We start from the raw sequence: 119,406 nt of genomic DNA, 5'->3' as shown, positions 1-119,406 counted from the left end.
CAGGCCAGGCCTCTCTAACAGATACCCACACAAAGGGACTCCTTCCTGCTTTCCAAACATGAATAAATATATCTAAATATATCTACAGTCCTGTATGTCTCTTCCACAAGCTGCCAGTCAGACAGTAAGATGTCACTGAATAACCCTCAAGCCAATCTTGGAGTTCAGAGTATCACACAATTATCACTATTCACCCTCATTTATGGATCCACTTGGTTCAACACATTTTATTGACTTTTTTATGTCCACAGTTAAAGAAAGAACCACTAAACATTGGCTATTATTTATGCTTTAGCTAGAATGTGTGAGTTTGTGTGTGTGTGTATCTGTGTGTGTGTGATTGTGTGTATGTGTACAATGCGTAGTGGTTTGTGTTTATTATCTAAACCAGGTTATCATCCTGACTCCACAACAACAGACTATTGTTCATCTCTCCTTGTTTGTTTACTAGCGTGTGTGGAGGACAAAGAGGGGAACACAGCTGGGTTCCCATTGGATGACACAGCATTCATCAACCACGATTTGAACCTGAGATACTTGAGCTAAACATACCAGGAGACTGTCGTTCGCCTGCTCATGTTGCTACACTCTGATGTTGGATTTAAGACTCCTGTGGTATTCACATTTACATTTAGTCATTTAGCAGACGCTCTTATCCAGAGCGACTTACAGGAAGTACAGGGACATTCCCCCTGAGCCAAGTAGGGTGAAGTGCTTTGCCCAATGACACAACGTCATTTGGCACGGCTGGGAATAGAACGGTATCGGTCTCTGTTGTTAGTTCTCACATAGAGGAACTAATATCTGAAAGTTAGGACTGAGAAAAGAGCAAAAGAGCGGACAGGGGAATTAGGAAACTCGGGGGGGACAGGAATAAAAAGGGTAACAAGGGAGTGCGAGAGGGAAGGAGGGTGGTAGCTGTAATCACAGTTGGGACTGTGAATTTTCCTTCATGTGCCAGAATTTCTAAAGAGCACGCTCCCCAGTAATGAGCGATAATGAGAGGCGGTGATAATCACTGTGATAGGTGGCCTCAGTGGACACACTGGTACTCCATTGGCTGGGTGGGGGCAGGGACCAGCCTGCCATTGAGAGGCTATCAGTGTGGAGGTGCTGGAAGCCCACGCCCTGGCTGTTGTGGACTGGTCCTGAGGGTCTTTGGGCCAAAAAGTGTGACACACTGGTCAGTAACTTTGGCTGGCACAATCCTTGGTTTGGGCAGATTAAGATTTACATTACAATTACATTTAGCAGACGCTCTTATCCAGAGCGACTTACAGTAAGTACAGGGACATTCCCCTGAGGCAAGTAGGGTGAAGTGCCTTGCCCAAGGACACAACGTCATTTGACACGGCAGAGAAATGAACTGGCAACCTTCTGATTACTAGCCCGATTCCCTAACCGCTCAGCCACCTGACTCCCTTTACAGATGTGTGCGGTTGTGTGTGTGTGTATTAACAGTTCAGTTTTCTGTTCCGTTCCTGTTAAGGCAGAACTGCTTAGAAAACGTCCCACAAAAAAGAAAAAGGCCCTCTGTCGAGGATGGGAAGTTTTCTTTTTGGCAAGAAACTGAACTGTAAACTGTCTCTTCATGAGGATCACTGGTCAAATACTTAATTTGCCTCAGAGATTACCTTGATACTGTCCAAGGATAAACATGAAGCCATGCCTTTTTCAGGATGTGCTCTATCAAAGAAGATGAATCAAAACCTTAGTTGCCAGATTGCTGGTGGATTGCATGGTTTACAGTGGGAATGTGTGTACAAATGTTCCTCTACCTCTCGTCATTTAATCTATGAGTTGCTCAACATCACAACATCACTGTGGAGTACAGTCAATCTCCACTTTAATCTGCAGAGAGTGTTTTATAATGTGTTAGATTTCACCTTTCATTCCCCAACAGTGGAATTAAGCAATTATGTGGTGTGGTGAAGGAAAAGGATGGCAACTGAGGTCAGCATACAGCCATACTCTTGAATGTTTTGTTTTGTATAATTATACTTAGGACTTCCGCAGTTCATGTTGAAATTGTACCCAGACAACGGCATTAAGAAACGTGCCCTCCCTTGACAGTCTGGTCATCCCCCAGCATGTCACGTCAGTCTTGGTCTCAATGGGCAGTCAGCTACAGAGGCCAGGCTGTTTCCTATAGGATGTCTTTATGGTCTGTGGAAGCCTGTATGGGATGGGGTGGCAACCCTCACATCATGGGAAAACAAACATCCGGAATTTATCATGATCAAATCTGGACGGACATTAAACTGAGAAGCATTTCAGAAGAGATGCAATCCCCTTGTAAGAGCCCATGCAAAATCTTTCAGAAATCAAGACAAGCAGACTCCTGTTGTGTCACCTTGCGTGTGTGGCTTTCATTTTGGATGGGTCTACATGAAAAAGACGATATCAATTAGCTAAAACTAATTCATAAACCACTCCAACAAATAAACAACTATAAATCTACAGAATCTGTTCTAGCATGACTTATGTTGTGCAAAGCACAATGATCATTGTCCTGAGGATGTCCCAGGGGATTGTAACAGAGCAAGCAATCTATCTCAGAAGACAGTGTTTGATTAATTACATTTTTAACTATTAGAAATGTGTCCTCATATTCTATGACAATGAACAACTGGCACTATTAATCATATTCATCTATTAATATAAACATGAATGCCAATTTTTATATTCATTATTATTATTATCAATCTCTCAATGTACCTACTGACAAAACACTTAATGTACCTTGACAATGCCAACAGTATTTTATATACCATAATAAGAAAAAGAAAAAGTCCAAATCATCATCATATTCACGGAATAAAATATCATCCTTCCATCCCTCAAATGTAAACTCGAAAAAACGGTTATAACACAATATATTGTGTAGCCTTTTATAATACAAATCAAATTTAGGCTACAATAGAACGCAATCCTTAACAGTTCTTAGTTCTTAGATTAATTACGTTATTCGGTGGGCAGCAGAAACTTTGTCAAATATTTTTTTTACCACAATGTATTTAATAAGCTCTTTAAACTAAAGTGGGGGAAAATTGCATTGTTCATCTGGGCTCAGGAGGTTCGCGGAGCTCTTCTCATCCGGTAATTGACTAACGAAGTCGGGGCTGCGGTGGCGCCTAAGAGGGAAGGATACTTTCGAGTAGCCTATTCATCCTTCAACGTCATACCCGGAAATTTTTTAAAGAGTGTTGGACGAAGGGGAGGGGGGAGGATGCAAGCGATGATGAAGATTATGGGGTTCCTGTCTGTCTCATTCCTTCACATCTCTTGCCCTATAAAACCACAGAGAACATGTCCCTGACATTGTTGAACTACATGCGCACAGCAGGTGCCCGTTTGTTCAACTCGGATAAGTGATAGTAGAGATGGCTCAAAGCGTTCTCCTTTTGAGATTAGGGATGCTGATTCTCGCTTTGGGATTAACAGGTAAGGATTATATTAATTTAACATTTTTACTAGGCTACCATGGCAGGTTGAGTTATAATTGCTAATATTGTGTTAATTAATTTGTTACGTAATTTTGGTTTACGGGCCAGCTTTTATTATTGGATAGGCAATTCATTTCAACCAGTAATCTCTGCCATAACAATGGCAATGCATTCTCAATGAAATGTAAAATAGACTATCGTTACAAATCAGAGCAGATAGTAGAAAACGGTATGTTTTTCTCTATATCTTAAAGTATAATGTAATCTACAGCATCTTTTAAAATTCCGTGATTTACATCAGAATAATAAATTGTGATTAATGAATTTATTAATAATTTTCGATAAGTAATAATCCCCCCCTTCTACAGTTGTTTCACTGAATGTCACAAATCATCTGTAAATGTGTTTAGCCGAACCAGAATCCTCAACTCAGCATAGGCCTATAATGAGCAGTTTATGGTGAAAAAAGTCTTGATACATGGGGAAGTTTGCTTTTCTTAATAAAAACAATGAGTTCAAAGAAAGGACTATTATTTTTCTAAACCCCAAAGGAATTTGAGATAATAGTAAAAATAGATTTAAATGATAGCATAAAAGTCACAATAATGCGAATAATAACTCATACTCCCACCTGGACTTGTGTTAGTCCAACAATAACATGAACTGATGCTTAGAGAATTCTTCAACATCTGGTCATGCACTTTTGTAGCACTAATGAGAAGGATAAGGAGGTGGAGATGGAACGAGCATGAGCAGTAAGCTGCTTCTATTTTCCTCGACTTTCTTCTGACCAAGACGGTGAGGAAACAGGGGTATTACTGGAGGAAAGGAAAGGAGAGGAAGAGGCAGATGAAGATTATTGGAACAAAGCCGTACAGCAATAGTGACGAGGAGTAGTATTGTATGCTGCTCAGGAAGGTCAAGGTCCCAACACAGCCAAGGTCTTCCTGGATGCCTGGCAGCATACTGTACTTTAAACTACAAGGCTATTTATGAAGACAAACAATAGAAAATCAACACCAACATACGCACACATGCATCTGTCTTGTTGGCTCTTCCAAGTTTGTTCTCGTTGTCCTAAAGACTTAAGTCTAAATGCCAATATTATTTCCATAGTGTCTCGTTAATGTGTATGAAGTTATGTTTTTCATTGCTCCTCATTATCCTACCCTCTCCTCCTTCTCCTTCTTCTCCCCCCCCCCTCCTTTCTTCCATTTCCTTCTCCTGCTTTCCCTCTCTCTCCTTCTCAGAGGCTAAGGTAGAGATCATCACGAGTACAGCTGATGTGAAGTTGGGAGAAGACCACATGTTTCTCTGTAAAAGTTGGTACACTATTCTATCATCTACAGATTAAATGAATCAGTTTAATCAAAGCAAATAGAGCAGTTTGACACAAGTATAATGTTCCATTCCGATGACTGTCTAACTGAAAGAATTCTGTATTCTCTAATTTCTCTGTCCATGACCCCTTCACACATGCACAAACACACACCTCTCCCCCACACACCTTATGTGGGTTAGCAAACGTGGAGGGGGAAATCACCTGGTATAAAGATGGCATGGATGTGGATGAGGAGGTGGAAAAGGTGGATGAGACCAGCAGCAAGTTTTTCATCAGAAAGGCAAAGATGGGTGATTCTGGACTTTACACGTGTGAGTGTACACCTGACAGCGGACCTAAAAGCAGCACTTCTCTCACAGTCTTTGTCTATGGTAAGTCAGGGCACAGACAAACATTCATGTACAGTATGTACTGAACATACACACACCCATACACAAACTAACTACTGTATATAATCCCTAAAGAGCGCCCATCGTTTGGGACCACCCCACTCTTCCATGAGTTCCTGGAGGGCCAGGATGCAGTGGTTCCATGCATAGTGACTGGCCAGCCTAAAGTTGAAGTCCGCTGGATCAGGGATGATGAGGTTGTGGGGCGAGATGGTAAGTGGGGATCCCTCACGGCGAAGGTTTCTGATTGTATTGGGGTGTTCTGGTTGTATTAGCTCAGCATGTTGCCTGCCTTGGGATTGGTGGAAAGGTGACAATGAGTCCAGTGTAAACCTCTTTTCCAGCTTTCTGTGATCTATTTCCTTCCACAGCAACATCAACATCTGCCCAATCTCAAACCCACCCCAACCCTGACTTAGAACGCCACCATTGTCATCCTAACAGAGAAAATGTGTCTGGGTGTGCATTGGAGTGTGCTTGTGCATGCCTGTGTCTATGTATGTGTCTACCTGCACCCATGTGTGTTAGCTTTCCACAGCTTATGCCTTTTATGCTGTTCAGTAAAAGACAGAATGGCCCTGATGGTGGCATGCCGAACACTTGTTCGTCTTTTCATTTCTTCCCTCCCAGGTATGCGTGTCAGCGTTATGAGTGACAACTCGCTCCAAATAAAAAGCATAAAGAGGACAGATGGTGGCTCCTACACGTGTGAGGGCAGCTTCAGGGGACGGCAAAGCATATCCGAAAAACGTGTCATCTCTATCACTATCAATGGTGAGGCCTGGGGATGACATGGGGGAGGCTGGAGGGGGCAGTGGTGTCCATGGTGTGAGGTGGGGTAGGACCCAAGTGCAGGAGAGTCGGCAGGCATTGTCGAACAAAAGGGGTTTATTACTCAAAACCAGGAAACAGATAGGGTACTCACAGGGACATGGGTAGTAAGGACAAGACAAAGACTGGACACAAAACAGGAACCTAAATACAGAACCAAACGACACACAGGTGGACACAATGATGCGCGCGTGTGTGTGTGAGGAGAGGGGGACAAGGGAGGGATGGAAACCATGTGGTGATCTCACTTAACTGACTCCACAGGAACCAAATCCCACATGTTCTTCTTACCTCAAATTTTGAATTGCAACATTCAAGCACATACACACAAAAGTAACCCCTGCTTTGGCTCTTCCACAGCCCCCCCTACAGTGAGGATCCACGAGGAGGTGAAGAGAGTAGTGGCAGGACCAGAGACCAACGTTTCCCTTATCTGTTTGGTAGAAGGGCTCCCAAAACCTAACATTTCCTGGACTTTGTAAGTCTGTTTGTGCGTATGTTTGTGTGTGTTTGTATGTATATGTGCACACATGAGTATGTGATTGCTATGGAGAGATAATTTTCCACCCACGGAGATGGAGTTGAAGAGAAAAGAAGATAGCGATAGTGGTCATTTTCTTTCCACACACTTTCTACTGTGTGTCTGTTTATGTGGACCACGACGTTGCAGTCAACTAATGTGGCGTACCATTCTAAGAATGAGCGTGTGTATTTGTGTAGAGAGACTGTGTTTGTGTTTTGTGGTGTTGTATGTGTCTGACTTCCTTCTAGTCTTATCAGCAGAGTAATGTTGCAACATACAGTACTTATGCCCATTCTTTCCTTCCTCTCAGGCCTGATACTTTCGACACCACTCGGCACCAATTCAACTCGGACCGTAGCGAGCTGACCCTATACTCAGTTGTGAGGAAGGATTATGGAGAGTACGTTTGCACGGCCAAGAACAAGATATCAGAGAACAGTGCCATGATAATGCTGGATGTTTCAGGTCAGGACTAAAATACAACTCACTACGTTTGCCTTTGTTTTATGTCACTTTGGGGGGAAAAAACAATATAAAAAAGCTACATTAACTAAATGTAACTGTAAAACAGATCTTATGGTTACTAAAGAGAGCATGCGTGAAATAGTGCATATACAAAGTAGGCTACATCCGAAAATTAAGGATCCAAAACGTGTAGTTGTAACAGTATTTGGTTGAAGTAACGGTCTCAACTACAATATGACATTGTACAACGCAGCGAAACAACATAATATCTTAAAATTATTTTTTTCAGAGCACCCGGTGGTAGTCTTGAGCCAAGAGGAGGTGGAGGTGAATCCAGGAGAGGATGTGTTTGTCTCATGTAACGTGTCAGGCCACCCCACACCCTCACTGCTGTGGATCAGTAACACAGGACACCCTCTAGTAAGACACACACACACACATACAAAAACACACTCACACATACAAAAAACAAAACACATGACCACACACACAACCTTTATTGACCAGTTCTGTGTGACTCTGTGCCCAGAACTCCAGTGAGGGTAGGGTGAGGGTGGAGAATGGCTCACAACTGGTGGTGGAGAAGGTGGTGCCCTCCAATGGTGGTGTGTACAACTGCATGGCCATCAGCCCATCTGGCAACATCTCCAAAGAATTCAGCCTTCGGAGTAAGACTGGAGTATGCCTCCTCTATAGACTTTACCGATATATTTCACCAATATCATTCCTCCTCACCCTCAATCTGTCTCACCCACAGCCCCATTTCAACCCAATCCACTTTTCTTTCAAACCCTCCAGCCCCTCCTTACTTTCTCATCCACCAGAAACTACAGACTGTAGGACTGAACAACATCACCAGAGCCAATTTTATCACTATTCAAAATAAACTTTTAGATTTTTGATGTTGGTTCCAACTAACTGTCCCTGTACTTACTGTAAGTCGCTCTGGATAAGAGCATCTGCTAAATGACTAAATGTAAATGCAACAATTTTCTTCCTATATCCCCTTCCCAGCCCATCCCGGCCCTCCAAGCCAGGTGAGTGCCTACCCAGGCCCCACTTCGGTCATCTTTTCTCTTGGGAGGACACAGGTAGATGGGGGCTCTCCAATTACTCACTACACCATACAGTGGAGGAAAAGCGCTCAGGACACCTGGAGTGAGACAACTGTCCCAGCCATAGGTAGAACACATCTAACAACATTCCATACTAATAAATACCGCCGCAGTTTCTGCACTTGTGTGTACTATGGGGATATTTGGTTTGTAGCAGAACCATGCAAAAACAACCTACATCAAATGGATGAATTAGGAAGTAGGAGACAGAACAAGATGAAGATAAATACTATATATTTCACGTAGAATTGTATGGGATTGCAAGGAACAAGTGCAAAGTGCGAAAGTCTTTGTGTGTGTGTGTGTTTGTGCAGACCCTGTGGCAATCACATCCCTGAAACCATACACCTCCTACTCTGTACGCCTTTCCCCCAGTAACCACCTGGGTGAGGGGGACTTTTCAACTCAACAGACTGTTCGAACGCAAGGCATTCGTGAGTTTCACGCACACGCACATGCACACACACACACACACATTACGCATATCATTAGTATTCACAAACACACATTTCTCTACATTTCTCTCTGTCTCTCTCTCTCTCTCTACCCATCTATCTTTCACACACACACACACACACACACACACACACACAATGTAATTTATCAACTTCCCTTACAGAAGAATTTGTTTTATCATGTTCCCATGTAAATGTTTACAATATTGTAATATTGTATCACCTGTATTTCACTTGCTGCACATGCTCATCTGCCTCATTCACTCGTTGCAATCTTGACATCATCATCTGCTCGCCGATGCCCATTCACAATCCTTTTCCACCCCCAACCATGATGACATCATCACATTCCATTGGCATCCACCAAACCAGGAGGTAAAGATTAAACCTTGTCTGTTTGCCTGTCTGTGTTTGGGGTTCTGCTTGAGTGTGTGTCTGTCTGTCTGTCCTTTTCTCTAATATTTACATTTAGTAATTTAGCAGACGCTCTTATCCAGAGCGACTTACAGTAAGTACAGGGAAATTCTCCCCGAGGCAAGTAGGGTGAAATGCCTTGCCCAAGAACACAACATCTGGGAATCGAACTGGCAACCTTCTGATTCATATCCTGACTCCCTAACCGCTCAGCCATCTGCCCCTAATATGTACTGCCTCATGTTGTTCTGTGTCTCCCCAGGTGAGCCTGATAGCCCAGTGCTATTGGCACATGAGGGTAAAGGGGAGGGAAACTCCTTCTCTGTTCCTCTCAGACAGTTGGATGATGGAGGCTCCCCCATCACACAGTACATTCTCCGCTACCGAATGGTCAGTCTGCACGTGTGTGCGCATGTGGGGCCGAGATTATTGAACAGCTAGTTAGTCGGTTAGAAAATGTGTTAGTTGATCTACTGTATATACTTAATTACACGCACTTGACATTGGTCTGTGCTGTCATGTGCAGGTGAAGGAAGGTGAGGAGTGGACAGAGAGGAAGTTACCTTCCAACTCCACAGCACTGCACCTGCAGGACCTGCAGTACAACTCAGACTTTCACCTGGAGCTCCAGGCTGCCAACCTGAATGGCTACTCCAGCCCAGCCAAGCTAGACTTTAGCACCCCCAAGGCTGGTAAGTATCGTCCACACCCAACCTTTACCTTCTCCTACCAACTGAAATGTATTGCTCTCTTGAGAAAAATATTCTCTGTGTCTGTCTCTTTCTTTTTTGCTTCCCAGTTTCCAAGGCCAGAAATGGCGTGGGCAAAGCAGGCATTGTTGGCATCGTCCTGTTTATATTCCTGGTGCTGTTGCTAGCGGTGGATGCCACCTGTTGCTATACCAACCGCTGCGGCCTGCTCATGTTCCTGGCAGTCCGTCTGTTTGGTCAGAAGGTTTCAGGTCTGAAGACCCTGGAGGAGGGAGATGGCACAAATAATGGGTATGTGTGTACGAAAAGCCGGAAATGATTCGTTATGGCAATGAATGAAAACAGACATTTGACACATCTTATTGAGATTAGTGCCATATGATTTTTGACCAGAAGGAGTCAAAACATGGGTATAAGTCTCCTCTGGTATATGTGTGTGTGTTCCCACTGCAGAGACTTGAAGTTGAATGGGTTAGAAACCCCCAGAGGGAGTGTATCTAAGCAACAGACTGTTAACGGCAACCAGGTCAGGGCTGAGGTCACCTGCGACAAAGCTCCTCTCACGAAATTCGAGTAGGTCACCCCAGGTGGACACAGACAACTCCTCTTTTCCATGAGGGCTGTGATCCATAAAAATGGCTGTCAGAACCCCTCCATACAATGATGGTGTAACTCTGTCTTGCTTGCTCTTGAAGCTCTCCACGGTGGTCAGACATGACAGTCGCTGCTTTAGAACGTGTTCATCATGTGGAGGGGGGGTGGCCATTTTTAACACCCTTTTGATAGCTAGCATGTATTCACATCACTTAAGTCTTGTGCTGCCTTCGGGTCACATGACCCAAAGGTTCACAACGAAACATCATTGTGTTTACCCAATTTTACCCAATACAAAAACAAATAAATAGCATTTTCTTTTAACGTTCGCAATGTGGGGGGTCTGAGACAGCCAGACAGTTAAAAGAAAATTCCTCACTTTGTTTTTGTATGCGGTAAAGTTGTCGCAATACGACGGTGGGTCACAATGACTGATGGGTCAGAATGACCGAAGATAACACAAGGGTTAAGTCTTGACGGGTCTAGGTGAGTGAGAGAGAAAGCATGGGTTTCAAGAGACATTCGGCTCGTGGCTCCATCTCACATCTGTCACTCCTGCGTCTATTTGCATGTTCACAGACTGTATTAATTAACGTGTTGAACCATACAAATGACTACCCAGCCAAATAACTCTGACTAAAGGCAGTGCAAGACTTCTGTTCCAACTGATAAAGACCCTGTAACTTCTAACTTAAACCCCTTTCCAACATAATTTTCCTCTGGCCTACAGGAAAACGCCCTCCAGTGGAGACCCTGTCATTGATACCTGAGACAACGGTAACAAAATAAAACCAAGGACATACACAGTATTTCATGGCATGGATCCAACAGCAGACTTCCACAGAGTACTGAGGAATGGGGACAGTTGCAGAATTATATTTATCTGTAAAATGGAATATCTTATCAGACGATTATTATTCAAACCCAGTTCAGTAATTATTGTGTTTTTCAAGTATTACTTCAAGGCTGTTTCATTGCCATTGTTGCAGTGTGTGACCAAAGTAATCTATTTATTTATATATCATGACATATACGAGAGAATCTGCTCACACAACTACCAGCAAAATAAATGAACACGATTTAAAGAACAGTATCAGTCTTATACTGTATTCAACTTTTCATTTTATATTGTACGTTATCTTGTGGACACACCCTCGGTCTCCAATATATGTTGATTGTGTAATGATTCTGAAATATATAACACACTGTATATTGTATATACACATTACAGTTATGTATTTTAATATTTGAACATGACATTTGAAACCCTTCATGGTGTTATTTATTGTAAATGCACCACCATGTATTTTAACATACACCGTGTTCTATATAAAATGAAAATGTATTATGTTAACAGTTAGATTTGTAGGAACTAAATGTTCTTGACTCACCTCTTACAAATAGTTACAATTACAATACAAAATAGCTAATCCCAGACTACATGATGCTATTTATGATGAACAGGATGACAGGACACCATGGCACTGTTATAATGTTTGACAAGCACTGTTGGCATGAATTAATTTCTTGATAATTGTGATGATAGGCAGTTTTATGGACTGTTTCGGGTAAATATTGGTATCGCAAATGTAGAATGAAAGCAAACAATGCTAAAACATTAGGGCTGGGAATCGTGGGAAAAAATCACTCGCACAATAATCGCACAATATGCTGTGATTAATTGCAATTAATCTAGTTTTTCCCAGACTCGTTATCGTCATGTAAAACATTAAATTCAATCAATTAACACATATATATTTTAAATAGAACATTTTATGACATCTCGTAAACTGTAAACAGTCTCTCCTGGGAACTACAGAATAGTCAATCCCATTAAATATATGCAGCAACTTTATAAACAACAAAGTGTTTAAGTGCACGTTGAATATTTAAAGTTTAAACCCTGAAGGTTATCAAAAATACTGGACAGGGCCCTACCAAACCTTTTTTCTGCTGGAGCACTTGTGCTCCCAAGTGTAAAACTTTAAGGGCACAGACAAAAATGTAGGGGCACAGTCAGTTTCAGTTTTTAAACATTGCATCATTATTAGACTATTGAATTAATTACACAGAATTGACCGGAAACAGGATTGGTTATTTATTTATTCATTACATTCATTTATTACTTTTTGTATTCGTAGTAACATTGTTTCAAACTGACTGGCTTGGCCAAGCTTTGTAGCATGGGAGACTTGATCGTTTTTCCAACTGACAGACAGTTTTCAGCACATTTAGAGGCATCAAACATTTCCAGGGAGGGCGCCTTTGTAATGATAAGATTATCTCTTATCTGTGGTGGATGGGTTCAAACTACTCATTAATGGGAAATGTAGTTTTTATGCTGTATTCGCACCGGTATTCATGTAGGGTTGCAAATGCGCTCTTGGTTTTCAGCATGGCTTGCTGTAGGACAGAAGGGGACTCAGTTGGGGGGTTAATTTTGTTGACGGAAGCATTGTTTAAGTTTCTATTGTTAAACTCGTGTTTATTTTGGTATGTGCCGTGTTGGAAGTTAGTTTGCTTAGTTCTATTGTTCACACTGAGTGTGAAGGTTTGCAAGCTAGATCGCTAGCCAGACTGTTGCAGCGCAGGACAGATGCAGTAGGCTATCGCAGGACGCAGCAGCCTATGAGGTTTATCCGAGTCACGATTATTAGGCTAGAAGTTTAAATCTCTCTTTAAAAAAGAGGAATAAACGTTTCCTGTTGCAGATAACGGTTTGAGCAGTTTCAGGTTCCATAGACGCAAACATCGTCTTGCGTTAATACAGCTAAATTATTTTTAAAGCGTTAAACATTTCAAATTAATTGCTAAGATTAACGCGTTAACTTTCCCAGCCCTATAAAACAACATCAACCTTCAGACAACCAATGGATGGAAGTTCCGATACAGACAGGTAGGCTGGTGCACAAAAAGGAGACACATCACCAAGTGCTGAAATATATTTATTGTTGATTATATGTATTATCTTGGCAGATAATCAAAAGATAAGGCTACATAAATGTTTGAGTTACATGTTAGATCATGTAGACTAATCATCAAAGGCAAATTAACGCATATATTTATCATCAATGCTCCAAGACCCCGCCCACTCCTTGACGTTGGTTGTCAAGACCCCTGATGGCATGGTGAAGTCGTCTTTGGGGTCACCGTTATAGTTGCCGCAGACACCTTGGAGGTTGCCATAGTAACTGCTCGATATCGTGACCATAAAAAGTGTGCTCCAGTCAAAGCTGACCTCTAACCCCACAGATGATTGAATGGTTCCTCTAATGCCAGACACTGTGATCTCGATGTTGCCAGACTCGAGAATGACTGGGAGGGACTTGCGGACACCATCCACCTGGGAAATGTTGAGAAACAAAATATTTTAAAAGAAACCAAGATGGACATTTTTACAATCATCAGGGATCTATCGATTAGTTAACAAAGCCCACCTCCACACTTCCCCTCTGGTCAGACAGGATTGAGATACGGTGGCCTAAGAGGTACACAGTTGCGGAGCGGATGTAGGAACCTCTAGAGTTTCCCCGCAGCTCGTTCTTAGTCAGGATGGTGAAGTCGGTCAGGGTGGGGTCTTGTTTTGTGGTGTTGACCAGGGTGTAGGAGCGGGTGCCCTGGAAGGAGAAGAGGGTCCCGTCGAAGGTGGAGAAGTGGGGGTCTCCCATAACCCAGCATACAGCCTTAGACAGAGCCTCACACACCGCCTGGTCCTTCTCCACCACACAGCGCTCCTTTTCCCTGCACTGCATGTCCACACATGGATCTGGCCACACAAAATCACAAATGTGGGTAAGATACTGCTTGTTGAAAATAATTCATGATATACTATGGACATTATATGCTGATTAGGAGGTTCTACTTAGTATGTGTGTGTTTCTGTACTGTTTGCAGCATTACTACTTTACACAGTTAGAATCACAAAACAAATCTCTTCACGCATACCTCTGAGGTAAAAGATAGATTTACTTTGTAAGTTATTACCTTTCAAGTAGCAGCCCAAGACTCCGCCCTTCACCCTACACTCATCCCCCTTGTCACACTGGTTGTTCTGACAGGTGAACTGCCCTGCTTTGCAGCTGCACACCTCTTGACACTCCTCCATCATCACCGACTGGCCGGACTGACAACGACAATCAACATCATTAACAACAATACTAGCTGACAGTAGGTTATTTTGTTTCGTGGCATTACGAGTGTCAAGTCACCTTGTAGTACTTCCCCTTCACCACACAACCACAAGTGTCCATAGCAACACACACTCCCCCGTCAAACACCAGTCCTTCATCACACTGACAGCCCTCCTGGCAGGGGGGGCAGCGGGCAGGGGCACTTAAGGAGGCACAGGTGGAGGAGCAGGTGTCAGAACACAGCTCATAGTGTGTTCTTGCCGGACACTGTAGGGCTGGAGAGGGGAGGGAAAGAGGGATATCAGTGACACAAAGGAGTAAAAGTAGGTCCGATCATTTCTGTTGTCAATATCAAATGTGACTCACGACAGAAGGAGTTGTTTCTCCAGCTGATTACTGTGGCACCAGCCCCCTGACAGAGAGATGCATAAATCTGGATGTGTCGACACAGTACTTCCTGTCCCCCTCCTGGGAGTGTCAATTCTTTCACACACGCCTCATAGTAGCCAGATGGGGGTACTACTGCATGGCAGGAAGCAAAAGGGCCCTGGCGTGCCCTGATGATGTCACAAGCCTTCTCAGACTCTGGCTTTTTCTGCGGCTCAGGTTCTGGACAGACAGACCCTTTACATCCTGTCTGACATGTGACCCCTTTCTCTGATATCACCCACCCAGCGGTGAACGCCCCCTCTGAGAGTGCCTGAGTGTTGTCGGGCAGCCAGAAGTCGTCATTAAGTTCGTTGTTATAGTTACCACAGAGACCAAGAGTAATGCCATTGTAGGTGGAGGGGAGATGCACTATAACCCCGCCCACGGTGTCATAGGTCACCTTTAGGCCAAAGTCTGTTACAACAACAATGTTTACTCCATTCTGATTGACCAATACTTTTCCTTCACCTATGGACAGAGGAAGATGGGCCCTGATTTCATTCACCTGTCAGAGGAGAAAGATAACTTTAGCTGGTGTCAAGTGTATTATGTAATATGAAAGGAAAGATATAAAGAGATAGAGAGAGAGTCGGATGAATGGATGGAATCAAAGGGATACCTACCTCTACTTCCCAGACGAGTCCAGGAATCATGGTGATCTTGTAGATGGATGTCTGTATTTCAACCCTCCTGGTCACTCCCCCCTCGGCGGTCTGCTGCTGTACTATCACAGTGAAGGGTGTCATCCCTCCATCCTGCTCCACCTCCACTAACTTATACACACAGTCCCCGTACACACTGAATGCACGCCCATCAAACGACTTGTACTCCCTGACCCCGCCCACATGGCAGGTGCTAATCTTTTTTGGGACGCAGGCCAGCAGGCCATCCCTTAACGCACACTCTTCATTGGCTCCACAGGTGAAGGTAGTGTCACATACAACTTCACCATCGTCAGAACACACACAGCGAGGGCTGCAGTGCCCCCCAGTGCCTGGGATGAACACCTGGCCGCTGGTATAATATTGGCCCTGGTACACACAGCCACACTCTGCCACAGGAACACACATGTTGTCGCTAAGCAGGAAGCCATCATCACATATACATCCCTCTCTACAGGGGGCGTTGTTGCAGCTGTCATCCTCTTTTAGTTGGCTGCAAGTCTCAGGACAGCCTGGGGCACACACCTCGTACTGGCTGTTGGCTGGGCATGAAGATGCTAAAACACAGTAATACACACAGAGATCACATACACGGTAAATAAGCTGAGGGTTTCAAGAAAGGAGTCCTTCATTCACGATGCATACAGTAACTGCATGATATGAGTGTTTGCTTGCACGCAAGCACTTGTATGTGTGTTTAACTCACGACAGAGACTGTCTGATCTCCAGGTCTCCACTGTGGCTTGTGCGTCCTGGCAGGCAGTGGTGTAGGTTGTGAGGGCGCTACACAGGACAGATGCATGGCCTCCATACACACATAGGTCAAACACACAGTCCTCCAGGTAGTCCTGGGGGTCTACCTTGGCGTGACACTGTCTAAACGGGCCAGACTTGTCAGTTATCCGGCCACAGTACACCCCCGACTGGTATTTCTGCCTCTGGGTTGGGTGACATTTTGGACACTGGCCCCCTGGGCAATCATTGGAGCATCCCACAGCTCCACCCACCTGCCAGCTCGACCCGAAGGCAGTGGGATTGGGTGCTGGGCTTCGGTCCGGTTTGAGGAAGTCATCACCCGGTTGGCCATTCCAATTCCCACAAAGGCCGGCGGTGAGGGCCGAGTATGAGCTGGGCAGTGTAAGAGCGACGTGGCTCCTCCAGTCAAACTTTAAAGTGAGGCCAAAATTTGTCCTTACCACGCAAAAGTAGCCAATACGAAGCACTGACAACTGGCCAGACTCTGCCTCAAACGGAAGGTTTACATACTGGCCGAGTATCTGTAGACAGACAGAAAACAAAAGGAAAATAATACTAATATAGAAGAGCATTCAGTCCTGTCAGCATTTCACTGTCTGAATGTGTCTGTCTGTCTGTCTGTCTGCAAAAATTACAATGGCAGCTACTGTCAATTTAAGCTTTTGTAATAAAGAGAGTGGTTTCACTGGGTAACGCTGGTTTTGCTGAGGTGGAGCTAGCGGCGTGGCTGCAGGTGGACTGTTGCTAACTTCCCGCTGGACAGAGGGTTGAAGAGACTGCTAGCTAATGGCTTTCTGGGTTGCCGAGGAACAGTGAGTAACGACATTCTCTCTACAGAGCTCCAACAAGCGTGCCAACGTTGTGATACCACACAGAGTAACAATAGAAAACCCCGGGTATACTTTTGTTTATTTCTTTGGGTTATAAAGACCATTTGAAAGGTTTAAGTTGCCTGTCTCTGTAATAAAGCTGTTATAATGTGTTACATTTACATTTAGCAGACGCTCTTATCCAGAGCGACTTACAGTAAGTACAGGGACATTCTCCCCGAGGCAAGTAGGGTGAAGTGCCTTGCCCAAGGACACAACTTACTTTGGCACGGCCAGGAATCGAACTGGCAACCTTCTGATTACTAGCCCGCTTCCCTAACCGCTCAGGCACCTGACTCCCTGTGTTCAGTGGTGATGTTGATGTATCAAATGTATCAAATAACCGTATAGCTATATCATAAGCTAACCAGGCCTCTCTGCACCCTAGGCAGTCATATGCCCGAATTGTGGCTACTGTAAATAACTATTAATTGTACATCTTAGTAACCTCACCAATTCCTCTCCCATGCTGCGGTTCTATTAGGGTGATTAGAATTGAGTGATAGGGCTACATCTATAATCTTTATATCTTATATATGTTATATTTCTATAATTGCTTCCATCAAGATTCAGTACAACTGTAGAAATGTGTCCACAGCTTACCACTACTTTTCCAGGATTGTCGCTGCTCAAGGTCAGGGTATGGTTGAGGACGGTGATGGACACTGTCTTGGTGTAGGCCACTGCCTTGTTCCTCCCCCGGTTCTCGTTCTGAACCTGAACCTCAAATGGCGTCAGCAGGGAGCCTGTACCCACCAGACGGGACAGGACGTAATTGCAGGTTCCCTGGAAGTCAAACCTCCGGCCATCAAAGGTGCGGTAGTGGGGGTCACCAGAAGCTTGACACGTAGCAAAGGATGTTGGATAGCAGTCTCTTATGCCGTTGCGTAGCTCGCACACTTCTGACTTCTTACATGTGGTGGATTCACACTGAGCCTCTGCCTTTCCAGGGACACACCTGCACCTCGTATTACATTGGCTGTCAACCCAGAATGTGGTACCTGTAGGGTAGTGGCGGCCCTGGTACTGGCAGCCACAGCTTGTGCTGCGCACACAGCTTTCCCCACTGAGGACAAAGCCACTGTTGCATTGGCAGCCCTCCACACAGGGTTCCTTACACTGGGCTGTGGCATCTAGATCAATGCAAGAAGCAGGGCAGGCCGAACCACAGGCATCATAATGGCTGTTGGCTGGACACTGCAGAGCTGGGGAGAGGAGACATAAAGTTTATAGCTGAGATTAGGAGCATATGCGGCAAATGACACCATCCAACAAGAGGACACATAGAACCGGAGGGAAGAAATAAAGAGAAAAAACTTACGGCATTTAGTGTCCATCCTCCACTGTGGACTGATCTTTACACCCTTGGCCAGACAGGCGTCATCATAGAGTTTCAGGTTGTCACAGAAGAACATTTTGGCGCCTTTGTTGATACACACGTCAAAGATACAGTTGTCAAAGAAAATGCTAGGGTCCAGGGCCTTGTGGCAACTGGCAAACAGCCCGTCCGTCTTGGTCAGGATTCCACAGAACTCGTTTTCCCCATACCTTTTCTGGAGCTGGGGGCTGCATTCCGGACAGCTCCCTTTACAGTCGTCATTGCAAAATCTATCTTTATCGTCACCTTTCCAACTCTTGGCAAACTCAAGCACCGTGGGGAGGCTGGTATTTAAGGGGCTAGTCCGATCATCTCCACGATTACCGTTGTAGTTTCCACACAGACCCCCAAGCAATCGGAAGTAGCTGCTGGGAACAGTAATGTAGAGATGCATGTTCCAGTTGTACTTGACCTTCAGACCAAAGTCAGTGGTCAGGACAGCATAGCCCCCTCTCTGTACTATGTCCAGCTTCCCCCCAGCCAGGCTGATTGGAAGGTAGACAAGCTCTCCGTTTACCTGGGAAAGAAGGAGGGGGATCAAGGGGCATGATACCACACATTAGTCCTCATATTTATTTACCACAGACCTACCTACAGCATATGTTTATGCCATACTGTATGTCTGAACTCATACTTTTGAACATTTGATCTCTCACCTGCACCATAGATCTCTGACTGCTGACGACCACAGTCTGATTGTAGACAGTTATGGTCACTGTCCTGACATAAGACACTGTCCGCTTTCCTCTGTGGTTGTTCTTGGTCAGTACTGTAAATGCGGCCAGGCCCTGTGTCAGATCAGTAACTGTTGCCATGGTGTAGGTGCAGGTGCCCTGGAAGTTAAACCGATACCCATCGAAGGTCCGGTAGTGGGGGTCTCCTACCGCGTGGCAAGTTGCCTTGGAAATGTGAACACATACACCTTTCTGGCACTCTTCCTTCTCCCTGCATTTGATCTTGTCACAGGGATCCGGAGGAGGAGTAGGAGGCACTGCAGCTAAAGGTGGGCAGGGAGGGGTGACACAATGTTCACTTTACACGTCTCAGCTCGAGAGTTTTAGCAGAATAGATCTGTTTACAGATATATATAAGGATTAAACAGTAATATTGCTGGAAATGTGTTGCCTGTTTCTAAAAGAATACCTCTGTGTAAGCATTGTAAAGGTGTAGTATCAAAGAACTGAGTATGGCGTAGCGAAAAGTAACATCAAAGGATTTACCTGAGGAGCATACACCTGAGGTACCATAGCCATCTCTCGCTTTGCCTCCATAGACGTATACAGACAAAATTGAGTCTCCCTTGATGATGAAATTATCTTGTTTCTTACCCAGACTGACAATGCTCCACACATACTTGTCATCTGGTAGGAAAGTATTCCACTGAATCTGGACATTTTTTATGGTCTTTTTGCCATAGATATTCACACTGTGAACCCCCTCCCGCAGTGATAGAACTACTGCAGTACTTTTGAAACCATCCAGGGTGTCCACAGACCAATCGCTGGCCGACTGGGAGGAGGGTAAGATGGAGGTCAGGAAGGGGTCGAATGGTTTGTTGTTGCTGTAATACATCACCATCACCTTCTTGTTACTTTGGATCAACAGAGGATAGCCAAATGTGACACGCTCAAAGAAAGTCTTGCCAGCCTGGAGTTTCTGACTGGTTGTGGACTTCCCCCGAATAACTGTCACCACTGTGCCATCCTCAGTGGCTATGATGTGGGCCTGGTCCAGAGAAGGTCCAGCTGGGTGCATAGCAGGGACAAGGTAGGAGGTGGACAGGAGGCGAAGTGGAAGGAGCTGCTCATATACATGGTTGCAAGGGCCCTTGAACCAAGAGCACTGGTGCCCTGCCAAAACTGCCAAGGGGTGTTGTGACTTCACCTGCATCCCTGTCAAACTGGATTTACTCTGCAGCAGGTAGCTCTGATACGGCTTCAGGTTTACATTAATGTTCTTGCCAGCCTTCCAAGTTCCAATGCCATTGATTTTGACACTGGTAGGTGACTGAAAAGTGACTGTGTTGAGCTGGGGTCCGTTCACTACAGCCAGCAGCTTCATTAAGCTGGCCCCATGAGCAGGGGTGTAAGCCCAGTATTCTACCCCCAACTGGTGGGACGGTAGTACTTTGGAGCTGTCACCCGTATGATCGCGGGTGTTAAAGGCAACCAATGAAACATCGGCGCTTGAGGACACCTGGACAACGCTGAACGAAAGGCCAGATTTTTGGAGCTCTGCTTTTCCAGGCAGCTTCACCCATTTGGTTTCCTTCCCACCTAGCCTTACTGTGGTGGTGAAGGGGGGGGAAATTAGACGGATCTGCACTGTAGCTGGGATCCCTTGGGAGGTGATGGCCAGTTGCAACTTCTGACCTCTGTGATTCTTCTGGTAGTTGGTCAAGAATGCTGTGACAAACTCTTTTCCCACAGAACAGCCTTGTGTCACTGCAGACAGAAGTAGGAGGACGGGGAGGGAAGAGAAGGAGAAAGGAAAGTGGAAGGGTAGAAAGACATTTTGGAGATCAAGATTTTTTAGAAATTTAGACTTTTTTTATTGCAGTTCCCACAGGTTTTGAAAGTCCTTAAAGGTTTTTGAAAAAAGGACAGGAACCTTGAAAGTGCTTGAATCCATGTTGATATATACTGTATACGTGTTTATATATACACTGAAAAACAAACCATGAAACTATGCACCAAACGTAGGATATGAATAGAAATGCTTGTCACTCACTGTTCTATTCAATACAAAACTAATGAATTTGTTCTTTCAAATGGAGATAATACTCTTGGGATTTCAGTGAAATCCTGTGGGAGTTCAGTGAAATGTGGAATTATAATACTGATCCTCCCTGACAAAATCTGGGCAAATAAATGTATGCAGTGTATACTATTATTATTCATCATTCAAGTACAATATTTAGGTTGCTTCTTCAATTATCACACCCCTGTAGCTCCATCTGAGCCATTTCAAAATTACATTTGTAGTTCTTCCATGTTTGGTTTGTTAGCATTGCATTATTATTATTATTAAGACAAAAGCATCTTTGCTTAAATATTTTGATCAAATCAAAATGAATGTGTGCTGTTGAAAAGCTGCAAGGAAATTCACCCATGCAATCTAGCTTTCCTCCTGTCAAGTTCAAATACTTTTTTTGTCAAACAATATAACTAAATAAGTTAATTGTTCTGACATGCAAAATCATCATCATCAAGTTTGAAATTGGTAAAGCTTTGTAATTACAGTAAATCTACATAATAAAAATGGAATACCAGTTGCTATCATATCCATAATGCTGAATATTGTTTTTGAATTAATCACTTTATTAAATGTTTTCCCATTGCGACAATGCTAACACATTTTTACTTGATCCTAACACAATGTTTATATAATCTTTTTGAAGATGTTGCTGCCTTCAGTAATAACATTAGAGAAGTGAAAACTGGTTCTTACCTGAGAACAGTGCCACGGCAACACACAACAGCACAGGCTTAGTCTTCATGTCTGATTTATTGTGAGATAAAGGTCTCTTTTTGAAGCTGAGCCCTGTAATATATAATGTGTAAAATAAACATCAATACAATTTAAATTGTATCCAATGCAAACATGGCTAAACGTGTGCATACTTTACCTGTTAAGGCTCTTTGCAGAAAAGGTGAGATGTACAAAGAGGAGAAGACTCTTATATGGAGATGACAACCCATCCTTCAAAATCCTATTAATTCAACAAGATGACTGCATGTAAGCATAACGTCTGTGCATATTGATTTAAGTGCTATTAACAACCACAAACAATGAAACATGTCACTCCTACTGAAGTTTCAGGAAGAAATTCCAGTTATTATAGACAGACCATGCTGTACAGACGTACATTTGCCCTGATACAGGATATTATTTAACCACATCCTAGATAACAAACTAAACAGCTCATTCCAACCTTTTTTACCAGAGAAGACATTGTAATAATACCATTTACACATATTCTTCATTTAACTGGCTATAATAAGGTTAAAGCAGGCTGGCACCAACATATGTTGACATTCCTGGATGACAGTGCTGACTGAACAAGACAGTAGATCAAACACTTCACTTTCATATCCAAATGGGAAGGTTCTTAAATGCATGAGGTGAATAATTTGCAATATAATCCAACATTTAACTAGTAGTACCTTAACCTCATATTGACAGTGGTGGGTGGGATCCTTATTGAAGTCATGCAACTAAATATTGTTAAATAAATGTTTAGTTTAGCTTTTACAAACATTAAATCAAAAGTAAATTAACCACCTGATGTTTTACTACAGCATTGTTCAGTGACAAACTAGGATTAGTCAAGAAACATACAGAGAAGAACTGTAAATATGCTCACAGTAGTCTGTTTACACAGTATAATAAAGCTTGGTTGGTTGCACACATGGTTGCACATAACTTTAAACTAAAATAAGTACATTACATTTTTAGCTGCGACCAGCAGGTCTTTAGTTTGTTCGCTATGTCAGTTGGTCGGTCAGTTGGTCCACAAACATCCCCCGGTCACAGTTTTCACCCTTGGAAGCTGAAATTTGACATGGAGATCCGGTGTTTGTGTGTTTGTATGTATTATTATTTTTTTTAGGGGGTATGGAAGTGGGAGAAGCCTGTCACAAAAAGGCGCACAACTTCTACTTTGATATGTAGCCTACCAAGGGCGAAATAGTCAATCACACATTGGGTGGGACAGCTGTGGGACTTTCGGTGTTGGTGCATACACACATTTTTTTAATCAAAATAAAATAAAAGTCAAGTCTGAATGTTTGTAATTGAATAACACAACAAGGCATTTTATTCTATCTGATTGTCTATCCTGTAATAGGTAGCTGTCGGCTAGCTTGTCTAAAGTCCCATTCATACAAGCTGTAGGCCTATAGTATTGCAATCGAAATTCGCACTAATTCTACAATTCAAAATTCTAGTGGAATTCATCTAGTCGTTATCTAAGGGATTATGTTAGCCAAATTCTGGATATTTACCATCCATAAATATGTGCCAAATGTCTGTGTGATTTCGCGCTCCTAACACTCATTAACGGTGCACAAGAGTACAAAGGTACTCTGGGGGGGGGGGGGGGGGGGGGGGGGGGCATAATCATACAGTATGATCCCCCCCCATAGAATTACGCCAATGATATGTACCATGGCCAAACTTTGTAGAAAGACACACCCAGAGAAACAGACATACTGTACACACTCAGTAATACAATACACACACACACCATTTTGCCACGTCCTTTTTCATAAGTTATGACCGTTTGTCATAGAGCTTTACAGGAATTGTCATTAGATGCTGTTGTTTTACATTCTGGTAGTTCTTCATTGGTGTAGGCTAGCTCCACTCCCTACACTTTAGCTACACATTGTGGGAAATATAATTTACTTATAATATACTAGTGCCCAGCATGCCTGTACCCGTGATGGAGTGATCATCTGTCAGCAGGGACATCATGCCAGTAAAACTAAATCAACATCATTATCCAAATAGTACAGTCCTGAAACATTGGATATGCATCTGAACCAAAATAATTGTAGCTCAAGGTGCTTTACATAAAATCAATAAAAACAATAATACAAGTGATAAAAGTAATAATTAAAATAGCAAATCTATAAAAACAATAATATAACTAATAAAAGAAGTAAAACCCTTCTGAGATAAAATTACTTAAATGCTTTGGTAAAAGACATACTTAATTTGTTTAACTCACCAGATATCTAACCCTGGTCTCCCTGACCAACTCTAATGCCTACTGACAGATCGGTATGACTTAACTAATGCCATTAAGTTACAGAATATTACAGTTCATAAGCATTTGGACAGTGATGTTTAGGCAGTTTAACATAATTATCAATAAAGTTAAATTGAATACTCATTCTCATTATATTCAAAGCATTTAATGACTGTCTGGAGTCCTTGACCCTCAAACATAACATTTTAAAATCATTTAGCAGATGCTTTCATCCAAAATAACGTTTCAAAGCAACACATCATGTCAAATAAATATGAGATACATTTTAAGTACATTTATAGTGATATGTCATATATAATGCCGACTGTGGCTGGATAACGCGAGCCCCAGTATGCGTAAAATAAAACGAGGGCCCCTCCTTAGTGCGTGCCAACACAATTGAAGCTCAGCTACTGAAGTAATTGTTCAGTTAAACTCCTTACATAAACTTTTAATCAAAAGTACATAAGCCACCTGATATTTTGTAATGATAACATTTTCAGTATACTCAGGGTGTGTATTCTGTACACTTGTTCTACACAGAATGTACTTTTGATGGATTAGGCTTGGTTGAGCATGACTAGTTCACAGGTTTAACAATGAAATTATGTCATAATAAGTCAACAACAAATTCAGAATTGTTCCTCAATCATTTGTCTAAAAAATATTTTTATAATCTTTAGTTGGCTACAATATTCAGCCTTGTCAAGCTGGGAATTAACACCAAAAACCTAATTAAACATTATTTGCATTCAGTTTACATTCAGAGAGAATGTTAACTTTATCCACACGCACACATCTGTTGACATAAGTTTCAAAAAATACAATACAGCACCAAAAGACGAAGATAGCTATACTCTACAAATACAATTAACTGGAAATCCCTGTTCTTATTTGAAAACAGAATTCCGTCTTAGTTTAACTGTATAGTGAACATTAGAAACTGCATCAGGAAAAAGTTTTATTCTTTAGATGGCTGCCATTTTTATTAGATTAGCTAAATAAGTATTATCAAGTATTTAGGTTATAATAAAGAGTTTTAAGAGGGTATCTTGTCACATAAATGAATGAATGAATACGCCATTCTTGCCAGGATGTGCTATTCAGTAGTCAAATATCCTTTGTACTTGTTACCGCTCTCACTGGTTATACTCAATGTAGCATTGACTTTTTAAAATACAATTTACAATGACCAATTACAGTAAATTGATTTCCAATAGTGTAGGCCAACTCTAATATAACCAAAAACTCGCTTTAAAAATTCTAGAAGTTGGGGTCACATGATCATGACTTGCTTTTCATAATTAATTATTGTCATAACTCAAAGTTAATTTATTTTGTAGCAGAATCCTGATATTCTCAGGACAAAATTATTTCAGAGTGGTATATAAGCCAAACCTTGCTCTTTACCAGATACTTGTGACTATATGTATAGTATGCATACTTGCATGCATTAGCAACAAATCATTTTAATTATTCAATTTGCTGCCTTTCTGCAAGACACCAAATGCATATCCATTTCTCATCAATTAACTTTTTGGGTTATAGTTATTTCACACAGGCATTCAAATCACCTGCTTCCATCATATACAAACAGTACATAGAAAAATATAAAATACAATACTATAACAACATTTATTTAGCGTAAAGGCATATTTACGTGTGCTGTGTTTCTTGAATAAATAGTCAAGACACATATAGATTTCACCATTTATTGTAATGTAAACATTTTGAACTGAAGTTCACACAGACTGAGCCTGAATACCATACCTTTAGGTACCTCTGTTACCTAAAGATTAAGGTTTTCAACTTTCAGTGTTGAGCTCATAAGCACCAGTACCACCATTACTCCAAGCACTACTCCCAGGGGGAAACACAGCACCATCCTGTCCCTCTCTGCTACCCTACAGCAGTCTGCAAGAAAGAGAAGGAGAGGGAGTAAAGAGGGTGAGTGTGAGTACATGAAACCCTCCCTTTTTTTAAACTGGTTAAGTGCGTGTACCACAGCAGCACCATGGGTTTGATTCAGGCTCAGGGCCATTCTCTGCATGTCTTCTTTTTGGATCAGGTCCTTATTAGATGAAAACAGACAAGACATGATAATGTCACTCCCTGGCGCTGCTACCACAGATATTGACGTGCTGACTGGCACCAACATACAAATAACTTGGAGAGAGGAGAGAAAAGAGGGGAGAAAGAAGATTGGGGTAGTGGAATGTAAGAATTAAAATGTATTAACTTTATGTTCAAAATAAAAAGCCAGGTTGAGCTACTTACTAAGGAATAGTAAGCAGCTGCACTATCTTTGTGGGCATTACTTTTCTCATGTTCCTCAATCTTCTGATGAACATGTTTCCATGCACTCATACGTTCCTTTATGAAAGGACTATCACCTGCAACAGGTATGCCAAACACACAGAAAAGTAGCCTACATTTTTTTTTTTATCATTGTATGTCAACCACTTTTGGTTGGTTCCATCCTTTCTGTGATAAACCTTTGCTAATTGTTGCTGGCTGTTGAGGATGATAACTAAAAAATATTTCAAAGTAATTTGACTGAGTATGAGCAAAATAATTTAATTTATCAGTTTCCTCATCTACAATACTTGCTTGTGGCCCAGGGACTATCTGGCTGGCTGCTGTTGTCAGTGCGTGTCCACTACAGTGGAGCGGGAGGCGCGGAGCGAGATGAAATATTCTCAATTCTATGTAAATGAGGAGCGTTAAACGCTTGCGTTGGCCAATCGGATTGTTTTCTTGTTTCTTGTAACGAAGCAACTGTTCGTCATCGTAAACATTTCTCGGTTTCACAGTTTCAAGATGGAGAAACTAATCGTGTGTGGCTGCACACCCAGTTCTTTTCAGAACTAATTTACGGAATGTTACAAGACTGAATTTAAAGATGAAATGCAAGCGATGAGGAAGAGTATGGGGTTCCTGTCTGTGTCATTCGTTCACATCTCTTGGCCTATAAAACCATCGAGAACGTGTCCCTGACATTGTTTATCTAAATGCGCACAGCAGGTTCCCGTTTGTTCAACGTGATAGTAAAGATGGCTCAAAGCGTTCTCATTTTGAGATTAGGGATGGTGATTCTCGCTTTTGGATGAACAGGTAAGGATTATATTAAATTTTAATTTTACTAGGCTACCATGGCAGGTTGAGTTATCATTGCTAATATTGTGTTAATTAATTGTTACGTAATTTTGGTTTACGGGCCAGCGTTTATTATTTACATTTAGTCATTTTTAGCAGACGCTCTTATCCAGAGCAGCGTATATTATTGGATAGGCAATTCATTTCAACCAGTAATCTCTGCCATAACAATGGCAATGCGTTCTCAATGAAATGTAAAATAGATTATAGTTACAAATCAGAGCAGATAGTAGAAAACTGAAAATGTTTGTGACCACGTGTAGGATGGCCAACTTTGCAGCGGTGACCAAAAACTTGGAGGCAGTGATTCAAGGATTTAGAGTCATTCCCCTCAGGTTTTATTAATAAAACAAAATAAAAAAATAAAAAACTCTGGAACCCTAATTTCCTCTACCTACACAACTTCTCAAATAACCAGACACTTTCAAAACATTTCCGCTAACTCAGGTCATTTCGGCATTTTACATACTTGTTCGCCAGAGCTGTGGTCGGCTGTTCCCCTTAGTCCCCACTCCCTCCACTAGTGATGGGTCGTTCGCGAACGATCCGGCTCTAAGAGCCGGCTCTTGAAGGTGAACGTCGGGAGCTGGCTCGCATATCTGAAGAGCCGACTCTATTTTTAATAGATTAATACAGCCTATAAAAACTAAATGGTTATGAAATAATGAATTTTAATTGTATTTAAAATAATTTACTAATTCAAAGAACAACAACAAAATACTTGTAGGCTTAAAGGCGCACACGATCATCCTCACATTCTGTTCTTGTCAATCCTGCATGAGGGAGGGCCGAGCCAACTCACACACAGTCAGAGAGTAGTCAAAACTCGGAGGAGAGCCATGACAAATCAATGCATTTTTAAAGATATGTGGTGACGGTTGAGTATGATTTCATTTCATAATTTAATTCAAATTGTTTTCACACCCATCATAGTCAAATTCATAGTTAAAACATGTATTTTTTAAAGAGCCGTTCGGGAGCCAAAAGAGCCGGCTCTTTTTGGTGAGCTGAGCCATACGAGCCGGCTCACGAAAAAGAGCCGGAATGCCCATCACTACCCTCCACCTGCTCTGCTCTGCACTTTTATCCGCGCAGCCTCAACCATTCTGACCATTATCCCCCTCCTAAATCAATTAATCTTAATATACTACCTACTCCACCTAACAAAAAATAAATACATTCCCTAAAATACTACCGACAGGTAAATACACATACCATCCTGCTACACAATGTCTAGCCCGCTAAATAGCTCCCCAGCGCTCACATTATACAAACACCCCTGTCCTTCCACCAACAAAGTCTTACGTTCCGTACGCTCACGTCTTAAAAAGACCCTTCCGACTTTCCGACGGGTCTTTCCTCTGTCCGTACACAGGATATCCCCGTGCCACTGCCCAGCCCCGCACAACGTTCGCCATGCGGTGCATGAACGGCTTCCCCGTGACGGTACGTTTCTTGCTAGCGGTAACGGGCAGCCGCACCGTTACACCACGTTTGTGTATGTTTTTCTCTATATCTTAAAGTAAAATGTAATCTACAGAATATTCTCAAATTCTGTGATTTACATCAGAATAATGAATTGTGATTGATAAATAATAATCACCCCCCCTTTTCATGTTGAGCCAAAGCAGAATCCTCAACTCAGCATAGGCCTTTAATGAAATTATTTAAGATTTTTAATACCGTTTGAAATAGGTCTTGCTACATGGGGAAGTTTTGCTTTTCTTTTAAATAAACGAAGTTCTTCTAAACCCCAAAGGAATTTGAGATAATAGTAAAAAAATAAAATAAAATGATAGCATAAAAGTCACAATAATGCGAATAACTCATACTCCCACCTGGACTTGTGTTAGTCCAACAATAAGATGAACTGATGCTTAGAGAAGACTTCAACATCTGGAAAGGAAAGGAGAGGAAGAGGCAGATAAAGATTATTGGAACAAAGCCGTACAGCAATAGTGACGAGGAGTAGTATTGTATGCTGCTCAGGCAGGTGAAGGTCCCAACACAGCCAAGGTCTTCCTGGATGCCTGGCAGCATACTGTACTTAATATTACAAGGCTATTTATGCAACAAAAAACATTTAGACAAACAATAGAAAATCAACACCAACATACACACACATACATCTGGCTCTTCCAAGTTTGTTCTCGTTGTCCTAAGGACTTAAGTTTAAATGCCAAAATTATTTCCATATTGTCTCGTTAATGTGTATGAAGTTATGTTTTTCATTGCTCCTCATTATCCTACCCTCTCCTCCTTCTCCTTGTTCTCCCCCTCATTTCTTCCATTTCCTTCTCCTGCTTTCCCCCTCTCTCCTTTTCAGAGGCTAAGGTAGAGATCATCACTTCCACAGCTGATGTGAAGTTGGGAGAAGATCACATGTTGCTCTGTAAAAGTTGGTACACTATTCTATCCTCTGCAGATTAAATGAATCAGTTTAATCAAAGCAAATAGCAGTTTGACACAAGTATAATGTTCCATTCCGATAACTGTCTAACTGAAATAATTCTGTATTCTCGAATTTCACACCCATATGCACACACCCATACACACTCTCAGTACTGTATATAATCCCTATAGAGCGCCCATCGTTTGGGGCCACCCCATTCTTCCATGAGTTCCTGGTGGGCCAGGATGCAGTGGTTCCATGCATAGTGACTGGCCAGCCTAAAGTTTGCTGGATCAGGGATGATCTGCTCCTTCAGAGGTTTCTGATTGTATTGGGGTGTGCTAGTTGCAATAGCTCAGCATGATAAACATGACAGGACACCCTGGCACACCCTCCACTGTAATAGTGTTTGACAAGCACTGTTGGCATGAATTCATTTCTTGATCATTGTGATGATAGGCAGTTTCATGGACTGTTTCGGGTTAATATTGGTCTATTGCAAATGTAGGATGAAAGCAAATAATACTAAAACATACATCAACCTTCAGACAACAAATGCATTGAAGTTCCGATAGACAGGTAGGCTGGTGCACAAAAAGGAGACACATCACCAAGTGCTGAAATATATTTATTGTTGATTATATGTATTATCTTGGCAGATAATCAAAAGATAAGGCTACATAAATGTTTGAGTTACATGTTAGATCATGTAGACTAATCATCATAGGCAAATTAACGCATATATTTATCATCAATGCTCCAAGACCCCGCCCACTCCTTGACGTTGGTTGTCAAGACCCCTGATGGCATGGTGAAGTCGTCTTTGGGGTCACCGTTATAGTTGCCGCAGATACCTTGGAGGTTGCCATAGTAACTGCTCGATATCGTGACCATAAAAAGTGTGCTCCAGTCAAAGCTGACCTCTAACCCCACAGATGATTGGATGGTTCCTCTAATGCCAGACACTGTGATCTCGATGTTGCCGGACTCGAGAATGACTGGGAGGGACTTGCGGACACCATCCACCTGGGAAATGTTGAGAAACAAAATATTTTAAAAGAAACCAAGATGGACATTTTTACAATCATCAGGGATCTAGTGATTAGTTAACAAAGCCCACCTCCACACTTCCCCTCTGGCCAGACAGGATTGAGATACGGTGGCCTAAGAGGTACACAGTTGCGGAGCGGATGTAGGAACCTCTAGAGTTTCCCCGCAGCTCGTTCTTAGTCAGGATGGTGAAGTCGGTCAGGGTGGGGTCTTGTTTTGTGGTGTTGACCAGGGTGTAGGAGCGGGTGCCCTGGAAGGAGAAGAGGGTCCCGTCGAAGGTGGAGAAGTGGGGGTCTCCCTTAACCCAGCATACAGCCTTAGACAGAGCCTCACACACCGCCTGGTCCTTCTCCACCACACAGCGCTCCTTTTCCCTGCACTGCATGTCCACACATGGATCTGGCCACACAAAATCACAAATGTGGGTAAGATACTGCTTTTTGAAAATAATTCATGATATACTATGGACATTATATGCTGATTAGGAGGTCCTATTTAGTATGTGTGTGTTTCTGTACTGTTTGCAGCATTACTACTTTATACAGTCTGAATCACAAAACAAATATCTTCATGCATACCTCTGAGGTAAAGGATAGGTTTACTTTGTCGGTTATTACCTTTCAAGTAGCAGCCCAAGACTCCGCCCTTCACCCTACACTCATCCCCCTTGTCACACTGGTTGTTCTGACAGGTGAACTGCCCTGCTTTGCAACTGCACACCTCTTGACACTCCTCCATCATCACCGACTGGCCGGACTGACAAGGACAATCAACATCATTAACAACAATACTATCTGACAGTAGGTTATTTTGTTTTGTGGCATTACGAGTGTCAAGTCACCTTGTAGTACATCCCCTTCACCACACAACCACAAGTGTCCATAGCAACACACACTCCCCCGTCAAACACTAATCCTTCATCACACTGACAGCCCTCCTGGCAGGGGGGGCAGCGGGCAGGGGCACTTAAGGAGGCACAGGTGGAGGAGCAGGTGTCAGAACACAGCTCATAGTGTGTTCTTGCCGGACACTGTAGGGCTGGATTGGGGAGGGAAAGAGGGATATCAGTGACACAAAGGAGTAAAAGTAGGTCCGATCATTTCTGTTGTCAATATCAAATGTGACTCACGACAGAAGGAGTTGTTTCTCCAGCTGATTACTGTGGCACCAGCCCCCTGACAGAGAGATGCATAAATCTGGATGTGTCGACACAGTACTTCCTGTCCCCCTCCTGGGAGTGTCAATTCTTTCACACACGCCTCATAGTAGCCAGATGGGGGTACTACTGCATGGCAGGAAGCAAAAGGGCCCTGGCGTGCCCTGATGATGTCACAAGCCTTCTCAGACTCTGGCTTTTTCTGCGGCTCAGGTTCTGGACAGACAGACCCTTTACATCCTGTCTGACATGTGACCCCTTTATCTGATATCACCCACCCAGCGGTGAACGCCCCCTCTGAGAGTGCCTGAGTGTTGTCGGGCAGCTGGAAGTCGTCATTAAGTTGGTTGTTATAGTTACCACAGAGACCAAGAGTAATGCCATTGTAGGTGGAGGGGAGATGCACTACAACCCCGCCCACGGTGTCATAGGTCACCTTTAGGCCAAAGTCTGTTACAACAACAATGTTTACTCCATTCTGATTGACCAATACTTTTCCTTCACCTATGGACAGAGGAAGATGGGCCCTGATTTCATTCACCTGTCAGAGGAGAAAGATAACTTTAGCTGGTGTCAAGTGTATTATGTAATATGAAAGGAAAGATATAAAGAGATAGAGAGAGAGTCGGATGAATGGATGGAATCAAAGGGATACCTACCTCTACTTCCCAGACGAGTCCAGGAATCATGGTGATCTTGTAGATGGATGTCTGTATTTCAACCCTCCTGGTCACTCCCCCCTCGGCGGTCTGCTGCTGTACTATCACAGTGAAGGGTGTCATCCCTCCATCCTGCTCCACCTCCACTAACTTATACACACAGTCCCCGTACACACTGAATGCACGCCCATCAAACGACTTGTACTCCCTGACCCCGCCCACATGGCAGGTGCTAATCTTTTTTGGGACGCAGGCCAGCAGGCCATCCCTTAACGCACACTCTTCATTGGCTCCACAGGTGAAGGTAGTGTCACATTCAACTTCACCATTGTCAGCACATACACAGCGAGGGCTACAGTGCCCCCCAGTGCCTGGGATGAACACCTGGCCGCTGGTATAATATTGGCCCTGGTACACACAGCCACACTCTGCCACAGGAACACACATGTTGTCGCTAAGCAGGAAGCCGTCATCACATATACATCCCTCTCTACATGGTGCCCTAAAGCAGCTGTCATCCTCCTTTAGTTGGCTGCAAGTCTCAGGACAGCCTGGGGCACACACCTCGTACTGGCTGTTGGCTGGGCATGAAGATGCTAAAACACAGTAATACACACAGAGATCACATACACGGTAAATAAGCTGAGGGTTTCAAGAAAGGAGTCCTTCATTCACGATGCATACAGTAACTGCATGATATGAGTGTTTGCTTGCACGCAAGCACTTATATGTGTGTTTAACTCACGGCAGAGACTGTCTGATCTCCAGGTCTCCACTGTGGCTTGTGCATCCTGGCAGGCAGTGGTGTAGGTTGTGAGGGCGCTACACAGGACAGATGCATGGCCTCCATACACACATAGGTCAAACACACAGTCCTCCAGGTAGTCCTGGGGGTCTACCTTGGCGTGACACTGTCTAAACGGGCCAGACTTGTCAGTTATCCGGCCACAGTACACCCCCGACTGATATTTCTGCCTCTGGGTTGGGTCACATTTTGGACACTGGCCCCCTGGGCAATCATTGGAGCATCCCACAGCTCCACCCACCTGCCAGCTCGACCCGAAGGCAGTGGGATTGGGAGCTGAGCTTCGGTTCGGTTTGAGGAAGTCATCACCCGGTTGGCCATTCCAATTCCCACAAAGGCCGGCGGTGAGGGCCGAGTATGAGCTGGGCAGTGTAAGAGCGACGTGGCTCCTCCAGTCAAACTTTAAAGTGAGGCCAAAATTTGTCCTTACCACGCCATAGTAGCCAATACGAAGCACTGACAACTGGCCAGACTCTGCCTCAAACGGAAGGTTTACATACTGGCCGAGTATCTGTAGACAGAAAACATAAGGAAAATAATATGAATATAAAAGAGCATTCAGTCCTGTCAGCATTTCACTGTCTGAATGTGTCAGTCTGTCTGCAGCAACGTTACAAGTTAAAGTATTTCAGAATGTTTATGAAATCACAATGGCAGCTACTGTCAATTTAAGCTTTTGTAATAAATAAGTCCTCAGGATTGGTTGACAGCAGTTAAAGCACAAAACTCTATAATCTTTATATCGTATAAATCTTATATTTCTATAATTGCTTCCAGCAAGATGCAGTAGAACTGTAGAAATGTGTCCACAGCTTACCACAACTTTTCCAGGATTGTCGCTGCTCAAGGTCAGGGTATGGTTGAGGATGGTGATGGACACTGTCTTGGTGTAGGCCACTGCCTTGTTCCTCCCCCGGTTCTCGTTCTGAACCTGAACCTCAAATGGCGTCAGCAGGGAGCCTGTACCCACCAGACGGGACAGGACGTAATTGCAGGTTCCCTGGAAGTCAAACCTCCGGCCATCAAAGGTGCGGTAGTGGGGGTCACCAGAAGCTTGACACGTAGCAAAGGATGTTGGATAGCAGTCTCTTATGCCGTTGCGTAGCTCGCACACTTCTGACTTCTTACATGTGGTGGATTCACACTGAGCCTCTGCCTTTCCAGAGACACACCTGCACCTCGTATTACATTGGCTGTCGACCCAGAATGTGGTACCTGCAGGGTAGTAGCGGCCCTGGTACTGGCAGCCACAGCTTGTGCTGCGCACACAGCTTTCCCCACTGAGGACAAAGCCACTGTTGCATTGGCAGCCTTCCACACAGGGTTCCTTACACTGGGCTGGGGCGTCTAGATCAATGCAAGAAGCAGGGCAGGCTGAACCACAGGCATCATAATGGCTGTTGGCTGGACACTGCAGAGCTGGGGAGAGGAGACATAAAGTTAATAGCTGAAATTAGGAGCGTATGCGGCGAATGACACCATCCAACAAGAGGACACAGAACCAGAGGGAAGGAATAAAGACAAAAAACTTACGGCATGTAGCATTCGTCCTCCACTGTGGACTGATCTTTACACCCTTGGCCAGACAGGCGTCATCATAGAGTTTCAGGTTGTCACAGAAGAACATTCTGGCGCCTTTGTTGATACACACGTCAAAGATACAGTTGTCAAAGAAAATGCTAGGGTCCAGGGCCTTGTGGCAGCTGGCAAACAGCCCGTCCGTCTTGGTCAGGATTCCACAGAACTCATTTTCCCCGTACCTTTTCTGGAGCTGGGGGCTGCATTCCGGACAGCTCCCTTTACAGTCGTCATTGCAAAAGCTGTCTTTATCGTCACCTTTCCAACTCTTGGCAAACTCAAGCACCGTGGGGAGGCTGGTATTTAAGGGGCTAGTCCGATCATCTCCACGATTACCGTTGTAGTTTCCACACAGACCCCCAAGCAATCGGAAGTAGCTGCTGGGAACAGTAATGTAGAGATGCATGTTCCAGTTGTACTTGACCTCCAGACCAAAATCAGTGGTCAGGACAGCATAGCCCCTTCTCTGTACTATTTTCAGCTTCCCCCCAGCCAGGCTGATTGGTAGGTAGATCAGCTCTCCATTTACCTGGGAAAGAAGGAGGGGGATCAAGTGGCATGATATCACACATTAGTCCTCATCTTTATTTACCACAGACCTACCTACAGCATATGTTTATGCCATATTGTATGTCTGAACTCATATTTCTGAACATTTGATCTCTCACCTGCACCATAGATCTCTGACTGCTGATGACCACAATCTGATTGTAGACAGTTATGGTCACTGTCCTGACATAGGACACTGTCCGCTTTCCTCTGTGGTTGTTCTTGGTCAGTACTGTAAATGCGGCCAGGCCCTGTGTCAGATCAGTAACTGTTGCCATGGCGTAGGTGCAGGTGCCCTGGAAGTCGAACCGATACCCATCGAAGGTCTGGTAGTGGGGGTCTCCTACCGCATGGCAAGTTGCCTTGGAAATGTGAACACATTCACCTTTCTGGCACTCTTCCTTCTCCCTGCATTTGATCTTGTCACAGGGATCCGGAGGAGGAGTAGGAGGCACTGCAGCTAGGTGGGCAGGGAGGGGTGACACAATGTTCACTTTACACTTCTCAGCTCGAGAACACTAATATTGCTGGAAATGTGTTTCCTGTCTCTAAAAGAATACCTCTGTGTAAGCATTGTAAAGGTATAGTGTCAAAGAACTGAGTATGGCATAGCGAAAAGTAACAGCAAAGAATTTACCTGAGGAGCATACACCTGAGGTACCATAGCCATCAGAATGTCTTCCTCCATAGACGTATACAGACAGAATTGAGTCTCCCTTGATGATGAAATGATCCTGTTTCTTACCCAGACAGACAATGCTCCACACATACTTGTCATCTGGCAGGAAAGTGTTCCACTGAATCTTGTTTATGGTCTTTTTGCCATAGATCTTCACACTGTGAACCCCCTCCCGCAGTGATAGAACTACAGCAGTATTTTTGAAACCATCCAGGGTTTCCACAGACCAATCGCTGGCCGACTGGGAGGAGGGTAGGATGGAGGTCAGGAAGGGGTCGAATGGTTTGTTGTTGCTGTAATACATCACCATCACCTTCTTGTTACTTAGGATCAACAGAGGAGAGTCAAATGTGACACGCTCAAAGAAAGCCTGGCCAGCCTGGAGTTTCTGACTAGTTGCGGACTTCCCCCGAATAACTGTCACCACTGTGCCATCCTCAGTGGCTATGATGTGGGCCTGGTCCTTGGAGTGTCCAGCTGGGTGCATAGCAGGGACAAGGTAGGAGGTGGACAGGAGGTGAAGTGGAAGGAGCTGCTCAGATACATGGTTGCAATGGCCCGAGAACCCAGAGCACTGGTTCCCTGCCGAAACAGCCACGGGTTGTTGTGACTTCACCTGCATCCCTGTCAAATTGGAACTACTCTGCAGCAGGTAGCTCTGATACGGCTTCAGGATCACATTCACGTTCTGGCCAGCCTTCCAAGTTCCAATGCCATCGATTTGGACCCTTGTAGGTGACTGAAAAGTGACCTTGTTTGGCAGGGGTCCGTTCACTACAGCCAACAGCTTCATCATGTTGCCAGGCCCAGAGGCAGGGGTGTAAGCCCAGTATTCTACCCCCAACTGGTGGTATGGCAGCACTCTGGAGCTGTCACTTGTATGTTCGCGGGTGTTAAAGGAAACCAGTGAGACATCGGCGCTTGAGGACACCTGGACAACGCTGGAAGAAAGGACTGTTTTTTTTATGAACCTAATTGGCGGACTTCGGCGTTTAAATCGCAGTGGAAATGCGTTCTTTAATTGTTGACGCGCAGGCAGCGTCACCCATTTGGTTTCCTTCTCACGTAGCCTTACAGTAGTGTTGAAGGGGGGGGAAAAGACACGGATCTGCACTGTAGCGGGGATTCCTTGGGAGGTGATGGCCAGCTGCAGCTTCTGAACTGATTGATGCTGCAGTAAGCCCTTCCAGATTGGATTTGGCTTGGTCAAGAATGCTGTGACAAACTGCTTTCCCACAGAACAGCTTTGTGTCACTGCAGACAGAAGTAGGAGGACGGGGAAGGAAGAGAAGGAGAAAGGAAAGTGGAAGGGTAGAAAGACATTTTGGAGATTGAGATTTTTGGAAACAACCTAAACTCCTCGACAGGTCAGCAAACGCTTTGTCGCCTCGATTTGTTAAAACGATTTGTTTGTAAACCTCGACCTATGGTCTCGGTTAACAAACGTTTTAACAAATCTCGGTTTACAAAGGCGTTTGCAGACCTGTTGAGGAGTAAACATTTGCAGTTTATATATACACTGAAAAACAAACCATGAAACCATATACCAAATATAGGATGTGAATAGAAATGCTTGTCACTCACTGTTCTATTCAATACAAAACTAATGAATTTGCTCTTTCAAATGGAGATAATACTCTTGGGATTTCAGTGAAATCCTGTGGGAGTTCAGTGAAATGTGGAATTATAATACTGATCCTCCCTGACAAAATCTGGACAAACAAATGTATGCAGTGTATAGTGTTCAAGTACAATATTTAGGTTGTTTCTTCAATTATCACACCCTTGTAGCTCCATCTGAGCCATTTCAAAATTCAATTTACAGTTCTTCCATGTTTGGTTTGTTAGCATTGCATTATCATTATTATTAAGACAAAAGCATCTTTGCTTAAATATTTTAATCAAAGCAAATCAAAATGAATGTGTGCTGTTGAAAAGCAGCAAGGAAATTCACCCATATAATCTAGCTTTCTTACTGTCAAGTTCAAATACTTTTTCAAACAATACAACTAAATAAGTTAATTGTTCGGACATGCAAAATCATCAAGTTTTAAATTGATAAAGATTTGTAATTACAGTAAATCAACATAATAAAATGGAATAGCAGTTGCTATCATAACCATAATGCTGGATATTCTTTTTGAAGTAATCACTTTATTACATATTTTCCCATTGCTACAATGCTAACACATTTTTACTTGATCCTAACAAAATGTTTATATAATCTTTTGGAAGATGTTACTACTTTCAGTAATAACATTAAAAGTGAAAACTGGTTCTTACCTGAGAACAGTGCCACGGCAACACACAACAGCACAGGCTTAGTCTTCATGTCTGATTTATTGTGAGATAAAGGTCTCTTTTTGAAGCTGAGCCCTGTAATATATAATGTGTAAAATAAACATCAATACAATTTAAAGTACATATCAAAAGACAAAAGAGTTCAATATACGGTACACCACATCAAAACATGAATATTTCTAATACTTTCATGGAATCATACAAAATAATAAATAAAATATTTACTGTAATAAATACTTGTAGGTTCAGTACAACTGCTTAACAAGTTTCAGAACCAGGATTGAATCTGAATGTGTGTCTAACCCTAACCCTACAATAGACCAAGACTGCCCAATGTAGTGTGCAATACACTCATGTACTTAGTAGTTTCCATGTGCTGCTTTCAGTTGAATAGGCAATGCATCATACACAGTAACTGTATTGTATCCAATGCAAACATGGCTAAACGTGTTCATACCATACCTGTTAAGGCTCTTTGCAGAAGAGGTGAGATGTACAAAGAGGAGAAGACTCTTATATAGAGATGAGATCAACTCATCCTTCTAAATTCCTAATAATTCAACAAGATGACTGCATGTAAGCATAACGTCTGTACATATTGATTCAAGTGCCAACAAACATTGAAACATGTCACTTCTACAGAAGTTTCAAGAAGACATTCCAGTTTTTATAGACAGACCATAAAACCTTGTTGTACAGATGTGCATTTGCCTTGATACAGGATATCATTTAACCACATCCTAAACTAAACAGCCCATTCCAACCTTTTTTCCCAGAGAAGACATTGTAATAATACCATTTACACATATTCTTCATTTAACGGGCTATAATAAGGTTAAAGCAGGCTGGCACCAACAGATGAAATTCTGTCCATATAAGTGATGAACAGAATCGGTGACAAAGGGCAGCCCTGGTGGCAGGGGCGTCTTGATAGCACTTGAGGCCCCTGGGCTATGGACTTTTTTTTTCATTTTTTGAGGCCCCCCACATGCTAATCGCACAAGTTGCTTGTATTGTTATGTACATTCCGTTGCACGGTTTAGGCTGAAATTCAGTTTTTGTGGTATAAAGTGCCTTGTGTCCACGAAGGGAACTCAGTGCTAGCCTACGTCACAACGTCAGCACGCGTTACCAACGACGCATGGATACAACGTGCATTGCTGTTGCACAGCAAGTATCGTATCGTGCCGTGGTGTACTAGCAGCATTATACATTTAAGCAATTCAAGACTTGCATGTACAGTAATGTCACAATAAATTATGTATTTAAACTCAAGCTTGAGTGGTGCATCGCTGTATTCAATGCCACAGCCTAAACTTTGTCAAAAGAAACGTTAATTTCTGGCGCATTCAAACAATCGCCTCAGTGAAGTTTGGCTAGCAACAGGAGCTAGGCTAGCTTGCTCGTAGCACAATTCAGCTTCTCCACGCAGGGCTCTAGACTGAGACCAAAAAGTCGCGTTTGAGGGCATATTTTCAGTTAGCAGATGGTACCGTTTGAATCGCGATTCCATCTGAAAAATACTGCCGGTGACAACGTTGTTAGAATAGCTTGTCTCAAAGGGGGTTCTGCTTGTTTTATATTAAATGGACCCATCTGCAACCGACGCAAGCAAGCACACCCTACAAATTGTACCCTCTCTAGTTTTTGTTACATTTTGTTTAGATAAGGGGGAGGGGGTGCCTACCCTGCCTCCACATACAACACCAGATGCCACTGTAGAGCAGAGTAATGACATCGCGAATACGGACGTTTATCATCATTATTATTTTGTATTATTATTAAGAGGCCCCTGATTGGTCGAGGCCCCGGGCTTAAGCCCAGGTAAGCCTGTGCATTAAGGCGCCACTGCCTGGCGGAGTCCAATCCTCACCAGGAACAGGTTCGACTTACTGCCGGCAATGTGGACCAAACTCTGGCACCGGTCGTACAGGGACCGGACATCCCCGATCAGGGAATCCGGTACCCCGTACTCCCGGAGCACCCCCCACATGAGCCCCCGAGGGACACGGTTGAACGCCTTTTCCAAATCCACAAAACATGTGTAGACTGGTTGGGCGAACTCCCATGCACCCTCCAGGACTCTGCCGAGGGTGTAGAGCTGGTCCACAGTTCCACGGCCAGGATGAAAACCACATTGCTCCTCCTGAATCCGAGGTTCGACAATCCGACGGACCCTCCTCTCCAGAACCCCTGAATAGACTTTCCCAGGGAGGCTGAGGAGTGTGATCCCCCTAAAGTTGGAGTACACCTTCCAGTCCCCCTTTTTAAAGAAGGGAACCACCACCCCTGTCTGCCAGTCCAGAGGCACTGTCCCCGATGTCCACGCGATGTTGCAGAGTCGTGTCAACCAAGACAGCCCTACAACATCCAGAGCCTTAAGGAACTCCGGGCGGACTTCATCCACCCCAGGGGCCCTGCCACCGCGGAGCTTTTCAACCACCTCGGCGACCTCAGCCCTAGAGATAGAAGTCCCCAGACTCTGCCTCCATGTCGGAAAGCGTGTTGGTGGGATTAAAGACGCTGAAAACGTTGTGATATATTGTTTTTATTACTGTTGCTTGCACTTATAGCGGTTCATGTTGTTTAATTGTAACTTGTTTAACTACATGCTCTTATGGTTCTTCCCTTTGGCACTTACGTACTTTGAACTCATGTGTGCTTCATGTTTTGGCTACTTGCGATGTTTTTTGGCTATCTTGTTGTTATGATCAGTGACCTATGCACTTTGTAAAGCTCTCTCTTGGAAGTCGCTTTGGATAAAAGCGTCTGCTAAATGAATAAATGTAAATGTAAAGAGGTCTTCAAAGTATTCCTTCCACCGGTCCAAGACGTCCCCCATCGAGGTCAGCAGCGCACCATCCCCACCATATACAGCGTTGACAGTGCACTGCTTCCCCCTCCTGAGTCGCCGGATGGTGGTCCAGAACCTTTTCGAAGCCGTTCAGAAGTCATTCTCCATGGCCTTGCCGACCTCCTCCCACACCCGGGTTTTTGCGTCCGCGACCGCCAAAGCCGCATTCCGCTTGGCCTGCCGGTACACATCAGCTGCCTCTGGAGTCCTACCAGCCAATAAAGTCCGATAGGCCTCCTTCTTCAGCTTGACGGATTCCCTCACCTCCGGCGTCCACCACCGGGTCCGAGGGTTACCGCCGCGACATGCACCGACCGCCTTGCGTCCGCAGCTCCGGTCACCCGCCTCAACAATGGAGGCCCGGAACATGGCCCATTCGGACTCAATGTCCCCGGCCCCCCCCGAGACATGATCGAAGCTCTCCCGGAGGTGGGAGTTGAAGCTCCTTCTGACAGGGGATTCTGCCAGCCGTTCCCAGCAGACCCTCACATTACGTTTCGGCCTGCCAGGCCTGACCGGCGTCTTCCCCCACCATCGTAGCCAACTCACCACCAGGTGGTGATCAGTTGACAGCTCCGCCCCTCTCCTCACCCGAGTGTCCAAGACATTCGGCCTCCGATCCGACGACACGACTATAAAGTCTATCATCGAACTGAGACCTCAGGTGTCCTGGTGCCAAGTGCACATATGAACACCCTTATGCTTGAACATGGTGTTCGTTATGGACAAGCCGTGTCTAGCACAGAAGTCCAACAACAAAACACCGCTCGGGTTCAGATCGGGGGGGCCGTTCCTCCCAATCACGCCCCTCCAGGTCTCACTGTCATTGCCCACATGAGCATTGAAGTCCCCCAGGAGGATGAGGGCATCTCCGGGAGGAGTGCTTTCCAGCACCCCTCCCAGAGACTCCAAAAGGGGTGGGTACTCTGCGCTGCCGTTTTGTGCGTAAGCACAAACAACAGTGAGGACCCGTCCCCCTCACCCGAAGGTGGAGGGAGGCTACCCTCTCGTCCACCGGGGTGAACCCCAACGTACAGGCGCCGAACCGAGGGGAAACAAGTATTCCCACCCCAGCTCGACGCCTCTCACCAAGGGCAACTCCAGTGTGGAAGAGAGTCCAGCCCTCTCAAGGAGACTGGTGAACCATGAGAACCATTGTTGAGAACCATTGTTTGTTTTCTTCATGGTAGGTTTTTGAGCCGCGCTTTGGGCGGCTTCCAGGATCATTAGGACACGCAAACCCCTCTACCGCGGTAAGGTGGTGACTCAGGGAGGGGTGAACTCCTTTTACAAACATTAAATCAAAAGTAAATTAACCACCTGATATTTTACTACAGAATTGTTCAGTGACAAACTAGGATTAGCCGGGAAACATTGAGCATATTTACAGTTCTTCTGTGTGTGTTTACACAGTATAATAAAGCTTGATTGGTTGCACACATGGTTGCACATAACTTTAAACTAAAATAAGTACATTACATTTTTAGCTATTAGCTCTTAGTTTGCTCGCTATGTCAGTTGGTCGGTCAGTTGGTCCACAAACATCCCCCGGTCACAGTTTTCACCCTAGGAGGCTGAAGTTTGACATGGAGGTCAGGTGTGTGTGTGCCCCCCCCATAGAATTATGCCTATGATATGTACCATGGCCAAACTTTGTAGAAAGACACACCGAGAGAGACAGACATACTGTACACACTCAGAAATACACACTCACCATTTTGCCACATCCTTTTTCATAAGTTATGAACCGTTTGTCATAAAGCTTTGCAGTAAAATTAGATGCTGTCGTTTTACATTCTGGTAGTTCTTACATTTACATCTAGTCATTTAGCAGACCCTCTTATCCAGAGCGACTTAGAGTAAGTACAGGGACATTCTAATTGCCTTTTTAGCAATTAGAAAGTAAGCATCTGCAATATCTTTTTGGGCATTATTTTTCTCATGTTCCTCAATCTTCTGATGAACATGTTTCCACTCTCTCATACCTCCCTTTATGAAAGAACTATCACCTGCAACAGGTGCAAATGCCAAACACACAGAAAAGCACATCATTTTTTTCATTGTATGTCAACCATTTTCGGTTGGTTCCATCATTTCTGTGATAAACCTTTGCTAAGTGTCGCTGGCTTTTGAGGATACTAACAAAAAAATATGTCAAGGTCATTTGACTGAGGATGAGCAAAATAAACTAATTTATCAGTTTCCTCATCTACACTACTTGCTTGTGGCCCAGGGACTATCTGGCTGTCTGCTGTTGTCAGTGCGTACACACTACAGCGGAGCGGGAGGCGCGGAACGAGTTGGAATATTCTCAACTTTATGTAGCCTAAATGAGGACCGTTAAACACGAGCGTTGGTAAAAATGTCTCGGTTTCAGTTTCAAGATGGATGAGAAACTAATCGTGTGTGGCTGCACACCCAGTCCATTTCAGAACAAATGTAAGCTACGTAATGTGACAAGACTGAATTTAAAGATCAAATGCAAGCGATGAGGAAGATTATGGGGTTCCTGTCTGTCTCATTCGTTCACATCTCTTGCCCTATAAAACCACGGAGAACATGTCCCTGACATTGTTGAACTACAAGCGCACAGCAGGTGCCCGTTTGTTCAACTCGGATAAGTGATAGTAGAGATGGCTCAAAGCGTTCTCATTTTGAGATTAGGGATGCAGATTCTCGCTTTTGGATTAACAGATAAGGATTATATTGAATTAACATTTTTACGAGGCTACCATGGCAGGTTGAGTTATCATTGCTAATATTGTGTTAATTAATTTGTTACATAATTTTGGTTTACGGGCCAGCTTTTATTATTGGATAGGCAATTCATTTCAACCAGTGATCTCTGCCATAACAATGGCAATGCGTTCTCAATGAAATGTAAAATAGACTATCGTTACAAATCAGAGCAGATAGTAGAAAACTGAAAATGTTTGTGACCACGTTTGTGTATGTTTTTCTCTATATCTTAAAGTAAAATGTAATCTACAGCATCTTCTCAAATTCTGTGATTTACATCAGAATAACAAATTGTGATTGATAAATAATAATCACCCCCCCCCCCCCTCCCCTTCCTCCCCCAGTAACTTCTACAGTTGTTTCACTGAATGTCACAAATCATCTGTTAATTTTTTATGTTGAGCTGAAGCAGAATCCTCAACTCAGCATAGGCCTATAATGAAATGATTTAAGATTTTTAATAGCGTTTCGAGCAGTTTATGTTGAAATAGGTCTTGCTACATGGGGAAGTTTGCTTTTCTTAAAAATAAAAATAAGTTCAAAGAAAGGACTATTAGTCTTCTGACCCCCAAAGGAATTTGAGATAATAATAAAAAAAAGATTTAAATGATAGCATAAAAGTCACAATAATGCTAATAACTCATACTCCCACGTGGACTTGTGTTAGTCCAACAATAAGATGAACTGATGCTTAGAGAAGCCTTCAACATCTGGTCATGCACTTTTGTAGCATTAATGAGAAGGAGATGAACTGAGCATGAGCAGTAAGCTGCTTCTATTTTCCTCGACTTTCCTCTGACCAAGACGGAGAGGAAACAGGGGAATTACTGGAGGAAAGGAGAGGAAGAGGCAGCTGAAGATTTTTGGAACAAAGCCGTACAGCAAAAGTGACGAGGAGTAGTATTGTATGCTGCTCAGGCAGGTCAAGGTCCCAACACAGCCAAGGTCTTCCTGGATGCCTAGCAGCATACATTAAATTAATCAGTTTAATCAAAGCAAATAGCAGTTTGACACAAGTATAATGTTCCATTCCGATGACTGTCTAACTGAAAGAATTCTGTATTCTCGAATTTCACACCCATATGCACACACCCATACACACTCTCAGTACTGTATATAATCCCTAAAGAGCGCCCATCGTTTGGGGCCACCCCACTCTTCCATGAGTTCCTGGTGGGCCAGGATGCAGTGGTTCCATGCATAGTGACTGGCCAGCCTAAAGTTGAAGTCCGCTGGATCAGGGATGATGAGGTTGTGGGGCGAGATGGTAAGTGGGACTCCCTCACGGCGAAGGTTTCTGATTGTATTGGGGTGTTCTGGTTGTATTAGCTCAGCATGTTGCCTGCCTTGGGATTGGTGGAAAGGTGGCAATGAGACCAGTGTAAACCTCTTTTCCAGCTTTCTGTGATCTCATTTGAAACCCTTCATGGTGTTATTTATTGTAAATACACCACCATGTATTTTAACATACACCATGTTCTATATAAAATGAAAAATGTATTACATTAACAGTTGGATTTGAGGGAACTAAATGTTCTTGACTTACCTCTTACAAATAGTTAAAATTACAATATGTAATAGCTAATCCCAGACTACAGGATGCTATTTATGATGAACAGGATGACAGGACACCCTGGCACACCCTCCACTGTAATAATGTTTGACAAGCACTGTTGGCATGAATTAATTTCTTTCATTGTGATGATAGGCAGTTTCATGGACTGTTTTGGGTAAATATTGGTCTATTGCAAATGTAGGATGAAAGCAAACAATGCTAAAACAACATCAACCTTCAGACAACAAATGGATGGAAGTTCCAATACAGACAGGTAGGCTGGTGCACAAAAAGGAGACACATCACCAAGTGCTGAAATATATTTAGTTTTGATTATATGTATTATCTTGGCAGATAATCAAAAGATAAGGCTACATAAATGTTTGAGTTACATATTAGATCATGAAGACTAATCATCATAGGCAAATTAACGCTTATATTTATCATCAATGCTCCAAGACCCCGCCCACTCAGTGATGTTGGTTGTCAAGACCCCTGATGGCATGGTGAAGTCGTCTTTGGGGTCACCGTTGTAGTTGCCGCAGATACCTTGGAGGTTGCCATAGTAACTGCTCGATACTGTGACCATCACAAGTGTGCTCCAGTCAAAGCTGACCTCTAACCCCACAGATGATTGGATGGTTCCTCTAATGCCAGACACTGTGATCTCGATGTTGCCAGACTCGAGAATGACTGGGAGGGACTTGCGGACACCATCCACCTGGGAAATGTTGAGAAACAAAATATTTTAAAAGAAACCAAGATGGAAATTTTTTACAATCATCAGGGATCTAGTGATTAGTTAACAAAGCCCACCTCCACACTTCCCCTCTGGTCAGACAGGATTGAGATACGGCGGCCTAAGAGGTACACAGTTGTGGAGCGGAGGTAGGAACCTCTAGAGTTTCCCCGCAGCTCGTTCTTAGTCAGGATGGTGAAGTCGGTCAGGGTGGGGTCTTGTTTTGTGGTGTTGACCAGGGTGTAGGAGCGGGTGCCCTGGAAGGAGAAGAGGGTCCCGTCGAAGGTGGAGAAGTGGGGGTCTCCCATAACCCAGCATACAGCCTTAGACAGAGCCTCACACACCGCCTGGTCCTTCTCCACCACACAGCGCTCCTTTTCCCTGCACTGCATGTCCACACATGGATCTGGCCACACAAAATTACAAATGTGGGTAAGATACTGCTTGTTGAAAATAATTCATGATATACTATGGACATTATATGCTGATTAGGAGGTTCTACTTAGTATGTGTGTGTTTCTGTACTGTTTGCAGCATTACTACTTTACACAGTTAGAATCACAAAACAAATCTCTTCACGCATACCTCTGAGGTAAAACATAGATTTACTTTGTAAGTTATTACCTTTCAAGTAGCAGCCCAAGACTCCGCCCTTCACCCTACACTCATCCCCCTTGTCACACTGGTTGTTCTGACAGGTGAACTGCCCTGCTTTGCAGCTGCACACCTCTTGACACTCCTCCATCATCACCGACTGGCCGGACTGACAACGACAATCAACATCATTAACAACAATACTAGCTGACAGTAGGTTATTTTGTTTCGTGGCATTACGAGTGTCAAGTCACCTTGTAGTACTTCCCCTTCACCACACAACCACAAGTGTCCATAGCAACACACACTCCCCCGTCAAACACCAGTCCTTCATCACACTGACAGCCCTCCTGGCAGGGGGGGCAGCGGGCAGGGGCACTTAAGGAGGCACAGGTGGAGGAGCAGGTGTCAGAACACAGCTCATAGTGTGTTCTTGCCGGACACTGTAGGGCTGGATTGGGGAGGGAAAGAGGGATATCAGTGACACAAAGGAGTAAAAGTAGGTCCGATCATTTCTGTTGTCAATATCAAATGTGACTCACGACAGAAGGAGTTGTTTCTCCAGCTGATTACTGTGGCACCAGCCCCCTGACAGAGAGATGCATACATCTGGATGTGTCGACACAGTACTTCCTGTCCCCCTCCTGGGAGTGTCAATTCTTTCACACACGCCTCATAGTAGCCGGATGGGGGTACCACTGCATGGCAGGAAGCAAAAGGGCCCTGGCGTGCCCTGATGATGTCACAAGCCTTCTCAGACTCTGGCTTTTTCTGCGGCTCAGGTTCTGGACAGACAGACCCGTTACATCCTGTCTGACATGTGACCCCTTTATCTGATATCACCCACCCAGCGGTGAACGCCCCCTCTGAGAGTGCCTGAGTGTTGTCGGGCAACCGGAAGTCGTCATTAAGTTCGTTGTTATAGTTACCACAGAGACCAAGAGTAATGCCATTGTAGGTGGAGGGGAGATGCACTATAACCCCGCCCACGGTGTCATAGGTCACCTTTAGGCCAAAGTCTGTTACAACAACAATATTTACTCCATTCTGATTGACCAATACTTTTCCTTCACCTATGGACAGAGGAAGATGGGCCCTGATTTCATTCACCTGTCAGAGGAGAAAGATAACTTTAGCTGGTGTCAAGTGTATTATGTAATATGAAAGGAAAGATATAAAGAGATAGAGAGAGAGTCGGATGAATGGATGGAATCAAAGGGATACCTACCTCTACTTCCCAGACGAGTCCAGGAATCATGGTGATCTTGTAGATGGATGTCTGTATTTCAACCCTCCTGGTCACTCCCCCCTCGGCGGTCTGCTGCTGTACTATCACAGTGAAGGGTGTCATCCCTCCATCCTGCTCCACCTCCACTAACTTATACACACAGTCCCCGTACACACTGAATGCACGCCCATCAAACGACTTGTACTCCCTGACCCCGCCCACATGGCAGGTGCTAATCTTTTTTGGGACGCAGGCCAGCAGGCCATCCCTTAACGCACACTCTTCATTGGCTCCACAGGTGAAGGTAGTGTCACATTCAACTTCACCATTGTCAGCACATACACAGCGAGGGCTACAGTGCCCCCCAGTGCCTGGGATGAACACCTGGCCGCTGGTATAATATTGGCCCTGGTACACACAGCCACACTCTGCCACAGGAACACACATGTTGTCGCTAAGCAGGAAGCCGTCATCACATATACATCCCTCTCTACATGGTGCCCTAAAGCAGCTGTCATCCTCCTTTAGTTGGCTGCAAGTCTCAGGACAGCCTGGGGCACACACCTCGTACTGGCTGTTGGCTGGGCATGAAGATGCTAAAACACAGTAATACACACAGAGATCACATACACGGTAAATAAGCTGAGGGTTTCAAGAAAGGAGTCCTTCATTCACGATGCATACAGTAACTGCATGATATGAGTGTTTGCTTGCACGCAAGCACTTATATGTGTGTTTAACTCACGGCAGAGACTGTCTGATCTCCAGGTCTCCACTGTGGCTTGTGCATCCTGGCAGGCAGTGGTGTAGGTTGTGAGGGCGCTACACAGGACAGATGCATGGCCTCCATACACACATAGGTCAAACACACAGTCCTCCAGGTAGTCCTGGGGGTCTACCTTGGCGTGACACTGTCTAAACGGGCCAGACTTGTCAGTTATCCGGCCACAGTACACCCCCGACTGATATTTCTGCCTCTGGGTTGGGTCACATTTTGGACACTGGCCCCCTGGGCAATCATTGGAGCATCCGACAGCTCCACCCACCTGCCAGCTCGACCCGAAGGCAGTGGGATTGGGAGCTGAGCTTCGGTTCGGTTTGAGGAAGTCATCACCCGGTTGGCCATTCCAATTCCCACAAAGGCCGGCGGTGAGGGCCGAGTATGAGCTGGGCAGTGTAAGAGCGACGTGGCTCCTCCAGTCAAACTTTAAAGTGAGGCCAAAATTTGTCCTTACCACGCCATAGTAGCCAATACGAAGCACTGACAACTGGCCAGACTCTGCCTCAAACGGAAGGTTTACATACTGGCCGAGTATCTGTAGACAGAAAACATAAGGAAAATAATATGAATATAAAAGAGCATTCAGTCCTGTCAGCATTTCACTGTCTGAATGTGTCAGTCTGTCTGCAGCAACGTTACAAGTTAAAGTATTTCAGAATGTTTATGAAATTACAATGGCAGCTACTGTTAATTTAAGCTTTTGTAATAAATAAGTCCTCAGGATTGGTTGACAGCAGTTAAAGCACAAAACTCTATAATCTTTATATCGTATAAATCTTATATTTCTATAATTGCTTCCAGCAAGATGCAGTAGAACTGTAGAAATGTGTCCACAGCTTACCACAACTTTTCCAGGATTGTCGCTGCTCAAGGTCAGGGTATGGTTGAGGATGGTGATGGACACTGTCTTGGTGTAGGCCACTGCCTTGTTCCTCCCCCGGTTCTCGTTCTGAACCTGAACCTCAAATGGCGTCAGCAGGGAGCCTGTACCCATCAGACGGGACAGGACGTAGTTGCAGGTTCCCTGGAAGTCAAACCTCCGGCCATCAAAGGTGCGGTAGTGGGGGTCACCAGAAGCTTGACACGTAGCAAAGGATGTTGGATAGCAGTCTCTTATGCCGTTGCGTAGCTCGCACACTTCTGACTTCTTACATGTGGTGGATTCACACTGAGCCTCTGCCTTTCCAGAGACACACCTGCACCTCGTATTACATTGGCTGTCGACCCAGAATGTGGTACCTGCAGGGTAGTAGCGGCCCTGGTACTGGCAGCCACAGCTTGTGCTGCGCACACAGCTTTCCCCACTGAGGACAAAGCCACTGTTGCATTGGCAGCCCTCCACACAGGGTTCCTTACACTGGGCTGGGGCGTCTAGATCAATGCAAGAAGCAGGGCAGGCTGAACCACAGGCATCATAATGGCTGTTGGCTGGACACTGCAGAGCTGGGGAGAGGAGACATAAAGTTAATAGCTGAAATTAGGAGCGTATGCGGCGAATGACACCATCCAACAAGAGGACACAGAACCGGAGGGAAGGAATAAAGACAAAAAACTTACGGCATGTAGCATTCGTCCTCCACTGTGGACTGATCTTTACACCCTTGGCCAGACAGGCGTCATCATAGAGTTTCAGGTTGTCACAGAAGAACATTCTGGCGCCTTTGTTGATACACACGTCAAAGATACAGTTGTCAAAGAAAATGCTAGGGTCCAGGGCCTTGTGGCAGCTGGCAAACGGCCCGTCCGTCTTGGTCAGGATTCCACAGAACTCGTTTTCCCCGTACCTTTTCTGGAGCTGGGGGCTGCATTCCGGACAGCTCCCTTTACAGTCGTCATCGCAAAAGCTGTCTTTATCGTCACCTTTCCAACTCTTGGCAAACTCAAGCACCGTGGGGAGGCTGGTATTTAAGGGGCTAGTCCGATCATCTCCACGATCACCGTTGTAGTTTCCACACAGACCCCCAAGGAATCGGAAGTAGCTGCTGGGAACAGTAATGTAGAGATGCATGTTCCAGTTGTACTTGACCTTCAGACCAAAGTCAGTGGTCAGGACAGCATAGCCCCTTCTCTGTACTATGTCCAGCTTCCCCCCAGCCAGGCTGATTGGAAGGTAGACAAGCTCTCCGTTTACCTGGGAAAGAAGGGGCATGATACCACTCATTAGTCCTCATTATTTATTTATTTATTTATTTACCACAGACCTACCTACAGCATAAGTTTATGCTATATTGTATGTCTGAACTCATATTTCCGAACATTTGATCTCTCACCTGCACCATAGACCTCTGACTGCTAATGACCACAGTCTGATTGTAGACAGTTATGGTCACTGTCCTGACATAGGACACTGTCCGCTTTCCTCTGTGGTTGTTCTTGGTCAGTACTGTAAATGCGGCCAGTCCCTGTGTCAGATCAGTAACTGTTGCCATGGTGTAGGTGCAGGTGCCCTGGAAGTCGAACCGATACCCATCGAAGGTCTGGTAGTGGGGGTCTCCTACCGCATGGCAAGTTGCCTTGGAAATGTGAACACATTCACCTTTCTTGCACTCTTCCTTCTCCCTGCATTTGATCTTGTCACAGGGATCCGGAGGAGGAGTAGGAGGCACTGCAGCTAAAGGTGGGCAGGGAGGGGTGACACAATGTTCACTTTACACTTCTCAGCTCGAGAGTTTTAGCAGAATATATCTGTTTACAGATATATATATATAATATATATATATATATATATATATATATATATATATATATATATAAAGGATTAAACAGTAATATTTCTGGAAATGTGTTGTCTGTCTCTAAAGGAATGCATCTGTGTAAGCATTGTTAAGGTGTAGGATCAAAGAACTGAGTATGGCGTAGTGAAAAGTAACATCAAAGAATTTACCTGAGGAGCATACGCCTGAGGTACCATAGCCCTCGAACTGTTTTCCTCCATAGACGTATACAGACAGAATTGAGTCTCCCTCGATGATGAAATGATCCTGTTTCTTACCCAGACTGACAATGCTCCACACGTACTTATCATCTGGCAGGAAAGTGTTCCACTGAATCTTGTTTATGGTCTTTTTGCCATAGATCTTCACACTGTGAACCCCCTCCCGCAGTGATAGAACTATTGCAGTACTTTTGAAACCATCCAGGGTTTCCACAGACCAATCGCTGGCTGACTGGGAGGAGGGTAGGATAGAGGTCAGGAAGGGGTCGAATGGTTTGTTGTTGCTGTAATACATCACCATCACCTTCTTGTTACTTTGGATCAACAGAGGAGAGTCAAATGTGACACGCTCAAAGAAAGCCTGGCCAGCTTGGAGTTTCTGACTAGTTGCGGACTTCCCCCGAATAACTGTCACCACTGTGCCATCCTCAGTGGCTATGATGTGGGCCTGGTCCTTGGAGTGTCCAGCTGGGTGCATAGCAGGGACAAGGTAGGAGGTGGACAGGAGGTGAAGTGGAAGGAGCTGCTCATATACGTGGCTGCAATAGCCTTCTAACCAAGAGCACTGGTGCCCTGCCAAAACAGCCAAAGGGTGTTGTGACTTTACCTGCATCCCGGTCAAACTGGAACTACTCTGCAGCAGGTAGCTCTGATACGGCTTCATGATTACATTAATGTTCTGGCCAGCCTTCCAAGTTCCAATGCCATTGATTTTGACACTGGTAGGTGACTGAAAAGTGACTGTGTTGAGCTGGGGTCCGTTCACTACAGCCAGCAGCTTCATAAAGCTGTCCCCATGGGCAGGGGTGTAAGCCCAGTATTCTACCCCCAACTGGTGGGACGGTAGTACTTTGGAGCTGTCACCCGTATGATCGCGGGTGTTAAAGGCAACCAATGAAACATCGGCACTTGAGGACACCTGGACAACGCTGGAGGAAAGGCCAGATTTTCGGAGCTCTGCTCCTCCAGGCAGCGTCACCCATTTGGTTTCCTTCCCACCTAGCCTTACTGTGGTGGTGAAGCGGGGGGATTCGAGACGGATCTGCACCGTAGCGGGGATCCCTTGGGAGGTGATGGCCAGTTGCAGCTTCTGACCTCGATAATTCTGCTGGTAGTTGGTCAAGAATGCTGTGACAAACTCTTTTCCTACAGAACAGCCTTGTGTCACTGCAGACAGAAGTAGGAGGACGGGAAGGGAAGAGAAGGAGAAAGGAAAGTGGAAAGGTAGAAAGACATTTTGGAGATTGAGATTTTTGAAAATGTAGACTTTTTTTATTGCAGTTCCCACAGGTTTTGAAAATCCTTGAAGGTTTTTAAAGACATTAACTTTGAAAGTGCTTGAATTCAAGTTGATATATACTGTATACATGTTTATATATACACTGAAAAACAAACCATGAAACCATATACCAAATATAGGATATGAATAGAAATGCTTGTCACTCACTGTTCTATTCAATACAAAACTAATGAATTTGCTCTTTCAAATGGAGATAATACTCTTGGGATTTCAATGAAATCTTGCAGAAGTTCAGTGAAATGTGGAATTGTAATACTGATCCTCCCTGACAAAATCTGCACTAATGAATGTATGCAGTGTATACTATTTTTACTCATCATTCAAGTACAATATTTAGGTTGCTTTTTCAATTATCACACCCCTGTAGATCCATCTGAGCCATTTCAAAATTACATTGATAGTTCTTCCATGTTTGGTTTGTTACCATTGCATTATCATTATTATTAAGACAAAAGCATCTTTGCTTAAATATTTTGATCAAAGCAAACCTAAATGAATGTGTCCTGTTGAAAAGCAGCAAGGAAATTCACCCATGCAATAGGTTTCTTACTGTCAAGTTCAAATACTTTTTTTGTCAAACAATACAACCCAAAAGTTAATTGTTCTGCCATGCAAAATCATCATCAAGTTTTAAATTGATAAAGATTTGTAATTACAGTAAATCAAGATAACAAATACGGAATACGTGACTTCAGTCCCTTGAGAGTGAGTTCCAGGATAATTTAACTCCACCAGCTGTTTTCCCATTCATTGTTATGCAATAACAGACTATTCTACTCAGGCTCCACATTCTTTTCCCATCATAAGTTTGGCAAACCAATCTCCCTCATACCATGTTTTCTCCTGTTCTGGTTAAATCCAGTTTAGAGTGGAGTTTATTAACTCTGCAGAGTTTATTAACTGCGCAGATAGTGAGCCATTTAAGGCCCCAAAATCTAACCTCAAGTAACCTTCCCTGGTTTGCCTCGCTGTCGCTGTCCCATAATCAATTTCCCACGACACAGTTGCTATCATATCCATAATGCTGAATATTGTTTTTGAAGTATCTCTTTATACAATGTGTTCCCATTGCTACAATGCTAACATATTTTTACTAGAGCCTAACACAATGTTTATTTCATCTCTTGGAAGATGTTACTGCTTTCAGTAATAACATTAAAAGTGAAAACTGGTTCTTACCTGAGAACAGTGCCACGGCAACACATAACAGCACAGGCTTAGTCTTCATGTCTGATTTATTGTGAGATAAAGGTCTCTTTTTGAAGCTGAGCCCTGTAATATATAATGTGTAAGATAAACATCAATACAATTTAAAGTACATATCAAAAGACAGAAGAGTTCAATATAAGGTACACATCAAAAAACGGAATAGTTCAAATACAATCAAGGAATAATACAAAATAATAAATTGAATATTTACTATAATAAGTATTTGTAGGTTTACTACAACTGTTTAACAAGTTTCAGAACCAGGATTGAATCTAAATGTTTTAACTGCTATAGACCAAGAGTGCCCAATGTAGTCCGCAATACACTCATGTACTTTAAGTAGTTTCCAATAGGCAATGCATCATACTTCTTACAGTAACTGCATTGTATCCAATGTAAAAATGGCTGGAAAGTGTGGATACTATACCTGTTAAGGCTCTTTGCAGAAGAGGTGAGATGTACAAAGAGGAGGATACTCTTATATAGAGATGAGATCAACCCATCCTTCTACAATCCTAATAATTCAACAATATGACGCATGTGATGCATGCATGCAAGCATAACGTCTGTGCATATTGATTTAAATGCTATTAACAAAACACCACTACTGAAGTTTCAGGAAGACATTCCATTTATTATAGACAGACCATATGCTGTATGGACCATACGCTTGACACAGGATATAATTTAACCACATCCTAGATAACAAACTAAACAGCTCATTCTGACCTTTTTTCCCAGTCATAATCGAAACAGTACAGTACTGAAACATTGGATATGCATCTGAACCACATCATGGAAAACTATATGACACAACCAAGTAATTTTTCCCAATTATGTAAACTAATTGTTATACAGTAAAACAGAAAGAAAGAATATACAGCATCCTGTCAAATAAATGTGGGATCGATTTTAAGTAAATTTATAGCAATTACATGTCATATATAATGCCGACTGTGGCTGAATAACGCATGTCCCAGTATGCGTAAAATAAGACGAGGGCCCCTCTCATTGGTGCGTGCCAACACAATTGAAGCTCAGCTACTGAAGTAATTGTTGTCAAACTCCTTACTTAAACTTTGAATCAAAAGTACATAAACCACCTGATCTTTTGTAATGATAACATGTTCAGTATACTCAGGGTGTGTATTCTGTACACTTGTTCTACACAGAATGTACTTTTGGTGGATTAGGCTTGGTTGAGCATGACTAGTTGACACGTTTAACTATGAAATTATTTCATTATATTTCACAACAACAAATTCAGAATTGTTCCTCAATCATTTGTCTAAATAAACTTTTAATACTCTTTAGTAGGCTACAATATTCAGCCTTGTCAAGCTGGGAATAAATACCAAAAACCTAATCAAACATTTGCTTTCAGTTTAGAGAGAATGTTAATTAACTTTATCCACACGCACACATCTGTTGACATACGTTTCAAAACGTACAGCACCCGATCAAGACAGCTATACTGGAAATCCCCCTTCTTATTTGAAAACAGACTTCCGTCTTAGAAACTGTGCATTAGGAACAAGTTTTATTTTTTAGATGGCTGCGATGTTTATTAGATGTGCTAAATAAGTATTATCAAGTATTGAGGTTATTATTAAGAGTTTTAAGAGGGTAATTTTGTCACATGAATGAATACGCCATTCTTGCCGGGATGTGCTATTCAGTAGTCAAATATCCTTTGTACTTATTTTTACTTGACCAATTACAGTAAATTGATTTCCAATAGTGTAGGCCAACTTTAATACAACCAAAAACTCACTTTAAATATTCTATAAGTTGGGTCACATGATCATGACTTGCTTTTCATAATTAATTATGTCATAACTCAAAGTTAATTTCTTTTGTAACAGAATCCTGATATTCTCAGGACAAAATCATTTCTGAGTGGTATAATAATTAACATAATTGTCAATAAAGTTAAATTGAATACTCATTCTCATTATATTCTAAGCATTTAATGACTGGAGTCCTTGACCCACAGACATAAACATTTTTAATCACTTATAGCAGATGCTTTCATCCAAAATAACGTTTCAAAGCAACACATCCTTTCAAATAAATGTGGGATCGATTTTAAGTAAATTTACAGCAATTACATGTCATATATAATGCCGACTGTGGCTGGATAACACGAGCCCCAGTATGCGTAATAGAAGACGGGGGCCCCTCCTTGGTGCGTGCCAACACACTTGAAGCTCAGCTACTGAAGTCATTGTTCAGTTAAACTCCTTACATAAACTTTTAATCAAAAGTACATAAGCCACCTGATCTTTTGTAAAGATTACATATTCAATATACTTAGGGTGTGTATACTGTATGCGTAAAAGAAGACGAAGGCCCCTCTTCTTGGTGCGTGCCAACACAAGATACTATACAAATACAATGAACTGGAAATCCCCTTTCTTATTTTAAAACAGACTTCTGTCTTAGTTTAATTCATGGTGAACGTTAGAAACTGTTTTATTTTTTAGATGACTGCCATTTTTATTCGATTTGCTAAATAAGCATTATCAAGTATTTAGGTTATTGTTAAGAGTTTTAAGAGGGTAATCTTGTCACATGAATGAATACGGCCTTCTTGCCAGGATGTGCTATTCAATAGTCAAATATCCTTTGTACTTGGCCCGCAAACTGTTACCGCTTTCATTGGTTACACTCAATATAGCATTCTCTTTTGGAAATACAATTTACAATGGCCAATTACAGAAGATTGATTTCCAAGTGTAGGCCAACTAATATAACCAAAAACTCACTTATACTCACAAATATTCTAGAAGTTGGGTCAAATGATCATGACTTGCTTTTCATCATTAATTTGTCATAACTCAAAGTTAATTTATTTTGTAGCAGAATCCTGATATTCTCAGGACAAAATTATTTCAGAGTGGTATATAGGCCAAACCTTGCTCTTTACCAGATACTTGTGACTATGTATAGTATGCCTAATTGCTTGCATTAGCAACAAATCATTTTAATTAATCAATTTGCTGCCTTTCTGCAAGACACCAAATGCATATCCATTTCTGATCAATTAACCTTTTTGGTTATAGTTATTTCACTCAGGCATTCAAATCACCTGCTTCCATCATATACAAACAGTACAAAGAAAAATATAAAATACAATGCTACAACTATTTATTTAGCATAAAGGCATATGTACACACATGAATTATAGTACTGTGTTTCTTGAATAAATAGTCAAGACGCATGGATTTCACAATTTATTGTAATGTAAACATTTTGAGTTCACACAGACTGAGCCTGAATACCATACCTTTAGGTACCTCTGTTACCTAAAGATTAAGGTTTTCAACTTTCAGTGTTGAGCTCATAAGCACCAGTACCACCATTACTCCAAGCACTACTCCCAGGGGGAAACACAGCACCATCCTGTCCCTCTCTGCTACCCTACAGCAGTCTGCAAAAAAGAGAGAGAGAGAGGGAGTCTAGAGGGTGAGTACATGAAACCTTCCCTTTTTTGAAACATTAACTAACAGTAGAAGGTATGACTTCTACTGATCACAAGTTACCTGCCCACCCCAGTAAACTCACAGCTGATCAATAATACAGCTTGCTGTTGAGATGAGGAAGGTGGTCGATGGTTAGTGGATCCTGTGTAACTTATCTGGTGAAACAGTTGTGTTTAATTACACCCTTCCCAAACTATCCACCTCTGAAACAGAACAGCTCAGTAGGTTCACTATCTCTTTGTGGACATGAAAGGGACTAGTACAGTATGCTACCTGGTAGAGGGTGTAGAGTGAGCGACATTGTAAAGCTCTGGTTCAGCACGGGGTGTCTTAGCTCCGCTGTAACAGTCTGGGTGGTTTTGGATCTTAAAGTCAGCTCACTATGCAGCCTGTAGCTCCCCTTGCTTTCCTTCTCCAAGATGGTGACGTTGCTGCATACGATGCTCGGTTGCAGGTCCACGTCCTGGCAGCTCCAGTGGACCTCTGGCTGGGGGAAGCCCTGAGAAGATGTCATATTGACCAGGACACTGTCACAGGTGTACCTGACTGACAAAGTTGGCTCCTGGTAAGGTGCTGTAGAATCAGAATCAGAATCAGAAAGGGATTTATTCGCCATGAAAGTTTGCACAGACAAGGAATTTGCTTTGGCAGGAAGGTGCATACAATAAACATATACCTAAAATTTAAATATGTGGACTAACTATACTAAGGGTACATGAACTAGCAGTACTAAGTGGGATTAGAATAGAATTAAATATACAATAAGGCAAAATATAATAGGACAAAGGGTTTATTATCAAAAACCAGGAAAGAGACAATGGGTAATAATGACAAGACAAAGACTGGACACAAAACAGGAACCTAAATACACAGAACCAAACAAGACACAGGTGGACACAATGACACTAACGAGAACTGAAACCACTGAACGAGACACAGGTGAAGACAATGACAGATACAGGGAAACACTAGGGCAGGGTAAAACCGAAAACGGGGCACTGCTGTGGCAGTGACGATCACTGTTAGTTGAAGGAAAGAGAATAAAGGTAAAATCATCTATGGCAGAGGGTGCCCTGGTGGCGTACCGGTTAAGTGTGTGTACCACATAGGCTGAGGTCTGCAGCACTATGGGTTTGATTCAGGCTCAGGGCCATTCTCTGCATGTCTTGTTTTTGTCTCTTATACTTTCACTGTCCAATAAAGTATGAAAATGCCAAATGGTCAAAATGCCAAAAGGCTTATATATATTTAAAATGTCTATGGTGTGTTTTGCACAGTAAAACTGCTACCGTAGCCTTATACATTACATGAGGTGGATCTTATTTTAGATTAAAATGGCCAGGTGGGTTTTAGGAGTCTGCAGTCATGCCATAGCTGTGTTGTACAAATAACAAGACTGATGGGTAACTTGAGCTTGCTTAACATTTCAGTAAAACAAAATAAATTACCCATAACTATCGGCTCTGTATCCGTCTGCATGGTTTCCACTTCATTAGTGACAATACACTTATAGATTCCCTTGTCACTGGGTTGGACACTGGTCAATCTGAGAGAGGCGTTGCCCTCAGCAAGCTGCTCCTCAAAGAGATGACAACGTCCTTTATAGGCAGCACTCTGTCTGACCAGTCTGTCTTCCCCATTGTAGAAGCTGTGCACCACCTAGAAAAAGGAGAGTGATATTTTAGCTTGCTGACTTGTAGAGTTGGCTTGTACTTTATTGATCCCCATGCACTATTACATCTTCATTGACATACACACTACAACATATATTTAATACAAATTGAATACAAAGTAACAGGATCTTTAAATAAAGAAATAAATAAGACAAATGTACTTTAGTACAAATTGAATGGGGATAACAGTTGTCTGTGGCCTTCCTAAAAATAAACTCTTCTACTTTCCTAAGAATTTCGCTGCCAGTTGATGATCAGGTTATACAGATTCAGGTCCTTATTAGTTGAAAACACACAAGATATGGTAATGTCACTCCCTGGCGCTGCTACCACAGGTATCGACGTGGTGACTGGCCATAGAATAGGTGCGTTCGACTTCATGCAGCGTCGGCGTCGCCTGCAGTCGCCTGCAGCCCGGCTGACTTGAAGCAGCCAATGGCGTTCTCAACTTCAAGGGCCGCCGGTGCTGCATGAAGTCGAACACACCTGTCGACCACCTGGTCGATACAAGCCGAAAAGCCCCCCCATGTGCCCCAAGCGAGATTGCTTTTTTCAGTCAATAGGTGGCGGTCTAGCATTTGCCACAGAGGAAGTTGCATGCTAACAGAAGAAGACTTGCGAGCTATTAGGTCTGTATTTAGATACAGTAGCGCAGATGTAGTTCAAGTAAATATAAACACTTATTACGACAATCCGATAGAATACTTTTTGAACTAAAGGAGTATCAGCGTTTAAAGTAAGCCTACAAAGTGTGATTTCTGTTTCGTGTTAATTTGTGTGTGTGTCAACAGCTAGCTACTTGTATCGCTAGTTAGCTTGGCTAATGTTAGCTGATTTTGGTATCACAACCTTCATAAATCAGTTACTGTGTGTTCGCTAGGCTAGCTTGCTAAGTCGACATAGTGGAGTTACTAGTAGTAGGTAAAGTAAAGAACCTCTTACGTGTCATTCGTGTTCACGCACGTTCTACAAATTCCATATTATTGTACCTGCAGTTACATGATGGCGTTGAAATCGGGAGAAGAGCGATTGAAAGAGATGGAAGCCGAAATGGCGCTGTGAGTAGTTACATTGCCCTGTTTATAATAAGTGGTTGGTGGGTGTAAAGTCAGTTGAATGCGCACTAGTGTAAGCCATCACTATTCCCAACCATGCAGGTTTGAGCAGGAGGTCCTGGGGGGTCCGATGTCTCTGTCCGGCGGTGGTCCCACAGTCTTGGAGGGGGTTCCTGTGGCCCTAGCGGTTCCCATACACCGTCCAATCATTGGAACAAACACATACAGACAGGTAACGTTACCAAATGTATGAGGCACCTACACACTTTCACAAATGAACACATGTGGATGTGCTTACCATACTTATAAACTCCTGTTTAAATTGTGATTATGGCATGGTGTGCATGAGTCTACGCCTACCAGCAGTTCTGACATTATTGATCCTTTCCTTCAGAAACCTAGTTCAGATCGACTAGACTACTGACTGAAATGATGAATATAAGTCATGCCTTTTCTATCCATCAGGGAAAACCAGCCCCACATCTGAATATCTGAATCCATCTCCCCTTTCCTCAGGTACAACAGACCCTGGAGGCCCGAGCTGGCACATTTGTTGGTCCACCACCCCCTGCCTTTGTTGGCCCAGGTAACATAGCTAGCTAGGGGGTCAGATGGCTGAGCGGTTAGGGAATCGGGCTATTAATAAGAAGGTTGCCGGTTCGACACCCGGCCGTGCAAAATTACGTTGTGTCCTTGGGCAAGGCACTTCACCCTACTTGCCTTGGGGGAATGTTTATGTACTTGCTGTAAGTCGCTCTGGATAAGAGGGTCTGCTAAATGACTAAATGTATCAAATGTAAAATGTATAGCTTTTAAATGACCATGTTAGTCACAGAGAAGTTATAAGATTATACAATCTGTAAATTGTAGTGTACTGAAAAAACCTTACATGCTTAGCGCTGAGGGGTATAAGAATGTTTTGTTTGAATTCTTTATTGAATTAGTAGGCTTTTTTATACTCTTTACTCTAGATTATTATTCATCTGTATCCACTTTCGCGCTCAGCGATTAAACTGAAAAATTGCGTGATTGCCGTTTGTAAATGCAACCGAACTTCGTTATGTGCTTTTTTGGTGGTTTGCATTTGATGCATTTAGTGAAACTATTGAACAGTTTTCTGATTGCTATTGATGAAGTGTCTGTCATGGTAGACATCACAATCGTTTTATCACCAAGGCCTACCCCACTCAGATCATCAGTTTATGTGATGATGTCCGTCTCCTTGTCTCCAGTACCACCAGTCCGACCTCCACCCATGTTGAGACCAGCATTTGTCCCTCACATCTTGCAGAGACCAGGTCAGTTTACATCTCCAATCATCCCCACTTGTTTTCACTGCTTATAGGTTATCTGTCAAAATAGAAAAATACTCACACACCCATGTCCCATACTCTGTTACACTCACACACTCACAAACAATCCTCTTAATCTAACGTATTTACGTTGAACCAGGGCTATGCCATTTAGAAGTGTACATACATAATTCACCACACTTTGCATCCGTTTTATAATCATATGAGATATTAATGAGATATTTAATGTTCCTCTACCCGTGTTTTCAGCTGGTCAGAGAATGCCAGGGATGCGTGGACCCCCCCCTCAGGGCATGATGGCCCCTCCTCTGCCACGTCCCCCTCCACCACCACCAATGATGATGGCCCCTCCCATGCAGGGTCCCCCTCAACATTCCATGACCCCCCCAATACAAGGACCCCCCCAGCACCAACACCCCCCCCAGAACCAGCATCAGCCACAGCATCAGCCTCAGCATCAGCATCAGCCTCAGCATCAGCCCCAGCATCAGCCCCAGCATCAGCCCCAGCATCAGCCCCAGCATCAGCCCCAGCATCAGCCCCAGCATCAGCCCCAGCATCAGCCCCAGCATCAGCCCCAGCATCAGCAACAGCATCAGCACAGCATGGCCCCCATGGGACACTTGGGCTCCACACCCTCTGTCAGTGGCTAAATAATTCAGTATATATGGATAGCAATGTCCAACAATGGATCATGTTTAATTGCTCCATTAAAACACCTAATCACTATTATGAGACAGTACACCACCCCCACCCCTCCCCTCTTCTCTAACAGACCATACCTGGTCTGTCTTCTCTGCTCTCATTTTCTCAGGTAGGGCCAATGGGTCCCATGGTGTCTCCACCCCCCAGGCCTGTGGCGCAGCAGCCTCCCAAGATCACCCCATCAGTCATACAGGCAGCCCCCACCGTCTACACAGCCCCTCCAGCCCCCAAGAGGCCTGACATCCGTGCTCAGAGACAGGCGCGCATGGTAAACACATAGCCTTCCTTCCACCCTCAAAACATCCCCCACACAAACATTACTTTAACAAACTATTTCTAGATCATGTTTGAGCGCTTACTGTTAATTGGTGTTTTTTTTATAATGTAATGGACGAAGATACTGATTGATCCTATGTGCTGCCTCTGTCAGGAGGAGCTGGCTGCGTCGGTGGCAGAGCAGCAGGCAGCAGTAATGGCTGCCGGACTTTTGGAAGCCAAGAAGGACTCTGCCTCGGACGACAACATCATCGGACCCAGCATGCCTGAGCCAGAGCCTGTGCACCCTGAGGTAGGCTTCGATCTCTATGGTTCATTCTAAAAAATTTAAAAGAATACCAGCACACCTCACCCCAATACACTTCTGGAATTTTAAGATGAAGGGATATTAGAACGGTGTGTCTATAGCTCATCTCAATCTCATAGCTCGAAACACTGCTTAAAGCACAATTGCAGCATGGTTTGTGTGTTCCACTAAGGTAGTCGTGCCTGTGATTGAATGTTTTTGGGATAGCCAGCAGATGGCAGCGTGGAAGAAAAAAAGAGGGGGAAACAAGAGAAAATGAAGAAGTGTATTCGCACTGCAGCTGGTACTAGCTGGGAGGACCAGAGTCTGCTGGATTGGGACTCAGGTATGCAAGTCTGTTTCCTCTTTCCCCAACACCGGCACTTTTTTCCATGCTCTCCTTCCTCACATATCCGTCGCTTATTTTCGCTTCCAGATGATTTCCGGATCTTCTGCGGTGACCTTGGCAACGAGGTGAATGATGACATCTTGGCGCGTGCATTCAGCCGCTACCCATCCTTCCTGAAGGCCAAGGTGGTGAGGGACAAGCGCACAGGGAAGACAAAGGGCTACGGTTTTGTCAGCTTTAAGGACCCTAACGACTACGTACGAGCCATGAGAGAAATGAATGGTGAGCTGCAGGAAAGGAGGGGCCTTATTGTGTGCAAGTTGATAACTTATACTCAAGTCATCAGATTATCTAATTGATTTATAAAAGACAATTAAATCATACTTTTTTTTTTGTCTTAGAGACCTTTAATGCTTGTCTTAAAAACTTATTATTTGCTATTTTGTGTGCCCACAGGCAAGTATGTAGGCAGTCGACCGATCAAACTGAGGAAGAGCATGTGGAAAGACCGGAACATGGAGGTGGTACGCAAAAAACAGAAGGAGAAGAAGAAACTGGGGCTTAGATAGGAAGTTATTTGTGTGTGAGTGAAAGTTGTCAACTGTGTGAGACCTGTGTGATTGACTGAGTGTAGAGCAGTCACCAGTCTCCCAGTTAGAGGACTGCTTACACCAGCTGTCAACTAGCTTGGGCCACATTTATGTTAGAATGACTAAAACAGAGAGGTGAGTTACTTTTTACCCTCTTCAATTGGATGAAAGTTTCAAACACTATTCTAAACCTGGGAAATTAGGCTTTGACTAACAGGTTTTGGCTTTATCCTTGGCCCTGATTTGAAAATAAGGCATTCCACTCAACTCATTCTCCACACAACCCTCAGTGCCAGGACTGTCAAAATGTATGGTGTCTATAGTACTGCTGTTTTTGTGTGGCAGTTTGTCCTCTTCCCCTCAATACTACTTAGATTGTATGCCTAAAACACCTCTGGCATTTTTGTTTATAACAATACCGTAACCAGTGTCTCACCCAATTACAGCATTGTTCAATTTCACTTACAGTGTTGATCAATGTTCTATGTTGTTCACACATCCAACATTTTAGATTGAAACTCTCAATGTTTGTACAATACTGTGGATGAATAGGTTGAAGGAAAACGATGTAAACTATTTTCAATAAAATACAACCTTTCTTAACTGTTGTCGTTGGATGTTCACACATGCTATTGTTTTTTTAAATGGTGTCAAGTAGATCAGCTCAAATCTGCTCACACGGGGGCGCTCCAAGATCATAGCTGTATTATCTGCAGCCAGCCTATGTCTTCTTACCAACTAAAAAAGGGATGCCAATTTCGTTGTCATCCGATTGCCAGCTACAATCCTTTGTCGACGTGAACACAAGGTGAAATATATTGATCTACTGTTAATAAGTATTGACAGTGTATCATCCAACACATGTCATTGTCATTAACACATTTTGAAGCTCAGCTGGCAAGGAATTGAAACTCAACTCACGATCTCACCATGCATGCGTCTACTATTAATGGTTAGAAGGCTGTAAATCCCCAGGCATAACGCTACCACGAGTAAAGTTGGCTAGCTATTTAGGATAAATCCCTTGCCAGTGATTTCAGAAAATCGCGAAACACCCCGTTAACAGAAGGCAGGAACCCCGGCCATCCCCATTGATTTTAAAATGAGACCAGAGATTTTGTCTGCCCCTCGCTATCCCTCCGCCCCCTCCGCTCCTGCTTCTCTTTCTTGGATAGGGATAAGGGACTAGTGACTTTGAGTCTCGAGCTGTCGGTCGTCTGGCAGATTTGCTGTAACTGTACAGTAGTTGCTAGCTAGCAAGCTAGCCAACAACATACCAACAAAGACGTTTCGATATTTTCAAGATGTGAGATAAGCAATTATCTCAGTACCGTCGTCGTAATGTAAGAAAAAGAGTGACGACTTTCCAGATAGCTCGCCAGCCAAATGGGCAAATGAACATCAACTTAACATTACATTTATTTTCGCAATCGGGTGAGATTGGATTTTAAAACGGAGTCCTTCCGACATCAAGTGTATCCCCCGAACCTGGATATTGGAATGGTGGTGAGTCCCCTTTTTGTGGTATTTTGTCTCTTTATTAAATACTCATAAATTATGTACTATTTTAAGCAAACGGTTTATTCTTACTACTGTATAGCTAGATATACATCATTTGTGTAGCGAATTGTGTGTTTGGAGTTTTATAGAGTAGTTTTATATGTACACAACCATATCCAGCTAAAGAAATACAGAGCTTCTTTGCTAATCTTTGCTAGCCTAACAGCTACACTACTACATTACTAGCTAGCCATGTCTCTCTCCCTGCAAAGATGCTGCCGCCGCTGTTGTTGCTATTAGTAACAGGGGCACTGAATGGACACGAGTGGCGGACTTAGCTAGTCACTGCGCTACAGAAGCCAGTGACGGATAGCTATTGTGCTATTGGAGCTAATTATCTTACCAGATACACCAACAAACCTATTGTTTGGGAATTCAGTTTGTTATATTTATCTGGCCATGTTGCTTTGTCGTTTGAAGTTCGGTTGTTTTAGCCAAGATTGTCTGTGCCCCTCCCTTGAATTGCGGGAATGAATGGCGATGGAACGGTCAGAGGGGGTAGCTCGCTAGTTAATTTGGTTATGTTTTCAATACCATTAACCCAAAACATAACGAAATGTGATGGCTCATACAATGCCATGATTGTTTATTATTTTGATAGTTGTTTAATTGTCACGTGATGTTGACCAGTTTACTGACCATCTTTTGTTAGTTGCTCGTGCTGGAGAAGGGAACAACGTGCAGGTTATCAAACTCGCGCTATTCCAAAACAAAGGCAAGAGCCTTAATCACGGGGCTAATTATTTTTCTATCTGGCTACCTCTGTAACAAACATAATACGGTGAGGTACAACGTTGCACGGAGGTCGTGGTCTTCGCATTTAACCTAAAAGAGAGAAGTGATTTGTGTTTTGAATATAACTATGTAATACCTTCAAGTTCACTGAACGACATTGTGTGTAGCTATGGTGTGGAGAGAGTGCTGCACCGCAGACAGCTTTTGCTTTGATCAAAAGTCTGATATTTATTTCATAAGCTTCTGGATTAACCCATTCACGGGTAACCTAACATGGTAACCATTCCGTTAACCCACGTTGTCGTCATACTCAGAATAATAGCTACACTCCACTTATTTATCTATGCCGCGTCCTTTTCCTGTAGTGCTGTGTATACAGAGACCAGCAGTGTTTTCCAAGCATACCAGTCTAACAACTTGGTTCAACAGGAGACTGCAGCCAGGTGACTGGCTGACTGGCTGTGGCTATGCAAAGCAAATGTACCTACTTTCAGAACAACCTGTGGACATGACACTCCCTGACTTGAGTGACAGACCATCTGTTTACTGTATGACAAAAGTAAATGTCCTTCTGCAGACAGGCTCGGTGTAGTCTTGCAGCCACTGGTCAGTCTGGTTGATCAAACTTCTACTTTAAAGCATAACGTTACACCAGTACAGACTGCCTAGCCTACATGTTTAACTACAATTAAGGTCATTCAGATTTCTGAGTGAATAAACTTACCAGTTGCGTCCTGAGATAGGGTAAGTATGTAGCCTATATTGTCAGTTCTGATCATAATTTTCCATCACAAATCAATCCCTGCTATAGTGGGTAGGCTATATGTTACACTCCTAAATGGGTTGTTCCAGCTAGGCCTAAATCCACACATGGTCTTTACCTCGTGCTTTACAGTTCCGCTGGTTGTTCATGTCACACCAGATTACAGATAAGCAACAAGGAGAAGAACAAAATGAATCCAGTCCACAAGCCATCACTATTTAGTAGTCATTGGAGGTGCCTCCATATTCCCTATCCTAATACAGGATAAATTTGGGTCCATACAAAACAGCTTAAGGCTTACACTGTGATCATTACATTCATTATCATTCCTTTACAAACCAGCCAGATACTGACTAAGAACCAGTAGATGGACAATGTCTGGGGCTGGGGTTAAAGGTGGTCAGGTGGCTGAGCGGTGAGGGAATCGGGCTAGTAATCCGAAGGTTGCCAGTTCGATTCCAGGTCATGCCAACTGATGTTGTGTCCTTGGGCAAGGCACTTCACCCTACTTGCCTCGGGGGAATGTCCCTGTACTTACTGTAAGTCGCTCTGGATAAGAGCGTCTGCTAAATGACTAAATGTAAATGTAAAGGTGGTGTCTGGGGCACTTGGCTTCAGTGCAACTGTTGCCCATAACTTGAGCTAGGGCTGAGGCTGAAAGATGGAAAGATTTGAGTCTGGATTCTGGAATCTATCTATCTGTTTGGCTGTTTGACCACCTGACCTCAGTTTACAGAGGAGGGAAGTGGAACAGAGAAGAGAATCTCACCCCTGACATTAGACACTGTGCCGCTCAAACTAGTCCCTCTTTCGCTTACCACATCCTCCTTTCAGCTCCAACACACAGGGAAACGGAATGAGAAATGATGGTCAGTGAGTGCCTGTACATCCATAGACTTTACATTAAAAACACAGTGGGGGAGGGAAAGAGAGAGAGAGGAGAGCAACTCCATAAACAGGAAACCAAGACAGATAGAAATGATTAGAGTACATTCCATTGTTGTGCCATCTCTCTCTCCTCCCTCACTCGTTCTGCTTACACTTCCATCCCCCTTTCCCATACCAGTATAGCCTCACCTGACTGTGTTGTGCACACAAACATTATGCAATTTCTGCAGCATGGGTGTTTATGTGGAAACAGCAAGGGAGACTAGTATCGTTACAGAGATGAGAAGTTGGGTCTGTAGGAGTGTGGGAGCGGGAACAGGGAGCAGAATGTGCGATTACGTAACAGAGCTGATTGTGACACCAACAGCTCTCCATTCCTCTCCTGCTGACTTCTGAGCTAGATTTGCCTAATCAAATGGATACTGATAAACTGGCATGCACTAACCCTTCTACCCCAACCCACCGCCATCACCCAAACCCCATAACCACCAACATCACCCCAGCCTAACCACAGTGCTAAGACAGGACTGGTATAGTAGGGCTGGCATGGAGCCTCACTGAAATCTCCTCTCACTAACAGTGACTCCACATTCTGACAGTGCTACATAATATTTCCATAAGCATTCTGTACAACTGCCAGCTGGCATCCTTGCAAACTGCCCCATGCTTTAGGGTTATTACTTGAGTGTAGTGGCCGGGCTCAGCGGGCTCTTAACACAACATTACAACCACTCAGGATCGATCTACGCAGTAACATCTACCCAACGCTGTCTATCAAAGCAGCCGATAAATAGGAAATCAATCAAGTCTGCAGCCTGGGAGTCTAACAGGAGATGCAAACCCACTGTAGATCCACACAATATTGAGAATCATACAAACACTCTTTCTGACCAGGTGCCAGGCAAGACTAAGATGCTGATCCTATAATGAAACACGTTCCCTGCTGCTCGGGGAACCTGGCTGGCTGGAGGTGACACTGGTCCAGTCTGTCCCTCAGGGGGTGAGCAGAGCAGACGGACATGACTTGACCCACCAGTTAAAGGGACATGGATACCTCGGGATGGGATAGGAAAGGACGAAATGGGTAATTTATACTTTCAGAGGTCACCTGACCTGAGCATTATCATGAAATAAACTTTACATAGATAGATGGCATCCTATCAGGACCTGTGAACACATGCACACCAACAGTCACACACACTGTGACCATACTCACTGAATGAAGGGTGACATTAATCTTTTTCAGTAGGCTGTTCCCATGTGGCTTATTTTTTGGGGGGAGAATGATATCCACAGAGAATGAGCTTGAGAATTCAATTAGCCTAGCCTGTTTTAGTACACCCATTACCCTCTTCTTCCTGGAACTCAAGAAGTATCTGTGTTACTGAAGAGGACTTAGGTGTCTGTCAGTCAAGGAGGCTGGGTACTGGGCAGAGCGGGCTAAAGAGTAGAGGCATTATTTCCTGCCTGCTCTCTCTACCTCCTCCCCAAGCCTTAGGCCTTCTGCCCCAGGCTCAAACCCAGGCCCAGCTCCACCCTTGACTGTGACCTGGTTCCCAGGGCCTGTATTGGGATGAGCCGGGTTAAGAGAGCCCCTGAGTGACAGTTTGGGCTCGGGGGCGTCACTGAGCCCCCACTCCCCACGCCCCAAACCAGGGAGGGGCATGGCTGGGCGATGGCCAGTCCTCACGCCCTGTCACCCCTCATCTCCTCAGACGGGGTTATAGAGGAGCAGCAAGATAATCGCAACCAGGTCTGATAGTCACTAGCTCAGTCACTCACTGCCTCCCTCCTTCACTTACTCACACCCTCATTATTTCAACTGAGCAAGCACACACACACAACACATAGTGAGGATCTCTTCCTCAACACACACCATGCGTGCACAGGGAGTCAGGTGGCTGAGCGGTTAGGGAATCAGGCTAGTAATCTAAAGGTTGCCAGTTCGATTCCCGGCCGTGCCAAATGACGTTGTGTCCTTGGGCAAGGCACTTCACCCTACTTGCCTCGGGGGAGAATGTCCCTGTACTGACTGTAAGTCGCTCTGGATAAGAGCGTCTGCTAAATGACTAAATGTAATGTAAATGCATAGACATGCTCGTACACTACGCTTGTCCACTATTAGCCAAGTCCTTCTACTGTTTTGTTGTTCTTATCTGCTTTCGCTCCCAGCCTCTTCACATGTCTTTCCCCTCTCGCTCGTTTTCCCTCAAACTCGCTATTTCTTTCTCCCTTGCTCACTCCCTGGGCCGCAGCTGGTATGGGTGTGTGCGAGTGTGTGTGTGTGTGTGTGTTTGTGCTTGAGCCCACATGCGTGTGGTATTTAGTATGCTGCCGGTGGCTCTATGTCTTTCCTGTCGCGCGGAAGAAAGGAGATGGGGAGCCAAGAGAGGGGGTTTGGGTAACAGTGCTGAGGAAAGGGGGGAGAGAGGGGGCAGGAGGACTGGATAGAAGAACTATTTCCCAGGGAGTCTCCTGGAATGTCTGATAGAAAGTCCTGCTCTTCCTCATCTCTCACCCCTCCGGACCTCGCCGGTCCACACACACACACGCGCGCGCACACTGTTGCACTGCACTGTAGTAGCCTGTAGTGACACAGAGAACAACCGGAGGTTGGGTGTGAGAGTCAGAGAGATGGATATGTAAATGGAGTTGTGCTTGTGGGATAGGAGAGGAGGGGGGCGATCTGTGTTTATAACCTCCTTGGTTTTAGGGTACATATGTCTGAATGGGAAGGCCAAGGCCTGTTGTATTGTGGGAGGCATTGGAGATCAGGGGAGGGGTGGAGGAAGGGAGGGAGGGAGTGTGTTAAAGAGGCTACCCAAGGCTCCTCCCCCCCTAGCTCTGAAGCTATAGTCAAAGAGTTCCTGGTGGGGGAGGAGCCGGGAATTTAAGTACTTTTATCTTTAGCCAGAATCATAAAATTGGAGAAACAGAGCACTATCTGACGCTGGAACTATACTGGGGCTGCTGCTCGTTTGTCCCAGTCTAGGGCCAAACGGACCCACGACACGGGCACCACGTTAGAGCGGAGTGTGTTGTCTTTATATGGTTGATGAGTTTGGTTGGCTCATGCCTGACACCTCCGTGATACCTCGTCCCCTGTCCCCAGGCCATGCACCTGTCGCCATAGTGACAGCAGGCGAGGGAGTGTTTAAGGAACACACACACCCCCAGACGTACATGAACATCAGCAGCGTGGCGCTACCACTACCAGCTTGCCATTTGTTGCATCCCTGCTGTCTTCCCTGCCCACACTGGCCCACGCAAGCTATAGCTGCCTGGCTCTGCTCTGGGCTGTCAGATTGGAAGGATCTTGACGCTTTAGTGATGCTGTTCTCTCGCAAACACACTTTCCCTCTCTTTTTCTCTTTTTCTCCTTTCCTCCATTGTATACACTCGCAGTTCTGTCTCTCCCACACACGCGCGTTTCTGCTCACATCTTTCTCTCACACTCGCCCTCCTGGTCCAGAGGCCCGTCTCCCATCATTAGTCTCTTGTTCACCCTCCAGAGAAGAGAGGCTGACACTGCTGTCACATGGAGAGAGAAGGAGAGAGGGAAAGCAAGTGAGAGGGAGGGGTGGGTGGAGGAAGGACGGAGGGATAGAGCATGAAAGGACACTCTTTGAACCTATTCTTCCTCCTGAGAAAGAGGGAAAGGGAAGGGAGGGAGTGTGTGTGTGTGTGTGTGTGGAGGGGGCTGCTCATTGCTTTCTTTCATACATAAAGTGAGAGACTGAAAAGGAGAAGGATGGAGAGGAAGAGAAAAAGAGGAGCAGGGGTAGAGAGAAGGGGAGGGGGGAGGGTTGGTTAAGTCAGATGACGTCAGAGCCAGTGTTATTTTAATCAACTTACTCTTTTGTATGGTTTATTTTAAAAGTATGTAGGTTGTAGGTTTATTTTAAAAGTTGACTTTTGGCCCTGTGGGCTCTGTTGAAGTCAGAATGTCAAATGGAAAAGGTGGTTTCATAATAGGTACCATCTTCCTGGCAAAGTATTATTATTATTTTGCTGGGGGGGGGGGTCATACTTTATTGACACAGTTGATGTAGACTGTCCGAGTAGTACCCACCCAGTGGGATTGCAGTCGACAGTAAAGCTTGTCTAAGGTTTACAAATGACCAGTTTACAAATGATCATCCGTAACCCCTAACCCAGCCCCATCATCCTCACCCCCAGCCTCCAACACCTCAATGCTTCCCCCAGCTACAGTGACTGACCTGAAGAAGGCCAAATGAGATACTAGTTGACAGGGAAGCTCAGGGAGTGTGTTGTGTGTGTGTGTGTGTGTGTGTGTGTGCTGGGGTGGGGGTGAAGGCAATAAGGAGCTGCTCTTCTGCTTGACTGACCCCACGACGTCCTTGTGTTGTTCTGTCCTCTATTGTCTTCCATTGTCCTGTATTGGGGTCAGAGCCAGGACACCTGCTGAGGCTCCGAACCAGAGAAACAATCTGCATAATAGACATGCAGGCAGCCAGGGATCACCTCTGGTTGGACCAGATCTGCCCAGATTTGTCTCAGCTGATTACATGTACAATGTTTTTGGGGGGGTTGCTTTTGCTCCAAAAATATCTGGGAGTGAAGTGTGTGTGTGTGTGTGTGTGTGTGTATAAAGCATTACACTGCTAGAATGTTACTGGCTACAACCAATGTGTGAATACCCCTGGGATAGCTGGCGTCATCATTACTATCAGCTCTCTGATGTGTGTGTGTGTGTGTTTGTTTGTTTGTGTGTGTGTATGACAGTGACCCACTTTAGTTAACGCACTTACGGACATGAAGAAAATATCAGGCCACTCTCTCTTTCTCTCTCTGTGCTAACATTAGGGTGCCCTCTGCCTCCATCCTTACACAAACTCTTGCACACAGTCGCCCACATGCATCACCCACATCCGGCCATTTTGCTACTGAATCAAACACTTAAAGGGGAAACAAAGCACATTTCTTTCTGTCTCACACACTCCCTTTCTCTCTCTCTTTCTGTCTCTCTGTCACTTTTAGATCCTCCTCATCTACACTATGTTCTTTCGGTTCCTCTACAAACATTGGCTCTCACGCATGCACACACACTGTCTCTGTCTCACTCTCTCTCCCCTCTCAGAGCTTGACATGCAAAAAGGCTGTTACCATAGTGATGCTGCCCAGCCCACATAACGCAACTGAAGATCTCCTAGCCCGTGGTGTTTAGTATAAACCATGCAGCATTTACTGTGCGCGCAGACACACACACACACCCCCAGTAAACTGAGTACAATGCGACAGAGTGAGAAGTCGTTTCATTTGTGTGTATTGGTGACTGTGGTTAAATCAGCTGTCTGTCTCTCTCTTTCTGTGTTGAGTGTGCTGGTTTAGGAGATGCACCATGTGTTTAGGGGCTGTGAGCCGGACAGGCCTGTCTGGTAAGTCTCCCTCCAGTCAACCTGCCTGCATTACTGTCTCTTGCTGTGTCTCTCTTTGTCTGTCCATGTACTGTATGTCTGTCTGTTTCAGCCTGTCTGTTTGTCCTTCTGTGATTCTGCCTGCCTGTCTGTCTTGTCTTTTATAGTCGACTGTCCGTGTCCCTGTCAGTCTGCATGCTGGCCTCTCTCTCAATCTGTCCTGTTTTTGTAATAATATTTCAGTCTTTCTTCTCTGCTTCTCTTTCCGTGAGGGTCTGCCTAGGGATTTCTGAGAGAATTCTTATAGCAGGAGGGGGTGGGCCCCAATATTTTTTTCGCTGCCTGAAACAGCTTGAGAACCACTGCAAAAGGGTATATGACGGTTGTCACTTCTGGTACTTTAGACAGGCTTCCTGTTGTTGCCTTGGTGTCCACCAAAAAGAACCTTTCCCTCTCGTTTATAAATGCTGTGACGGTACTACGCTATCATTACTGCTACTCTCTTGTCTCTTAGAGAGCAGCTGACAGCCTGAACTCCTGCAGTGACCCTGGCTTACCAGCACTGTTCACACCATCAAATATTCAACACCTGTGTTTGTGCACGCGTGTATGTGTACGCACGTGTGTGTGTGTGTGTGTGACCAGCAGTTAGCAGGTGTGTATTCTGGGTCCGGTTACCTCTCTCTCCGTCTCAGTGCGTGGACCAGGGAAAGCAGTGGTACCGGGACGGTGGCTAGCTCCAGCTGAACATGGGAGACAGACAGGGGGAGAGACAGACAGGGGGAAGAGAGAAACATACAAGGCAGAAACAGCCAGACGGGATGGACAAATGTGTCGAGCGACGGGCAGCGGGGTGTCTCTGTGTGAGCATGTAACGTCCCGTCGTCTGAGCACTCCCTTTGAACGGGGCCGGCAAGATGTTTAAGAAGAGGAGGATGCAGAAGGTATGGAACAGGCTTGAGGAGGGGAAAAGAAGACAGTGACCTGGCGAAGGGGTCTTTTAGATCAGCTAGGGCCTGGGTTCAGCTCCGTCAAAGGGCTGGTGGCGGGGGCGGGGAGGGGGTGGGGGGGGTGGATGAGAAGGGAGGTGGGAATGTGGAAGCCTGTGTTCTGTACACACCACTGTGTTTGAAGAGGTCTCAGGGCCGCCCGCTCTTTGCTCGAACCCTCTGCTCTACCCTGTTCCGATCTAATGGCAACTCCTAGATGTGTGTCTCTAGCTGTTAGCCACCACTAGCCAGATCTGCTAGCCGGATCACCTTACATGCCTTTTGTTCCTTGCCGGCTGCCACGGCAACCCTACTCCAGCCCGGATGGGATGGGAGCGGTTGGAGAAGGGAGGGGACTGCGTGCATGTCTGTCTGCGTGTTTGTCCAATGACGGGTCAGTTTATTTCCTCCTGGTCATCGACAAGGGGCTTAGGGGGGGCGTGTTTGTTTGCTGTCATCGGGCCGCGCTGAAATGTGTCAGCGGGATGATAGATATGAGAAAGGCATGAAAGACACAGAAGGGGAAAGAAAGACCAATATTTGTCTGTGTTGTTTCGTGATGCAGGCTCTCGCCGTCTGTGCGTACGTAGGTGCGTGTCATTTGGCTGCTGACAGACGTTGTTGACAGGGAAAAACTGCGTGGAACCACTCAAACCAGAACATGGAGGCCACGTGGGGTCCTCTGATGATAACCAAACCATTATACACCACTGTAGGAGCGGTGTGCTCGTGTTCTCGTTAGTACGGTCGAAAGAGGAAGTGGACTGCTCTGCACTTCCCCATAGCGACTCAGTGGTTAGCCTGTCGTTTGAGATATGGGATCTGTGTTCCATTGTTAAAGGGCTGGAGTGAAACTAGAGTTCATGTGTGGTGGGCTGACTGGTTGCTAGTCTACACTCTTGCTCTGGCCAGTTGTGCTCTCTGCATCAGGACATGGAGGGGACAGTGCTCTGACGGGAGGGTTAGACTGGTGACGAAAAATGTTGTGGTTATAGTAGGACTCCATAGTGTTGCATGAAGTGAGTGATTCATCACAGTAGTTGCGAATGTTAATAATCTCACATTGTAACTTAATGGTAATCATAATTTTTTTTCCTCCCTTCTCTTTCTCCTCACCTGCCTCTTTTTTTCTACACTTTCCTCTCGTCCTTTTCTTCCCCCTCTCCTCCCCCTATGGTCCTTCCGCTAGGCTCGGAGCACCGATAATCTGGAGAGTTCCGGGGAGCCAGCGACCCGCTCAGTGGGCACCACTGCCAACCTGAAGGGGAAGATGAACAAGAGGTGAGCCCCGATGGGACAGGAGGTGTATAACGTTACACCCGTCACGCAACCTGGCCCAGACTCAGCTAACTCAGCTGGTCTGGAGCGGCCCCGTTTCTCATGTTTCACCGTAGCCTGACTTAACCAGCCTTATCTCACCTTCTGTGGGAACCGCCGTCAGTTGGGTTGACTGTGCCTGGAATTGTTCGGTGGCCAACCGCAAAATAGTTCCTGGTGCGCTTGGCAGGTGTAGACCAGTAGGGATCCCGTTGGACTAGAACAATCCTGTTCTGTCCTACCAGGGCTGCAGAACCACAGGGTTGGGCCACAGAGACAGGAGTCACTACAGTGTAGCTGTCCTGTCCTTGTAGGGGCAATACTTCGCCTGTCTAGCCAATCACCACTCCTCATAGTGACTCAGCAGTGGTGGAGGGAAGTTTAACAGCACGACTGCATATCTAGTTTCATATCTTGCTCACACACAAGCATGCACACTCGGAACATCACGAGCAAGTGACCTACAGCCATTGCGAAACAGGAAGTCTACGTTTCATAGCTTCTGTGTTTCGCCAGAAACTCGGTGACATCACGAGGCACTTGATCAAGTTGAAACATGATTTGTTGTTTACAAGCTGTATTTCATATCTGAACCTGTTTTTAGGGATCCTTCTAAGGTGGAACCCCTATTATAATATGTATTTATGTTTGTGTGTGTTTTCAGGCTGTCTATCGTGAAAGGCCACTTCCCCAAGCTGGTAGATTGTGCCCATTTCCACTATGAGAATGTTGAATTTGGCTCCATCGAGGTAAGAAAAGTAACAGGGGAACTAACTGTGTGAATCTGTATGAGGGCAGGATCAGCCTGTAATGATGACAGTACACAATGACCTGTGAGGATGACCGTACAACTGTATACGGCAATGAGACTGACAGCAGTCCTGATTACCACATAGTAGTTACCGTTTGTGTGTGTGTGTGTTTGTGTGTGCTTCTGTCAAATTGCGTCAAGGCCAGCGGCTAGATGTGGTAGGGGGTTGTGACAGCAGAGGAAGAAACATCTCCCAGACCGAGCCTGACCTTTATACAGACACACACATACACACAAACACAACTGTACTCATACAATTACAAACAAACTCACTCAGATTTCCAGACCCTGTGCATTGGAGGGGAAGAGCAGATTTTTCCACACTCTTTCTCTCTTTCCCTCATTGTCTCTCTCTCTCTCCCTCATGGTCTCTATCTCTCTCTCTCCCTCATTGTCTCTCTCTCTCACCCAACCCCTCCCCCTCTAGTTGACTTTAGTTTGCTCGCTTTATTCATAGAATGTGCATCAGACAGCTACTCAGACATAGTCATAGACTGTTCATTCACGTCTATGGGAAACGCACACCCAAGCCACAATCAAATATTCATCATATTCATGATAAAATACACTGTTATTCTGAGAACATACTAGCAGCATAGCTCCAGGGAATAGAACTGGTTGCCTCCTCCTGTCCTCTCGTTTGTGTGTGTGTGAGCATAGCTGTCTGCTTGAATGTGCTTCAATGTGTGTGTGTGTGTGTGTGTGTGTGTGTGTGTGCACGTGTGTGTTACCTGGAGTGTGTGGGCAGTGCTGGGAACTAACTGTCATTAGAGAATAAACCCCCTGGAGAAGCAAGTGATGAAAGACACACTCCTCCTGCTGTCACTGTTTTGTCAGGCTGACAAATGCCCCCCTGAGCCCCGCCCCCCTGAGCCCCGCCCCCCTACCCCCATGTCTCTCTGACTCTACATTTCCTCTTCTCTTGATCTTACCCTCATCTCACACAAGCAGACTTCACATACAGAATATTTAATGATTTTATCAGACAGATAACGGTTGTCAATCAGCCATGTGTGAAGCAGTCTTCTGATCTACCTTCTTAAGTGGATCACTTAGTTAGTGGGGAACAGGCATATCAGGGGACACGTTTGTATTGGAGTTTTGTGTGTGCACGTGCTTGCGTGTGTGTGTATGACAGAGTTCCTGGTAATTGTGAGCAACACAAAGTATAATTTGTTCATTATATAGTACAAACACAGTTGTCCAACCTATGCTTAACTGTATGTGTGTGAGAGAGAACTCAAAAGGGACGTGTGTGCGCGTTTGTCTGATATGTAATTATTTTCTGGACCTGTTTGTGTTACTTAGCTGCAGTTTGCGAGTGAGCAGAGTGATGCTAATTGGAGCTCGGGCTCTGCCAAAGACATGGTCTTCCTGGTACAGGTGTCCTGCCAGGTGAGTGGGCACACACACACACACACACACAATAAACCCAAAACATTTCCAATTTTTTTTACACCTCTTTCTTTCTTTGCCTTCCATTTCTTTCCATTCTCTTTTTGCTGCCGTCATCCCTTTCTCTGCCCTCCTTTCTTCTCTTCCCTCCCTCCTTCTCTTCCCTCCCTCCCCTCCTCCCTGCAGGGGAAGACATGGATGGTGCGTCGCTCCTATGAGGAGTTTCGCACTCTGGACGCTCACCTGCACCAGTGTATCTACGACCGCCGCTACTCCCAGCTGCTGCCCCTCCCCGCCATCCACGAGATCGGAGACAGGCTGGAGGTGAGGCAGCGCTAACACACTCGCACGCACACCTGCATTTGTATTGTTCACAAACAGAACAAACACTGAAAAAGACACACACACACACTCATTATGAGCCTCGTTTTGTTTTGGAAGGCGGATGCTTCCCATTTATTTTCTACGCTGATGTTTTTGTTGTCGTGGTGCCCTTTAGATCTTCACGCCCCTGCTGTCGGAGTACCTGAGTCGCCTCTCCATGATTGTGGACAACAAGCTTAACTGTGGACCTGTCCTCACCTGGATGGAGGTAGGTGGGGGGAGGGGTGGGGGTGGGGCGAAGGGAGGCAAATATAAAGAACAAGGATGTGAAGTGAGTTGGAAAAGAAGAACTCTGGAGGGTGAAGAGAAAGTGAGCAGGGTGTGGGAAGATGTGGGCTCGAGTAAAGAGCAGGCTTAGTGAGAAGTCAGCAGTGTGGGAGAGATGGACAGAGAGAATCAGCTCTTTGTCCTTCAGCACCTGGTGCCCAGCCGGGGCGTGTAATGGGATATGAATATAGCAAGTAATGTTTCAGTGTGAATTCACCTTTTCTTAAATTATATATTTGAGCTGTTCCCACCGAGCTAAAATGTAATGTAAGCAAAAGGTTAAATAGGGTTAAAGGTTAGACTTATCTATCGGTAAGATGGATAACCTCAGTTTGAGTCTGACTCTTAGAGGCTTGATTTGTTTGACAGATCGACAACCGGGGCAACCGCTTCCTACTGAAGGAGGAAGCCTCGCTCAACGTCCCGGCCATCGCCGCTGCTCACGTCACCAAGCGCTACACCGCGCAGGCCAGCGACGAGATCTCCATCGAGGTACGGCGCCCCAGCAGGGGAACACAGAACCCAGGTGGCCCTACGTGCCACTTGGATGACAAGTACATTGTCCAGCCTGTTTTCAAACGACAGGCTCTGTGGAGAAACGTTATAGTGAGGCCACACCGTGGAGTGTAACGTCATGTTTTCGTCTTGACATCGACCTCGTCCCTGTCCTGACCTTTCTCTGTCTTTTATATAGTCTCTCTCCATCTCTCTCTTTCTCTCCATCTCTCTCTCCATGCCCTGTTTGGCTGGCAACTTCCGCGTCCCACTCCTGTTCCTCTCCTCCTCTCCCACCCCAGGTCTATTCCTGTAGCTCCTGCTCTACATACAGAGAGGGTTTCTGGGCCAGAGCGCCCTAGAACAGAGTGACCCAAACACACATGCTCTCGCATGCATTTTAGGTCCTCTCTTCAACTTCTCACTGTCTTTGCTCTTACTTTTAGTCTTCCTTTGGCTCTCCCTCTCTCTCGCTCCCTCTCTGTCTTTCTCTCTCTCTCTCCCTGTCTCTCTCTGTCTTTCTCTCTCTACCTCTCCCTCTCTCCTCTTCAGAGTTATCATGGCATGTATTTATCATAGTGTCATAAAGAGGTTATAGCTGAATTACAGAACTGTGGGGTGTTATACTACTGTAGAATTTATGTAGTAACAATACTTTTATATCAGCTCTTCGCTTATGTTGCTAAGTTGAATATTTGTTGTTGAACGTGTGGGTGGTCCTGTTTCTGTGTTTGTTTAACGTGTGTGTGTGTGTGTGTGCGCATGTGGCTGTGTCCAGGTGGGAGATATCCTATCAGTGATTGACATGCCACCTAAAGAGGACACCAGCTGGTGGAGAGGCAAGCATGGTTTCCAGGTTAGTACCCCCCCCCACACACACACACACACACACACACAGACAAAGACACACTCTACTTACTTTACTGTCTTTCTCTCCAGGTGGGCTTCTTTCCAAGTGAATGTGTCGAGCTTATTAATGAAAAGCTGCCTCAATCCGTCAACGCTTCAGCCGCCAAGACAGGTAACACACACACACACACACACACCACAAACATGAGCGATGATGTAGCTGCTTATACCAAGTAATCATAACATTAAACGTCTTTAAAGAGTTTACTTTGTTTGTGTTTAGACGCTGATCCAGTCAGCTCCAAACCTGCAACTAGCAGCTCTCCTGGACCCCCGTCTCCCACATCAGGTAAAAACACACCTGCGACCAATCAATAAATCAATCAATCAATAGACAGAGTATGATCACCACAGAGCATATGGTCTGTGGCAACAAAACAATACGAGGTGGTTCTCCAGTTATTTCTATTCATCGTCCAGGCTGTATGAGGCCGATGTAACATGTCACACGGAAGTCTTAATCCTGCTTTTTCTCACGGGCTCATGAGCGCTTCGGGAAAATCTTTCCTTTAATGAGTGTTTCTGTCTGTCTAAACAAGTATCAACACTCCTTGTGCCGTTTTAAGCACCTGGCAGCCTTCTCTTCCTACTACTTTTTCTCACGCTGTTTCTCCTTTTTTCTCTTTATCTTTCTCTTAGTCTCTCAGCCTTGGTACCAAAGACTGGCTGGTAACAATCTGGATCTAGAGTTACTTTCCATAATCTCCCCCTAACTGTGTACAAATTAACCATTGCAGAGCTTGTCATGTCTTAAATTATGGCACCAAATTCCATAAACTGAAAGCCAAGACAGACAATTTCAGAGGGTTCCTTCCAAATAACACACAACAAAGTCTAACATATTACGGCTCAGACCCCCTTTTCCAGAGCGATGTGGGACTCTTATAAGAATCTGTCTTGTCTTGTTTTAACCATAATCTTAGAAGTGTATGTAACATACACATCATTTGTGCATTGGACCAAATCCAGCCCAGGCTAGCAGCATTTGAACTGCTCAGTAGTCTAACTGAGCTTAAGGCTGCAGTAGAGGTTATAGCTGGTAGATGTATCTATTGGTAGAGTGAAGCTTATTAATGGGTCCAGGTTTACTAACAGCCAAGTACAGGTGTTGTGTTGTCTGGTGATCCTGAAGACAGATTAGCTTGTTAGTAGAAGACAACAGACGGTTACATCGAGATGCTTCCCCCCAGAATCTTTCATGCCCTAATCTTAATTTGCTTTGTAATCTTATTCTAATCTGCTGCTGCTGTTGCTGCTCTCGAAAAGCGACTGACAGACCGCCTCTCTAGCCCCCTAATCTTCACACTCCCTTCTAACGCTCCTCTCTCCCTCCCCACTACCACCTTGACGACGATGATGATGAGGCTTTCAAATGCTGCTCTACCGTGTAGACTACAGCACATCCCCTCTCTCTATGTGGCTTTGTTTTCTATCTAATACACTCGATACACAGCCATGCCCCTCCTTAGCAAGCTCCTCTCCTCCCGGTCTCCTTTCACTGACCGGCTCTCTGTCGCCCCCCCGTGGCAGTATCTAAGAAGCACGGCAAGCTGATCGGCTTCCTGAGGACCTTCATGAAGTCGCGTCCCTCCAAGCAGAAGCTGAAGCAGAGAGGCATCCTGAAGGAGAGGGTGTTTGGCTGTGACCTGGGGGAACACCTCCTCAACTCTGGACTGGATGGTACTGGACCCAAACACACACGCTGTCTGTTTCTGTCTCTCACACACACACACACACACACACACACTCGGTCATGTTCAAATCAAAAGACATTTCCACATATCAAATGCACTCTCACTCAGTCCTCAGTTGTTGTCACAATAAGGTCAAGATACTGGCGCTCTTATCACCCATTAAGATAGTTATTTGGCCAGTGTTGTTATTTGCGGTTCTGTATTCACATTTTCTGTTCTGCTCCAGTCCCCCAGGTGCTGAAGAGCTGCTCAGAGTTCATTGAGCAGCATGGGGTCGTAGATGGCATCTACAGACACTCTGGAGTCTCCTCCAACATCCAAAAACTCAGGTTTGACTGGCCACAGCTTACTACTCTCTTTCTCTTTCCCTCATTGTCTCTCTCTCTCTCTGTCACTCTCTCTCTCTCTGTCACTCTCTCACTCTCTCTCTTTCCCTCATTGTCTCTGTCTCTCTCTCTCTCTTTCCCTCATTGTCTCTCTCTCTCTGTCACACTCTCTCTCTGTCACTCTCTCTCTGTCACTCTCTCTCTGTCACTCTCTCTCTGTCACTCTCTCTCTTTCTCTCTCACTCTCACAGCATCATGCGAGAATGCACCCACAATCCTGACAGCCATAAACCAGCTCCCTCTCTTTCTCCTTGGCTGATTCCTTCTCCTCTGCTGCTGTCCTCCAGGCATGAGTTTGACAGTGAGAACGTGCCAGACCTGACCAAGGACATGTACATGCAGGACATCCACTGTGTGGGCTCACTGTGCAAGCTGTACTTCAGAGAGCTGCCCAACCCCTTGCTCACATACCAACTCTACGACAAGTTTGCCGTGAGTAACGCACATCGAATCCAAATTGCCTCCGCTATTACCATTTGCACTACACGCTAAACACTCCTATGCATATGACTCCATGGCAACGTACGCTGATACCACGGTAACATGCACACACAAGATGACACCTGTGTAGAATGTGCTTGACAACATTCGTTTACCATGGAAACTGTTGTTGCTACCACCGCCGCATCCCAGACTTGACCAGTGGAACTTGGCTGAATGGATCCACATCCTGTGTTGTTGCAGCACACAGTTGTGTGACAGTCTCTGTTTGGCCCTCCTGGCTCTCCGTAGGACTGCATGGGTGAGATGACAGACGACGAGCGCATGGTGAAGGTCCATGATGTCATCCAGCAACTGCCTCCACCCCACTACAGGTAGATACACACACACACACTAACAGACACACACGCGTGTACACTCAAACTAATTTGAAATGATAGCAACCTAATATGAAAAGTGAAAGCGTGAAATTGTAACGTCTTTTTTTCTGTCTGTAGGACCCTGGAATATCTGTTCAAACACCTGGCTCACCTGGCCACCTGTAGCGGAGAGACCAACATGCACATCAAGAACCTGGCCATCGTCTGGGCTCCCAACCTGCTAAGGTGTGTGTGTGTGTGTGTGTCTGTGCGTGTACTACCAGCCTGTGTACCTCCCTGTCTATCTGTCAAGTTGACGTGTCGCAGTTTGCGGTCCTTCTCTGGATCGTGTTGGGAAGTGTGTGTGTGTGTGTGTCTTCACAGTCTCCCGTCTAACTGTGTGCTCTGCCGTGCTGTCCTCCTGAACCAGGTCCATGGAGATCGAGGCGGTGGGCCTGAGTGGGGCCGACCCGTTCAAGGAGGTGAGGATCCAGTCGGTGGTGGTGGAGTTCCTCCTGAGCAACGTCAACGTGCTCTTCAGCGACTCCTTCACCTCCGTGGGGCGCTTCAGCGTAGGTATGTGGGAGTGCAGACCGTTTGCACCCGTTTAATTCTCTACTCTCGATGCGCGACTGTGTTTCGCCTGTGTTTTGGTCACCAACCGTCACCAACCGTCACCAACCGCTCTGTCACCAACCGTCTCTGGAGGAGGGGATCCCTCACCGAATGGCCCCTCCCCAGGTTTCTGTCTTTCTTCTCCTGAATGAGTTTTCCTTCCCCTTGCCTTCCTTGAAGTCGGCTGAGGGGCAGTTCTGTGGGCGTGTGTGCAGCCCTCTGTGACGTTTGCTTGTAAAAAGGGCTCTACAAATACGTTTTGATTTGATGCAGACGTACCGTGGTCGCAGCCCGATCTCAAACAGTAACCTTATCTCGTGTCTCTTTAGCTTCTCAGCTAACCTTTTCTCTCGTAGCCGTCTGTCTGGCTCAGCCCGCTCGCGTTCCGTCTGCATCTGACATCTTGACAGGCCGGTCCTCTTTCACGCAGCTCACTCGGTCGCTCTCTTTGTCTGTCAACTGGAGTGTGTGTGCGTGTGTGTGCCCCAGTGTGTGCAGTTCAGTTCACAATCTGATTGATGAGCTTTGCTCCAGAAAAGGTTCCCTTTCCTGTGGTCAGCGTTGCTGGCCAGGACAGGCAGAGCCCTAGGCGAGCTCCTACCGCTCGTCTTCACACTCCCGCTAAGCCCACTTCTGCTCTCCTCTACTCCAATGTGCTCCACTTCTCTCTGCGTCCACTCACACAAACGTAACTGCTACTTGCTCTGTCCAAATACCTCCATATTTCACTACATTTATATCTTCTGGCTAGCTGCAGCGATAAGATGTAACCCTGACTGATCCTGTTACTAGACACGGCCGATAGTGAGTAAGCTGTATGTCTCCATAGCAACGGGCAGGTTGGCGCCTAAGGTTCGTCAGCGGCCATCTCGACTGCGACGCCTGGTCAGTCTGCAAGAGGCCAGGGGGGAGGAGACAGAGGAGGAGCCAGACCTTGTCCCTGACTGGCGACGCTTCTCTGACGTGTTCTGACCCCTCCCATTTTCCAGGCCACACCCCTCTCAAGAAACTGATCTAGCCTGATCTAGTCCCTCCCCCATTTCTGTTGGCCTGCAATGTCTGCCATCCTAGTGGATGTGAAGGTGTGTTGATGATGACTGTGAGACATGTGTTGTCTTGTTGTGGCCCATGCTGTAAGGGTATGTCTGTAAGTGCCGAGGTTAAGCCTTCGTCTTCATTTAACAGGTTTAATAAACATTCACCATGGCTGAATTCGACCCCATCCTCCGGTCCTCTGAAATGTGTCTCTCAATTATCTTCCCTCTCATGTTGTCCTCATGCCATCACTCCATTTTGTATAGGAGTTATGAAGCTTGCTTGAGCTGTATAGTAGCCAAGTCTACCGAGACTGTTGTAGAGTGGTGATGTAAGTGTGTTCTGGACAGTAAGTATGTCCTTCTAACGGTCTGGCTGTTTCTTTAAAGAGGATCCAACTAAGCCAGAGGAAACAGGTAATGCTGCACCCTTGACCGACGTTAACATGACCAGCAGCTTGTCTTTCAGCTAACGCAGCCAATCACTATCATACAGATGCTAATAAATCAGTAGCATCCAAATATGCAGCCCGTACACCAAGTGTGTGTGTGTGTGCTTGTGTGTGTGTGTGTCAGCTACTCAGCCCTGTTGTGAAGGCTTGAACTGTGTGTCAGCCATGCTGCTTGTCTCTGCCAGCCTCAGGATCATGATACTGACTCAGCCCAGGCTTGTTTAGCTGTTGATGCCGCGTCTTAGGCACTTGCTTGGTTCAGCTCCAACCAGATGTGAGTCTGGCCTGTCATCTGACTGTGATGATGAAGGTCATCAGAGTGTCAGTGTTGAGGATGGTGAGGCTCTTTGGGTCAGCCCAAGGCCTTTAGCTGAGCTCTTTAACCAGATTGCCTCTGGTGCTTCTGTGCGTGTGTGCGTGTGTGTGTGTGGTCCCAAGACAGGGTTGGTTACTCCAGAGTTCCTCCAGTTTCAACTGAGAAGGACCAGCCTTCCCTGCCTTTGCAATGCAACAGCCCGTCTGTCTGCCTCTCTCTGTCTGCCTCTCTCTGTCTGCCTCTCTCTGTCTGCCTCTCTCTGTCTGCCTCTCTCTGTCTGCCTCTCTCTGTCTGCCTCTCTCTATCTGCCTGCTTCTTTCTCACTATCACTCTGTCAGCCCTCCACTCTCTGTCCCCTCTCTCTAACTAACTGGAGCTCCTGTGTCCCTTGTCGTCCCCGTCCCCCCCCACCTCCCAACAGGCCGCCAGTCTCTAAGCAGACCCAAGTCATTTGTGTCGACACGGCTCTTGTCCCTGGAGGAAGCCCAGGCCAGGACCCAGGCTCCCCTGCTGCTACAGGGGACACCCCTCTCCCTGCAAGGACAGTACCACACCGTCCTGGACCTCCCCGTTGACAGGTGAGACATGAATCCCTCCCTCTGTCCCGCTCATGAGCTCCTCACTACCTAGTAGGTGTTGATAAGAGCACCATTATAAATATTTCACCTATCCTGTTCCTATCTCTCTCTCTCTCCTCTCCTTCCTCCTCGACGTCTCTCCTCCGCGTGCAGAAGGAAGAGGGGGATCAAGGCGAGGAAGGCAGCCGGGGGAAGCTGGAAGACTTTCTTCGCCATCGGGAAGCCCATGGGGGCGGGGCGTCGTAAACCCATGAGGATCAGCTCTCTGTTCCAGCCAACCACCTCGCACGCTGGTAAGACATAGACAAGGGGAGATGGTCAAGAACTTTGGGATATGTAGTTCTACTAGTGGCAGGGCGATAGAGGGGTCCATCAGGGCAGACTACTCGCTGTCAGGCTTGACCAGGGCCATGTTGCCCCTCCCATTTCTTCTCATCTAACCCTCATAGTACACTTGAATCTGCACGCATAATAACATCCAGGCCTCAACCTACCTGGTAAACAAGTTTTAAATACAGTACACCCTTTACTGTTTCCGAGTCATTGTAGCTCTCTCTCTCTGATCCACCCTCCCTCAATCTCTCTGTCTCTCTCTTGTTCCTGCAGGTTGCCGTGTAGACAGTGTTACTCTGAGGTCAGCCAAGAGCGAGGAGTCTCTGTCGTCCCAGCACAGCGGAGCAGGTAGCACTCTCACTCTTTGCTGGAGTCCTGTGTCTACCAACCAGTCAGATCAGGTTTAACAGACTCCTCCCACAGCACTAATGTGTCTCTCACGCTCTCCTTCCGCTCCCTCAGGTCAGTCGAAGGCGCAGCGCCTGCGCAGGCCTCGCTCTAGCAGCGACGGCCTCTCATTGGCCGCCGCCATGGACCCCCAGCTCCTCCCCCAGAGGCCTCCGTCCCGCCTGCCGTCCAGCCGCTCGTACGACAGCCTCCTGCCCGGCGACCGGCCTCGCCCCGGGGAGGAGGGCGACGACGAGGACGAAGAGGATGATGAGGACGAAGAGGGCGTCTACATGCTGCCGGACCTCTCTCGGACAGACCCCGCCCCTTCCTGGCACGACGAGGACGTCATCGACTTTAGCCCCACCTTCCTGGAGGACGGACCAATCGGTGTGGCCAGCACCAGGGATTCTCCGCCCACAGCCAGCCCCCCACCCTATCGTTGCCTTAGCCACCATGGCCACGCCTCTTCCAGCGGCCAGCGCTCAGTCACGGAGGATCCTGACTCTGTCCTTACCCAATCGGAGGCGACTGCCAGAAGGAGTCTGATCCTCGCAGCGACAGCCCCGCCCCTGCAAGTGTTCTGTCAGCACCGGCCATCCAATAGCAGCCCAGCAGCAACCCAGTCGGTAGAGACAACCAACCAGAGCCCGTCTCACGGTCAGGCGCAGCCGAACTCCGCCCCCGCTGCTCAGCCACCCCCAGAGAGGCGTTCCTTCACCAGGAAAGTGGTCAACGCCCTTTCAACCAAGGCTCCCAAGTCTCCGCCCCTTGACATCTCTGACCCTATTGCAATTAGCGTACCAGCCAAGGTATTACTTTATACCACTCTTTGTAGTGTATGGGAGGCTGTTTGCTACCTTTTTCAGTACAGGAAATGGGTCCTACGTTTTACTGTCTTCTAAACCAATCATGCGTCTCTGTCAGGTGTTGGAGATGATTGGCGGGCGAGCCGGTGAACTGCCCACCAACGCTCCCCCCAGCGGCCCCCCCCAGCCCCCTCAAATGATCTCCATGCTGCTGAGGTCATGTGATTTCCAGCTGAGCGAGAGCTGCCAGCAGGAGATCCGCAGCAAGCTCGGCCCCCCCCCTGATGCCAGGGTCAGAGGTGAGGACTCTGGGGGGTGGAGATAGTTAATGCATATCTGATTATAGTAGAATATTTAGTCAGTAATTCCACTGGGTGTGCGATATTAATGTAATTACAGTTGGATCTTCACTGATAAAGAACATTGATGTGTATATAAACAGAACTCCACGGCCCTCATCTCTCTCTCTCGCTCTGTCTGTCTCTTTCTCGCTCGCTCTCTCTCTCGCTCTGCCCCCCTCCTTCTCCCCCTCTCTCTGTCTCCGTCTCTCTCTCTCTGTTTCTGTCTTCCTCTGTCTCTGTCTTCCTCTCTCTCTCTCGCTCTGCCCCCCTCCTTCTCCCCCTCTCTCTCTCTCTCTCTCTGTCTCTGTCTTCCTCTCTCTCTCGCTCTGCCCCCCTCCTTCTCCCCCTCTCCCCCTCTCTCTCTCTCTGTCTATGTCTTCCTCTCTCTCTCAACAGTTATCCCTGGTCCCACAGGCGCTCCTCTGCCCTCTCAGCAGCCGCCCCCTCCCCCTCCCAAGAACCCCGCCCGCCTCATGGCGCTGGCTCTGGCAGAGAGCGCCAACAAGGCCCTGCGCCAGGGGGCCACGCCCCCTTACCGGCCCCCCCAACCCCGCACCCAGGACCCCCCTGACCCCCGCTACCAGCGCTCCCTCTCCGCGGACGCCGGCGAGCTGCTGGCCTCAGACCCTAACCAGCTGTACTCTACAGTGCGTCCCCTGTCTGTGTGGATGAACCAGGGCTCCGCCGAGACCACCGAGACTGGACACGCACAGGAAGACAGGACCCCTGGACAGGTGTGTGTGTGTGTGTTTGCATTTGTGATGTCGTATGTGTTTCTTTGTGCATGATCCAGTCGTGGCTCCCTCTGGACTGTCATGAACTGCGCAAGCTTTAGGGTTACCATGCCAACCCTCATCCCCCTCACTGTAACTTCCTCTCTGTCTATAGGGCATGGAGTGTAATGAGGTGGACAGCCTGGCTGTGCTCTAGAAATCAGACTCCTTGGCTGCGTCTCTGTTCTAGTTTCAGGGCTATTCACTCAAGCGTTAGTAACAGACAGTGTACGAGGCTGGAGTAGCCAGGTCTCTGTGTAGAGGAGGTCTACATAAGGGGGCTTAGTTTGAGGTCAAGACGCCAGTTCATGTCTGTGCTTGCTTGTACGTTGTGTTGCACTGTGTGTTTGTGTACAGTACGAATGCAGCCAAGAGTCTGTGTTTTAAGACACTGTGTTTTGTTTGTTGTCTTTGTGTTTGTGTCTATTAACGTGTGTCGTTTGTGTGTCTCAGGACACTGGGACGCTGTCATCTGAGACCTCGGTGTCTGACTCTGTGGCCTCTGAGCTGTCTGCTGGGAGCTCCTCAGGAGAAGACCACACCCCCAGCCCTGTCTACACCAATCAAAGCCAGGCGTCCAGACCCAGCCCCGCCCAGGCCCACAGGAAACCCCCTGCCTACTCGCGACAGTTCTCTGCCCCCCACCTCCAGCAAAAGTCCACCTCTACATCCACCTCGTCCCAGCCACCGTCAGCCCAGCCCCCGCCCCAACTCCAGCTCATCCACTCCAAGTCGGAGAGCTCGCCCCTCTCCCAGGTGAAGTCCTTCCAGCCCACCAGACCCAAAGTGCCCCCCAAGCCCCTGGACCTGGCTGTGCAGCGAGACCAGCCTCCCCAGCGCCCCCTGCTGGCCAAGTCAGACCTGCGGCGCTCTCTGGACTCGGGCAGGGTCAGACGGATGTTTAGTCAGCCGCAGGGCAACCCTCCCCTGGCTCGAGCCTTCTCTGAACGCCACTCTGGACCTCCAGACATGCTGGCCCGGTACTACGCTGCCAGGACAGCTGGTCAGCCAGCCCCTGGACCCCAGCCACCCACCCCCCCGCAGCAGGCCCACATCCGGCCTGTACCTCCTTCCTCCTCAGACGACCCAGGAAAGGGCGAGAACTTTTACTACGAGATTGCAGGGCCCGAACCGCCGCAGGGCCCACCCAGCTACGCACGCCACTCCTACCAGAACATGAGGCTTGACTTGGAGGGCAACTTCCGCCCCGCGCCCCAGCACGCTCACCCAGACCCCAGCTCCAGGCCTCTCTCCCGGGGGCACCAGCAACCCCAGCCCCCTTACCCTGGAGCTCAGAGACTCCCCCAGCTCTGGTCCTCGGAGGCAACACGGGCCTGGGCCGCCGCCCACTCTCACAGCCACTCCCAGTCCTTCTCCCATGGCCACACCCACCAGCGCTCCCACGACGGCCCCCGGCCGCGCCCCCAGCGCCAGTCCTCCTCCTCCGTGCGCCTGGCTCGTAGTGAGGTGCACCCCCTCCCCTCCTCCTCCATCGTGCCGCTGTCTGTTCACCAGCGGAGCCCGCAGCTCCGCCAACCCGACGTCACCGCCTCGCAGCTACACCCCTACTTTGAAAACGGGAGGGTGTGCTACCGCCCCCAGTCAGAGGAGCCCCCCCTCACCGCCCAGCACCCCCAGACTGACAGGCAGGCTGGTAAGGAGCTGACGGAACCTGTTTATGTCAACTACCCCTACACCTCCCCCGCTCCTCACCCTCTCACCCCCCACCCTGACCCTCTCCCCCCTCCCTCCGACCCCGGCACCAGGGGCTGGGCCACCACCAACCTGGACAACACCACCCAGGCCACGACCTCTGACCCCCTCTCAGAGGGGCAGGAGGAGCCCGCCAAACCCTCCTCGGAGAAGGGAGGGTCCACTAGCCTCAGCCTCATCACCCCAGACAGCCCCGCTGCCCAGATGGACCAGACCCATGGTTTTTCCCCACCCCTGGGACTCGAGGGTCAGTCCAGCCAGTTCCTCCCCGCTTCCACAGCCTCTCCTGGGGCCCATTACCGCAGCCGCTCTGACCCCCAGAGTTCCAGCAACCATGAGCCCAGGATGGAGGGCAGGGTAAATGTTCCAGTGGAGGGCCCCCAGTGCCTCTCAGGAAAGGACATTGCCTCTTTGTTGATAGAGAAGCTGGTGGAGGAAGAGAGGGCCGATAGGGTGGACCCTTCCTCTAACATGACTTCTTCCTCCTCCTCTTCCTCCCCCCAGCTGGACCACCCCGCCAATCCCTATTCCCACCACCCCTCCCAGCCCCCTCCGGCCTACAACGTCTACACCCCCGGCCCCTCGCGCTCACGGGCCTCAGTGGGGGGGGCGGGGGGGGGCTTCCACAGGCAGGACCCTCTGCGACGTTCCTCCTCGGGGGGGCAGTACCGCCAGGCCTATGACGTCATGCCCTCTGGGGACCAGGTACTCAAGTTCTACAGATCCACAGACTTTACACAAGGAGACGTACCCGCCCCCAGCCCTAACCCTTACCCCCCTCGGCAGCAGTACCCTGAGCCCCCTTACCCCTCTCGCAGCTCCTACCCCTTTGCCCCCCAACCAATCACTTCTCCCTCCGCTGCCCTGGCAGGTCTATCTCTGGGAGGTCCGCGGGCCTTCCCTCCCCAGTACCCTTTCCAGCCTGGTCCTGTGCTGGGCCAGTACCCTAACGCCCCCCATCGGGATCTTACCCCCGACTCCTCCCAAAGGCCTCCGGGCCTCCGCAATCAGAGGGGCCTAGCCCGGCAGGGAAGCTTGCCCGGACCTAACTGGACCATTCACACTGAGGGCCAGACACGCAGCTACTGCTGAGACCAGCCCTGGGCCCTCACGTGCAGGTACTGGCCCTGACATGCAGGTACGGGCCCAGTTATGTAGGTACGGGCCCAGACATGCAGGAACAGGCACAGACATGCAGGTAGGGCCCAGACATGGAGGTACGGGCCCAGACATGCAGGTACAGGCACAGACATGCAGGTACGGGCCCAGACATGCAGGCACGGGCCCAGACATGCAGGTACGGGCCCAGACATGAAGGTACGGCGTTTGGGTTTTAGTATTACATGCTGCACATGCAGCAACAGCCCAGCCGCTATTATACTGACACACAGAGCACACACTGGTCCAAAGCAGTGTAGAGGATGATCCACACTAGAGAGCCTAAGGTTGGGAATTGTCTTCCTTTAGGGTTGTTTAAATGGGTCCTGCGTTAGGCTGAGGCAGATCAGGTTCTGGTTTCAGCCCCAACACTTCCTCAGACCGTCATAACAGCACACTTTAAACTACTGGACCAATGGGAGGGAGGGACATTTGGATGAAGGTGAATCGAATCAAAGAGACAAACCGACAAGTGGCTTAGATAGAGAACATTCCAGAGTGGCCTGGGAGGGGGAAAGAGGAGAGAGAGAAAGAGAGAGAGAGAGAAGAGGGGGATGAGGAGAGAAAATCAGGTTCTCTGTAGAGTGGGTGGTGTGTGTCTGTATGGGTGGAGTTGTGATTGGTTTCGAGATTTTAGATTTGACCCCTGAGATAGGTGGACACAAGGACAAAACTAGTTTTTTTCCCTCACAAGTCCATATAAAACTGATGATTGGTTATGAGGGTTCATAAACTTGACTGATTGGTTGATGATAATGTGAGTTTTTTATTTTTATTATTGGTTTTACCTTTTTTATTTATTTAGTTGTTGCCCTATGGATTTTGAAGAATGCATGTAATATAGAGAATTGTTTTTTGAAAGAATAAGTACTGTATTATTTCAATGTTTTGCTTTATTTTCATCCCTGGACAGTTTGTTTGTGTGAGTCTGAGGGCACCTCCATGATTTGATGTGCAAGTGTATGCGTAAGTGTGTGTGTCCAATGGTGATTTCAAAAGCACATTATAAAAAAAACTTTACAAAAAAAAAAAAACCTGAGTGGAACTAAACACTGCCTTCTATTTTAAGGGAAAATAATCGTTGGAGTTGTTATCTCCGTATCTCTGAATGCTAACTCTGTTTTTCTGATGAGCTTGAGAACTGCATGTCTGTAGTTACAGGACATGTCAGTATGGCCAGTACTGTTCAGTAGGTCAATATTAACACTCGTTTGAAGTTTTTGTATGTCGAAAGACAGGCTCCCAAGTCTCCGCCCCTTGACGTCTCTGACCCTATTGCAATTAGCGTACCAGCCAAGGTACTACTTTATACCACTCTGTGTAGTGTATGGGAGGCATCCCTCTCCCCCTCAAGTCGTTCATCTCGAGTTGGACACACAGTTGTACACACAACCCCTATGCAACGTCCCCTGGATCCAGCCACAAGACTGCCCCCCCCCCCCCCCCCCCCCCCCCCGATCCCACCCCTAGTGTCGGCTGTAGTGTGGTTACATTCCCATCGTCCCAAGCGTAACATTCCATGATCATACCACTTTGTCTTAATACTGTCTGGTTTACTGTATATCACTGTACCTGAGACAGGTGTCTCTACTTCTACAGGTAGAACGCCCCTGGAACTGGTACTATTACTGCACATATCATTCTCCTGTAGACTTGTACACTATGTACAACCCTTAGATTTACATAACATTGTTCCTATTTCTTATACAGCCCGTGTATGATATGGTTAAGTGAAGTTGGCATTGTAGAAAGATGGTATTGGAAGCCTGGGATAATATTTGGCTTCTAATAACGCTGTGTAGGAAAGGGCCGTGTGTACTGAGGCAGCAGGCAGTATTTGTGTGTGTGTGTGTGTGTGTGTGTGTGTGTGTGTGTGTTTGTGTTCAAGTGTGTGTGTACAAGTCTGCTTTAGCCTGGAGACCACTGAGGGTTTCTATATCTGGGACCTGATGTAAAAATGCTTAGGGGTCTTCTCTCCAATATGGTCTGGGTTTGTGTTCCAGGTGCCTTTTTTGATGAACAATCATTAGGCTCAGTAAAGTATAAGGACAACCGTTCTGTTCCCGGCATTGCTGTTTCTCTACTGTTCTCTCTGTTCTAGAACTGTGAACGTGTTCTAGAACTGTGAACGTCTTAAGGTATCGCTGCCATGTTGCTGTCCCTGACTTTAAGCCTTTCATTCCACTTCTAAATGACTCTGGACTGATGCTTCTTTTGAAGGATAAATATTCCTCCTCTATGTGGGTGTGAGTTTGGGATGCGTTTAGGTGAATGTGTGCATGTTACTGCATAAACAGAACATGCACAATTTTGTGTGTTTGTGGGTCCACCTGTTTATTTTTTCACCTGTGGTGACGGTGTGAAAGTCAGCATGACTCCCTTCTCTTCATATCTATGCAGTGATCAAGTACAGTCACGGAATGTGGGGAACTCTTCAGACTACTATACTACCTATATGTGTGTGTGTCTGTATGTGTGTGTGTCTGTATGTGTATGTGTGTCTGTATGTGTGTGTGACCTGAACATTCAGTCCCAGATGATTCTCCCAGCCTTATAGCACTTGGCAAAAGGCAATTCATCTTCTTTTGTAATATTTTCAAACGTGTGAATAAAAAAACCTAAAGGTCTCAAAGATGAAATAGACGTCTTGTGTTTCTTTAGCAAAAACATTTTTGTTGTTCAGGGATGACATCAGTCATCTGTTTTGTTTGTAAAAATTTGCTGTGGTTTATTTTCATTTTTACAAATGCATATTCAATTAGAGTTTGAAAAAAAGAAATGTTATATAAATAAATACGATCTTGTACATATTCTTTTGGCAAGTGAAAATATTTGAAATTGGGACACGTGAAATGTACAGCCACATACATCCCCTTTAAGAATTGTTTTGGACTCAAATGCAATCTTTGATGAGAAAAGCACAGTCGGTCAGTTACAAAAGCACCACATTTTACTAACATACTAAGTTCAGTTTGTGAAGCTGTTACAGTGCATTATGAAAGCAACAGAATATAAAAAGAATAAACTAACCCATAAAAATACCATAAAAATATACTGATATATGAGCATGATATATTCACCCAACTTTCTTATGTGTCTTTGAGATATGTCGTGTTGTGTACCGTGGGTGGTGCATCAGAGATCTCTTGGTCTTACAGCATGACGTAGTAGATCATCAGACGTCTCCTGGTCTTACAGCATGACGTAGTAGATCATCAGACGTCTCCTGGTCTTAGAGCATGACGTAGTAGATCATCAGACGTCTCCTGGTCTTACAGCATGACGTAGTAGATCATCAGACGTCTCCTGGTCTTACAGCATGACGTAGTAGATCATTGCCAGGAGCATTAGCCAGAACTGAAACACACCAGAAGATGATTAAGAATAACAATGTGACCATTATGTTTGCGTAAACGTGACTTTGTTATTCTATCATGTGTTTAATGCGTTGTGTGTGTGTGAGAGAGGGCGTTTGTGACTGGGGCAGGCGTGACTCACTATGAACATTAGAACAGCAAAGCCGTACCAGCTGATAGCCCAGGTGTAGCGATTGAACACTGATTCGATATAATTGAAACAACCCTAGAAGAGAGGGAGAGACAGTTGGGTCCAAAGTGACATAAAGTTTCTATTTTTTAACCCTTGTGCTGCCTTCGGGTCACATGACCCAAAGGTTCACAACGAACCATTGTTGTGTTTACCCAATTTTACCCAATACAAAAACAAATAAATAGCATTTTCTTTTAACCTTCGCAATGTGGGGGGTCTGAGACAGCCCGACAGTTAAAAGAAAATTCCTCACTTTGTTTTTGTATGCGCTAAAGTTGTCGCAATACGACGGTGGGTAACAATGACTGATGGGTCAGAATGACCCGAAGATAACACAAGGGTTAAGCAAAGCAGGATAGTCTGGTTGCTTATCCCCTGTGTTGGGAATGTCCTGTACAATGTGAATGTCGATTTATTTCTGTCTGGCTGCCTGATTATGTCGAGCTGGCTAACACACCTGGGTAAACATGACGCTGGCCTGGCCCACTTTGCAGGCCTCCAAATCTACAATCTCGTAGTTATTCTTCCTCCGGCAGCAATGCAGCGGCCATGGGTACGCCGTCCCAAATGTTTCCCTGAAGGTAGAGTTGTACTCTATCCAGTCCACCGGGCTGTCTGCACCACAACACTGGGCCTGATAAGGAGAGAGTGCAGAAAACTCGAGTAATCTTCAAGTAGATGTTTGAATCTGTCAATCTAATATTATAGGTCGGTATATTTAAATGTTATGAGCAAAATTCATGTGAAAGACCTCCCCATCTTTAGAACCTACAGAGGAATAGGACGGGATCTTTACTTCAACGCTTTGGCCTGAGGAGAATGTTTTGGCGAGACAAACGTAGACACCTGTTACCAACAACACAGCAGCTCCCATACTATCCTGTCTGAAAAAGGATCATTTTCTTTCCCATGAGAAAGAGTGACCCAACTGGTTTATCGAGCACATACACGCAAAAACACACTATTGTTCAGGTCAGGCCTGAACACAACCTACTGCTGCTCCCAAGGGTGTGCATGTATGTGTGACGATCCACAAAAACTGTGCCAAGCCTCTGTTAGTAGTATATTAGGAATGTGTTATACTATGGCTAAGATTAGGTACAATACTATTCATTGGGAACACTCCTGCGATTTACTGTCTCTCTCTTTCTGTCCCCATCCCTTCCTCTCGTCCTACTCAGCATGCCAGATTATAAATTGATCTTTAGTACGCATCCAAACACACACACACACAAATACACACGTCTTTCATGAGTTGGTTCCAAGTTAGGGTGATTTCACTGCCGGCGTTGCCATCAGCAGCATAATACGTCAACATCTGTTTCTTCAGTAGGTTGCTATTCCCAACCAGCTATGGGAATAGAAAACAGAAAGGGGTACAGTTAGATTACAGAGGAAATCTGACGGGATTTCTCTGATTTTCTTCCTCCTATTGGCCACTTTAAGAGGTTCACGGTTAGTCATTGCCCACTGAGGATTTTAAATTGGCCACCTAATGAAGTTTATGTTTTAATTATGTACAATGATAACAGTCGTGTAAATAAGCTTCAAAACAACTCAAAGTTCTGACTGCCTACTAAGCAATCTATGAGGTTCTAGAGCTGGTACCATTCCCCAAGCTACTAATGCAAGATACTCACATAGTCCCTGTGGGTGACTGCAGTGATGCAGGAAGCACACTCAAATATGAAGATGATCAGCATGAAGATGAGGTACTGAAAACCGACAAACACAGAACATCACTTTAGGATTATTAGGATCAGGATCATGGCTCTGTCTGACCATCTGTTTGTCTGCATCTGGGTTTGTTTGGCACCCTCTTTCTGTGTCCCTGTCTCTCTCTCTCCTTTTTGCTGTTCCTCTGTCTGTGTGTCTCACCGTCAACATGAGTCCCTTGCTCCTTCTCTGGGCAGCCAGGGCTCCAAATATGCAAGTGCAGAAGAAGGCGAAGCCTGTGAAAATGGCAATCCAGGCACCGGCAAAAATGTCATCTTTCCCTGACCATTTGGCAAGCGGGTAGAGCCCGTAGCTATCCACAGCCACCCAGATAGCCAGCGCACACAACGCAAGACCTGCAGCCTGTGAAACAGAATAAAGGGTGATAATAATAATGTATGTTTAGGAAATGTCTTGTCTTATCTGTTGTGCCTGTGCACTTTATATGTTTCACTGTGGGAGAGTGGGAAACGTTCTATCGATTCCTTTTTATGTCTTGACGTGAAGAAATTGACAATAAAGCTACTTGATACGTGATACTTAATTTATGTTATTAGAGTGTCTTTGTTGGTTACTGTATTTAAAATTGTTGATGGTGGACAAACAATGGGTTCGGTATCAGGTTCTACATACAGCTGCAAACAAGTTCCCCAGGATGACTACAACCATGAGACAGGTGGATCCATGTTTGTCGGCCATGGTGTCTGTCAGAGAAGAGCAGAGACATATACAATTTCTGAGAGAAGATAAAGAATAACTGTTCCACTTAATAGAGACAGGTGAATATTTACATGCAGTGCGGAGAGGGGGAATGTAACAGTCAAGGGAGTGGTTGGCAGCTTCTTTTCACTCATACAGCACCTCAGCTAGTCTGACCTGTTCTTTAAATTGTTTCAGCCCAGGGTAAATTACTGACTAACTAAAATAAGACTTCATTTATAACAAAAACAATGGTACTGACTTAAATAAGATATTTTGTACAGCGTTTTCCACATTTTCATTGTCCACCACTCATTTCTCAATCTAAATAACATAATTATATTATGGATTGCTATTTTCTTACAACAATTATTATTATAGCACATTCCTGATAGTGTCCTAACGGTTCAACTTCCGTTAGCTTTTCTCTGTTTCTCGTTTGAAAACTATTTGTCACTTCACTCACAATTAAACCTATTGCCTACCTGAGGTCAGTCCGGTAGTTTGCTTTGATTTTGGATGTCAACCCTTCGGTTGAGGCTTCAGTTGGTTCCTCGCATCAGGTTTGGCCGGGGTAGGGTGTAGTAGGCTTGAAAATTATTGACGTCATTGATGGGCATGTCTGAATAGTAATCTTCTGTAGCGTTACAAAAAGTTTTTTCTGAGGTAGAAAGTACAGTTCGTTGGTCTTCAGATCAGTATGACTCGTGTAAAACACGTAGGCTTAAAATTGCTTGATGCCACAGTGCCCTGCCATATTTGTGATGTAGCCAACTAATGCAACAAGTGTCAGTCCTTCAATCAATGAGGAAAACCTTTTTTCAAAATATGTTTTAAACCTTTCGAAACTTTTTTTCACACACGACACCACACGAACGTTTCTGTTTTAAAATAATGCGTTTCATATGTGCTTATAGGAGCATTTATGTGCATGTGAGTTTTGCACATGCATACCCATGTGTTTCATATGTGTTTGTAAGGACAGTCTGAATTATTTCCGAAACGGACCCTAATAGTGTTTTTCCTTGATATATGTGGTTTACTAATGAACCTTAATACTGTACAGTTAGTTTGCTACACCCCGAACAGCCACTAGAAGTCGTGTATTCATACCTTTGCTTAAATTCCTCCTGTGTGAGTGTCACTGCAGCGTTGTAGTTCCTCAATTCGACAGCAGATAGAAGCATTGATCGTCTAAGTAAGTTGATTCAGGTAGGAGTTCCAGAATAAGAGTGTGCTGTACGTGCGGTACGTAACGTATAGCTACGTTTGGTGGTGGCACAATCCACTCTATGATCGGATTTAATTAGATATTTTCGCTGTTAATATTACAGTACAAGTACACAAGTTAAATGTTGTTATGACTTTCTGATCCTTCCTTATTTGTTTTTCAAGCTCCTTAAGAGCACTCACCTTGTAATTCAACTATTTCTGCTGCTCCTCCATCTCCTTCAAAAGTGAAGTCTTGCTCTCCTGCTGGAGGTCCCCGTACTCTAGAAGTTTCGTCCTCATCTCGATCTTGTTTTTTAACCCGGTTATGGGCGAAGAAACACGAGGCGAAGGGTGAAGTCAGCAGTGCTTCTTGCGAGAGAAGCGACTCAGCTTTAAAACTGAATAAACCGACCTTAGGACCACAATGGCTGATGACAGGTTGTCACCTTGGAATTATCAGTGTTCAGTCAAGGAACACGTTTCACAAACGCTCCATCAACATGGATGCGTTTGTGAAACATTTTGCCAGTTCTCACCAGAACCGCAGAATAATGCCATTTTAAATCTACTAGGGAAAATGTGTGCGTTAGGCCGTCCCTCTGGTCATGGCTAATACCTCGACTGTGTACTAGCTAGTACACTAACATTCTAAAATGATAAATGATATAATAAATAATAACTGCACTGTGTACTAGCTAGTACACTGACATTCTCAAATTATAAATCCTAAGGGTTTCTTATCACACAGATTTAATTTGGTCTTGTTTAGGCCAATTCCAAAACCTTTCTTTGCTATTACTTAACATAATATATATGAACATAAATATTATACTGTAAATTTGTAATGTTGTTGGGCACCAATTTTTTTTTTTTTTTGTCAAGTCCATTTCTGCTTGATAACTGTCATGTCAAATTGCAGTGTTTTTTGGGGTGTGTAAATTTACTTTGTTTTGTAAATAAACTATGCACTTTCTGTAACACAGAAATGCTATTATAAGTCCCTGGTGCTTGAGCTTCCAAAAAATATTTTGGATGTTCCAACACTTATAGACCCAGATTATATATATTCATGAAAACAGTGACCCAAACCACAAGGTTAGCTGTACACAACTGTGTGTGTGCCTGAGTGTGGCTCAGAGGTTAAGGGCGCTTGCTCAGTAACCGTAAGGTCACAGGTTCAAACCTCGTCAGGTAGTATCCTGGCTGTGTGTCCTCCATACTGGTGTGATCAGAGCAGGTGTTTCTAAGACCATAGTCATCTGTTTATACCACACCACACATCAACAGGAGCTGGAAGAGACCCATACACCAGCAGAGGTGTCTGGTCCAGCTAGTCTCCTACATTATCATTGACCTATGCACATTTTGCTCTTTCTTGTAAGTCGCTTTGGATAAAAGCGTCTGCTAAATGACTAAATGTAAATGAGCTGCTGTTCCGAGGTAGAGACACTGACTATTGTTAGTATGTTAAAGGATTCTAGTGAAGTTACCTTTTTGGACCACACCATCTGCTAAATTGAAGAACTATGGGTTATCACCTCTAATCAGCAATCATAGGATTTATTCATTCTACTTACAGTATATGCCAGATTAGGTTTACATACTAACGTTCTGTCATGGTCTATGGACCCCCTGAAGTAGCCTTGGACACCCCTTGGCCACCCCAAACTGTAGTTCCGACACTGCTTCTTTCACATAATGGTACATTCTATTTCTATGGTAACACAAGATTCTGAATTCACACAATATAAACAAGCAACAGGGTTCCAATGTGAAAAAAAGATTATAGTTAAAAAGTTGTATTTGCTTACAAAAATATTTTATTATAAAGCAATGGCATTGTGAATGTCATGGTGATGAGAAAATGTGTTCATTCAGTAATTATAACATATTCCAATAGCTTACCTTTCTGAATCAATTTTAGAGAATAGTTCACGTTGACAATAAGGTTACTAAACAATAAACTTATATTTTCCTATTTCCTGATTCTGATTTCTGTCAGTTCACTTCAAAGTTGAAGAAAGTAATTTTCTTCACAAGATCTTTTATTCTGAAAGGTTTGGAAGAAATGAACCGGAAACGAGATTCTCGATTGTGATTGGCTTTCGAACAGAGAAGGAAAACTGCTTTTAATGTTACATCACGAAGATCATTCACTTCCATGACTCATCATGACTTTGTCGGGTATTTAAACCACTAAAAAGGTAACAAGATGCTAACATACTCATGCAACTAGCTGCTTCGAGGCAACGGAGCGTAGAACCAGATTGTGTATATCAGTTTCTCTGTCATGATACTGCCAGTGCCTTATAAACCATCTAGACATTGCATTAGCTAACATTCGCGGTTACTTTGAATCGGTAGATGTCTGGTTAAACATGTCAGTGTGTTTTCTAAAAGCATGCGTGCGTGCTCGCTTTTTGAAAATTGCACCAGACCACTGACAGTCAGCCAGCCACTAGAGTTTGATATGAAGCTTAGACACATCCGGCCTGTGTTCTTTGAAACGTTGTTGAGATGCATACCTACGACGAAAACTACCAGGTAGTGGCGCTACCGAGAGAAGGTTTTTCTGTGTTTTTAGACTCAACTACACATACTTTCCTGTTAAACCCGGCCCTGAGTTGGCCTCGGGGAGATAAACGGACTATAGATATTTCGAAGTAGGATCTGTAAGATGTTTCAACTCAAGACAGGGTGGAACGCTTGGGTGTTGATAAAGAAACTGCCTATCATGAGTCTACACCCAGCGTCCACACCCAAGGGTATAGGAAGCCACACTTTTCTCTCGTATTTTCCCTTTCTGTGATTGTCTGAAACATAAAGGGTTTCTATTTCTCCAACGATTTATTTTTACAGTTCCAGCCCAGAGCTTACCTGTGTTGTGCCCCAGAGTGGGGTGTGTGAGGGCTGAATGCAGAAGACAGTGGCTGTCCTGGGAGGGGGCATCGGGGGCCTGTCTGCCTGTTACAGTCTCTGCAAGAGCCCACTGGTCTCCAAGGTCAACTGCTCCTCTATCTGCTGTGTAACTTGGCTGTTTCTGTGACTATTACAGAACAACCTCCCCTGGTTTTTGTTCATGGATGCATTTTTGTTTGTGTATGTGTTTGTTTGTGCAGATAGTTCTGGTGGAAGGAGATGGCAGGGTGGGGGGATGGCTGAATTCGACCCGGAGAGAGGATGGAGCAGTGTTTGAGCATGGACCCAGAGGCATAAGACCGGCTGGAGCCGTGGGCCGGAACACCCTCAACATGGTGGGTTATGGGCGGAAATAGTTTCACATTCGAATTGCGATTCAGTCTTCTAGTGATTCAAATTGATTCACAATTATTTTTGTTAAATATTTTTTTGTTGTATTTTTTCGTAAAATCTTGGAAAAATATTGAATCGATTTTTAATCGAATTGTGACCCTAAGAATCGATTTGAATCGTGAGGGACCAAAAGATTCCCACCCCTTGTAGGTGTGCTGGCAAGCGTTTCTTTTTATTGTATTGTAACTATGTGTATTTCTGTCTGTATGGATTTATTTGTGTTCAAGGTGGAAGAATTGGGCCTAGAAAGTGAGGTACTTCCTATCACATATGATCACATAGCCTCTAAGAACCGCTACCTGTATGTTCGAGGACGGCTACACAAGATGCCCTCCGGCCTGGGGTGAGGAGAAGTAGTAGAGACAGAAACATCAGCCACCAGGAGCTTTAAGCTGCTTATTGTGTTATCTTAATGTGATCTTTTGTAATATTTAGTAGCATGCAGTATTGATGTCATCATCGGCAAAGTATTGTGTAGTCCACTGACATAACTCTCGAGTTTATCTAGCCTTTACTACTTTTCTCTCTCTTCCCCCACCCCCCTCCCTCTTTGAAGCGGAGTGATGCGTACGGTCCCGCCATTTTCTCGTCCCTTGGTCCAGAGTATTCTGAAGGAGATCCTTGTCAGCAGAGGACAAGAGGACGATGAGTCTGTTCACTCTTTTGTCTCCCGACGCCTGGGATCTGAGGTAAGGCAGGTGTAAGTGCTGTGACAGGAGAGAGACAGGTAGACAAGACTATGAGGTCACTGCGACTAGAATTCAGCAGCACGGCTATAATTGGCTATAATCGGCTAGACCTGTCTAGGTTTATAGTGAGATGGGTAGACAGGCTTGGAGTTGAGACAAGTGTTTGAACAGTGTTGAATTAAAGAAAGTTTTTCACCAGATAAGATGGGTATGAATATGTTATCAAACCATTCAGCGCTGCGTCAATGTTTTTGTTTGCAGCTTGCGGACATTGCCATTGACAGTCTGTGTCGGGGAGTGTTCGCGGGTGACTGCCGTAAGCTGAGCGTGCGTTCCTGTCTTCCTCCCCTGTACAACGCAGAGAAAGCCAGAGGTTCCATTGTGCTGGGAATGGTGCTGGGCTCAGGTAAGAAACCAGTACTGCAAACTAACCAATCATAGTCAAAGATTTTCGACACATGACACACATTCAACATTTCTTTTATAGGCTTGAACAGGCTTGTGTGTTGTGGTGTTACGTGTATAACTGTAGAAGTGCGATGGTATAACCAATGAGGCCCCCCTACAGGCGTTGGCCCAGAAGTACTCCCCTCCGCACTCGCCCAGCGGGCCGCCAAAGAGAATTGGGCCCAGTGGTCCCTGAGAACGGGGCTCCAGATGCTACCTGAGGCCCTGCAGGACAGGCTCATCCAGGGGGGGCGGTTCACACTGCACAGACACAGCCCAGTAAAGGGGCTGCAACGTGATGCCACAGGCTGGGAGGTGAGAGTGGGGGAGTGGTAAGGGACGATTGGAATGAAAGCTAGTAATTCAGAGAGGTTTTGAAAAGTAGTTGACATTATGTTTCGTGTAGATTAAGTTGGAGGATGGGACCATTAAGGCTGATCACATCATCGCTGCTCTTCCAGCAAAAGGTTTGAGACTGACCTTTCAAACAGCAGATGTTTACTTATATCACCATATGCGTAATGTAATTTGTCTCTGTGAGCAGCCCTTGCCTCAGTGCTGCCCCCTGCTGAACACACACTGGCAGAGCAGCTACGGGAGATTACCTCAGTGACGGTTGCCGTGGTGAACCTGGAGTACGAGGGTTGCGTCCTGCCTGTGATGGTGAGTGTGAAAGGGAACTGTGTGTGTGTGTGTGGGGAGGTCTGTTTGTGTAATATACTTGTTGGTCTCGTGCCTATAGGGTTTTGGCCATCTGGTTCCATCATCAGAAGACAGGGGGCTGCTGGGAGTGGTGTACGATTCAGTTCCTTTCCCTCAACACAACCGGTCTGGAGGAGAATCAACAAGGCTGACGGTGAGACAGATAGATACATACACAAACACACTATGTGCACAGTCAAATGTCAGTGAGATATATTCACTGGAAAGTATGGTTAGAGTAGGCCTATGTATAGTTCACTTGTTATTCTGTACTGTGTGTTAGTCTATCCTGCTTCTCAGAGAACTAGAGAAGCATACCCCAAGGTAAATATTCTAGGCCATGAGTAATTTGTGCTTTCAACTCTTAAGATGAGAAAATCTGTCCAAACTGGATACAACATATCCATATTCACATAGGCCTGAAGGATACAGTAACATGTGACTTATATCTAACTAAAATCTTTAAATAATTAACATTTTCCTCAGGCATGTTTTATTTACTGACCAGATGCCCGAGGCTGTTTGCATTAAACATTACTAGACTACACCAGCTAAAAGACAAATTGCCAAACTCAGCAACACACTAAGACCCATGTTTCCCTAGCAGGAAGTCAAGGTTAAATCTTGAAGCTAAACAGCCTGTTTTAAAGAATTGGATCACTACATACACTTCTGTTCTTTTTCAATTCACTTAGGTGATGATGGGTGGGGCCTGGTTCCAGGAAGTGTTTGGCAGTCCAGAGGATGTGACAGAGCATCGTCTCCTAGATACAGCCACTCAGGCAGTCCGCTCACACTTGGGTATAACTGCAGCACCCATCTACAGCAAGGTGGCTCTACAGAAGGTGAGAGTATCTGTATGTTAGGGTCAAAAACATACAGGAGGCTCATAAAACCTTTGCCATCAACAAATCATCCCCTTGCTGTCCTCCACCCATGTATCACTGCTCATTTTATAGTTGGCAGTTTATAGTTGGTATATGCATATGCCTTTATAGAACTACATGGACTGGACCAATGACAATGTGGTTGTAAACTGTCATCTGTCTCCTCCAGGACTGTATTCCTCAGTATCATCTGGGCCACTGGAAACGAATAGGTATGATGGCCAGATCTCTAGAAGTGTAGTTGTGGTTTGACTGCTATCAATTAGAAATGTTTTTTGTGCTCTAATATAACCAAGTGAGTCTGATACGGCTTTTGGGTGTTTCTATTGGTCTATATGTTTACAGAAAACATGAGGAGGTACCTTACAGAGCAGAACCTCCCTCTTACGCTGACTGGCTCATCCTACGATGGCGTCTCTGTCAATGATGTAATCTTTAGTGGACGGACGGCAGCAGAGGGGCTTGTGGGTAAAGTTTAATCTCCCACAATTTGGAAGCAGGACATCATGTTGGAAAGAGAATGCTGGATGACAATGACATCCTAACATACACCTGTCTAATCCCAGGCTGTTTCGAATAGTTGCCTAATGTACCTTCCACTGCAAACTCATCAAGGATTGATTGATTGAGCTCCACAGTTATGAATATTGACCAATGTTTCATCATTGTGAATCATGTGATCTAACAGTCATTGTGCCTTCTAACATGTATCTCCACCCTATCTGGATGTATACCGAAATGTCTAATCAAGGAGGTGTAGCTCTGTTAGTAAGTCCACAGACGGATCAGAAGCTGATTTTATGTATTTTGATGTCATCACCATGGTGACTGAACAAATTATAATGCAAAGTTATTTATAAATTTAAATAATTTATTGAACAAGGACTGTGTTGTATTTTTCTACCCTGTTGATAAGCAATAAAAGTATGGCTTGAGGACCTGTGTGGTGGTGTGGACTCATTGGCTGGTGATGGGAACATTTTCTGAGGTTTTCTTCAAACGATATTGCATTTTCTTTTGCCATCTGGAGGGAAGGCTCATGAAATCATTTTTAAATGTGTGGAAATTAAAAAACAATCAACTGAACATTGAACTGTTTTCCAGCATTTAATTCAGATTCCTTTTCAGGAGGTCTAATAAACTTAAAAGTAGCAGGCCTATTATCTTGAAAGATGAAAAAGAGAAAAAACATTGAACAAAAACAAACTGATTCTCAGCTCTGCCGATGTACAGAGATGCACAGCAATCTGACAGAACTAGTCCAGAAGTATTTACATTTTGTAGCCTAGGCAGGTTTTCTGTAACATGACTCGCCAGATGTTTTTTTTATTACACGCATCTTTCTTTCCCATCTCCATCCTGCTTCCAACCTCCTCAAAAATAGATAAATCGTTAACACAGAACCTCCTCGTCCCTAAAGACAGATTCTTTCTTTAATTAATGTCTTGTCATTCTCATTTTCCCAACACCCTCACCCCCCACATCCCCTACCCAACACCCAGCCCCTTAAAGGATTCCCACTCGTTGCTAATGGCCCCTAATCATATATTTTCTCTCTCTTCCTCCACTCTTTCTTTCATATCTATCGTTCAGAGGCCGCGAGCGACTGACGAACAGATTAACAGAAGATAAGGACTACTTGATGTTTCCATGGATGTTCATAAGAACAGGACATGATGGACCTTTTCAATTAGGTCCTGCACATCACCCATTCACCCTACACGTCTCTCTATCACATCACCTCTCTTCTTGCTTCTCACACACACACACACACACACACACACACACACACTACCCACAGCAGATGAGCTAGCTGGTGGTACAAAGCCATTTCCTATCCATCTCTGCAGTCTACTAAAATATGAGCTGATGTATTGCAATCTGTTTGGTCTAGGTAATTGGAGTGAGCCAGGTAATTGTGACTCCTGGGCGTGTGGACCCCGTCTCTCTCCAAGCCACCCTCCCTCATTCCCCCTAACACTCGCTGATGGGAGATAAGGCGGATGTTTGTGTTGCTGATTTTTCTGTGCCACTGCCGACCAAAAGCAGACTGTTTATACCCTAGTACACACGTACACACACAGTCAAGTGGAGGGGATTTTTTCCCCTCAAATTTCATTTCACACAGGATCCTCTCTCTGGATACTGTAGCATTCCCCGCTTGACACTTTACCAACCAGCAGGGAACATAGGAACATCATACAGCCTCTTCTAATTTTGATCAGATAAGATTGTTTTTACACAGTTGAAGTATTGCTGTTGAACTCTGTCCCTAACATCCCTTATCCACTGCTGACAGTTCCCATATCAGGCAGGGAGCAGCTGTTTGAAGTCATTGTGGATATTTCTGAAAGGGCTGAGAGGAGCTGAGCTTGGCTATGTTTGTGTGCGTAACATGTAGATGTCCAAATATACAGTATGTGTAGACTCTGGTATACCCAAATCTCTGAAATGAAATAGTGATTACAAACAAATATGAAATATATGATTTGTGAATTATAGCAATTTCAAAGCAAGTGTGTGAATATGTGTTCAGGTATGTGCATTTACGTGAGTCAAACATGCATGTCATGGGCTCTAGGGCATACTGTGTGGAGGTTTATTCAGAATGCGTGTGTGTTGTCAGAGTGTTTCTAAGCGCTTGCGGGTGTCACTGGAGGAAAGGAGTGAGATGGGGAGAAGAGGGGGCTGATTTCTTTGCCCCTATTGACAAATCATGAATAGTGTGTGGCAGTGTTGTGCAGTAAACATACATGTGTGTTGGGCTGTAATCAGCTCTCTGCGTGTGACAGTATTCTTCTTAGCATAACTCCCTCCTTTGTTGTCACTCAGTGATTGCGGGTTGAAACGCCATGAAGTTATGAATATAAATGGCAGTTTCTTGTTTTTATATAATGACCTCATCTCCATCACTTCAGTTATTCTGGCTCAATGTACCTGTCTTTTTTTCCATCTGAGCTCCGAAAGGAGTGGGTCAGCGATTGCATTGGGGGCAATCAGGAGAAGGGTGGGGATTGGAGAGGTATAGAACGGAATTACGGTGAGAAATGGAGGACGAGGAGTCACTTTCAATGGGGAGGATTTACGATGCAAAGATATACAGTGTATAAAAACCAATCTGCAAAATCAGTTGACTGTTTCTTGTACTTGTTTTCAGATAACATGTTATTGTCACTGTACTCATGGCCAGGCAGTTATATTACTCACTAGTTTATTTATGCTGACATGACGAAGGTACCTTCATTTATCCACTTGTTGAGTGCTGCCAACTCATTAAAGCCCCATGACCTCTCCGACTTTACATCTACTGAGATCCCTGTGGTTATTCTCTGTGTTTCTTTGTTTTCAGAAGATGAGCATGACATTTTGGGAATGGAGAGCAAACAGATGCCGAGTTATGTTTAGGTTTGAATGAAGGACAGAGAGCGAGAGGACACAAGGTGGGGGAGGTGACAAACTGCAAGAGGAAGAGTGCAGTAACTGAGTGGAATATAACAGCCCTCTACTGTTCCACCGTCATTCTGAAACCACTGATGCTGAAACACAACAAACAGACTGAATAGGGAGGCATACCTGGCCTTGGGAGAGAGAGAGAAATGGAGGGAACCAGGCTTGAGGTGCTTGTTGTATTCCTATCATGTCGAATTAGAAGCGGGAAGGTAAAGGGGATGAGAGAGAAAATGTTAAGGTTGTATGGGTTGTCATGGAAGCAGCACTGTCTGTGGTTTGCATCTCAGCAGATTGTCTCTGGTAGGTTGGTCGTCTGTCAGTTGTATTTATTTCATGGCTTTTTGTCATACTTCATTTATCTCGGTTTAAATGTCCTTTTCTCTCGCTCACACTCTCTCCTCCCTCTCCTCCTCCTCTAATCTCTCCTGTGCATTGCCCCATCCTGCCCTTCCTCTCCTATTTTCATCTCTCTCTTCATTTCTCTATTTATTCCTCTGTCCTCCTCTCCTTTCCCTACGGTTGGTCTGTCTGGATATCCTTTCAATGCTGCAATTCCTCTGTACTTTAATATGTGCGTACACAACCACCCCCTCATCCCTCTACCCCCCCCTTCCCACACACACACACACACACACACACATACATACATACGCTGACAAACTGTATTCCTGTTCATTAACCCGGACTGAAGAAAAGGTTTCTAATGATCTCATGAATACCTTTCACACAACCTTTAAATATATCAACCACTTAGATTGGAAGTACAGGGGAGGAGGGATAGGTGGAAAAAGGTCATGAAGGATGGGTAAAAAGAAAAATGACAAGAAGGAGGAGGGGTAGGAGGGGTGTGTGGAGACATGAAGAATTCTGTCCACGGGGACAGTGGAAGACTAGAGGAAAATTTTCTTTTTGCAGAGACTCATAGCTATATGATGTCAAAGACTGTGTGTGTGTGTGTGTGTGTGTGTGTGTGTGTGTGTGTGTGTGTGTGTGTGTGTGTGTGTGTGTGTGTGTGTGTGTGTGTGTGTGCGTGTGTGTGAATCTCAGGTCATCATCCAATAAAATGTGTTCTTCATTAAGACGCTAAAATTAAATTAATCCCTCACTTTCTCTGTCACCTCCTTACCAGCTTCTCATCTTACTTCACTTTCCTCACAATGTTACCCTCTATTAGTCTTCTCTTGTACCCGCTTTCCTCCTCGTATATCTTCTACTCGTCTTTTTAGCTTATCAGTCACCAATTTTTCCTGAGGGCTCAGTGTGTTATAGACTAATTGACCACATTTACACATTCTCCACTCACATGCCGAGCGGTGGTTATTATCTGAAGCACAGTGACATAGAACAATACCTCAGTAATATCTGCCTCTCTGGCTCAGTGGAGAAAGGTAGTTGGAGTAATGGTTCTTATGTATTTACGTATTGTTGACGTCAAATGAAAAGCCTCTCAAAGGACTGTTGTGCGTGTGTGTTTTAGTATTTCTAACTCGTCTCTTTAATGATGAGTATTGAAACACTGAAAAGTGAAAGACTGAAACCTGAACACAGATGTTGGGAAAGGAGCAATAACCTTAATGTTCTGTTGCTGGGAAAAAGAGACATTGTCAGAGCTCTTAGAGGAAGGCCTGTACTGTGTAAATGTGAACAAGTCGCAGCCCAGTGAAAGTCCTGCTGTGGGAGTCTCTGTTAAGGGACACTATTTGTGGTAAAATCGCTATTTACTATTTAATCAGATGCTCCCCTTTAGGGGGTAAAAACGCTGATGGTTGAGAAGGAGGAGAGAGTTTGTTTGTGTACCTGTCTGAGAGTCACTAGAGCAGAGAGAGCTAGGGAGGGGAATAAAAAAAAGAAAACAACCTTGGTCAGTCAGTGGAAAAGAGGGACTCCGTTTCGATGGTTTGTCTAAGGAATATCTTGAAGTGTCCTTTAATATCGGGTTGTCAGATAGCTGAGCGGTGAGGGAGTCGGGCTAGTAATCTGAAGGTTGCCAGTTCGATTCCTGGTCATGCCAAATGACGTTGTGTCCTTGGGCAAGGCGCTTCACCCTACTTGCCTTGGGGGAATGTCCCTGTACTTACTCTAAGTCGCTCTGGAAAAGAGCGTCTGCTAAATGACTAAATGTTTTCATACACTTATTACTGTGAGACTGTTTTCTTCTGCCCGTGAGGGAATGTTCCTCAGGGTACAGACATCCTCCTCTTTTTTGTCACCTGATTCCCTTGATGCTCATTAACTCCCAGTCAAATCATCCCATGTCTCTGTTTGTCTGTTTGGCACCCTCCTCCCCTCGCCCCCCAACCCCTTTTCATTATCTGTATTAATACCATCACACCTTCTCTCTCTACCTCATCCCTCCTTTCTGTTTATACCATGCTGCCCTCTATATGAATACCTCCATCCCTCACTATGCACGCCCCTCTTTTGTATCCATTCCTTCAGTTAGGTTTAGAAGCTACAGAGGAACCCCCAGTACACATACAGTACATACACACACACACACTCATACACACACACAGCTAGTCTCCCTGGGGAATAGAGAGATGAGAGTAGATATAAAGTAGAGATAGGGGAGTCAGGTGGCTGAGCGGTTAGGGAATCGGGCTAGTAATCCGAAGGTTGCCAGTTCGATTCCCGGTCATGCCAACTGACGTTGTGTCCTTGGGCAAGGCACTTCACCCTACTTGCCTCGGGGGAATGTCCCTGTACTTACTGTAAGTCGCTCTGGATAAGAGCGTCTGCTAAATGACTAAATGACTAAATGACTAAACGTAAATGTAAATGTAAATGACCACATAGACATTCCCTAGGAGGATTATGGTCTCTTACCTTCGAGACAACCCCCCTCCCCCCCGCCACCCTACCACCCCACCACCACTACCTACCTGAGGTGGTGTATAGACCCAGCCTTAATCAGTGGAGTCCTTCAATGTAATCTCATCCCTCAAGGCTTACTGGAGTTCAGTATCTTTAACAGCAAATGCGAGCATTTTGCTGCATAGTTTCACCCAACATCTTCACATCTCTGATTGTCTTTTGTTATTCTTCACTAATTGGAGTGAATTTTAATTATTTAGATTTCCAAAGATTTATTCCTCCATCTAAAGAAAATAATATGCTTAAAGAATAGGGGTCATCAATCATCCAACGGATATAAATTGACTGAAAGACCCGGGCAAAACAATTATCACGCGCAGTTTGAACCAGGATAATTACTCTAAGAGAAGATCTGGAGAAGTAAATCGAAAGGGTGTCAGAGGGTGGGGCTGAGATGCTGCTGGGTACAATAACTTGAGATATTGGCACGAGTGACTTTTCTGTGAATTAGAAAGATGTTTGTCCATGGGCAGCATCATTGTCCTGCATGGAGCACATCAGGGAAAATATCTGCATTATTTAGGAACCTGAAATGAAGAACACGATTAGGCCTAGCCTATGAGAAAGAAGAACATTTGGTAGAAGTAGTAGCCTACATGGGGTGGGGAGGGGGAGGGGATATACGCGCTGGCAGCACATGAATACCGGTACCCGCCCAGACTATGAACCAGACGCTCCTCTCATCTCTCTATCGCGCACTGGCATGTGAGATCTCAGCTGCTGGACTCTGTGACAAAGTAGGCTTGGCATGGTGGTCGATCCGGCCGCCTCGGCTGAGATGGTGAGCGTTTGTGGGACTCTCCAGACCAGTTCATAAACAGGTAGGTAACCAACAATATTTCGATGAAACAATAAACGGACCAAGTCATCTACCGACAACAAATCGCGGTGTCAATTAAACAAGTCGTAGCCTACTTTTCTAATATATTTTATATGACTGATTGATCATTACTGTGTGAACTAATTTATGCGTTTCCTTTTCCACGTTTTATGCAGGGACAAGCGGACACTGGCGCGCAGGGAGGTATTGGACAGGTGCTTGTCATTCCTCACTTCCCAATTTAAGCACCTATACAGGCGGTGAGAAACGTATTAATTTATATTATTAAGAGAATACTACATGAACACCTATCATGTAACATTAAGATGTAAAAATTGAATCAATCAATCACCTGAATTTAGATGCCAATAGATTTAACTTTGACAGAGGCTAAAGGGGATTATGTTGACCTTTTTATGTTAACCTTGCTGGTTCATTTCTGTTTTTAAACAATCTTTCTGTATGATAATAATATTTTAGTATAGGCCTACTGATGTTTATGCTATGTAGTAGCCGACAGACGATAGGCTAATGCTTTTATAGATCCACTGCTGCCTCGTACTTCATCATCAAAAGTATTTTGTTTAACATGGCTAGGCTACGGCAGAGGCTGGTGTACAGGATACATTATTCATCATGAGAAATCGTTGGTGTATTTTTGTAGTCTTTTTTTCCACCCCTTTCACCCCATTTCCACTTACTCTCACAAGACTCACTCTCAGACACAAATAAACACACTCAGCTCCTCTGGTTAGAAGCTTTTCATTTGCATCCATTAATGAAGCACGTTGCGGTGTACTTCATGCAACCACAAAAAAGTAGTCGCGTTAAAATATTAATAAATGTCTTGATTATTATTTCCAGTTCATGCCAGAAGATTTGATGCAAGAACATGACGGCGCTCCCCGCACGTGCATACATGATCACTAGGCTACTTCACTATTCATTCCAATCTGGTGATTACATCCTCTTAAATCTTTCATAATTACATCAACTAGAGCAGAGAGGTCGCAGAAGCACTCTTTGTCATCTGCAAACGCCAGTGCAAAATACATCTCTTTTTTTTACCGACACTGCCGCGGGCGTGTGTGTTCAAGACGTCTTATCCATGTCAATGATCCTTAACATGAGATTTCATCCGTATCTCTTGACTCATAGCAGCGACTGTTTATTTCGTTCAACTTCAAAAGGACATGACTATGACATTTTGAAAGGAAAAGAGCATCTGGCAATGAAGCAAAAACACAGTGTAAACTGCAAAGAATTGGAAAGTGGACGTCATGAGATGGTTTGACGCCAAGTCATCATCATGAAATCATGAAAGTCATGAAAATCTAAATGATGTCCTCCGATTTAGGTTTCACACATTCATGTCAGAGCCGCTGCACTTGAATTTGTTGGGGGTGATTGAGTGCTCTTATGATTAGGCATGTAGAAAGTTGTAAAGTACATGGGCACAACAAAGCATAATATTTCTCATGGAACCCTAGAAGAATAACTAGGCCCAGCCCACGATCTCCATCTGTGTGTTAACTGGAACGTGAAGATTAAAATTTAATAAACTCAAAAGCCATTAATGATGTTATGAGTCACTGCTATATTTGAAGACTCCAAGGTATACATTGACATGGAACATTGCTTACGGAGTTCCCTGAAAGCGTGAAAACAAAAAAACATACAGTGTATTAGCAGCCTTTACTTTGCTGGGTCCGTCTGCAAATCTGTCTGTCAGTTTGTCTGTCTTTCTGTCCCTGTCTGTGCAGGACTTTCCGTCCCCTCAGACCTGTGTTATATAGGCCTTATGGAAGTAGAAAAAGAGGGGGAGATGGGGGACTACAAAGGAAGTATATCTGAAGAGGGACTGGGGAGTGGGGAGAGGTTTAAAAAGCAATTGAGTAGGACAGATCATACTACGAATTGGTTAAATTGTGTAGCTCACTGGGGAGATCAGCCAGGAAGTTAGGGTTGCAGTGACCGGGGTGCAGTGGCAGGGGGTGTGAGGAGATACAGTGTGGCTAAGTCACTTCGGCACTGCAGTCGAGATGGATGGTTTTCAATTAGTTTTGTACCTCTGGCGCATGTCTTTTGTCGTTTATCGTTGTAGTAAAGAGTGAAGAGTAGTCTCAGGGGAGCTTTATTCTTCAACTGCAGTCACACATACATCACTGACATCAGGTAGATCACAATACAGAGAATAATGAAAAGTGCAGTCCAGTCCAGAAGCCCAGCTCTATCCACACAGATCTAATGCAGTAACACCAGACAACCAGAGGGCTGAAAAAGCCAGGGTTATTTGGGGGGAAACTGTGTCCTTTCTTTACGTGTTTGTGTTTGTGTCTGAGTGTGTATCTCTGCAGACAGTAAGCTGACAGACAACAAACAGAGAGGCTAAATAAAGTCCAGGGTGTTATAGTACACGGAAGCCTTGTCTTTAACATTTTCAAAACATATTTCATTCAACTAAATCAAGATTATTCTGCAGGTCTCCTGGATATTTTAGAAAAAGAGATAAATGGAAGGTGTCCTTTCCTCACTTCTGGTCTATCCTGTATCCCTTCTACCCTCCTCCTGTCCTCACCTCCTGTAAATGATCTGGTACTTGAAATTTAGATAGAATAAATAAAGAATTAAGATGCCATCATCACCCAGAGCCAAAACAAGTACACGATTCCCGATGACAAAGGACAGAATGAATGACATACAGTGAGAGCATTAAAAAGAGGAAATGATTCATGCACTAACAAAGGAAGAGAGAAAGTTTGTCTGCTCGAGCTTCTTTTCCTCAGTCTGGCAGCTGGTTGGCCTGCTGATATGTCTGCGACCTGCTTCTTTAGAGTCTGCTTCTGTTTTTAAACCGCTGACAGTCCCTGTCACCAACATAACCTCCACCCACTGTGTGTGTTTGTGTGAGTGTAAGAGAAAGATGGATAATATAGAAGCTTAATGAACCTCATCAGGCCAAGTCATTAGTGAACTGTTTCAGAGTGTGGATGATGCTGGTAATGTTGAATGATTGGCCCATTATAATTAGCAGTTATCAGATTTGTGAAGTTGAGCAGAAAGATGACAAACCTTCAATCTTCACTGTATCCCCCAACAGTTCACTAATACCCACCTTGCTCTTATATATATATATATATATATAAAGAACTGGAGGTGTGGGTGTGTGTATTCCAACCGTGTGCATGTCTGTGTGCTCGTAAGTGCATGTATTGTATGTGTGCAAGTGGCCTGGGACAGTGCTGGGCATTTAATGATGGTCACTGGGGTGTATCGAACAGTTCCGCCGTAGAACGTCTGCTAAAGGTCACACTGAGAGTGAATCACTTGACTTTGAGCTCATTACGAAAGTCCAGAAACGCCACACTGTCATGGTGTGCACACATCAGCGTTAGTTAGGCTTTACCTGTAGACATCCCACAGAGTAACATTTACATTTAGTCATTTAGCAGACGCTCTTATCCAGAGCGACTTACAGTAAGTACAGGGACATTCTCCCTGAGGCAAGTAGGGTGAAGTGCCTTGCCTAAAGACACGTCATTTAGCACGGCCAGGAATCAAACCAGCAACCTTCTGATTAATAGCCCGACTCCCTAACCGCTCAGCCATCTGACCCTAGTAACACACTGACATGCGTGGGTGTGTATGTGTGTCTGTGCCTTGATCTGCTTTCCTAACCACTGCGGTTTGAGGGTTTCTTCGCAGTGCCATGAAACCATGGTTCACTGTGACTCTGGGAGGTCTGAAATGAACCTAGAACACGACTCCTGAATCGTAATCCTGTATTTAAACATCCTACAACACACATACACCCACAAACACAAACATTTATTAGAAATAAAAAAAGAAAGAAACACATAATAGATCCAGATAACTGTGTCAGACAGTGGTTTATGTTGCAGCTACTGCGGCTGATAAAATGCAGTTGGTTTCACACTGTTTATCTGATTGTCCATCTCCATATGAAACTAACTATCACAAGTGTTATCTCTTTCATCTGGCAAATCGTGCAACTCTAGTGGATTCTGCACGGGGGGTTAAACTGATTGAATGGAGCTTGTTCTGTGGATTAATCAGACATAACAAGGAGGACTAAATGTGGGATTGTTTTTCTGTGTCCTCTCTTCTAGCCAGAGTCTGAGTGTGTGTGTGAGTGTGAGGTTGGGATTGTGTTTGGGATCGAAAACGGTGGAGGTGAGCTTTTTGGCCATGAAGTGCTTCAAGAGTCGGCTGGGGCAGGATGTGGAGAAACAAGGTGCCAAGCTGTCTAAACCTCGTTGGGACAGCATCCCTAAAAACAAGGTAATCAGAATCAGAATTCGGTTTATTCGCCATGTATGTTATACAAACACGGAATTTACTGTGGCAGGGAGGTGCAAAACACTAAACAATGGTGTGTAGGATATTTAAGTTTAGGATATACGATGTTATTGTGAATTACATTATCTTTAATAAATTACCCAACCTCACCCCATCATTCTTTTTACCCCACCTCTCCTCACCCACAGGTCCCCACAGACCAGACCATGGTGGTAGGGGGCAGGGACAAGGACCCATACAGCCAATCAGCAGGTCCACTGAGGAAGCGTCGCCAGCGATATGTGGAGAAGGACGGCAAGTGCAATGTTCACCACGGCAACGTGCGAGAGACATACCGTTATCTAACAGACATCTTCACCACGCTGGTAGACCTGAAGTGGCGCCTCAACCTACTGGTCTTCACCCTGGTCTACACATCCACCTGGCTTTTTTTCGGTCTCCTGTGGTGGCTCATTGCCTATGCCCGTGGAGACCTTGACCATACCCAGGACAGCACCTGGACACCGTGCGTCAACAACCTCAACGGTTTTGTCTCTGCCTTCCTCTTTTCCATCGAGACGGAGACTACCATTGGCTATGGCTACCGTGTCATCACAGACACTTGCCCAGAGGGCATAATGTTGTTGTTGGTCCAGGCTATCCTAGGCTCCATTGTCAATGCTTTCATGGTAGGCTGTATGTTCGTCAAGATCTCCCAGCCCAAAAGGAGGGCAGAGACCCTCATGTTCTCTCACAAGGCGGTGGTGTCTCTACGCGATGGCCGACTGTGCGTCATGTTTCGGGTTGGTGATCTGAGAAACTCTCACATTGTGGAGGCCTCTATCAGAGCTAAGCTGATCCGCTCCAGGCAGACCAAGGAGGGTGAGTTTATCCCCTTGAACCAGACAGACATCAACGTGGGCTTTGACACCGGAGATGACCGTCTGTTCTTGGTGTCTCCGCTTATCATCTGCCATGAGGTCAACGAGAACAGCCCCTTCTGGGACCTCTCCCAGGAGCAGCTGGCCACAGAGGAATTCGAGATTGTCGTCATCCTGGAAGGCATGGTGGAGGCTACAGGTACAGGGAAATAAAGCGAGGGTCGAAAAGGAAGAGAGGTTAAGTTTGAAATTGGGAAGGCCGTGGAGTTTCTGCCAGTGGAGTCTTGACAAAATGGTTAAGTATGGAAAGCGATGTTAGCATCTGTGAGCAGATGACAAGTTTGACACAAACTCCTGACAAAATGACTGAGGATGGAAGTGAGTGTGAGTCTCTGGAGATTTGCTTTCTGAGGCAGGGGGAACAATAGACAGGGGTACCAACAGATACCCCAGGGGGCCTGCCTGTCACTAATTAACGGTAGTCTGAGATGTTCCCGTCGTGCTCTGTCATTATACTCCACTAATTAGCTACTGTTGTCCTGTATGCTAGGGAGCTGTTGTGGTGAGCAAAGGGGAAGGGGTCCATCAATAGAAGGGCCCATGGTAAATTAACAAGTCTGCTTGGAATGGCGATATGTTTCCTCCTGCTGGTCCTGTATATAGATATTTAGGTGGAGAAGACGGTTAAAGGCATGGGGCTACATCATAGATGTATTCCCTGAGTCATAAACCTATAGTCCTAAATCCGCTTTCCCTCTCCAGCAGTATGTTTTGTGGAGTGTGCATGTGGCATGTGTGTTATGTATATGTGATTTTTTTGGGTGGCTTTAAGTGTTTTTAATGGTTATATGCAGCTCTATAGACGTTATCATTACTGACCTCATGTCCCACGGGATAATGCTAATTAATTTCTGAAGCGCCTGCTGCTTATTGCTGCTGACACGACTGTCGAAAAAGGTGTCTCCCACTCCAATACACTTTAAATATAATTATGTGCATATGTGAGTATGATTGTGTGTCTTTTTTGTGTAGTTGCTTGTTTGTTTCCTTAGTGTTATTGGTAATATGGATGGTAATGGATGTGGTTGTTCAAGGTTCACTAGAGCAGAGGATGAAGTTATTTATAGAGAGTGTTTGTGTGTCCCTGTGGTGTGTCGGGAGGTGCTGGGTAGGTGAATGTGTGGGTATGTGTATAAGGGTGGATGTGTGTGTGTGTGTCTGTACGTATGTTTATGTGTGAATGGGGAGACTGATGTGAGCACTGTGCACATTGGATTTACAGATTAAATGCTTATCCCTGACTCTCTTGTCAACCTACACTTCCCCAGATCTTAGACCGTATAGAATCAAAATTAAAGAGTGAGAGATCACTGGAAGGCGTGGAGACAAAGCCTAATGAACCGTAATAAGAGCTACTAATAGCACACTTCTTGCTTTAATTTCTCCTCCATACTTCCCTGTCCTCCCCTCGCCCCCTTTTCTCTCTTGTCTTTCCACCCCCCCCCCCCCCCCCTCCTTTAGGGATGACATGCCAGGCCCGGAGCTCCTACCTGAGTTCGGAGGTGCTGTGGGGCGAACGCTTCACACCTGTGCTATCCCTGGAAGAGGGCTTCTACGAGGTTGACTACGACACCTTCCATCACACTTACCCCACCCCAACTCCCGCCTGCTCGGCCCGAAAGCTGGCTGAACTGGCCCAAAAGGGCGAAGCCTTCCCTCCGCCCCCGCTTTCCCCTCCGCCTCCTCTCTCCCCACCTGCTCCCCACTCTCCACCGCCGCCCCAGACTCCGCCCCCTAAGCGGCCATGCATGGAGGAGAAGACAGATAAAGGGGATGAGGGGGAAGGCAGGGTGGAGGGAGACAGTAGGGGAGAGGGCGTCATAAGAGGAAGATAGGGGAAAGGCAGGGTGGAGGGAGACAGTAGGGGAGAGGGCGCCGTAAGAGGAAGAGAGGGGGAAACGAGGAATGAAGGGGAACTGGATGGAGAAAATATCAGTAATGGAGAAGTGAGCATGATGGACTGCGGTCATCATTTATAACATTTCATATAATGGTGCCAAAAACAGTTAGTTTAGTGGTATCTCATCTGTGATATCACACCTGTGGTAGTGACACTGTGAAAGGTGGTGAGGTGCACATAGACGCAGCAGGCCACTGGCTACTTCCCTAGCACTTATACATAAGGAACTATGACGATCATTGCCAAAGGTCACAAAGACTTATCTTTTAAACAACATAGTATTGTGCCAACATTTAGAAATGAAATCGATTGGATGCTTGTGTGTCTATGAGATTTGTATTTAAATAAAAATTTATAGGTAATTGATGCTGTTAA

At 45.2% G+C, this 119,406-nt stretch overlaps 9 protein-coding genes and 1 non-coding gene across 12 annotated transcripts; 6 read left to right on the top strand and 4 right to left on the bottom strand.

Annotated features, from left to right (window-relative positions):
* The first annotated feature begins 3,304 nt into the window (after positions 1-3,304).
* ncam3 (neural cell adhesion molecule 3) lies at positions 3,305-11,555 on the top strand. 2 transcript variants are annotated; one of them, XM_067237145.1, is made up of 16 exons: positions 3,306-3,444; positions 4,697-4,768; positions 4,968-5,159; positions 5,253-5,390; positions 5,808-5,951; positions 6,369-6,486; positions 6,842-6,996; positions 7,286-7,416; positions 7,526-7,664; positions 8,011-8,178; positions 8,426-8,546; positions 9,241-9,370; positions 9,507-9,672; positions 9,780-9,981; positions 10,144-10,263; positions 11,015-11,555. In XM_067237145.1, exons 1-16 carry the CDS (start codon positions 3,384-3,386, stop codon positions 11,052-11,054), a joined length of 2,097 nt encoding a protein of 698 aa, XP_067093246.1. In that variant the 5' UTR covers positions 3,306-3,383; the 3' UTR covers positions 11,055-11,555. The 2 variants fall into 2 exon arrangements, with proteins under 2 accessions (XP_067093247.1, XP_067093246.1); XM_067237146.1 differs by lacking the exon at positions 10,144-10,263 and having other exon boundaries at positions 3,305-3,444.
* A 1,748-nt stretch (positions 11,556-13,303) lies between these two features.
* Positions 13,304-22,051, bottom strand: LOC136943723 (IgGFc-binding protein-like). The gene is made up of 12 exons (XM_067237144.1): positions 21,959-22,051; positions 19,729-20,952; positions 19,165-19,505; positions 18,452-19,025; positions 17,734-18,335; positions 16,212-16,782; positions 15,467-16,062; positions 14,781-15,348; positions 14,493-14,689; positions 14,269-14,407; positions 13,722-14,050; positions 13,304-13,627 (listed from the first exon to the last, which is right to left on the bottom strand). The coding sequence occupies exons 1-12, from the start codon at positions 22,005-22,007 to the stop codon at positions 13,334-13,336; spliced, it is 5,484 nt and encodes a 1,827-aa protein (XP_067093245.1). The 5' UTR covers positions 22,008-22,051; the 3' UTR covers positions 13,304-13,333.
* Positions 22,052-30,426: 8,375 nt separating this feature from the next.
* LOC136943897 (IgGFc-binding protein-like) lies at positions 30,427-37,083 on the bottom strand. Its single transcript, XM_067237381.1, has 11 exons — positions 36,246-37,083; positions 35,728-36,068; positions 35,015-35,588; positions 34,299-34,900; positions 33,422-33,992; positions 32,677-33,272; positions 31,991-32,558; positions 31,703-31,899; positions 31,479-31,617; positions 30,932-31,260; positions 30,427-30,837 (listed from the first exon to the last, which is right to left on the bottom strand). Exons 1-11 carry the CDS (start codon positions 37,081-37,083, stop codon positions 30,544-30,546), a joined length of 5,049 nt encoding a protein of 1,682 aa, XP_067093482.1. The 3' UTR covers positions 30,427-30,543.
* Positions 37,084-46,044: 8,961 nt separating this feature from the next.
* On the bottom strand, positions 46,045-54,959 carry LOC136943896 (IgGFc-binding protein-like). The gene is made up of 13 exons (XM_067237380.1): positions 54,950-54,959; positions 54,493-54,585; positions 51,963-53,180; positions 51,349-51,689; positions 50,636-51,209; positions 49,920-50,521; positions 49,043-49,613; positions 48,298-48,893; positions 47,612-48,179; positions 47,324-47,520; positions 47,100-47,238; positions 46,553-46,881; positions 46,045-46,457 (listed from the first exon to the last, which is right to left on the bottom strand). The coding sequence occupies exons 2-13, from the start codon at positions 54,539-54,541 to the stop codon at positions 46,164-46,166; spliced, it is 5,478 nt and encodes a 1,825-aa protein (XP_067093481.1). The 5' UTR covers positions 54,542-54,585; positions 54,950-54,959; the 3' UTR covers positions 46,045-46,163.
* A 5,327-nt stretch (positions 54,960-60,286) lies between these two features.
* On the top strand, positions 60,287-64,844 carry rbm42 (RNA binding motif protein 42). Its single transcript, XM_067237949.1, has 11 exons — positions 60,287-60,416; positions 60,676-60,738; positions 60,838-60,967; positions 61,252-61,321; positions 61,968-62,033; positions 62,298-62,689; positions 62,863-63,021; positions 63,184-63,321; positions 63,544-63,661; positions 63,752-63,946; positions 64,121-64,844. The coding sequence occupies exons 2-11, from the start codon at positions 60,680-60,682 to the stop codon at positions 64,231-64,233; spliced, it is 1,440 nt and encodes a 479-aa protein (XP_067094050.1). The 5' UTR covers positions 60,287-60,416; positions 60,676-60,679; the 3' UTR covers positions 64,234-64,844.
* Positions 64,845-65,466: 622 nt separating this feature from the next.
* Positions 65,467-92,092, top strand: arhgap33 (Rho GTPase activating protein 33). The gene is made up of 23 exons (XM_067238330.1): positions 65,467-65,760; positions 75,757-75,848; positions 76,549-76,633; positions 78,004-78,090; positions 78,277-78,414; positions 78,590-78,682; positions 79,111-79,233; positions 80,015-80,092; positions 80,176-80,257; positions 80,369-80,434; positions 81,676-81,825; positions 82,066-82,168; positions 82,513-82,657; positions 82,958-83,040; positions 83,164-83,271; positions 83,456-83,601; positions 85,864-86,020; positions 86,174-86,313; positions 86,627-86,701; positions 86,816-87,552; positions 87,668-87,848; positions 88,287-88,624; positions 89,117-92,092. Exons 1-23 carry the CDS (start codon positions 65,755-65,757, stop codon positions 91,466-91,468), a joined length of 5,565 nt encoding a protein of 1,854 aa, XP_067094431.1. The 5' UTR covers positions 65,467-65,754; the 3' UTR covers positions 91,469-92,092.
* Positions 92,093-94,427: 2,335 nt separating this feature from the next.
* upk1a (uroplakin 1a) lies at positions 94,428-98,094 on the bottom strand. Its single transcript, XM_067238928.1, has 8 exons — positions 97,984-98,094; positions 97,433-97,503; positions 96,962-97,162; positions 96,724-96,798; positions 96,327-96,434; positions 95,541-95,717; positions 95,033-95,116; positions 94,428-94,891 (listed from the first exon to the last, which is right to left on the bottom strand). The coding sequence occupies exons 2-8, from the start codon at positions 97,496-97,498 to the stop codon at positions 94,847-94,849; spliced, it is 756 nt and encodes a 251-aa protein (XP_067095029.1). The 5' UTR covers positions 97,499-97,503; positions 97,984-98,094; the 3' UTR covers positions 94,428-94,846.
* A 1,835-nt stretch (positions 98,095-99,929) lies between these two features.
* On the top strand, positions 99,930-100,056 carry LOC136944978 (small nucleolar RNA SNORA11). Its single transcript, XR_010876811.1, has one exon. It is a non-coding gene; the product is annotated as a small nucleolar RNA SNORA11 (small nucleolar RNA).
* Positions 100,057-100,851: 795 nt separating this feature from the next.
* ppox (protoporphyrinogen oxidase) lies at positions 100,852-105,683 on the top strand. Of its 2 annotated transcripts, none has more exons than XM_067238051.1 (13): positions 100,852-100,914; positions 101,570-101,711; positions 101,830-101,964; positions 102,250-102,365; positions 102,579-102,711; positions 102,973-103,117; positions 103,280-103,473; positions 103,565-103,625; positions 103,703-103,821; positions 103,901-104,014; positions 104,556-104,705; positions 104,917-104,959; positions 105,093-105,683. In XM_067238051.1, exons 2-13 carry the CDS (start codon positions 101,625-101,627, stop codon positions 105,224-105,226), a joined length of 1,431 nt encoding a protein of 476 aa, XP_067094152.1. In that variant the 5' UTR covers positions 100,852-100,914; positions 101,570-101,624; the 3' UTR covers positions 105,227-105,683. The 2 variants fall into 2 exon arrangements, with proteins under 2 accessions (XP_067094152.1, XP_067094153.1); XM_067238052.1 differs by lacking the exon at positions 100,852-100,914 and adding an exon at positions 101,234-101,254.
* A 10,417-nt stretch (positions 105,684-116,100) lies between these two features.
* On the top strand, positions 116,101-119,110 carry kcnj21 (potassium inwardly rectifying channel subfamily J member 21). Its single transcript, XM_067237484.1, has 4 exons — positions 116,101-116,193; positions 116,400-117,270; positions 118,593-118,916; positions 118,974-119,110. The coding sequence occupies exons 1-4, from the start codon at positions 116,101-116,103 to the stop codon at positions 119,108-119,110; spliced, it is 1,425 nt and encodes a 474-aa protein (XP_067093585.1).
* The last annotated feature ends 296 nt before the right edge of the window (positions 119,111-119,406 follow it).

The sequence above is a fragment of the Osmerus mordax genome, chromosome 6 (assembly GCF_038355195.1).
Source record: "Osmerus mordax isolate fOsmMor3 chromosome 6, fOsmMor3.pri, whole genome shotgun sequence".
NCBI lineage: Eukaryota > Metazoa > Chordata > Actinopteri > Osmeriformes > Osmeridae > Osmerus > Osmerus mordax.
This window is presented reverse-complemented; position numbering and strand designations above follow the sequence as displayed.

Bases quoted from the DNA above. Each gene is read 5' to 3' on its own strand.
- ncam3 (XM_067237145.1), top strand. From the start codon at position 3,384: ATGGCTCAAAGCGTTCTCCTTTTGAGATTAGGGATGCTGATTCTCGCT. The intron at 8,179-8,425 runs GTAGAACACATC...GTGTTTGTGCAG, and splicing joins GACAACTGTCCCAGCCATAG to ACCCTGTGGCAATCACATCC. The intron at 9,982-10,143 runs GTATGTGTGTAC...TTCCCACTGCAG, and splicing joins GGAGATGGCACAAATAATGG to AGACTTGAAGTTGAATGGGT.
- LOC136943723 (XM_067237144.1), bottom strand. From the start codon at position 22,007: ATGAAGACTAAGCCTGTGCTGTTGTGTGTTGCCGTGGCACTGTTCTCA. The intron at 18,336-18,451 runs GTAAGTTTTTTC...TCCTCTCCCCAG, and splicing joins GAGGATGGACACTAAATGCC to CTCTGCAGTGTCCAGCCAAC. The intron at 14,690-14,780 runs GTGAGTCACATT...TCCCCTCTCCAG, and splicing joins GAGAAACAACTCCTTCTGTC to CCCTACAGTGTCCGGCAAGA.
- LOC136943897 (XM_067237381.1), bottom strand. From the start codon at position 37,083: ATGATGAAGCTGTTGGCTGTAGTGAACGGACCCCTGCCAAACAAGGTC. The intron at 35,589-35,727 runs GTGAGAGATCAA...CTTCTTTCCCAG, and splicing joins GTCAGAGATCTATGGTGCAG to GTAAATGGAGAGCTGATCTA. The intron at 31,261-31,478 runs GTAATAACCGAC...TTGTGTGGCCAG, and splicing joins CTTGGGCTGCTACTTGAAAG to ATCCATGTGTGGACATGCAG.
- LOC136943896 (XM_067237380.1), bottom strand. From the start codon at position 54,541: ATGAAGACTAAGCCTGTGCTGTTATGTGTTGCCGTGGCACTGTTCTCA. The intron at 53,181-54,492 runs GTAAGAACCAGT...TTCTGTCTGCAG, and splicing joins TGCCGTGGCACTGTTCTCAG to TGACACAAGGCTGTTCTGTA. The intron at 50,522-50,635 runs GTAAGTTTTTTG...TCCTCTCCCCAG, and splicing joins GAGGACGAATGCTACATGCC to CTCTGCAGTGTCCAGCCAAC.
- rbm42 (XM_067237949.1), top strand. From the start codon at position 60,680: ATGATGGCGTTGAAATCGGGAGAAGAGCGATTGAAAGAGATGGAAGCC. The intron at 61,322-61,967 runs GTAACATAGCTA...CCTTGTCTCCAG, and splicing joins CCCTGCCTTTGTTGGCCCAG to TACCACCAGTCCGACCTCCA. The intron at 63,947-64,120 runs GTGAGCTGCAGG...GTGTGCCCACAG, and splicing joins AGCCATGAGAGAAATGAATG to GCAAGTATGTAGGCAGTCGA.
- arhgap33 (XM_067238330.1), top strand. The intron at 79,234-80,014 runs GTACGGCGCCCC...GGCTGTGTCCAG, and splicing joins GCGACGAGATCTCCATCGAG to GTGGGAGATATCCTATCAGT. The intron at 83,041-83,163 runs GTAGATACACAC...TTCTGTCTGTAG, and splicing joins CTGCCTCCACCCCACTACAG to GACCCTGGAATATCTGTTCA.
- upk1a (XM_067238928.1), bottom strand. From the start codon at position 97,498: ATGGCCGACAAACATGGATCCACCTGTCTCATGGTTGTAGTCATCCTG. The intron at 96,799-96,961 runs GTGAGACACACA...GTCGGTTTTCAG, and splicing joins GCAAGGGACTCATGTTGACG to TACCTCATCTTCATGCTGAT. The intron at 95,117-95,540 runs GTGTGTTAGCCA...CCTCTCTTCTAG, and splicing joins CCAGCGTCATGTTTACCCAG to GGTTGTTTCAATTATATCGA.
- ppox (XM_067238051.1), top strand. From the start codon at position 101,625: ATGCAGAAGACAGTGGCTGTCCTGGGAGGGGGCATCGGGGGCCTGTCT. The intron at 102,712-102,972 runs GTAAGGCAGGTG...TTTTGTTTGCAG, and splicing joins CCCGACGCCTGGGATCTGAG to CTTGCGGACATTGCCATTGA. The intron at 103,474-103,564 runs GTGAGAGTGGGG...TGTTTCGTGTAG, and splicing joins GTGATGCCACAGGCTGGGAG to ATTAAGTTGGAGGATGGGAC.
- kcnj21 (XM_067237484.1), top strand. From the start codon at position 116,101: ATGAAGTGCTTCAAGAGTCGGCTGGGGCAGGATGTGGAGAAACAAGGT. The intron at 116,194-116,399 runs GTAATCAGAATC...CCTCACCCACAG, and splicing joins ACAGCATCCCTAAAAACAAG to GTCCCCACAGACCAGACCAT. The intron at 117,271-118,592 runs GTACAGGGAAAT...CCCCTCCTTTAG, and splicing joins AGGCATGGTGGAGGCTACAG to GGATGACATGCCAGGCCCGG.